Source organism: Ahaetulla prasina, chromosome 3 (assembly GCF_028640845.1).
Source record: "Ahaetulla prasina isolate Xishuangbanna chromosome 3, ASM2864084v1, whole genome shotgun sequence".
NCBI lineage: Eukaryota > Metazoa > Chordata > Lepidosauria > Squamata > Colubridae > Ahaetulla > Ahaetulla prasina.
In genome coordinates, this window is record NC_080541.1 from 10602642 (window position 1) to 10746820 (window position 144179).

Consider the following 144179-nt stretch of genomic DNA (forward strand, 5'->3'; position numbering starts at 1 on the left):
GTTTAAAATGGCGTTTGAGAGCAACTGAAAGTAGGCGATAAAGGAAGGAAAGCCTTGGTCGAAACTGAATGGAGATTTTATCTTATTGTGTTGGACTGTGGATTGTTGGATTATATTACGTTGTTTAAGTATTTCATAAGGATTCTCAGCAGAACTTTGCCATGAAGGTTCTTTCAGAAGAATGGATTCGTGACTTTATACAGGATTACACAGAAAGAATGTATTTAATTATTCAAAAATACAATTGATAAAAATGGGGCGTTTTGGATGAGAGCTTGGAGGAAATTAACCAGTGTAATCAGGACTTGGAAAATGGAATGGAGGAGATACAAACAAAAGTGGATAAATATGAAGATGAGAATAAACAAGTTGATGTAAAAAGTTTCTTTAAATAGTTTGGATGAAATGCCTGAATTTGTGCTACAGGAGGCTGTCTCCGAATGAAAAAACTCACAGGTTAATGCTTTCAAGAGTTCTCTTTTGGACTGATGGAATATCTGCAGTAATTTGTGGATTCTTGGACATAAGGAACTACTAGGAAATATTGTGACTGACTTTTCAAAAGGAGTAATGAAGGAAAGACAGAGATTAATGCATCAAAAAATGGCAAGAGACAAAAGTATTATCCTTGAAACAAGGTTTTTGAAATATTAACAGACAAAAATATTAGTGTCCCTGATAGACAATATGTGAGGAAGATTTGGAAGAAATGGGTTGATTATATGTTTTATATCTATCATAAAAGACTAGATATTTGGATTTATACTGGATTTTGATGAGGAAGGACTAAAGTTGAATACATATTGTAATTTTCTGTATTGAAATTTTATAATGTGTTGTATTGAATTTTAAATAGAATATTCTGAAAGATCTTATGTAAGAAAGACCTGGGGAAAATTATATGGTTATAGAAGCTATAAGGAGATATTCTCTGAATTGGATTGGATTTTATGCTTTAGCTGGTTTTAAATACTTTAGGATTAATTTGTTTTATTGCTTTACATATCTTATTATTGTTAATTGTTAATTTTTTTTGAAGGATTTTGGTAATGTTAGGAGGAAGTCAGAGCTAGAGATGGAAAATTGGTATAATAGTTTTGGGGAAAAATTTTCTTAGCATATGTTTGTTTTATTTTTAACTATACCTTGTGCTTGTTCCGGGAAGTCAGGGGGGAGGGGGGAGGGGATTAGTGAAGGGAGGGGGGTTGGGGGGAAAGGGGGAAAAAAATTTTTGTAAAACTTTTTGAATAAAAAAAAAAAAGAAAGACTGGGTCAGGACAGAAACTCAGATAAGGAACAAACAAATGGTTGACAAAATTAGCTCAGACAAGCACCTAGGATTTTCATTTTCTCTTTTGCCTATAGAGCCAGCTATGACCCCTATATGACCCCATAGGACTCTGACAACAATCAATAAAATATTAAAAGACAATATTCTTGCACAGGAAGGGGAAGCTTAAATACAAAGCTCAAATACAAATCCTAGAGAAGGTATAAACCCCGCCCCACTCTCAACTCCATTTTGTCAGCTGCCCAGAACCACAAAGCCGTGTGGCTCTGCTTCATCAATAAACCATCTTTCCAATCAGCCTCCATGTTTCCAGAGTCTTTCTCCCGGCTTCAAACTGAACTATTCCCACAGTTGCTTGCCAACTTATTTTAATGGAAAGGAGAAATTTTGGAGAAATCCTTTGGGAGGAATTGTGATATCCTCACATTTCTTTATGGATTGTGCATGCTAAGGATGTTACACACAGTTGCGCCCCTTCCTAGACCGGGATTCTCTATCATGGTCACTCATGCCCTTCCCGCCTGGACTACTGCAATGCTCTCTACATGGGGCTCCCCTTGAAGAGCACCAGGAGGCTCCAACTGGTCCAGAATGTGGCTGCGTGGGTAATTGAGGGAGCAACACGATGCTCCCATGTAACATCTTTCCTGCGCAAGCTGCGCTGGCTGCCGGTGGTCTTCCGGGTGCAATTCAAGGTGTTGGTTATCACCTTTAAAGCGCTCCATGGCACAGGACAGGGTTATTTACGAGACCGCCTACTGCCACCAATAGCCTCCCACTGACCTGTGCGCTCCCACAGGGAGGGACTCCTCAGGGTGCCGTCAGTCAAACAATGCTGACTGGCGACCCCCAGGGGGAGGGCCTTCTCTGTGGGGGCTCCTGCTCTTTGGAATGAGCTCCCTCTGGGGTTATGCCAACTCCCTGACCTCCGGACCTTTAAACGCGAACTTAAAACCTTTTTGTTCCACCGTGTGGGTTTGGCCTAATGCAATTTTTAAATGTGGGGATTTTTAATGTGGGTTTTATGACAGTTTTAACTATTGTGGCCAAATTTTAGAACCAGTTTTTTAAAAATGTTTTAATTTTTATGTTGTTTTATCCTGGCTGTAAACCGCCCTGAGTCCTTCGGGAGAAGGGCAGTATAGAAATCAAATTAATAAATAAATAATAAATAAATAAACACAAATGACCTATATTTTATTTTTTTCAATTGCAGGTAGTCTTTGACTTACACAACCAGAATTGAGATTTGAATTACGGTCGTAAATGGTTGCAGTTGTAAGTTGAGGCTCCCATGGGATGGGAAGTTTATTTTCACAGTGGTCATTAAGTCAATGTGGTGGAAACCATCAAAAGACATCATAAATAGCAGTTGCATGACCACAGGACACCGCAAAAGGTTGTAAAGCCAACCGGTTTGACATGCGACACCATTTATGATGGCCAGGGTGCTTTCTGTCCTTTTTATTTTATTTTATTTTATTTTTTTATTTGCATTTATATCCCGCCCTTCTCCGAAGACTCAGGGCGGCTTACACTATGTTAAGCAATAGTCTTCATCCATTTCTATATAATATACAAAGTCAACTTATTGCCCCCAACAATCTGGGTCCTCATTTTACCTACCTTAGAAAGGATGGAAGGCTGAGTCAACCTTGGACCTGGTGGGACTTGAACCTGCAGTAATTGCAAGCAGCTGTGTTAATAACAGACTGTCTTAGCAGTCTGAGCCACCAGAGGCCCTTCCCTGTAGCATCTATAATTCCTCACACTTCCATTAAATACCAAGAAATGCTCACAACTTCTGGACTGGAATGCTTTAGTAATACTTCAATATTTGAGGGGCTGCCACAAAGAAGAGGGAGAAAGTCTATAGTTTCTTTCCCAAACCCCCAAAATGTTAAGCTTAAACTGTCTACTGTAGACCTCACCCCGTTCCTAAGAGGTCTGTAAGGGGCATGCATAAGTGCACCAGCGTGCCTACCATCCCTGTCCTAATGTCCCTTTTTACTTATCCTTTTCATGTATCCAAATTATGTTTATACTTTTACCTGTTATCTTATAGACGATTGACAAAATAGCATGCCTAATTTAACGAAAAGTAGGACTAGGGGTGATGTGATAGCAGTGTTCCAATAGATAAGAGGCTGCCACAAAGAGGAGGAGGTCAACTTATTCGCCAAAGCACCGGAAGGCAAGACAAGAAACAATGGATGGAAATTAATCAAGGTGAGAAGCAAACTAGAACTAAGGATAAATTTCCTAACAATTAACCAATGGAATGTCCCAAAGGTGCTTTTTCAGGAGGAAACTGGATTTTTTTTTTTTTTTTTTTTTTTGTTTACATTTATACTTCTCCAAGACTCAGGCGGCTTAATATAATAGTCTCATTCTATTTGTATATTTACAAAGTCAACTTATTGCCCCCCCAACAATCTGGGTCCTCATTTTACCTACCTTATAAAGGATGGAAGGCTGAGTCAACCTTGGGCCGGGCTCGAACCTGCAGTAATTGCAGGCTTTGTGTTCTTAATAACAGGCCTTACCAGGCAGAGCTAAACCGGCTCTTATATATTATTATTATTATTATTATTATTATTATTATTAATAATAATAATAATAATAATAATAATAATAATAATAATAATAATAATAATAATAATAATAATAATAATAATAATAATAGATTGGAAGGGACCTTGGAGGTCTTCTAGTCCAACCCCCTGCCCAGGCAGGAAACCCTACATCATTTGTTTTTTCTTTGAAGGCATTTTGCTTCTCATCAGAAAGCACCTTTTGAGACAACCAGGACCTGGATGGCTAAGAATCTGTATAGACTTTTAGCTATGCAATTTGGGATGAACACACTTTGAATGGTGTGGGAGTATGAACAGATTTCAAAAAATAAAATAAAATAAATGCAGACCCATTAGCACTACTCAAGTCACCCTGAGGACACCAATAAACCTCCAAGTATTTCAACGACCCTCTGAAACTGGGGTCTCCAACCTTGGTCCCTTTAAGACTTGTGGACTTCAACTCCCAGAGTTCTGCTCTGAAAAGATGCAAATGACCAGCTGTCTGCAAGGAATATAAATCCTTCCATTCCCCACCATCCGGTCAGAGCTGGAAAAGCTACTTGGATGAGAAGTGAAAAGTCTTCAAAGAAAAAAACAAGGAAGTCCAGTTGCCTCCTGAAAAAGCACCTGTTCTGTCCTCTTTCGCCTCCGTCCGAGTGATGGCTTAATTAGCCAGCACTATCAGCTGGCAGCAAAACAGCAAGCGTCTGCCAAGTGTCTCCATTATCTCCCTCAACGCCGATGAGTCACCCAGGAACAAACTTCAGCTCTTAGTTAATCAGTTGCTTTGCCTGCCACGAAGAGGCACAGCAGTTCTTGCTGCCTTTATATCCTGTGTGGTGTGGCTCAGCACTTCCTAGGCCTGCCCCACCCCTGCTTCTGTTGTTCCTCCTCTCCTGCCTACGAAACATAGGGTCCAACCAAGCCTGATTGCCATCAGCTGCGTCTGAAGCATGACCTAGTGGGGGGGGAAGAGTCAAGGGACGGAGGCCTCGTTATCTCTTCCACCTGGCCTGCCTCTGGCTCCTGCAGCTGAGCCAGGGAAGCCGGTGCTCCTGAGGTAAGTCCTGATGGCCCTTCCCCGTCATTTTCCAAGTCACTTTCTGGCAGGAGGCCCGGCTCGGGGGGCACAGACACAATAGCACCTTTGGGACAACCATGACCTGGATGACTGAGAATCGCTATAGACTTTCAACCAGTAGAATGGTTTGCCTTCAGAAGTTGGGGGTGGGGTCCTCCAACACTGGAGGTTTTTAAGAAGAGACTAGACAGCCACTTGTCTGGAATGGTATAGGACCATGATGGCGAACCTATGGCATGCGTGCCAGAGGTGGCACGTCGTACCCTCTCTGAGGGCACACGAGCCATCACCCCAGTTCAGTTCTGCTGCGCATGTGTGCACACCTCCCACCGGCCAGCTAGTCTTTGGGTCTCTGCCGCGCATGCACAGGGGGCGTGGGGCATGCATGCTCTGGGGGGAGGGGAGATGTAAGTGGGCCACATGCACATGCACAGGGCTGGGCTGCATGCAGGGGGGGTCACATGTGCATGCGCTGGGGGAGTGCATGTACGAGGACTGCACATGCATTGCATTTTGGGGGTTCGGGCGCAGGGGCGTGCAATTCACGTGCTTTCGGCACTTGGTCCAGAAAAGTTTAGCCATCACTGGTATAGGGTCTCCTGTTTGAGCTTGGATGTGAAGATCTTCAAGGTCCCTTCCAACTCTGTTACTCTGTTAATGCTGCCAACTCTCAGAGCTGAGAAAGAGATCTCTCTTTGAGAAATTGTTAAATAAACATTTATCGTAATTCAGGAAGAAAACACAAAAATAAGCTGTCCAGTTTGTCTTCCCCAATGTTTGATGCAGCATTCCAGAAATTGCTCTTCAGGTAGACCTCGACTTACAACAGTTCTTTTAATGACCATTCAAAGTTACAATGGTACTGTACAAAGTGATTTATGACCATTTTTCAGACTTACGACCGTTGTGGCATCCCCATGGTCGCATGATCAAAATGCAGACACCCATGTGATTACCGTTTGTGACCTTTCGACAAGCAAAGACTCGCATAACGACCGTGTGACTAACTTAACCACTGCAGTGACTCACTTAACAAATTGTCGTGGCTCCCGTATGACACCTATCCTGCGCAGACTGCACTGGCTACCTGTGGCCTTCCGGGTGCGCTTCAAGGTTTTGGTGACCACCTTTAAAGCGCTCCATGGCATAGGGCCGGGCTACTTACGGGACCGCCTACTGCTACCGAATACCTCTCACCGACCCGTGCGCTCTCATAGAGAGGGACTCCGCAGGGTGCCGTCAGCGAGGCAATGTCGTCTGGGGACGCCCAGGGGAAGGGCCTTCTGTGGGGCTCCCACCTCTGGAACAACTACCCCAGGACTTCGTCAGCTTCCAACCTTTGGACCTTCCGCCAGAGCTTAAAACATACTTATTTAATTTACGGGTTTTAAATTGGGTTTTATTTTCATATTTTTAATTTACGGGTTTTAAATTGGGTTTTATTTTCATATTTTTAATTTAGGCTTTTAGAATAAGTTTTTTAATTGTTTTTAGACTGTATTTATCTATTTTTAAATGCCTGTAAACCGCCCTGAGTCCTTTGGGAGATAGGGCGGTATATAAATTTAAACAATAAATAAATAATAAATAAATATGGCAAGGAAGGCTGTAAAACGGAGCAAAATTCATTGAAGCAATGCCTCACTTAGCCACATAAATTTTGGGCATAAATTGGGGATTACCCGTATTCTATGCAATTTAAAAAAACAACAACTTTTAATCGCAGCCATTTTTTCTTCGTTGTTCTGTTTTCAGGAATAAAGACATGAATAGAAAAGGGGGAAATGGAAAGGAATTTTCGGGGTTTTTTTTTTTAAAAAAAATTGAAAACGGATCCACGTCAAAGCAAAACGAACTTCTGAGCTGCAAATCACACCCCCTTCGCTCTCTCCCTCCCTCTCTTTCTCTCTCTCTTTGCCAGTGTGAGACCTTTTAAGAACACGCAATGTGCCTTTAATGCTCACTGCTATTAGCAAGGCTGGAGATGCTTGTATACGTCGCTTAGATAACTGACAGGTGCGTGCGGAGGAAAACTTCTCCAATGATTTCACCTTCAGGTACGAGAGGCATTGGAAAGTCAGCGCGGAGCACGCTGGGTAAGAAAAGAGCAAGTTGCTGACAAAGGCCAAAGTTTAAATAAAACATGTTCCATGCAGTTAAATCAATACTTTATTTGTTAAGGCGAAGTAAAAGTACAAAAAAGCTTGTACGACTAGGCATTAAAAAAAAAAAAGAGAAGTCAGAAATCAATGCCAGTTAATTTAGCATGCTCAAGCAGTCACCGATGCTGTTATGTATGAATAATTCACCAATGGATATTTATTGCAGACATTCGTTGTTTGGTTTGGATGAAGTTTTGCCCCTCGTTTGACCTGAATCCTGTAAAGAATGATAGCCGAGTGACTGAAATCACATCTTCAAACCGTACTGGGGTATTCGCAGATTAATCGCTGAATGGTTTGGGGAGATGAAATGTCTGATAGGTTTAATGCAAATAGCGTTATTCTGCAACATTTTAAGGGTAGTTTGTTAGATTCCTAACACACACCCGCATCTTAACACCCCCCCAACACACACACCCCATGAGTGGTGTTGCCTCTAAAACATAAATCTTATTTGGTTGTGGGGTGTGTGTAATAGTGAGCATCAATTAGGCAGAACAAATCTTTGCAGAAAATCATTAGTAGCTTTCTCTCTCTTCGATGTATTTTTTCCCCCCAAGACTTTCCACCTCTTCCCTCCATAGGAGGATATTTCCAAGATGTTACTACACCCATCTGCTTGACTTCCTTCCCTCTGCGGCAACCTATTCTCCAATCAACCTGTTCTCCGAAGCATCTGAAGGCAGCGCAAGAAGCGATGGATGGAAAGTAAACAACGAAGGAGCCAACCTAGAATTAAGGACAAATTTCCTGACATTGAGAACAATTAACCAGTGTAAGGACTTGGGTGGGTGCTCCATCACTGGAGGTTTTTAAGAAGAGGATGGACAACCATCTTGTTCTGACCTAGGCTTCCCCAGCTGTTGTGCCTCGCTCGCCCCCCTCGCCGCAGCCGGGCCCTTCTCATCTCCTGCCAGACACTGATAGTACAGGAGGATGTCCTGGCATGCCTCCAGCCCCCGGTCCTGGCACCATGCCCAGAGAAACTGAGCAAGACGAATGGCCTGACATGCCTCCAGCCCCCAGTCCTGGCACCATGCCTGGTCAAACGGAGCAACTAAACACTTCCCCCACAGCATGTGAGCCTGAGGAATATGAAGCCAGTCATGAGATGGTATTACCAACAGCTGGAGGCTGGAGAGATCCACGCTTCCGGAGAATGGAGAGGCGACGTCAGCAAAAGGAAGGGAGGGGCAGGCCTGGATAAGTGCTGAGTCATGGAGCCACACCCCATGGCCTATATAAAGGATCTGCTTTGTGGCATCCTCTGAGTCAGGCAAAGTCTAATCTGGATTGCTGAAGTCACACCTTGGATTCCTGCCTGCCCTGAGGACTCTGATAGGACTTTGGCAGAGCTGCAGAGGCACGGTTGATACAGACTTCCCCGACCCGGCCGTCAGAGGATTTATCTATTTTAAATGCCTGTAAACGCCCTGAGTCCTTTGGGAGATAGTATATAAACAATAAATAAATAATAAATAAATATGGCAAGGAAGGCTGTAAAACGGAGCAAAATTCATTGAAGCAATGCCTCACTTAGCCACATAAATTTTGGGCGTAAATTGGGGATTACCCGTATTCTATGCAATTTAAAAAAAAAACAACTTTTAATCGCAGCCATTTTTTCTTTGTTGTTCTGTTTTCGGGAATAAAGACATGAATAGAAAAGGGGGAAATGGAAAGGAATTTTCAGGGTGTTTTTTTTAAAAAAAATTGAAAACGGATCCACGTCAAAGCAAAACGAACTTCTGAGCTGCAAATCACACCCCCTTCGCTCCCTCCCTCCCTCTCTTTCTCTCTCTCTTTGCCAGTGTGAGACCTTTTAAGAACACGCAATGTGCTTTTAATGCTCATTGCTATTAGCAAGGCTGGAAATGCTTGTATACGTCGCTTAGATAACCGACAGGTGCGTGCGGAGGAAAACTTCTCCAATGATTTCACCTTCAGGTACGAGAGGCATTGGAAAGTCAGCGCAGAGCACGCTGGGTAAGAAAAGAGCAAGTTGCTGACAAAGGCCAAAGTTTAAATAAAACATGTTCCATGCAGTTAAATCAATACTTTATTTGTTAAGGCGAAGTAAAAGTACAAAAAAGCTTGTACGACTAGGCATTAAAAAAAAAAAAGAGAAGTCAGAAATCAATGCCAGTTAATTTAGCATGCTCAAGCAGTCACCGATGCTGTTATGTATGAATAATTCACCAATGGATATTTATTGCAGACATTCGTTGTTTGGTTTGGATGAAGTTTTGCCCCTCGTTTGACCTGAATCCTGTAAAGAATGATAGTCGAGTGACTGAAATCACATTTTCAAACCGTACCCTGGGGGTATTCGCAGATTAATCGCTGAATGGTTTGGGGGAGATGAAATGTCTGATAGGTTTAATGCAAATAGCGTTATTCTGCAACATTTTAAGGGTAGTTTGTTAGATTCCTAACACACACCCGCATCTTAACACCCCCCCAACACACACACCCCATGAGTGGTGTTGCCTCTAAAACATAAATCTTATTTGGTTGTGGGGTGTGTGTAATAGTGAGCATCAATTAGGCAGAACAAATCTTTGCAGAAAATCATTAGTAGCTTTCTCTCTCTTCGATGTATTTTTCCCCCCCAAGACTTTCCACCTCTTCCCTCCATAGGAGGATATTTCCAAGATGTTACTACACCCATCTGCTTGACTTCCTTCCCTCTGCGGCAACCTATTCTCCAATCAACCTGTTCTCCGAAGCATCTGAAAGCAGCACAAGAAGCGATGGATGGAAAGTAAACAATGAAGGAGCCAACCTAGAATTAAGGACAAATTTCTTGACACTGAGAACAATTAACCAGTGTAAGGACTTGGGTGGGTGCTCCATCACTGGAGGTTTTTAAGAAGAGAATGGACAACCATCTTGTTCTGACCTAGGCTTCCCCAGCTGTTGTGCCTCGCTCGCCCCCCTCGCCGCAGCCGGGCCCTTCTTATCTCCTGCCAGACACTGATAGTACAGGAGAATGTCCTGGCATGCCTCCAGCCCCCAGTCCTGGCACCATGCCCAGAGAAACTGAGCAAGACGAATGGCCTGACATGCCTCCAGCCCCCAGTCCTGGCACCATGCCTGGTCAAACGGAGCAACTAAACACTTCCCCCACAGCATGTGAGCCTGAGGAATATGAAGCCAGTCATGAGATGGTATTACCAACAGCTGGAGGCTGGAGAGATCCACGCTTCCGGAGAATGGAGAGGCGACGTCAGCAAAAGGAAGGGAGGGGCAGGCCTGGATAAGTGCTGAGTCATGGAGCCACACCCCATGGCCTATATAAAGGATCTGCTTTGTGGCATTCTCTGAGTCAGGCAAAGTCTAATCTGGATTGCTGAAGTCACACTTTGGATTCCTGCCTGCCCTGAGGACTCTGATAGGACTTTGGCAGAGCTGCAGAGGCATGGTTGATACGGACTTCCCCGACCCGGCCATCAGAGGAGGAGTGGGACACGACACCAAAGCACGAAGCCAAGTCCTCATCCCAATAAACCCTTTTTATTTAATTTACAGTAAATTCCTCTCCAGCAAAGTCTTTCCTCTCCCACAGTCTTTCTTTTTTTTTTTTTTTTTTTTCTTCCAAAAAGTTTTTATTGGTCAAAAAAGGTTTATACAAATACATATCAGGTATGGTAAATTTTCATTTTTCTTATACAAGATAAGAATTTTACTCAAAATTTTAAACACATACAACAGCCATATGGCAAGCAGGTGATACGAAGTAGCTAAGTTTATCAATCTTACATACGCAATAAAGAAGGGTCAAGAATAATCAGAATATCATACAAAGGAGAATAAGGAAAACCAACACAATACCAAATATCATTGTCACTTCCTAGTTTTGGATCTCAGAACTCTGGGTTCAGCCTGACCCAACTCCAGGGCCGCAACAGCGGCAGCCGCCTCCCATGGTCTATAACCTCCCTTCTTCAACTCCTGGGTCATCTAATTCCAGGAGGGCTTTGTGTTCCTCCACGAGGCCGCAGCCTCCGCAATTGTACTAATTTTTTCGTAATGCCCTCCCGGAAAATCATCAATCCTCTGGCATCAGCCATCTGAAGCCTACTCCCTTCTGGTACAATTTGCTTGACAAAAGTAATATTTCTTTCTCATTTCACGCACCTGTCTGGGAATCTGCCTCAGAATGGCTATCTCCTGCCAGACACTGATAGTACAGGAGGATGTCCTGGCATGCCTCCAGCCCCCAGTCCTGGCACCATGCCCAGAGAAACTGAGCAAGACGAATGGCCTGACATGCCTCCAGCCCCCAGTCCTGGCACCATGCCCAGAGAAACTGAGCAAGACGAATGGCCTGACATGCCTCCAGCCCCCAGTCCTGGCACCATGCCCAGAGAAACTGAGCAAGACGAATGGCCTGACATGCCTCCAGCCCCCAGTCCTGGCACCATGCCCAGAGAAACTGAGCAAGACGAATGGCCTGACATGCCTCCAGCCCCCAGTCCTGGCACCATGCCCAGAGAAACTGAGCAAGACGAATGGCCTGACATGCCTCCAGCCCCCAGTCCTCATCCCAATAAACCCTTTTTATTTAATTTACAGTAAATTCCTCTCCAGCAAAGTCTTTCCTCTCCCACAGTCTTTCAAGATAGTTCACAATTACTGACTTTTATCAGGCTTGGAGAGTAGCCAGGCTGATATCTTTCAGATGCTGCAATACTTGGCAAGAATGCAGTAATGAACTAATTTTCTCCTGCAAACTCCACTCCCCTTTCGCTCCTCTTTTATTCCCTCTGGGAGGGGCTATTCATCGTCCACCTGTGGCCTTACTCCCAAGTCGACCCTTGTTCTTTAGCTGTTCCCTGCATCTGGCAACTCTGCTCATGCATACACTGGGAACAGGCTCCAGCTGTTCTTCTGCCTTTCTGATGTCTGACTCCAAAGGCAGCTGATAACTGGCATACAGCCGTGACCCCCTCTTTGCCTCTGATGTAGAGTCCCCATCAGAGCCTTCCCCAGATCCCAGGACTGGCCCATCTTCTTCCCCAATCTCCTCGCTGTCCGAATCTGCTACTAGAACCACTGGCCACTGGCAGGCCACAACACATCTTCTGAAATTGTGTAGGGTTTCCTAGGGAAAGAGTTCCTTTCAGCTCTGTTATTCTATAGAACCAAAGGTTCTTTTACTTTTCCATCATTTTTACACTCTAATTCAGAGGTCAGAGAGTGCAACCCTTCAGATGTTGTTCAACATTTCCCATCTAACCCAAAGGGATGAGGAATGCTGGAGTCCAGTACTATAAACAGGATCAAAAGTCTCCCATGGCTTCTTAGATGATTCTTCTCCAATTGTGAGTTGATGCCAGATGTGAAAGACTAGGTCCATATGTGAAAGTCCAATTAAGCTGATTTATTTTGTACATAGCCCATGCACAGAAATCTTCTCAACTAACAGTTAACACTTACTTGGAATTATATAAGAGTCAAACGGAATTCAAGAGGGGTTGGACACAATCCATTTGTGGATACACAGTGACGCTTCTCCACCCACAAGTTCTATCCACCTTCTCCTAGAGTTGACCAATATTCAAGTCTTTAGATTAAAAAAATAACAGAGTTAGAAGGGACCTTGGAGATCTTCTAATCCAACATCTATGAAAATTTTCAGTCATCCAGGTCATGGCTGTTCCAAAGGCGCTTTTTCAAGAGGCAACTGGGCTTTTTTGGTTTTTCTTTGGACAACGTTTCCCTTCTCATCCAAGAAGCTTCTTCAGCTCTGACTGGATGGTGGGGAATAGAAGGATTTATATTTATTTATTTATTTTTATTTTGTAAAAAAGCCTTCTTTAATAAAGAAAATAATTTAAGAAAAGTTTTATTCTCTGCTGTTTTGTTACACATACCGCTTTTGTCAAACTCTTCTTAAAAACCCCCAGTGATGGAGCATCCACAACTTCTAGAAGCAAGTTGTTCCACTGATTAATTGTTCTCACCATTCATAAATTTCTCCTTAGTTCTAGGTTGCTTCTCTCCTTGATTAATTTTCATCCATTGCTTCTCGTTCTGCCTTCAGGTGCTTTGGAGAATAGAATAGAATATAATTTTTATTGGCCAAGTGTGATTGGACACACAAGGAATTTGTCTTGGTGCATATGCTCTCAGTGTACATAAAAGAAAAGATACGTTCATCAAGGTACAACATTTGCAACACAATTGATGGTCAATATATCAATATAAATCATAAGGATTGCCAGCAACAAGTTATAGTCATACAGTCATAAATGGAAAGAGATTGGTGATGGGAACTATGAGAAGATTAATAGTAGTGCAGATTCAGTAAATAGTTTGACAGTGTTGAGGGAATTATTTGTTTAGCAGAGTGATATTTCAAAAACTGTTCTTGTGTCTAGTTGTTCTGGTGTGCAGTGCTCATAGCTGCTGAGGGTAGAGTTGAAACAGTTTATGTCCAGGATCATCTGAAATATTTCAGGCCCTTCTTGATTCGTGCAGTATACAGGTCCTCAATGGAAGGCAGGTTGGTAGCAATTATTTTTTCTGCAGTTCTAATTATCCTCTGAAGTCTGTGTTTTTCTTGTTGGGTTGCAGAACCGAATAAGTCGACCCCCTCCTCTTTGTGTTGATAAATAAATAAATAAATAATTTTTGAGTAGTTCTGAGAACCGGTAAATACCACCTCTGACTGGCCCCACCCCCCCATCTATTCTCTGCCTCTCAAGTCCCAGCTGATCGGGAGGAAATGGGGATTTTGCAGTATCCTTTCCCTGCCATGCCCACCAAGCCACGCCCACCAAGCCATGCCACGCCCACCAAGCCATGCCCACAGAACCGGTAGTAAAAAAAATTGAATCCCACCAGTGCTACACACATACTCCTGCAGTCACATGATTGCATTTGGGGCACTTAAATAATTTTATAGACCAATTTTCTGAATATATTCGATAATGCAGAGACTGCTAAAGCTCATTGCTTTTCCTTCAGCAGTCAGTAGGAGGTAAGAAAAGTCTCTTACAATGCATGAGGTTCTTTGATTTCAAATTGCTGTTTTCTGTGTCCTGTCCAACAATTTCATTTATTTATTTGTTTTGCAAATTCTCTTCTCAAAGTTGATCATCATCTAACTGTTACTCTCCTTCATCTGCATTCTGAAGCTGCTTTGAAAATTGCTGTAGTTAAAACTTGTTTTTTATTGCATTTTTTTTTAAAAAAAGGACTTTGGGCTGAAACAGGAAAAAATGAACTTGTGATTTATGGGTTGGATGATTAGAAAGGGTAGAATATGGAAAAAAAAACCCTTCATGTAGCCTTAGAGAGAACGGATAAAATATAAATTCATTTATAAGGAAGTGGCTTCAAGAGGATTTGAAGCTACTTCCTTATATATATTTTTTCTTTATCTTTTCTTTTTTCTTCTATTTATTGACCACTTTTCCATTTTTACTTTATTTTTCTTTAAATTTGTATTATTTTTATTTTGTAAAAAAAAAGCCCTTCTTTAATAAAGAAAAATAATTTAAGAAAAGTTTTATTCTCTGCTGTTTTGTTACACATACCGCTTTTGTCAAACTCTTCTTAAAATGTCTCATTTATTGTCTTAACTTATGTTGCCAGCTCCGTGCGACTCACTGAAAAGGAGATATGATAGAACCAGGCAGAGAGAGAGAGAGAGAGAGAGAGAGAGAATGAGTGAGAGAGAGATGGGGGGTGGGGGTACTCATAAACATATTTTACTACATTCCACTAATGTATTAAATGCCAGCTAATCATTATTATTTCTCACTTTATTTCTTAGATTTCTTTGCCTTTGCATTATTCATTCGTATATTTTTAGCAGTGAATAGATTAAAATACAAATGAACATGTTCATGAAGTCTTGTCCCCAATATCATTTAAATTAATTTGCTTCCTAAACAGATAGATAGATAAATAGATAGATAGATAGGTAGGTAGGTAGGTAGGTAGGTAGGTAGGTAGGTAGGTAGAATAGAATAGAATAGAATAGAATAGAATAGAATTTTATTGGCCAAGTGTGATTGGACACACAAGGAATTTGTCTTGGTGCATATGCTCTCAGTGTACATAAAAGAAAAGATACGTTCATCAAGGTACAACATTTACAACACAATTGATGATCAATATATCAATATAAATCATAAGGATTGCCAGCAACAAGTTATAGTCATACAGTCATAAATGGAAAGAGATTGGTGATGGGAACTATGAGAAGATTAATAGTAGTGCAGATTCAGTAAATAGTTTGACAGTGTTGAGGGAATTATTTGTTTAGCAGAGTGATGGCCTTCGGGAAAAAACTGTTCTTGTGTCTAGTTGTTCTGGTGTGCAGTGCTCTATAGCGTCGTTTTGAGGGTAGGAGTTGAAACAGTTTATGTCCAGGATGCGAGGGATCTGCAAATATTTTCACGGCCCTCTTCTTGATTCGTGCAGTATACAGGTCCTCAATGGAAGGCAGGTTGGTAGCAATTATTTTTTCTGCAGTTCTAATTATCCTCTGAAGTCTGTGTTTTTCTTGTTGGGTTGCAGAACCGAACCAGACAGTTATAGAGGTGCAAATGACAGACTCAATAACTCCTCTATAGAATTGGATCAGCAGCTCCTTGGGCAGTTTGAGCTTACTGAGTTGGCGCAGAAAGAACATTCTTTGTTGTTCCTTTTTAATGATGTTTTTGATGTTAGCTGTTCATTTGAGATCTTGCGATATGATAGAACCCAGAAATTTGAAGGTTTCTACTGTTGATACTGTGTTGTCAAGTATTGTGAGAGGTGGAAGTATGGAAGGGTTTTTCCTAAAGTCTACCACCATTTCTACGGTTTTGAGTGTGTTCAGTTCCAGATTGTTTTGGTTGCACCACAAGGCTAGTCGTTCGACCTCTCGTCTATATCGGATTCGTCATTGTCTCGAATGAGACCAATCACTGTTGTGTCATCTGCGAACTTCAGTAGCTTAACAAATGGATCATTGGAGATGCAGTCATTGGTATACAGAGAAGAGAAGTGGGAGAGCACACAGCCTTGGGGGGCCCCTGTGCTAATTGTACAGGTATTTGATGTGATCTTGCTTAGCTTCACCTGCTGCTTCCTGTTTGTTAGGAAGCTTGTGATCCACTTACAAGTCTGTTCCGGTACCTGTAGCTGGTTTAGCTTAGTTAGAAGAATGTCTGGAATGATGGTATTGAATGCTGAACTAAAGTCTACAAAAAGGACCCTTGCATAGGTCTTTGGAGACTCAAGATGTTGTAGGATGTAGTGCAGAGCCATATTAACAGCATCATCTGTTGATCTATTTGCTCGGTATGCAAATTGCAAGGGGTCTAAAAGCGGATTCGTGATGGTTTTCAGGTAGGAAAGCACTAGCCTTTCAAAGGTTTTCATGACTACAGATGTTAGAGTAGGTAGGTAGGTAGTTCTACCGGTTCTGTGGGCATGGCTTAGTGGGCTTGGTGTGGCTTGGTGGGTGAGGCAGGGGAAGGATATTGCAAAATCTCTATTTCCATCCCACTCTGGGGCCAGCCAGAGGTGGTATTTGCCGGTTCTCTGAACTACTCAGAATTTCTACTATCGGTTACTGTCAGAACCTTCTGAATTTCACCCCTGATGATATATGAGAGATGAGAGAGAGAGAGAAAAAAATTGGATGGATGGACAGACAGACAGATGCAGATCACACATATATAGGCATACACCTACACAGACTGGCTTTTCATACATGTACTGTACATACTATATGTATATGAAGTTTTATATAGCAGTTTCAATAAAGGGTGGCCATAATTCATTATAATTATCCCTGTGTAGTATATGTCTCTAAGCTTTTGAGTTGCAATTAAGTTGCATTTTCTTTCTTCTTCATCCTTCTTTTTCAGTTTTTCTGTTCTGTTTAATTTTTACATACAGAAACCAACTTGGTATGGAATGTGCTGAATGCTTGCTCTATCTAACTCAGAAACAAGTGGTATCTATGCAGGAAAGAATAACAAAAACTCTAACTCTGGTGTAATAGAAAGTTCCAAGGACAAAAACAAAATATTCAGGAGAGTATTATGTAAACAATCAGATCTTCATTTTTCTTTATCAGTGAGAAGAACCACTTCCCTACCAGCAAGGAAGAAGAAGAGGGGGGGAATCAGAAAGTGTCTCCTTTAATGTGTACAAGACTATATTGATTTTATATGGAAATCAGTTCGTTTGCAAGGCTTCGTGCAGCCCCACTCCATCCATCTCAATAAATCTTGTTAAAGAGAACTCTTGTGAGAATCTTGTTTGGCAAGGATCACTTTCAGGATACTGCAGGGGTCAAAGTGACTCACACCAGCACGTGAGAACAACAAACTAAGGAAATTACCCTGTTTTCTCCAAAATAAGACGTCCCTTGATAATAAGCCCAATCGGGCTTTGGAGTGCGTGGCAATAAGGCCAAGCACTTATTTCAGGGTTCAAAAAAAAAAAAAAAAAAGACAAGGTCTTATTTTGGGGAAAACATGGTACAAACTAATGTGAAAGACTAGATGACAACAACATATTAATTGCGCTTGGCACAGTTGGGCGTTGTTCCAAATGTATCACATTCCAGGCTTTTCTCTTATAAGGTAAAGGTAAAGGTTCCCCTCGCATCTAAGTACTAGTCGTTCCTGACTCTAGAGGGCAGTGCTCATCTCCGTTTCAAAGCCGAAGAGCCAGCGCTGTCCAAAGACATCTCCGTGGTCATGTGGCATGACTCAACGCCAAAGGCGCACGGAACACTGTTACCTTCCCACTAAAGGTGGTCCCTATTTTTTCTACTTGCATTTTTACGTGCTTTCGAAACTGCTAGGTTGGCAGAAGCTGGGACAAGTAACGGGAGCTCATCCCGTTACACGGCAGCACTAGAGATTTGAACCGCCGAACTGCCAACCTTTCGATCGACAAGCTCAGCTGTCTTAGCCCCTGAGCCACCGGGCCCCTAATAGTCTATCACTATTAAATATGCGATGAGATAGATGGATGTGGCTAATCAGCTCACATTTGTTAAGAATGGGTGTCATGGAGGAGAGAGATGAGATGAAGTACGAATATTGCCTTAGCAGGCTCATATATTTTCAAGGCTAATGTTATAGATGGATCCATTTGTCTAATTAAATAAAGTGGGGGTGTAGAAATTGACTGCAAGCAACGTTATGCAAAATTAAAACTAAGGAGGACCAAGGGATTTCCTGAAATATCTGCCTTTAAGCTCTATGTACAAAGTACCAGCTTTATCCGCTATTAAAGTCTTCCAAATATTTGAGGCAATGTAATTGTCCAAGACCAGCTATGAGAGTTATCTTTAGATCCAAGGGTAAAGAACACAAGAATCAATATTCTTCTTCTTCTTTTTTTTTTGCAAGATACCCTGCTATTGTTTTCTCAACAAGGAAGTGAATCAGAACTTTCTATTCCCAACAAGCCTCTCTCACATTTAGGCCATGTGATATTCCACATTGAACATCTTCCTGCAAAGTCAATGTTAATTAACTTCCTACTGATACTGTTTATAGGCTGCTTAGCTGTAGGCAGCTGAGCTTCTGCAATCAAAGTGGAAGCTGACATCCTCACTCTGGCATTTTTCAAGGTTTTGGCCTTCAGAAGGGTGGATTTATTTGCCAACCAAAAGTCTTGTGAGTTGAGAACCAGATCAGGCAAGGACAGAAGGAAGGAGCACAGAGTCAGATTGGCTCATTACAATAACAACGCAAAGATTTCAGTCTCTTATACCACTTGGACAGGAGAAGGAGATATAAATGGTGGTGGTGTGGTCCATCATCAGCCTACGGAGCTGGCAACGGAGTCAGACAGCGATGAGGCTGAGGTGAGGCCAGGGCCATCGGGGAGTGAGGTGCGGACTCCAGATCCTCCAGAGACTGATAGTAGTGAGGCAGAGGAACAGGAGGAGCCTGTTCCTAATGCACGCATGAGAAGAGCTGCCAGAAGGCAAGAGCAGCTCAAGCAAAAAGGTCAACTCGGGAGTAGGGCCAAGAGATGATTGGCCCCTCCCATAAGGCTTAAAGCAGACCAGCAACAGTGTTTTGGCTTTGCCGGAAAACAATGTTGTAGCTGCATCTTCTGCTTTGTCCTCTGCTTCGTCTATGTCTTTGTTTTTGTGGCTTCTGGACGTTTGCCAGGAAGGGCCTTTGGCAGTTTGCTTAATTGGACTAAGGTTTGTGAGATAACTGAGGAATTTGTGTTGGGAGGCATTTGTTTTACTTTGAGTTGAACGACTCTGGGAATGAAGTAATTCCCAGCTGTTCAAATAAAGTTTGTTTTTCCACGGACTAAGTTTATTACTACCTACTTGGGCCTGCGTCACAACAGGTGGTGCGGTAGTTAGAATGCAGTATTGCAGGCCACCTCTGCCACTTGGAATGGGACAAAAATGGGGCTCATGGAGGAGAGCTCCGAAGACCACCATCTGGGTCCCCTGAATTACACGCATGAGCATCGGAGGCCCAAATACCAGCTGGGACGCGCACACATGTGTAGCTGCAGGTGAGTTAGGCAACAGCTCGTGTGCCCAGAAAGATGGCTTTGTGTGCCACGTCGGGCACGCATGCCATAGGTTCACATCATGGGTGTAGGGTCTCCTGCTTGGGTGGGGGGTTGGACTAGATGACCTACAAGGTCCCTTCCAACTCTGTTAATCTGTAATCTTCTTTTCCCTTTTCATCTTTTTCTTCTCCTTCGTCTCACATTGTTCCCCGGGATGCAAGTCTTCCTTTTTCCAAAGGAAATAACAGTCCAACCTAGGATGTCATATCTTCACCCACCCATTTTTAGATTTATTTCCATGATCTGCTCGGGGAACCTGGTGTTGCTAGATCTTTCAACATTGGCAAGAAGCTAAAGATGAGTTTACACCTGCAGTTATGGAAACCATCCATGGAATGGGTGGAAATCGAGCAAATCACCTCTGAGTGACAGAAAGGAGCAGGGGAAGAAATGAATGGCCCAACCTGACTTGAAGATGCATCAGTTGGAAAATGAGCAGAAAGGCTTTGCTTCTTCAAAAGGCTTCTTATCACTTTTGCCAAACCTTCTGATCTGGTCTGGGACCTGGGTATTTATGGGACCGCCTACTGCAACCGATGGCCTGCCAGCGACCAGTGCGCTCCCACAGAGTGGGCCTCCTTGGGGTGCCGTCGGCTAGACAATGTCGGCTGGCGACCCCCAGGGGGAGGGCCTTCTCTGTGGGGGCTCCAACTCTCTGGAACGAATTACCACCAGGTATCCACCAACTCCCTGATCTCCGGACTTTTCAACGCGAGCTGAAAACATGGCTATTTCATCGTGCAGGACTGGCCTGATAGTTTTAATTGGGAATTTTAAATGGGTTTTTAAATGGAGTTAGCCTAAATCTAAATATTTCATTTTAAATTATCTTAATATTTGTAATATTGTTTTTATATGGCTGTAAACTGCCCTGAGTCCTTCGGGAGAAGGGCGGTCTAGAAATTTAAATAAAATAAATTAATTAATTAATAATAATACTAATAATACTAATAATACTAATAATAATAATCTGCAGCTAAGAAGCTGCATCCTCATCAATGAATCAAGGGCCGATATTCTTTGCAAGGTGTTCCTCTTGACCCATGCTTGCCAGATGCATTATCTAATTCCTTTTGATCTCCCCCAATTCACCCATTATGGACCCACCACGTTCCGCTTCCAATAAAATGAGCCGTTAACTACCAATTGGTGGTTGATATGTGGGAACGACTTAAAAAGATAGGGCGAAGAGACACAACCAAGGGGATCAATAAAAAGTGACTTAGCCCACAGCGGCTGTATGGGTGGAGCAAGCAACTAAGAAGACACCATTCTTTGTTTCCCAAGCTATGAGGGAGATGGAGAAGAAATGTACTTTCAGACTAGCAAGATTCTGTTAATGTACCCTTTACAATAAACTAGAATTAATGAACTTGGCCAGGTTTCCTGTCTGGGCAAACTCACAAGGTTGACATCATTTTTTTATGATTGTTCTGAATTTATATTTTCCCCCGATCCCCTTCTGGTAAAATAGGGAGGGTTCCTTCTGAAATGGATCTCTTCTTGCTCCCTTCATATTCTTGCTGAGGGCTTAAGTATTTTTTATCTGACTGTTCCCTTGACTGTGTCTCTTCATCCTCTCTCCCAAAGTTGTTCCAACTTGCATCCAGGGGTGAAATGCTACCGGTTCAGGCCAGTTCACCTGAACCATTAGTAAACAAACGCTACCTGTTTGCCGGAACCGGTAGTAAACAAATGCTTAAAAAAGTAAAAAAAAAAAAAAGCTCCGATGATCATGTGTCACAGCTGATTGTCACACAGCTGATCGTCGGAACTTTTTTTTTTTAAAAAAAAAACAACTTTTTAAGCATTTTTTTACTACCGGTTCACCAGAACCGGTAATAAACAAATGCTTAAAAAAGTTCTGACGATCAGCTGTGCAGCAATCAGCTGTGCCATGTGATTTATATTCATTAATCGTGCGCTGCAGCTGTCCCCCCCCCTCGCTGTTCTACTTACTTTTGCAGACTCAGAAAAGGCTTCTTAGCACCTGTGGAAATTTCTCCTTAGTTCTAAGTTGCTTCTCTCCTTTATTAGTTTCCACCCATTGCTTCTTGTCCTGTCCTCAGGTGTATTGGAGCAGGGGCCTCCAACCTCGGCAACTTTAAGCCTGGAGGACTTCAACTCCTAGAATTCTGGGGGTTGCAAAGCTGGCTGGGGAATTCTGGGAGTTGAAGTCCTCCAGGCTTAAAGTTGCCAAGGTTGGAGACCCTTGCTTTGGAGAACAGCTTGACTCCCTCTTCTTTGTGGCATCCCTTGAGATATTGGAACACTGCTATCATGTCACTTCTGGGTCCTGTTTTAGCCTCCAGTCCCCTAATCATCTTTGTTGCTCTTCTCTGCACTCTTTCTAGAGCAGAAGTCTTCAAACTTGGTAGCTTTAAGACTTGTGGACTTCAACACTAAGAATTCTACAGCCAGCATAGCTGACTGGAGAATTCTGAGAGTTGAAGTCCACAAGTCTTAAAGCTGCCAAGTTTGAAGACCTCTGTTCTAGAGTCTCAACATCTTTTTTTTACATTTTGCTGGTATGGAGACTGCTGATCACCGAAAAGCCAACCTGTGAGATTAGAATTAGGGATGCAGCAGGAGGAAGAGATGTTCTCAGAGGACCTGAAGTGCCACCTCCATCCCAATTCCACCTTTTGGTTCAAGACATGAATCTCCAATCCTACGCTAAAATTTATTTGTAGGATGAGTGTCTGTGACTTTCAGACTGTTCCAACCAGACTTCCCCCAAGAGTGAAGTCTCACCAGCATTCCTAATCCAGTTTGAACATTCAGTCTATAGTTCGAGGAATAAACCAGTTGTGACATTTCAAAAAAGCATAAGTAGTAATAAAAAAGATTTTAGAAATTCAGTATCCGCTGCCAAATCAGTGCAATAATACAGCATGTTCTCTCATTATTATTTTTTTTTCTCTCCGTTGCCTAAGCCAATTTAATTTTCACTGTCTTTAATGCCAGTGAAAACGCAATTTGGGTTTTCTCTTTATTATTTTATTTTCAAACTCATCTTGTCTGCTACTCTTCTTTAATGGCACTCTGATAGAAACAATTTAAAACATTTAGAGCCAAATGCTAAAGTTAACCTTTAAGTTGAGCCTCCAGGAAGGAGAGAAAAAAAAAACTTGGGCCATTACTAATATTAAAACGTTAATATAACCACCAGGAATTGTTAAAAAATACAGCATGTGAGTTGTCTTTAAGGGAAGGGAAGGAAACAGCAGCTGAAATTATTGACCTAATTCTCGGAAGATAGACGGAGATGGATTGAAGAAAAGCTGTGGATGTAAATTATGTATTTCTAACCCCAGACTCATAGTAAGAAAGATACCAATGCCTCTTTGCAGAATTAAAAGAAACACTCCAAATGCAAAAAAATGAAAAGAATGGAGTAACGTAGCTAAGAAATTTTTAAAAAATAATAATTCCAGGATGCATATTATATATATATAAAAAACCTGACTCAGATTTTCCTGAAAGTTTTCTTCACCTTCAAAAAAAGATTCAGATGTCTGGATTTCAATTTGAAGAATTTCTAGCCAATGTTTTCTGGTAGTTGATCCCTACCTGGTAGGGCTATGTAGCTGATGTGTAAAAATCTAGAGATACTGGACAATCCATAATAACGAAAAGACACATGAAATTCTTAAGCCTGCTGCCCTTTAGTGCTCATCTATTTTTTGAGTCCAGATCTGATGACCCCAATAAATGGAAGATGACCAGGTTGGTCTAGAGCAGGGATGTCAAACTTAAGGCCCAGGGACCAGATCCGGTACAAGGGGTGCTTAGATCTTGTCCGTGGGGCCACCCTGAAAGCAGTAAAGAACTGGCCCACTTGGAAGCTGTGGAAATTTCAGTGTACCTGAATGAATACCCACAAGAAAATATACTATGAATAAGATGGACTGACTACAATTAGAACAATTATTGGATGAAGAAATATCAAATATCTTATGAATGAACATTTCCTTTTTTTTTCTTTATTATGGAGAAGGAGAGTTGAGGTTATAGGGGAAGGATGGGAATTTATGGATAATTAGTGTATTTTAGCTTATGATTGTTAGATCTTCACATCCCTCACATCCAGGACATAAACTGTTTCAACTCCTACCCTCAAAAACGACGCTATAGAGCACTGCACACCAGAACAACTAGACACAAGAACAGTTTTTTCCCGAAGGCCATCACTCTGCTAAACAAATAATTCCCTCAACACTGTCAGACTATTTACTGAATCTGCACTACTATTAATCTTCTCATCGTTCCCATCACCAATCTCTTTCCACTTATGACTGTATGACTGTAACTTTGTTCCTGACAATCCTTACGATTTGTATTGATATATTGACCATCAATTGTGTTGTAAATTGTGTTGTACCTTGATGAATGTTTCTTTTATGTACACTGAGAGCATATGCACCAAGAAAAATTCCTTGTGTGTCCAATCACACTTGGCCAATAAAAAATTCTATTCTATTCTATTCTATTCTATTCTATTCTATTCTATTCTATTCTATTCTATTCTATTCTATTTCTATTTTATACCCTGTATTTTGCTCTGGGAAGTCCGAGGGGGGTGGGTGGGTGAAGATGGGTGAGGGGAGGGGAGTAGGATGTATTGAAAAAATTCTTTGTAAAACTCTTAAAAAAAAAAAAAGAACTGGCCCACATTACCAATGAAAACAACAATCAGGAGGGTTGTGTGCGGCCCTCCCAAGCTCTGTTTTTGATGGCAGAGGGTCGCAGGAGGCCGTCGCAGCTGAAAATGGAGCTTGGGAGCCCGTTTTCTCTGGCAGAGCACTCAGGCCACCACAGGAACCCCTGACACGAGTGACATTGAGCTGGCCATGCTCCCCCTGGCCACACACCTTCCTGAGGTCAAACGCAATCCTGATGTGGCCCTCAGTGAAATCAAGTTTGACACCCCTAGTCTAGAGCAGTGGTTCTTAACCCGTGGACCTCGGGGGGGGGAGGCACAGGGGGTCTGTGAAGGCTTGAAGAAATGTTATGATTTAAATCTTGAGTTAAGTCTTGGGGGGGGTGTCACAAAAGGTATTTAAAGGGAGTCCATGGTAAAGAAAAAGGCTGAAAACCACTAGTCTAGATTATTTTCAATGGGTTTAAAATTTCAGTAGGACTTTTGAGCATACTTAGCTGGTGGGAGGTAACTTCCAGAAAGAAGAGAAGAGAAGAGAAGAGAAGAGAAGGGAAGGGAAGGGAAGGGAAGGGAAGGGAAGGGAGGGAGGGAGGGAGGGAGGGAGGAAGGAAGGAAGGAAGGAAGGAAGGAAGGAAGGAAGGAAGGAAGGAAGGAAGGAAGGAAGGAAGGAAGGAAGGAAGGAAGGAAGGAAACCACTTTTATGTAGGGTTTGAACCAGGGGTGAAATTCACTTACATTCCCTACCGGTTCGCAAATGTGTGTGCACCGCATGCGCAGAGGCTTAAAATCTTTGCAAAAAAATGACATCATGATGCCCATGTGGGTAGGTGGAGCCTCCAACAACCGCGGCTAGAACTGGCTGAATTTCACCCCTGCTTTGAATCTACATTAGCTCAGCCCGCTAGGTATGTATTTATTTAAACATTGTCTATGGCTGCCCGCCCCGTAGCAATGGCCCCATAGAACTAAACCAACAAAGATCATTACCGATATAAGAGATTGCAAATATATTTTTTTTCTAATTTAAAGCAAAGAAAAGCTACAATAAAACCAATCAAACAACAGAGATTACTTAACTTGGAGGAATAATTAGTCTACAATATCTTGTGAAAGGTTAGCGATAGCACTTAGACTTAACATACTGCTTCACAGTGCTTTACAGCCCTCTCTAAACAGTTTACAGACACTTATGGGAGAGGAATTACAAATTAACAATGTCCACTGCATACAAAGAAAATCAATATAAGATGTTTTATAGATGGCATATGCCACCTGAGAAATTGGCAAAAATGTTTAAAGATAAATCAGCTAAATGATGGAAATGTCATCAGTTACCAGGATCTTATTATCATAGGTGGTGGACATGCCCAGAAGCCAAAAATTATTGGGAGAAAATAAAGGGTTGGTGTCGTGTCCCACTCCTCCATGACTCAGCACTTATCCAGGCCTGCCCCTCCCTTCCTTCTCTTGCCTCCGCCTATCAAGTCTTCTGACTCGAGGGTCACTCCAGTCTGCAGCTGTTGGCAATTGACCTCCCTCAGGCTCACATGCTGTGGAGGAGGGGGAGGGGTCTAGTTGCTCCGTTTGCCTGGGCATGGAGCCAGAGCTGGGGGCTGGAGATACTTCCTCCTCTTCAGCCTGTCTGGGCATGGAGCTAGGGCTGGGGCCGGGAGGCATACTAGGACATTCCTCCGTGTTCGGAAGCAGATAAGAAGGCCCCGGCTGTGGTGAGATCGGACGAGACACAACAGTTGGTTAGAAGAAATGACCCAACAGCACATTGACTCAAAACCGGAGCTGTTCTTATTGGGGATTCTACCAGAGAAAATCAGTAAAGAAAATATCTATTTGATTATACACGTAATAACAGCAGCAAGAATTGTTTTTGTGCAAAATTGGAAAGAAGAGAAAATACCCCTGGAAGGAGAAATTATTAGGAAAATTTTAGAAATTATTAGGAAAATTTTATAATTTTAGATTGTGCAGAAATGAATAGATTAACCTTGATGATTAAAGAAAGAGAGAATTCAGAATATTTTAAGATATGGGATAAATTCTACCATTGGTTAGAAAAATGGTATAGATAAGCAATTGATGTAAGAAAATGGTATAATTAGAATAGAGTATTTGTGGAAAAATGGTAATAGTTTAAATTGAAGAAAGAAGAAATAATGAAAAGATGGAGCCATGAAGAAAACACAGAGATGTCACACGGAAGGAATGACTGATGTACTAAATGTTTGTTTGTTTAGAAGATAATTTTTTAAAAAAATAATAATAAACAGTTTACAGAGTCAGCCTATTGGCCCCAACAATCTGACTCCTCATTTTACTGATCTCGGAAGGATGGAAGGCTGAGTCAACCTTGAGCCAGTCAGGATCGAACTCCAGGCTGTGGGCAGAGTTTGCCTGCAATAGTGCATTCTAAGCATTGTATCTTTTCTTTTATGTACACTGACAGCGTATGCACCAAGGCAAATTGCATTCAGTTTTGGTCGCCACGATGTAAAAAAGATGTTGAGACTCTAGAAAGAGTACAGGGAAGAGCAACAAAGATGATTAGGGGACTGGAGACTAAAACATATGAAGAACGGTTGCAGGAACTCGGTATGCCTAGTTTAATGAAAAGAAGGACTAGGGGAGACATGATAGCAGTGTTCCGATATCTCAGGGGTTGCCACAAAGAAGACGGAGTCAAACTATTCTCCAAAGCACCTGAGGGCAGGACAAGAAGCAATGGGTGGGAACTAATCAAGGAGAGAAGCAACTTAGAACTAAGGAGAAATTTCCTGACAGTTAGAACAATCAATAAGTGGAACAACTTGCCTGCAGAAGTTGTGAATGCTCCAACACTGGAAATGTTTAAGAAAATGTTGGATAGCCATTTGTCTGAAATGGTGTAGGGTTTCCTGCCTTGGCAGGGGGTTGGACTAGAAGACCAGTCCCTTCCAACTCTGTTATTATGTTAAATTCCTTGTGTGTCCAATCACACTTGGCCAATAAAGAATTCTATTCTATTGTGCTACCACGGCTCCTGGTGGTTCACAGACATCCAGGTCTAAAGGGAGGGAATGTGGTTCCACTGGGTGGGCACTGTTATTCCTGAGCCCCATGAGATTACTGGTTGATCAAAGGATCCTAAGGATGAACTTGCCTCTTAATTCTGTTAAGTGAGCAGAAACAATTGGAGACAGGTGTTCCTACAGCTGTCCTGGCCTTATGCTATGTAGAGCTTCCTAGGCAAATAACCAGCCTGGAGATTCCAGTTAATATAGAGATGTAAAAAGATGAGCTTCATGCTTTCCTCCTCGAAGGAAAAAATAAAATCTCCTTTTTTTTTTAACTTCTAGCCCATTATATGTTAAATAAAGTGATTAAGGATTGTTTCGGTAAGAAGAAAGCTATGAGAGTTAACCTATCTCTGACCTCAGAAGATAACATCTTCACTGCAATAAATATGGAAGAAAGAAAATGCTGATTAAAGACCAAAAAGCTTCCAAGAACTAATAATGATTAGAGGACTGTAAATTTACAGCTTGTTAGCTTGTCTCCTCCGGTGCATAATTGCAACAAATCAAGAGACCGATAAGCAGCACCTTGAATTGCCCCCAGAAGCCAATGGAATCCACTGCAGTTTGTGGCTTGTTGGAGTTTTATGGATGCCATGTGAAGTGTCAGGAAACTGTGCTGCATTCTGGACCAGTTGTATCTTCCAGGTTCTCTCCAAGGTGAAGTCTACTGTTGGAAGAAATATCTAACTGGTTCAGTTCCAAGTGGGGAGAAAGACACTGGAAACATGGAGGCTGATTGGAAAGATGGTTTATTGATGAACAGGACCACATGGGTAGGAGGTCCTGGGCAGCTGACCACATGGAGTTGAAAATGAGGGTTATTTATACCTTCTCTTGAGCCTTGCCCTTGAGCTTCCTGTTCCTGTGCAAGAACATGTATTCTATTGGCTGTAGTCAGAATCTCATGAAGCCTTGTGGGCAGTAGTGGGTTTCACTTACCTTTACTACTGGTTTGGAAGTGGGAGTATGCACGTGTGCACGCTTGCTTCGTTCGCTCATGGTGCTTCTGCATGTACGCAGAACCTTCTGTGCATGCACAGAGCATCTGTGATGATGTTTGGGTGGGTGGGCGGAGCCTCCTGATGCCGCTGCTACCAGTTCGCCCGACCTGGGCCAAACCAGTAGAAACCCACCACTGCATGTGGGGTCTGAATCAAGTTTGGTTGAGCCCTGGAGGGTGATGCAATGTTCCCAGGTAATTGTGCTATGTGGTGAGCTCTGTTGATAGATAATCCTATTATGTCCTGGAGGGTCATGTCTTAATCACATCACCCTGGAGCTGAAGGCCTTTTGTCTTGTAGGTAGGCTGGCCCAGTCCTTCTCAATGAGCATCAATATCTGCTGGGGGCAGAAAGCTGGGGCTCTGAGTTTCTGTCTCTGTTAAGATTTCCAATTCTCTTTCAGAGGAAGTATAATATTCTGCCTTTTTAAATATTTCTCAAAATATTCCATTCTTCTAGGAGGGGTGACTTCCCTCACTACCAATCCAAGACAAGCCCAAGTGACACAAGTAGGACTTACACAAAGAGGACATCTCAAGAGTAAGTTACAGTAATTGAAAAAGGGGGGTGACTAAGACATAAGTCACCAAGAATGAAACCTACAGATCCAAAAACAACCACAATGGAAACCCAAGGACCCATGCAAAGATTCTGTTGTGACCCAGGCCCAAGTAGATAGTAGGAAACTCAGTCAGTGTAAAAACAAACAAACTTTATCCGAACAGCTGAGAATTATTTCATTCCCAGCGTAGTTCAATTAAATTAAAGCAAGTTCCTCCCACACAATTCCTCAGTCCTATCACCAGTGGTGGGATTCAGCCAGTTTGCACCACTTCAGGAGAACCGGTTGTTAACTTTCTGAGCAGTTTGGTGAACTGGTTGTTGGAAAAAATCATAAGGGCAGAGAACTGGTTGTTAAATTATTTGAATCCCACCACTGCCTATCACCAACCTTGGTTCAATTAGGCAAACTTTCAAAGGCCTTTCTTGGCAAAATTTCAGAAGACACCAATACAAAACAAATGCAACAAGACAAAGCTATCAACGTTGTTTTCCGGCAAAGAGCCCAAATGCCGTTGCTGGTCTTTTAAGCCCTATGGTAGGGGTCAATCATTTCTTGGCCCTACTCCTGAGTTATCCTCTTTGCTTGAGCTGCTCTTGCCTTCTGGCAGCTCTTCTCATACATGCATTAGGAAAAGGCTCCTCCTGTTCCTCTGCCTCACTACTGTCAGCCTCTGGAGGCTCTGGAGTCCACACATCACTCCCCAATAGCCCTGACCCTCCTCTGCCTGCAATGCAGAGCCCTCATCCAGGCCTTTCCCAGCCTTCAGGACTGGCCCATGTTCTTCCTCAGCCTCATCACTGTCTGACTCCATTGCCAGCTCTACAGGCTGCTGGCAGACCACAACAGATTCCCCCAACCACAGCTGCCATCTGCTCTTCAGTCATGAATCCAGGAAGATTCTCAGGTTGCACACCAAATCTGACTAAGAGGAGTGAAGCTCCATTCATGGTTAAAGATGGAAATCCTCTGGATCCAGGCAACCTGAAAACCCACACAGTTCTGTCAGGGCTGAGGCAAATTCTGGTCCCCCAACCCCCCCCAATCTGAATCTTCATAGTCTCCAGACCAGGGGTGAAATCCAGCAGGTTCTAACAGGTTCTGGAGAACCAGTAGCAGAAATTTTGAGTAGTTTGGAGAACCAGCAAATACCATCTCTGGCTGGCCCCAGAGTGGGGAGGGAATGGAGATTTTGCAGTATCCTTCCCCTGCCATGCCCATCAAGCCACACCCACAGAACCGGTAGGGAAAAATTTTCACCCCTGCTCAGGGGTGAAATCCAGCAGGTTCTGACAGGTTCTGGAGAACTGGTAGCAGAAATTTTGAGTAGTTCGGCAAATTGACACATGCCACCTCTGGCTGGTCCCAGAGTGGGGTGGGAATGGGGGTTTTGCAGTATCCTTCCACTGCCATGCCCATCAAGTCACACCCACAGAACCGGTAGGGAAAAATTTTCACCCTTGCAGCTGCTCCAGATGCTGGGAAAACACACACACATACACACACAAACACACAATGACATAGGAAAAAGTTAATAGCCAGACTCAGATTCTATAATGTGTTCTAAATTTTCAGTGTCTCCATAACATCCTTAGAACTATTTTTCCCCCTCATCCCTATGCTACTTTCTCCAAAATGCTCAAAATTTCCGCTACCGGTTCACCAGAACCTGTCAGAACCTGCTGGATTTCACCTCTGGATCAAACTGGTTAAGCATGTTGCTTTAAGGGTTCCCCTCCACCTCTAGTTTTCTAAGTTTCAGATCTTTTTGGCGAGGTTAAAAAATTAAGACTTCTTCTGGTGAAAAGAAAATATCAGTTCTATTTAGAAGATTTATTGGTTAGGATAGTGGCCAGAACCATTAACTAGCAGCATAGAGTATTGTGAGTTTATAGCATTTTACTGGCTTCCAGAAACGTGTGTTTGTGTGCCTCCAATCTCATATCTTTGATTAATGAAGGGGCCTTAGCAGCTCTGAATTGGCTGTTGTGGTTTTTCAATTAAAATGCAAATAAAAATTAATATATTAAACAAAACTTGTGCGTGTATTTGTGAGAGCCAAAGACATGCAGACATGCATTCTGTTAGAGACATTATTTACAAAGGTTTGTGTATTACACACACAAAAGTATATCAAATGTATGTATTAGTAAACATGGCCCTAAAAAAATGTATAGCTATAAACTTAATTGGTGCAAGGGAAGTTAAAGTGAGAAGAAGAATGAGAATAATGGAAGGAAAACAAAGAGACTCTTAAGGACAGATCTTGGGAAGCAGATTAACAGAATTGGAGGTAACTTTGGAGGTCTCCTAGTCCAGTGGTCACCAACTGATGGTCCATGGACCACTGGTGGTCCACGAGAAAATTTTGGTGGTCCGCAGAAAAATTATTTGCATCTTTTTATATTGCACTAAATCAGGGGTCCTCAAATTATGGCCCCTGGGCCGGAGATGTGCAATGAATGTTTGTGTTGCTGCAGAGTCTCCCCCTTTGGGGTCTTTTTTTGTGGGTTAGAGGAGGGCAGAAATTCTGACTGGGGTCTGCTTTGGCCTCCTGGTGCAGGGCTTTGGGCGAAGGCTGGAGGGAAGCATCACTGGTGGTGAAGAGCCAGAGGGCCTTGTTCTAGTGGGATTGCCTCATGATCTGGAACTGGTTGACCATCTCAGCCTGCTGAAGTTCCAGGCATCGGTACCTGGCCTTGCACTCCTGCAGGTCTTCCCTCTGCTTGGAAAGCCTATGCTCATAGTCCTCAATGAGGGGCTTCTGCTGAGCCTCCCTCTTGGTCAGATCCAATTTGAACTGAGCCAGCTGTTTTGTCAACTCTTTCTTATGGTGGCTGCTTAGCTCCAACAACTGCTTCCTGTTGGGGCCCTAAGGAACCTGGGCAGGTAGGCGAGAAGTGGCTGGGTGGGGAGGGGTGAGTAGAGGCCAGCGAGGTAACCCTTGATGTGAGTGACATTGAGCTGGCCATGCCCCTCCCCATTCATATGACCACCTAGCCACGCCCATGCAGCTGGTCATTAGGCAGATCATATTAGTGGTCCGTGGGATTTAAAATTATGAATGTAATGGTCCCTGAGATCCGAAAAGTTGGTGATCCCTGTTCTAGTCCAACCCCCTGTTTAGGCGGGATACCCAATAACATTTCAGACAAATATTTGTCCAATTTCTTCTTAAAAACTTCCAGTGTTGGAGTATCCACAACTTCTGGAAGCAAGCCATTTCACTGATTAATTGTTCTCACTGTCAGGAAATTCCTCCATAATTCTAGATTGGTCTCTCCTGGATCAGTTTTCATCCATTGCTTCTTGTTCTGCCTTCAGGTGCTTTGGAGAATAGTTCAGCCCCTCTCCTTTTGGTAGCTCCTCAAATATTGGCACACTCCTATCCTGTCATCCCTAGTTCTTATCTCTTCAAGATAGTAATTCAACTTTCTGTTATGCAGATCAACCAGTAATGAACTGTATAAACCACAATGTTTATATCACTTCAATGATGACTGAATGATGTTATGATGATGCTGTAAGTGATGGACAGAGAAATGGCTCACACGTCATTTTATGATTTCAGGGTATGACACCAACATGTTTGGCCTCTAACCCTTGAAAAAAATCAATTGTCCCTTTGCTAAGTCAAGATAGTTCAAGAGATTTTAGCTCTTGACAAAGGATATTATTGTTAGAAATTCTGTTTATATATAGCACCACAGCTCAAATAAAGAGCACAGTCACCATGTGCTTTACTGCTTAACCATTTTAACTGTAACAGGAAACAGGAAACTCTACTTAGAACAAAAGAGCATAGAGTATATACCAGAGAGCCAAACTTGTAAACACTGCCATCTGCTGGCTGAATACTACTGTAGTTGTTGCATAAAAATACATTCCTACAATGAATTATAATCTTCAGCTGGACACATGCAACAGGGGGAAAGTCCCAAGTCATAGATCTCTTTCAGATGACTGAAACTGCATGACTTTTGCACTCATGTCAGAAGCCCTGAGGCACTTTTGGGTTGAAAGCATTAGCTGGTGACATCATCGTTGCCCAATAGATGTCCAGTTGGGACTCCTTTCATGTCCCTGACAGGAGCTGGAGTGAAGGATAAGAACTCAATACTACCCCGTGTCTTCTCTTACTCTTAAACACAGTCTCGCTAACCTCCTGCGCAGCATGCCAAACACTCGAGCCACCATGCTTCTAACTGCACGGTTATAATTTGAGACTTTCCAAGTCTCAAAATCCTTATGCTTCCTACTTTTACTGTATCCTTTCTTCACAGTTGAGGTTCTTTATGTGTGTGGATGGGAGAATGCGAGAGAAGGATTCAAAACTACCAGATTTGCGAAAGCTGTAGAGATTCTGATTGATGCTTGCTCAAAATTGCACCTGAAGTGAAATCTCTTAAAGGGTCTTTTGTATGAGGAAAATATTAGATATTTTTTTCCTCTTTTTTTTTTCTTTGCGCATCCCATTAAAGGAAGCCCTACAAAGAAAGTTCTTTCAGTCTGTTTTGTGAACGTGTGTTGACAATTGTTTCTTTTCTCTGATGCTCCAAAACATGTTTATTCTGCAGAAAAATAAATAAATAAATAAAATGGTGGCCCGGCTCCCAACACAATTGTGGACAGTTTTATTTGAAGAAACAGCAGGAGGAAAATAATAATGGAAAAAAGAAACGTTAGGGAGAAAAAGAAATAAATTGAGTTTCTTTCTCTGTTATTGTTGAGCTGTATCCCGGAGAGAGGAAAACAAATCTATTGTGAGAATTTGTACTTGCCATCCTTTAGCTGCAATTAGAATTTGGGAATAAAAACCAGAGTTAAAGTCTTGTGACCATGGAATTTATGGCAAGAGATTAGTGATGGGAGAAATAATTTAAAAAAAAAAAAGTTTAAAAGCAGTTAAGGATGATGGGCTTTCACCGAAGAACGTAAGATCGGAAATGAAACTGAACCAAACAATCAAAATAAGAGAAAATGATAAACAGAAAGATGCGATCGCTGCTGATAGCAAAAATTTGGCCAGAAAACCAAATGAGAAGCAAGGAAATAAATAACAATAGGAAAGATGTTTGGGGGTTTAAAGAAAAGTAATTTAAGATTAAGCAGGAAACAGGTTCTTCTTTCAACAGCAATTAGGGACAGAGATTGTCAACTCTGAAAACATTCTCCATTTCTTAGCAATGTAGAAGAAAAATAACCTAGGAGCAGAAGAGAGCCAGGAGTGGACAATGGAGGGAGAGAAGCTGGCAGGTTAGCCAGCAAGAAAGCGAAGAGCGGATAGGCTAGAGATTGTGATGGGGAGTCAACAAGGCAATATATAGCAGATTGGCTAGAGATTGCAGAAAATACGACTTCAGCAACAGAGTGGTCAGTGCCTGGAATGCACTACCTGACTCTGTAGTTTCTTCCCTAAACCCCCAAAACTTTAAGCTTAAACTGTCTACTGAAGACCTCACTCCATTCCTAAGAGGTCTGTAAGGGGCGTGCATAAGTGCACCTGCATGCCTACTGTCCCTGTCCTAATATTCCTTTTTTACCTACTCTTTTCATGTATCCAAATTATGTTTATACTTTTACCTGTTTATATATGATTGACAAAATAAATAAAATAAAATAAAATAAATAAGATTGTGATGGGGAGCCAGCAAGGATGTGAATAACAAAGTGGGTAGAGATTGTGATGGGGAACCAGCAATGAAGAGAATAGTGGGTTGGCTAGAGATTGTGACTCAGGAGTCAGCAAGGATGTGAATGGAAGGTTGGCTAGAGATTGTGGCTGGGGAACCAGCAATGAAGAGAATAGTGGGTTGGCTAGAGATTGTGACTCAGGAGTCAGCAAGGATGTGAATGGAAGGTTGGCTAGAGATTGTGGCTGGGGAACCAGCAAGGAAGCGAGTAGCAGAGTGGCTAGAGATTGTAGTTATGTACCCTATGTAGCCTATGACTATCATTAAGTGTTGTACCTGATGATTCTTGATGAATGTATCTTTTCTTTTATGTACACTGAGAGCATATGCACCAAAGACAAATTCCTTGTGTGTCCAATCACAATTGGCCAATAAAGAATTCTATTCTATTCTATTCTATTCTATTCTATTCTATCTGAAGAGTCAACATGGAATTGAATAGCCAGGGTAGTTAGAGATTGTGGCTAGGGAACCAGCAAGGAAGTGAATAGCAGGATAGGTAAGGATTGTGGCTGGGGAACCAGCAAGGAAACGAGTAGCAGAGTGGCTAGAGATTGTACCTATGTACCCTATGTAACCTATGACTATCATTAAGTGTTGTACCTGATGATTCTTGATGAATGTATCTTTTCTTTTTTAGGTACACTGAGAGCATATGCACCAAAGACAAATTCCTTGTGTGTCCAATCACACTTGGCCAATAAAGAATTCTATTCTATTCTATTCTATTCTATTCTATTCTATTCTATTCTATTCTATTCTATTCTATTCTATTCTATTCTATTCTATCTGAAGAGTCAACATAGATGTGAATAGCAGGGTCGTTAGAGATTGTGGCTAGGGAATCAGCAAGGAAGTGAATAGCAGGATAGGTAAAGATTGTGGCTGGGGAACAAGCAAGGAAGCGAGTAGCAGAGTAGCTAGAGATTGTAACTGAAGAGTCAACATGGAATTGAATAGCAGGGTGGGTAGAGATTGTCCTGACGGAACCAAGACAAGGAGTGAGAATGGTGAAAAGAAGAGAACAATTCAAGTAACTCGAAAGGTCCACTGGTGACAGAAGACAGAAATCAAGGGAGAGATCTTGAGGTGACAATCCAAAGGTATGGATTTGAGTTGATCACCTGGAAGAAGGGGTCTACCATTTATGCTTTAAAGTACAGCTTCCAGAGGCCAGTTGGAAAGAGACTTTAACAAAGGACAGTCTGACACACAGAGACAGGGCTGTGTGCAAGTTGTTAGCATTTCAAGAAGAGAATCAACACTCTGATTGCCATTTGGCTTAAATGTTATTCTGACTCCCGCCAAACAGAATTGTATCTCTCTGTTAATGCTTCTTTTCTGAGAAGTAATAACAAGGGCACATCTCTTTTCTGTCCTCCAAAAAGAAGATGTGGCTTCTTTTATTGGCTTTCAGTTTCTCCGTGTGCTTATATGTGGGGGCAGGTACGTGGGTGTCTCAGTGTTTATTGGAAATTGAGCTGCTTAGAACTCCAGCCAAGGTGAGAAGGCATGACAATGGGGTCAAATTTGATTAAAGGCAAAGCTCCATTGTTAACTTGGGAGTGAAGACAAAATGAATAGAGGAGCTACAGCGGTCTTCCTGGAAGTAAAGGTGGATTTTACTTTGCTACTAGTTGATGTCAAGTATAAGGATGGTGCTCATGTCTATTTCAAGGCCATTGAACCTGCCCTCTCAGAAGACATTTCCATGGTCATGAGGCCAGCATGACGGCACAGAGCACTGTTACTTTCTCACCGAAGTGGTACAACCAATCAGAATAAAGCTGTAAGGGACATTGGAGGTCTTCTAGTCCTACCCTCTACTCAAACAGGACAGCTTATAACATTTCAGACAAGTAGCTTCCAATCTCTCCTTAAAAGCCTTCGGTGATGGAGCACCCACAACTTCTGAAGGCAAAGTGTTCCACTGGTTAATTGTCTTCCCTGTCAGGAAGTTCCTCCATAATTCCAGGTTGCTTCTCTCCTTGGTTAGTTTCCATCCATTGTTTCTTTTCTTGCCTTCTGGTGCTTTGGAGAATAGCTTGGCTCCCTCTTCTTTGGGGCAGCCCCTCAAATGCTGAAATACTGCTATCGTGTCACCCCTAATTCTTCTTTTCTTTAGACAGGCCAAACACAAATCCTGCAACTGTTCTTCATATGTTTTCATCTCCAGCCTTTAATCATCCCAGTTGCTCTTTTCTGCACTTTTTCTAAAGTCTCATTCTTTTTAACTTATTTTTTTTGAATGTGGTGAACAAAACTAGATGCGGTATTGATCCAGTTTTATCTTGGTACTTAGTTATTTACTCACATTTGCATGCTTTCATACTGCTAGGTTGGCAGGAGCTGGGGGGAGGACAGGAGCTCACATCTTCACAAGAGGAACCCATTTTACAAATCTTCATTTTATAAATTAAAAATGATTTTACGAATCTTGCGTAGCTTCTTCTCCGGTAATATTGAACTGCAAACTAGGGCATACAAAACTTTTGCCAGACCAATTCTTGAATACAGCTCATCTGTCTGGAACCCGCACTGCACATCGGACATTAGTACAATTGAACAAGTCCAGAGATATTTCACAAGAAGAGTCTTCCACTCCTCTGCTCGCAACAAAATACCTTATACCACCAGGCTCAAAATTTTGGGCTTAGACAACTTAGAACTTTGCTGTTTTCGGTCTGACCTAAGCATAGTACATAAAATCATCTGCTACAATGTCCTACCAGCCAATGACTACTTCAGCTTCAACCAAAACAATACAAGTAAACCGATCCAAACTAAACTGCAGAAAATATGACTTCAGTAATAGAGTTGTCAATGCCTGGAGTGCACTACCTGACTCTGTGGTTTCTTCCCCAAATCCCCAAAACTTTTACCTTAGACTGTCTACTGTAGACCTCATCCCATTCCTAAGAGGTCTGCAAGGGGCGTGCATAAGCGCATCAGCGAGCCTACCGTCCCTGTCCTACTGACCCAATTTATTCGTAGCCATTTCATGTATTTATAATTATGTTTACGCTTGTATCTGTCACAAAATACATGCTTGACGAAATAAATAAAATAAATTAAAAAAATCACACTTGGATTAAAAAAAAAAGACATGCGACAGAGTCTCTTCCTGGAAAAGATTTGTAAAATGGGTTCCTCATTCATCTCTCTTGAGAACAGGAAAAAAACACGTCAGCTTATTTTTTTCCCCCTTGGTTTTACTTTCTCTCTATGCATAATACACTCATTTTAATAAATAAACTGGGCAGAGATCCATGTAGTGTGAGCTAGCATTTAAGACACCATATGTTAATAAGTGACAAGCAAAGTTGTTTTAATTAAGAAAAACACTTTCGTGTCTGCAGTGAGAAGCATAAATAGTTCCTTCCATATTTTGTGGTCGCAAAAGCTGAAGTTCCATTAGGTAATACGCAAAATAATTTCCTTTCTTTTGTCCCGAACACGGTAATTTACCTTCATTAGGTGATGCAGGATTCCTTTGCCATGAGAGATGAAGGGGAAAAATTAACAGGATAACAGAGTTGGAAGGACAACTACCCTTTGTATCCGAATGGTCTAAAACTTGGCAACTCCAAATCTCTACCAGCAAATGTTCAGTCTTACATATTGGAAAAAAGAACCTAAACACTAAGTACAAACTTGATGGACATTACCTTACAGATGACCCCCATCCTGTTAAAGAGCTTGGAGTTTTCATATCAAATGATCTAAGTGCCAAAGCCCACTGCAACTACATCACAAAAAAAGGCTCTAAGAGTTGTAAAACTAATCTTGCGTAGCTTCTTTTCCAAAAACACTACACTACTAACCAGAGCATGTAAAACATTTGCTAGACCAATTCTTGAATAAAGCTCGCCTGTTTGAACCCATACCACATTTTTGATATCAACACAATTGAACGAGTCCAGAAATATTTTACAAGAAGAGTTCTCCACTCCTCTGAATACAACAAAATACTTTATGCCACCAGACTTGAAATCCTGGGCTTAGAAAATTTAGAACTCCGCCGCCTTCGACAGGACCTGAGTTTAACTCATAGAATCATCTATTACAATGTCCTTCCTGTTGAAGACTACTTCAGCTTCAATTGCAACAATACATGAGCACACAATAGATTTAAGCTTAATGTTAACCGCTTCAATCTTGATGGCAGAAAATATGACTTCAGTAACAGAGTTATTAATGCTTGGAACACATTATCTGACTCTGTGGTCTCTTCTCAAAATCCCAAAATCTTTAACCAAAAACTATCTACTATTGACCTCACCCCATTCCTAAGAGGTCTATAAGAGGCGTGCATAAGAGCAGAAACATGCCTACCGTTCCCTGTTCTATTGTTCCTCTTCATTATATCCAATTAATACAGTTATTACATATTTATGCTCATATATATGCTTACATATTATATAGTTATTTCATGTCAATGCTTATATATACTGTTATGACAAAATAAATAAATAAATAAATAAATAAATAAATAAATAAATAAATAAATAAATAAATAAATAAATAAATAAATAAATAAAGGAACCTTGGAGGTCATTGCTGGCTGAGGGACTCTGGGAGTTGAAGTCCACAAGTCTTAAAGGGACCAAGGTTGGAGACACCTGTTCTAGTCCAACTCTCTGCACAAGCAGGAAACCCTAAACCAGTGGTGAAATCCAATTTTTTTTACTACCGGTTCTATGGGCATGGCTTGGTGGGTGTGGTGTGGCTAGGTGAGTGTGGTTTGGTGGCAAGGCAGGGGAAGGATACTGCAAAATCTCCATTCCCACCCCACTCCAGGGGGAAGGATACTGCAAAATCTCCATTCCCACCCCACTCCAGGGGGAAGGATACTGCAAAATCTCCATTCCCTCCCCACTCCTGGGGGAAGGATATTGCAAAATCCCCATTCCCATCCCACTCCAGGGGGAAGGATACTGCAAAATCTCCATTCCCACCCCACTCCAGGGGGAAGGATACTGCAAAATCCCCATTCCCTCCCCAGTCCTGGGGGATAGATACTGCAAAATCCCCATTCCCACCCCACTCTAGGGGAAGGATACTGCAAAATCTCCATTCCCACCCCACTCTACCAGCCAGAGGTAGTATTTGCCTGTTCTCCAAACTGCTCAAAATTTCCGCTACCGGTTCTCCAGAACCCGTCAGAACCTGCTGGATTTCACCCCTGTCCCTATACCCGTGATGGTGAACCTTTTAAGCACCGAGTGCCCAAACCAGAATGTTGGTGCATGTATTTGCATGTGCATGCACCAGAGTGCCAGAAAGCCAAACACCACCTGGCCAGTGCACATGCGTGCGCCAGCCAGCTGGTCTTTGGGTTTCTGGCATGCACATGTGCGCTGGCCAGCTGGTCTTTGCATGCACCAGAGCACTGGAAACCTGAAGACCAGCTGGTCTATTTTTGCTCATGTTTTTTGGCCATTTTTCGGGCCATTTTCAGACTGTTTTGGGGGCCGTTTTCAGGCTGTTTTGGGGGCCGTTTTCAGATTGATTTCAGGCGCTCCAGCACTTGCGGAGACCAGCTGGAAACCAACATTAAGGGCCTCTGTGGCTCAGACTGGTAAGACAGTCTGTTATTAACAGCAGTTGCTTGCAATTACTGCAGGTTCAAGTCCCACCAGGCCCAAGGTTGACTCAGCCTTCCATCCTTTATAAGGTAGGTAAAATGAGGACCCAGATTGTTGGGGGCAATAAGTTGACTTTGTATATAATATACAAATGCTTAACAAAGTGTAAGCCGCCCTGAGTCTTCGGAGAAGGGCGGGATATAAATGCAAATAAAAACAACAACAACAGAGCAGCTGGTGACAGCGCACGAGCCCACAGAGAGGGCATGCATGCCAAAGGTTCACCATCATGGCATCATACCATTGCAGACAAGTGGTTATCCAGTCTCTTTTAAAAAGTCTTCAGTGATGGAGCATCCACAACTACTGATGGGAAGCTGTTTCACTGGTTACTAGTTCTCACCGTCAGGAAATTTTTCATTGGTTGAGATTGCTTCTCTCCTTGATTAGTTTCCATCCATTGTTTCTTGTCTTGCCTTCTGGTGCTTTGAAGAATAGCTTGACCTCCTCTTCTTTGTGGCAGCCCCTGAGATATTGGAACATGGCTATCATGTCACCCTTAGTCCTTCTTTTAACTAGATTAGACATACCCAATTCCTGTAACCATTCTTCATATATTTTGGCCTCCAACCCCCTAATCATCGCAATAATATCAAATCTAATAGAGCTTTGGTGGCACAGTGGTTAGAGTGCAGTACTGCCGACTACTTCTGCTGCCTGCTGGCTGCCTGCAATTTGGCAGTTTGAATCTCACCAGGCTCAAGGTTGACTCAGCCTTCCATCCTTCCTTGGTGGTTAAAATGAGGACCCAGATTGTTGGGAGCAATATGCTGACTCTGTAAACCCCTTAGAGGGGGCTGTAAAGCCCTGTTAGCGGTATATAAGTCTAAGTGCGATTGCTATTTCTACTACTAATAATAATCTATATGTATAATATCTGTATATACATCTAATCATCATCATCATCATCATCATCATCATATTTTAATTTGTATACCGCCCTTCTCCCGAAGGACTCAGGGCGGTTAACAGCCAAATAAAAACAACAGACAAAATACATACAATATAAATAAAACAAAAACTAAAAAACTTATTCAAAATTTAAAACATATTTTAAACCCTAAAAACAAATTAAAAATTAAAACCCATAAAAACATCTAAAAATTCTATGCCAGTCTTGCGCGGAAAAATAGATGGGTTTTAAGCTCGCGGCGAAAGGTCCGAAGGTCAGGAAGCTGTCGAAGTCCAGGGGGAAGTTCGTTCCATAAGGTAGGGGCCCCCACAGAGAAGGCCCTTCCCCTGGGGGTCGCGAGCCGACATTGCTTGGCTGACGGCACCCTAAGGAGTCCCTCTCTGTGAGAGCGCACGGGTTGGTGGGAGGCAAATGGTGGCAGTAGGCGGTCCCGTAAGTAACCCGGTCCTAAGCCATGGAGCGCTTTAAAGGTGGTAACCAACACCTTGAATTGCACCCGGAAGACCACAGGTAGCCAGTGCAGCTTGCGCAGGATTGGTGTTATATGGGAGCTCCAGACAGCTCCCTCTATCACCCGCGCAGCTGCATTCTGGACTAACTGGAGTCTCCAGGTGCTCTTCAAGGGGAGCCCTCATCATCATAATCCAATAGTTCAGGCTTCCTCTGAATCAAATTCACATAAACTTTCAGCTATATCTCAAAAATAATACTCAGCCTAAGAGAGACAGCAGCATTTTTTTTTTAATTTGTCACTGGGCTCAAGTTTAAAGCAACCTATTTTAATTCCTTCACCCAAATGAACTTACGATTCTCAAGAACCTAGTAGAGGAATAAGAAAGGCTAATTCTCCTGACTGCCATAAATTCAGCAGTTTGAATCTCACTGGCTCAAGGAACAACTTGCCTCCAGAAGTTGGGGGTGCTCCAACATTGGAAGTTTTTAAGAAGAGATTGGACGGCCATTTGTCAGAAATGGTATAGGATTTCCTGTCTGAGCAGGGGGTTGGACTAGAAGACCGCCAAGGTCTCTTCCAACTCTTCTCTTCTCTTCTCTTCTCTTCTCTTCTCTTCTCTTCTCTTCTCTTCTCTTCTCTTCTCTTCTCTTCTCTTCTCCCCTCCCCTCCCCTCCCCTACCCCACCCTACCCTACCCTACCCTATCCTGACTTCGTAAAGTGCTCTGTGAAGTGGTATGTAAGTCTCAGTGCCATTGCTAGTGCTAATGTGAGCAAACATGGACCTTTAATTGGGGCAAGAAATCATCATTAATCCAGGCATTAATTCAGCAACAGGAACTGGACAAGCCAAATCTCAAATCCTATATTAATTGCCGCTTTATCCGCAGCAGGGAAATTGTGCCTTGTCATTCAGATCTGGTCTAGTCGGTTTGAACCCGATCTTAACCTTGTCATCTTTAGTTTTAATATGCTTGCAGGTAACTACAGCTGAAGAAGCAGATGACCTCAGGTTAATGACACTGCATATGTTCCTCTACTCAAGTTGTACTGGCCGAGTCCCAACTAAAGGCGGTAAGACTGACAGTGTGATCAAATTACCATTATTACAAGAGCTGGGGAAACAATTACATCTTCTGCAAGGTTCTAATCAATCTTGAAGTGCTGGCATTGTGATCTGCTTTGGTCTGACTGTTTTCCCATCCTCTGCCAAATTTAAGATGTGTTGAGAGGTTAGCCAGCAGAAGAAAAGGCATGGCAGTGAGTACTTGTGTAAAAAGGAACAGTAAGAAGACAAAGTGCTTCCTTCTTAAAAAGATGTTGATCTTTGCCCTTGCAGCTCCAGTTACACAAAAGCCAGCTTTAACTTCTGAAGCAGAGGAGAGCTCACTCAGTGAATTGTTGGGAGGTAGCTGTTTACTTGCGGGAAGTTAAACTCTAATGGGGTTTTATATTGAAGGAATTTTGGATTAGCATAATACACTCAAAGGAGTAACATGTCCGGGTTCCAAGTAACACCCCCAACGAAAGAAGACTTTGATGCTTGAAGTTCCTCAAAGTTCCATTTTATGAGAGATGTCATATTGGCACATCTGGGAAAACCCGAATCTGAAAGTTTCCAGGTTTTCCCCACCCAAAGGAAAGTCCAAATTCCTGCCCAGCACCCACATGTCCATCACATGGTCCAATCATTCACTGTCCAAACTGAAGACACCTCCCAGTCATGGTGCCAGGGTGCCAGGGCAATACGACCTTGACTCTCTGAGAAAGGAATGTTATTTTGACTACGTATCATCTACACTCTATGCAAACTCCCTTCCCATTTTCCCACAGAAGAAGATGTGGCAGGCCTGAAGGCCCAAATGTAAAAGATGGCTTCCTGGTCTAACATAACAAAGATTCAGTCCAGGGAGGCAAACTGGAGGCCACCTGATTCAGAGGGTTTTCAAACATTTTGGACCAGTGCAATGGGTGAAATATAGAACAACAGGGTTAGAACATAGAGTAATAAGTTTTGAAGGGAACTTAGAGGTCTTCTAGTCCAGCCTCCTCCTCAAGGAGGAGACCCTGTACCATTCTGGACAAATAGCTGTCCAGTCTTTTCTTGAAAACCTCCAGAGATGGAGCATCCATAACATTTGAGGCAAGTCTTCCACTGATTAATTGTTCTCACTGTTAAGAAGTTTCTCCTTAGTTCTAGGTTGGATCTCTCTTTAATTATCTTCCACCTTCTAATTATCTTTTACCTATCTTAATTATCTTCTATCTTTTTTGACAATTACTTCTTGTCCTGCTCTTAGGTGCTTTGGAGAATAGATCAATCCTTTTTTCTCTGTAACAGCACTTCAAGTACTGGAAGATGGCTATCATATAAGCCCTAGCCCTTCTCTTTGTTAGACTAGGTACACCAAGTTCCCTCAGTCATTCATCATATTTCAGCCTTCTCCAGATGCACTGTCCAAAGGACTTCCAGACTAGAAGATCTTGGGCAGTTCTAAATACATGGTGGAACAGCACACTGTACAACCTCACGAGTGGTTCTGAGGGGGCCCCACTTGCAAAAGAAAATGTATTTCAGCTTTTCTTTATAGCAGGAGTCTCCAACCTTGGCAACTTTAAGACTTGTGGACTTCAACTCCCAGAATTCTGGGAGTTCCATTCCACAAGTCTTAAAGTTGTCAAGGTTGGAGACCAGGGGTGAAATGCTCCTGGATCAGACGGGATCGCGCGATCCGGTAGTGATGGCAGCTGCTGGTTCGGAGGACCAGTAGCAAAAATCCCTGCCCCCACCCCCCCGCCTCTGCTGAGCCGCAGCATCTGCAGAAGGTTTTTTTTTACTTTTAAAAGCCAGTTTTGCTTCAGCCTAAACCTGCCTTTAAAAGTAAAAAAAAGCCTTTGAGGATCCCGCCCCTCAGCTGAGATCGGCAGCCTTTAAACTTAAAAATTAAAATTAAAGGCTACTCTGGGGATCTCACCTGAGTTCCTCATCAGCAGAAACTTAAAAACTCCTTTTAAAAGAGTCTAAGCCACTAACCTGATTACTGATCGACTTCATGGTTTTTCTCACAGCCCAAAAGCCCCAGTTTCACTTTTAGCACAAGACAGAACTAATCTAAACTTAGCTAATCTATTTCACCACTGAGTGATTAATGCTGTCTGGCTGAGGAATTCTGGGAATTGAAGTCCACAATAAAATAAAATAAAATAATAAATTATAAAATATTTGTGCAGCTTTCTGAGATTTTTAGATTTCACCCCTGTTGGAGACCCCTGATCTATAGCACAAGGTCTGTGGATAAGCTGTGAAGACTTCAAAGGAGAGTGAAGGGAAGCCACATGGTTGCTGAACATCCATTTTAGGAGCATGGGGACTGTAGGTAGTTTTCAACTTACAACTGGTCACTTAGCTACCATCTGAAGTTTTGACAGACCTCCCTTTTTGTACTTACAACACGGTTTCAAAGTTCCCAAACTGTCTGGGTGGATCTATTTGTAAGCAAAAGTCCTTCAGATCCATCTGATGGGATTAAGAAGGACAGGACCTGACCTTTAGAACATAATAGGATTAACCCACCATCCATTCACTCAGCTATATTGTCAGCCACCTCAGGAACATGGTTTTGTCACTGAAGTTTCTGGAAACCAAATAAACAGAGACTATGGAGATTCCCAGTCATCCAGATCATGGTTGCCCCAAAGGTGCTTTTTCAAGAGGCAACTGGACTTTCTGGTTTTTCTTTCAAGACGTTTTGCTTCTCATCCAAGAAGCTTCTTCAGCTCTGACTGGATAGTGGGGAATGGAAGAATTTATATTCCTCACAGACAGGAAATGGAAGGATTTATATTCCTTGCTGGTCATTTGCATTCTTTTAGAAAGTTGTTGAGGCCACTTGGAGGTTACACTTCATGACATCAATAAACCTCCAAGTGGCCTCAATGACTCTCTAAAAAATGCAAATGACCAGCTGTCTGCAAGGAATATAAATCCTTCCATTCTTCAACATCCAGTCAGAGCTGAAGAAGCTTCTTGGATAAGAAGTGAAACAGCTTCAAAGAAAAACCAGAAAGTCCAGTTGCCTCTTGAAAAAAGTACCTTTGGGACTTTTTAGTATAGCTAATCCTCTGCTTATGACTGCAATTGAGCCCCAAATTTCTGCTGCTAAGTGAAACATTTGTTAAGTGAGTTTGCCCCCATTTTACGACCTTTTTTGCCACAGTTGTTAAGGGAATCATTGTAGTTGTTGAAGTTGGCTTACCGTTGTTAAGTGAATCTGGCTTCCCCCTTGACTTTGCTTGTCAGAAGGTCACAAAAGGGGATCGCGTGACCCCAGGATACTGGAACCATCATAAATGTGAGTCGGTTGCCAAGCGTTGTAAGTCGAGAACTACCCGTACTGTCAAAATCTGCAAACAAATGCAGGATTTACAATTTTGAAATCATTTACACACACAGTGACTGTTCTGTCCTCACTACATGTTAGTCTGTTTGCAGTTCAAAATGCAAAAGGGACGTGGTGGCTCAAGGGGCTAGGACGCTGAGCTTGTTGATCGAAAGGTCGGCAGTTCAGCAGTTCGAATCCCTGGTGCTGCCATGTAATGGGGTGAGCTCCCGTTACTTGTCCCAGCTTCTGCCAACCTAGCAGTTCGAAAGCACGTAAAAAATGCAAGTAGAAAAAATAGGGACCACCTCTGGTAGGAAGGTAACAGCGTTCCGTGCGCCTTTGGCATTTAATCATGCCGGCCACATGACCACGGAGGTGTCTTCAGACAGCGCTGGCTCTTTGGCTTTGAAACAGGGATGAGCACTGCCCCCTAGAGTTGGGAATGACTAGCACATATGTGCGAGGGGAACCTTTACCTTTACCTTTACCCTCTAATAAAACAGACCATGTGGGTAGATCTGGATGCTTTATTGAAAGAACAGGATATGGTGAAACTGGGGAAAACAGGGATACAAACAATGAGAACCAAGTACAAGATAGGCAGTATTGAGTTACTGCTGAATAACAATTAATAAATACAAGAAATCTAAATCTCACCAGCGATGCTCTGTGTGTGGGATGTGGGTTTGTCCTTGGATGACCATGTGCCACAGATTAAGATGGAGTCTTCTTTGTGCTTCTGCCTTCTCCAAATGCTAAAGGAAATGGAGTCTGGCTTTCCACCATGCACTTGGTTTGAGAGTGCGGGCTGATGGGTAAAATGGGTTGGGTCCGCTTCAAAGAATATACTTGGTATTTGTCTCTCCGGTCACTAGATGGGGCTAGAGTGCAATACCAATATATAAATATGGTACATTGGGGGATAATTGTCCCTCCAGGCCACTAGATGGGGCTAGAACATGCTGGGGCATGACAGTGACAAAAAATGTGTACACTGACATGGACTAATTTTAGACTAAGCTCCACATCCTTAGACTAAGTGGATTTGCTTAAATGTAGACTTCCTGCTGCAAATTGTACGATGAATCATAACCACTGCTGATTGTATTTTCATATGGAGAAAGTGAATGGCAGACCTAGGAAGCAAAATTGGAATAGCCAAAGGGAAGCATTTTTGTCACAATTAACTTGGCGGTCTAATAAAATCTTAATAATCCACTTGTCATACCGCACGTGGAAAAAAACGACGTCACATCGCTTGGCTCAAGCGAGCAAAGCTAATAAAATGTGCTCCCTTGCTTCACTTCATAATTACTACCACTTACAAAGGAAAGATAAATAATGAAAAATTAAAAAGAGTGCTAATAGCGATACCCCTTTTAATGAACAATGCTCCACCTTTAAATTAATATTCTCCTCTTGAAAAAAAAAAGAACAGATTGGAGAAGTCATTGGAAGTGCGTTCCACAAAAGGTAAAAGCTGGAGAGAAGGAACGTAGAGCTCCATGCCAATTTCAAAGAAAGCATCAACCAACTTAAAGGACAAAAGGGCATTGCTGCGCTTACCTTGAAAAGACCACTTTGGTTTTGTGAAGGTTTTATTTTTATTTTTTAAAAAAACATTCCTTCAATGTAAACCTCTATGAATGTCAGGATGTTTGCTTCTAATCAGTAGAATTTCTGCAGTTTTTGCTTCAATTGACAGTCATTCTGAGCATTCCCAGTTTTGTCAGAATACAGCTGGAAGGGTCCTTGGAGGTCCTCCAGTCCAACCCCCTGCTCAAGCAGGAGACCCTATACCAAATCACACAAGTGGCTGTGTGAAACCTCTTTGAACATCATTAAAAAAGGACAACAAAGAATGTTCTTTATGCGCCAACTCAGTAAGCTCAAACTGCCCAAGGAGCTGCTGATCCAATTCTACAGAGGAATTATTGAGTCTGTCATTTGCACCTCTATAACTGTCTGGTTCGGTTCTGCAACCCAACAAGAAAAACACAGACTTCAGAGGATAATTAGAACTGCAGAAAAAATAATTGCTACCAACCTGCCTTCCATTGAGGACCTGTATACTGCACGAATCAAGAAGAGGGCCATGAAAATATTTGCAGATCACTCGCATCCTGGACATAAACTGTTTCAACTCCTACCCTCAAAACGACGCTATAGAGCACTGCACACCAGAACAACTAGACACAAGAACAGTTTTTTCCCGAAGGCCATCACTCTGCTAAACAAATAATTCCCTCAACACTGTCAGACTATTTACTGAATCTGCACTACTATTAATCGTTTCATAGTTCCCATCACCAATCTCTTTCCACTTATGACTGTATGACTATAACTTGTTGCTGGCAATCCTTATGATTTATATTGATATATTGACCATCAATTGTGTTGTAAATGTTGTACCTTGATGAAGGTATCTTTTCTTTTATGTACACTGAGAGCATCTGCACCAAGACAAATTCCTTGTGTGTCCAATCACACTTGGCCAATAAAATTCTATTCTATAAAATTCTATTCTATTCTGAATAAGTGGCATGGGTAAAATGGGACTTTGTCAATGTCTGAGTTAGTTCCTAGTGGGTTGCTTGACCCTTCTTTGTGAAGAAGTATGATGTGGATTGAGGATATTGAGATGATGGAGAATGGTAGGATGAAGTGTAGGGCGAAGAGTCGTGTTAGGGTTGGATCATTAATTGAGAATCCACCTCACAATCATGTCGTGAGTACGGTGCCAATGTATGGTACGGCGGTCAATAGGTTTGTAATTACTGTTGCTGCTCAGAATGATATTTGTCCCCATGGTAGGACATAGCCAAAGAAAGCTGTTGCTATTAGGATGATTAGTAAGATAGTCCCTGATAGTCAGACGTTTTTGTTGAGGTAGGATCCGTAGTATAACCCTCGTGCAATGTGGATGTAAATGCAGATGAAAAATATTGATGCGCCGATTGCGTGTAGGTTTTGTAGGATTCATCCGCATGGGACGTCTCGTGTGATATGAACAATTGATGAAAACCTCTGAAAAACCTCCAGTGATGAAGCACCCACAACGTCTGAAGGCAAGCTGATCCACTGGTTAATTGTCCTCACTGTAAGGGGCCTCTGGTGGCTCAACAGACTAAAGCAGTCTGTTATTAACACAGCTGCTTGCAATTACTGCAAGTTCAAGTCCCACCAGGCCCAAGGTTGACTCAGCCTTCCATCCTTTATAAGGTAGGTAAAATGAGGACCCAGATTGTTGGGGGCAATAAAAGTTGACTTTGTATATAATATGCAAATGGATGAAGACTATTGCTTAACACAATGTAAGCCTCCCTGAGTCTTCGGAGAAGGGCGGGATATAAATTCAAATAAAAAAAAAAAGTTTCTCCTTAATTCTTTGCTTCTCTCCTTCAAGTTTCCAATTCCCAGCCATTGTTTCTTGTCCTGCTCCCACAACTTCCGAAGGCAACTTCTGTTCCATGGGTTGATTGTTCTCGCTGTCAGAAAATTCCTCCTTATTTCTAGGTTGAATCTCTCCTTGGTCAGTTTCCATCCATTATTCCTTGTCTGGCCTTCAGGTGCTTCGGAAAATAGCTTGACCTCCCTCCTCCTCTCTGTGGCAGCCCCTCAAATATTGGAAGATGGCTATCATGTCTCCCCTGGTCCTTCACTTCACTAGACTAGCCACACCCAGTTCCTGTAACCGTTCTTCATATGTTTTTGTCTCCAGTTCCCTAATCATCTCAGAGAGCAAGATGGTGGCTTTGATTGAACTTAGCTTTGATTCCAGCTGTGATTTTTTTCCTTGGCAAGGGTCAAACTCTACTGCTCCAGAAAAGGAGACACAATGAAATCCCATTGCAACAGCCAGAAGGAACTGGATAAATCCCTGAATGTTACCTTCTAAAAGATATTGTTCTGCTGTACCCCTAAATACACCATCACTCCAACACCCAATCTGTGTTTCAATTCCTCTTGACAGCATGTTTCTCTTACAGACAATTAGACTTTCTCTTGGGAAGCCTTGTCTATATTTACCCGATAATAAATGTTGTTTAACCAGGGCACACTTAACCGTGTGGTCTCCCTGTTAAGTGATTTACTAAGCAAAACAGTCTTGGCCTCCTTGGTGGTTTAGAATTATTCAGTCCAAGGATGCAGCTTGGCACACAGATAAATAGCAGAGTCTGTTTACATCATGGCTCAGCCTTAAAACCCAACAGAGATGGGAATGACCAGAAATCAATCTCTTCCAAAGTTTGTAAAAAAAACAAACCCAAAAACAAGAGAAGCCTAATAATTGTACAGACTATTATTCAGCTAGTATTCCAGAATATGTTTCTGCATAAGGCTCCCATAAATCAACATACAATCAGGTGCCATTGTTGCCTCGTGGGAGAGTGAGAGGGGCATATTTATGAGATGGCAGCGCCATTATGTAAATTGCAGAAAGGCAGCGCATATTTTCTTCTTCTTCTTCCCAGAATGGATTGTAATTCTACAATGGTTGTGTTCGTTCTTACGCAGCGTGGCCTGCTTTTACTCTTCTCTTAACTTTGGGCAACTTATTGCTGATTTTCTTGAAGGACAGATCATAACGGCATGTGCAGTTCTGGGGTTGCTTGCCATCCCATAACACAGAGTGTAGGGTGCCTAAAATAACAGAATATCAGGGTTGGACCTTGGAGGTCTTCTAGTCCAATCCCCTGCTCAGGCAGGAAACCCTATGCTGCTTCAGGCAAATGGTTGTCCAATCTTAAAAATTTCCAGTGTGAGAGCACCCACAACGTCTGGAAGCAAGTTGTTCCACTGGTTAATTGTTTTCACAGTCAGGAAATTCCTCCTTAGTTCTAGGTTTGATCTTTCTTTGATTAGTTTCCATCCATTGCTTCTTGTCCTGCCTTCAGGTGATTTGGAGGATAGCTTGACTCCCTCTTCTTTGTGGCAACCCCTGAGGTATTGGAATGCTGCTTTCATGTCATTTCTAGGAAGTGGTGGGTTTCTATCAGTTGGCCCCGGTTCGGGTGAACCGGTAGCAGCAGTAGTGGGAGGCTCCGCCCACCCACCCAGACGTCATGCACAGAAGCATAACAAGCGAACCGGTAGCAAAGGTAAGTGAAACCCACCACTACCTCTAGTCCTTCTTTTCATTAAACAAGATATACCCAATTCCAACAATCATTCTTTGCCTGTTTTACCCCCCAGTCCCCTTCCTGGGTATATAATATTTATTTATTTATTAATTTATTTATTTAGTCAGACACAAATATATATATAAGTACAAGCATGAAATAACCACACAAAATCAATACAACCAAAGGGAACATTAGGACAGGAACGGTAGGCATGCTGGTGCTCTTATGCACACCCCTTACAGACCTCTTAGGAGTGGGGTGAGGTCAACAGTAGACAGTCTTAGGTTAAAGTTTTTGGGGATTTTGGGATGAGACCACAGAGTCAGGTAGCGCATTCCAGGCATTGACAACTCTGTTACTGAAGTCATATTTTCTACAATCAAGATTGAGTGGTTCACTTTAAGTTTGAATCTATTGTATGCTCGTGTATTGTTGTGGTTGAAGCTGAAGTAGTCTTTGATAGGAAGGACATTGTAGCAGATGATTTTATGAATAATGCTCAGGTCATGCCGAAGGCGGCGTAGTTCTAAATTTTCTAAATCCAGAATTTCAAGTCTGGTGGCATAAGGTATTTTGTTGTGATCAGAGGAGTGGTGGACTCTTGTAAAATATTTCTGGACACGCTCAATTGTATTAATGTCCGAAATGAAGTGGGAGTTCCAGACCGGTGAGCTGTAATTGAGAATTGGTCTAGCAAATGTTTTGTGTGCTCTGGTTAGTAGTGTAATCTTTCCTGAGAAGAAGCTACGCAAGATTAGGTTTACAACTCTTAATGCTTTTTGGCGATGTAGTTGCAGTGGGCTTTGGCACTTAGATCGTTTGATATGAAAACTCCAAGGTCTTTGATGGGGTGAGGGTCATCTACAAGGTAATGTCCATCGAGCTTGTATTTAGTGTTCTGATTCTTTTTTCCAATGTGTAAGACCATTTGTTGGTTGAGATTTGGAGTTTCCAAATTTTTGACCATTCCGACACAAAGTCAGGGTCTTTTTGAAGGGTAGCAACATTATTGGTAGTGTTAAATAGTTTAACATCGTCAGCGAAGAGAACACAGATATGGAAGACTGTAAAGTGTAGCTACCCTGAACAGCTTGTCTTCAGCAGTTGTAGGTGTTCCATCACTGGAGGTTTTTAAGAAGAGACTGGATAGCTATTTGTCTGGAATGGTATAGGGTCTCCTGCTTGACTAGAATTTTCAAAGGTTCCTTTCATCTCTGTTATTCTATTATATCTATTTCTCTCTCTCCCCTCACTGCAAAATTTCTTGTTTTGGGTTCTTCTTTGGAATGTGCTGTTTCTTTCCTGACAAACTGGGGTGATGTTGCCAATGTGGGCCCCCCTCCTCACTTCTCCTCCAGCTACATATTCTATCAGAGACATGATTGTGTGCGAACATTGAAAAATTTAGACCTAGCAGTGACTAGGTTACATCTTTTTATGTGTGTGTGTATGTGTGTTTGGCTCGCCCATGGAAGGGTTGTTATCTGCAATTTATTGTCCTTGCCATATAGAGAGAAAGAAAGGGGGAAAAAAATCCCCTTTCAGGTTTCTCAGCCTTAATGATAGTCATTCAAAAACTCAGCTAGCAATATGTCCCATGTTTTCCTTCCTAAATTGTGGAGTAGAAAGGCTGTGGTGACATTCAGAAGTAATAATATTATCTCTTGGTCTGTAAGAAGAAGCAAGTAGCAAACATAAATCTTGCTTCTATAAATATTACCTCTCATTCTTCCTTCTCTCTCTCCCTCTCTCCCTCCCCCCTCTCTTTGTCTATCTGTCTGTCTGTCTGTCTCTCTTTCTCTCTCTCCCCCTCTCTCTTTCTCTTTCTCTCTCTTTCTCTCTCTCTCCCTCTCTCTGTGTCTCTCTCTGTGTGTCTCCTCTCTCCCTCTCTCCCTCTCCCCTCTCTTTGTCTATCTGTCTGTCTGTCTCTCTCTTTCTCTCTCCCCCCCTTCTCTCTTTCTCTTTCTCTCTCTTTCTCTCTCTCTCCCCCTCTCTCTGTGTCTCTCTCTGTGTGTCTCCTCTCTCCCTCTCTCCCTCCCTGCTCTCTTTCTCTGTCTCTCTCTCTGTCTCTCTGCCTCTCGCTCTGTCTCTCTCTCTCCCCCCCCTCTGTCTCTCTGTTTCTCCCTCAAACAAACACACATACGTGTGACAAAAGAAAATATATGCCATCCCTGCATTTTCTCCAGAGAATGGTGCAGAGAATGATAAACAGTGATTATGTCATGTTGTATCAAGTTTTCTTTAATTTTTCTTCAGTTTAATAATCTGATAGCCCCCAAGTATTTCACTCTGCTAGAGACATCTCAGTCTAGATAGACAAAGGCAGCCAGCATGTTTCCTGCATTGTGCTAAGCCATCCTGCAGGGATGGGATTTAGCTCTAAGAATGAACCCAGCCGCATTGCTTTGAAACCAACAATTATGGTGTAGCGTGAGGATTAATTCACTCAAACCATCATAAAGTAATTCATCGCAAGCCTGATAAGTGAAGAAGAGGTTTTCCTATTATTTTAAACCAAGGAGAAGCATTCTCAGGAATGGTTACTGATAATCGAGTCCGCTTAAATTCAGCAGAGAGGATATATTTCATTATTGGCAATAGACGATTCCAAAAGATCTAGGAAGACTCTGTTGGAAGAAATAGCAATCTGGTTCAGTTCCAAGCAGGGAAAAAACATTGGAAATATGGAGGCTGATTGGAAAGATGGTTTATTGATGAACAGGACCACATAGGTTTGAGTTCCTGGGCAGCTGACCACATAGAGTTGAGAATGAAGGTTATTTATACCCTCTCTGGCCTTTGAATGTGAGCTTCCTGTTCCTGTGCAAGAGCATGTTATTCTATTGGCTGTTGTAGGGGGTCATAGTTAACTTTGTAGGTAATGATGCAATGAAGGGGCTTGTTGGGCAATACCTATTGTGGCTGAGGTCTTTAGAAACATGTTTCCCCTTTAGGGAAAATATAATTTTCGGCCTTTCTTTTTTTTGATATTTGTCAAAATACTTCATTCTTCTAGGACAGTGATGGCTAACCTTTTTGCCATTGCATGTCAGGATGGGGGGCAAAGGTGGTGGTCGTGCCTGTGTGTGCCAACACCCATAATTCTATGCACCCCACCCCCACGCATGCACGTGTGACCCCCCATGCTCCCCTCCACTCTTAGCACGTGACGGCTCAGTAGGCCCATTTTTCTTTCACCTGGCTCCAGAGCCTTTCTAGGAGTCTGGGGAGGGCAAAAATTGCCTTCCCCACCCTTCTGGAGGCCCTTTTGTCAACTTCCGGTGGGACCGGAGGGTCCGTTTTTTGCTGTCCCCAGCCTCCAGAGCCTTTCTAGGAGTCTGAGGAAGGTGAAAACTGCCTTCCCAACCCCCCTGGAGGCCCTCCAGAGGACAAAAACGGCCCATTCTAGTGGGTCCAGAAGGCCTGAAAATCAGCTGGCCGGCATGTGCCTGTGTGCAGGAGCTGAGCTCGGCTGCCCACTGATATGTCTATGGGTGCCACCTGTGGCACACGTGCAATAGGTTTGCCATCATGGTTCTAGGAGGTGTGGGAGCTATCTTTCTACAACTTGAACAATGGGTTGAAATGAATGGATGGAACTTTAGAGGAAGAAGTTTAATGTTGTGCATCTGGAAAGGAAAAATGTAAGACACAGATATAAGACAAGGGGCACAAAGCTTGGAAGTAGTATATGTCGAAGAAATCAGATGACTTTATGAACTATGACTGAGCATATGATCCAAATCTCCTGGATAGTCTGCTGTCTGAAATCCTTCAACCCTTTCATTCCAACACTTTTTGTCTGAATGAGAGATAAAACACTATTCCTTTATCGCTTCTTTGGTTTGGGCCAAATTCTGATTCTTCCTGAGGTCTACTTTGATTAGGAGAATGTTAAAAACCTACCGTTACATAAATAAATAGTTGGCTGCAGCTTTTAGTTTAATATATTACTTATTCATTTAAAGAAAAATGCTTCAGTACTACTTTCCCTCAGAGCAAATTTGGGTGGAGGGACTACCAGCATAATTTTTATAGCATTCCTCTGCTTACATAACACTGAGGGAGGAGGAGGAGGAGGAGGAGGAGGAGGAGGAGGAGCTCTTGTCACTGCTCCAGCAAGTGAAGTATAGTGTGGTGGTTAAGGTGCTGACCTAGAAACCAAGAGACTGTGAGTTCTAGTCCTGCTTTAGCCATGAAATCTGACTGGGTGACTTTGGACCAATCACAAGGAGACCTAGAGTTCTAGTCCCACCTTAGACATCAAAGATGTCTGGGTGACTTTGGGCCACTCACCTACTCAGTCCAACCCATCTCAGAGGTTTGTTGTGAGGAAAATAGGAGGAGGAAGGAATGTATATACAGTATGTTTGCTGTCTTGAGTTACTTATGAAGTGATAAAGATGGGATTTTAAAAAAAATAAATAAATAAATAAATAATTGGTAAGTCCTTCAGCTTAGGTGGACCAAGGCTTACTGTCTGAGGCAAAGAACAAGATGGCAGCCAAAAAAGTTCTATATGTTCACTCAAAATGTACCTCAGTGTTTATGTATCTTGGATTGCAAACAGAACAGTTGAAGATGCTAGAATAATTTAGTATAATTAAAGGTTAAGGTAAAGGTTCCCCTTTGTTTACGTATCTTGGATTGCAAACAGAACAGTTGAAGATGCTAGAATAATTTAGTATAATTAAAGATTAAGGTAAAGGTTCCCCTTGCACATATGTGCTAATCATTCCTGACTCTAGGGGGCAGTGCTCATCTCTGTTTGAAAGCCAAAGAGCCAGCGCTGTCCGAAGACATCTCCGTGGTCATGTGGCCGGCATGACTAAATGCCAAAGGCGCACAGAACACTGTTACCTTCCCAACCAAAGGTGGTCCCTATTTTTCTACTTGCATTTTTTACATGCTTTCGAACCGCTAGATTGGCAGAAGTTGGGACAAGTGACGGGAGCTCACCCCGTTATGCGGCACTAAGGATTCAAACTGCTGAACTGCTGACCTTTCGATCGACAAGCTCAGCGTCTTAGCCACTGATCCACCACATCCCTCCCTTTTACCTTAGTGTAATTACAAGATGATAATTCCTCAGTTAGTGCAGCATTATGCTTTCAGTGAGTTTCTGCTTCCGTTTGAAACTATGTAGAGATACAAAATAGTCCTTGATCAAGTGCCAATTAAATATCAGAACAAATATTAAGTTACCTAGGGAGTGTATAAATTCAAAAGCTAAACTATCCTTTAAGGCAAGCTCTTGATTATGTGATTAAACAAGGAAGGAGTACCAATTGACATTGATATACGGTAAGTCAAAATTAGCCCATACTGTGTTGATACATATAGCAAAACATCAGTACTTTTTTTTAGTCTTAATATATTACTATAATGTTGGCCCAAAATTTTATTTAGGGGATGCATTTTGTGTGTGGGGGAGAGGTAGTTTGGAAAAATTCCTTTCAGGGAGCTCTGAAAGTTTCTTCAACATTTCCTTGCTAAAATCACTTATAATTCTTTATATTTTGACTCCATATCGGTAGGCCCAATTGAGAGGAATGGGAGAAGGTCCTACAAGAAGAGCTATGGGGGCACACTGGTTAGAATGCAGTATTGCAGACTAACTCTGTCAACTGACAGCAGTTCAATCCTGACAGAGGTCAAGATTGACTCAGCCATCCATCTTTCCAAGGTTGGTAAAATGAGGACCCAAATTGTTGGGGGCAATATGCTGACTGAGTAAACTGCTTAGAGAAGGCTGTAAAGCACAGAATAGAATAGAATAGAATAGAATAGAATAGAATAGAATAGAATAGAATAGAATAGAATAGAATAGAATAGAATAGAATAGAATAGAATAGAATTTTTTATTGGCCAAGTTTGATTGGACACACAAGGAATTTATCTTTGGTGCATATGCTGTCAATGTACATAAAAAGACAAGATACATTTGTCAAAAATCATAAGGTACAACACTTAGTGATAATCATAGGATACAAATAAGCAATCAAACCATACTAGGAAACAAGCAATATAAATCGTAAGGATACAAGCAACAAAGTTACAGTCATACCGTAATAAGTGGGAGGAGATGGGTGATAGGAACGATGAGAAAACTAATAGTAATAGTAATGCAGCCTATGTGAATAGTTTGACAGTGTTGAGGGAATTATTTCTTTAGCAGAGTGATGGCATTCAGGAAAAAACTGTTCTTGTATCTAGTTGTCTTGGTGTGCAGTTCTCTATAGCATTGTTTTGAGGGTAGGAGTTGAAACAATTTATGTCCAGGATACGATGGGTCTATAAATATTTTCACAGCCCTCTTTTTGACTTGTGCAGTATACAGGTCCTCAATGGAAGGCAGGCTGGTAATAATTGTTTTTTGGGGGGCGATATATACATACATACACACACACACACACACACACACACACATATATATTCGTAGGTTTTCACGGGTATAGGTATGTAGGTCTTGGCATATTTGGGTCTTTTCCTGTGTAAGGTTGAGAGTATCTTGGCGACATTTCGACGAGGTCTCACTCATCATCTTCAGGCTGGGTTTTTCGGCTTCATGCTTCTGTGAGCAAAGCGTGGTCAGAGCTGCCATCTCTATAAATACTGGTGGGGAGGTGGGGAGTGTTGCTGTGAGCGGGTTGGTTGGCTGTGTGGTTGCATCTTGATTGGTAGATGGAGTTGGTGTTTGCAGATTGGTCGAGGTGGGGAGTGTTGCTGTGAGCGGGTTGGTTGGTTTTGTGGTTGCATCTTGATTGGTAGATGGAATGGGTGTTTGCAGATTGGTCGGCTGTTTCATAGCATCCTGTGTGGGTGTGGTCCTAGTCTCTTGTTCCTGAGCTTTGGTGTTGTGGCCTCTGGAGTTCTGTGATGTGATGTCTTGAGCAGATGGCTGTGATGCAGTTTTGGTTTGGCTCCAAGTCCGAGGTCTTGTCATGTGTTCCTAGCATGTGTCAGCTTGCTTTGTATGGGGATCATGCTTCTGTGAGCAAAGCTTTGCTCAGAGAAGCATGAAGCCGAAAGCACCAGCCTGAAGATGATGAGTGAGACCTTGTCGAGACATCACCAAGATACTCTCAACCTTAACAGGAAAAGACTTGAATATGCCAAGACATATATATATGTGTATGTTATTGTTATTGCTATTTTTACCTGAAAATCTTGAGGATGTGGGTCCTTGCTTCATCTAGCTTACATTACATGGTAGAGATAAGCCAAGAAGACATTTCTCTTTTGTATATCATGATATGCACCTAAGGAGATGCTATCTGCAAGAATTGGACATGCACAAATAAATACAGCTTGATATATTTTTTTCCCTACATCTCTTTGACATTTCTCAGAAGGGTCTGCTGAACAACAACCTTTTAGTTGGAAATGTTATTCTCTTGCAACCCTCATTCCATCAGAGGGATCCATCCATCAACCAACCAACCAGAATCCATCACTTTCCATCATCTTTTCAAACAATGACCTTGCCCGGCTTTGCTTAATAGGTGCCTATCAATGAAAGCCTGCAGTTCAGTGCGTGCGAATAGCATTCGGATCAGCAAAACATTTGCATCATCCATTTGAGAATTTCAAACTGCCTCATGCCACCAAAGTTTTCACAGATGCTTTCCAAATGACCCATGGGCATCTGCTGGGTGGAAAGATCCAGGAAAAGTGGGTAGTATGTTAGGAAATTTATTTTTACACTACCTTTGCCTCCGTGTGATCAAACCTGCCTCACCAGCATTTTTCTACTCATGCTCTATGCAGAAGTAGCAGCAGAAAAGTTCCAGTGATGAAGATCCCACAACTTCCGAAGGCAAAGCTGGTTAATTGTTCTCGCTGTCAGAAAATTTCTTCTTATTTCCAGGTTGAATCTCTCCTTGATCAGTTTCCATCCATTGTTCCTTGTCTGGCCTTCAGGTGCTTTGGAAAATAGCTTGACCCCCTCTTCTCTGTGGCAACCCCTTAAAGATTGGAACACTGCTATCATGTCTCCCCTGGTCTTTCTCTTTATTAGACAGCCACGCTCAGTTCCTGTAACTGTTCAGCAGCAGAAGACAAGACAACAAATGGATGGAAACTAATGAAGGAGAGAAGCAACCTGGAATTAAGGAGAAACTTCCTAACAGTGAGGACAATTAACCAGTGGAACAGCTTGCCTTCAAAAGAGGTGGGTGCTTCATCACTGGAAGTTTTTTAGGAAGAGACTGGACAGCCATTTGTCTGGAATTGTATGCTTAAGCAGGGGGTTGGACTGGAATACCTCCAAGGTCCCTTACAGGTCTGCTCTGATTAAGAATTAAAATCTAAATCAATGAACTTTTTTCTCTGAAGTTGGCTTTCCTTGGGGAGACTGAATGGAAACTACCTGGAACGAAGGAAAAACTAGTTTCCTGACAGAATAACCAACCAGTGGAACGGTTTGCCTTGAGAAGTTGTGGGCGCTTCACCACCGGAGCTTCTCAAGAAGAGACTGGATAGCCATCTGTCTGAAGGGTCTCCTGCTTGAGCAGGGGTTGGATTAAAAGGCAATACTTTGGACCCCTTCCAATTCTGTTATTTTGTTATTCTTTGATCTCAGCTGGACGATCACATAGGGGAAAAAAGGGTAGAAGCTTCTTGACCAACTGGAATTGATCCAACTGGAATTTTCAAGCATTACAAAGTTACTGTAGTGAATTGGGCCTCTGTGGCTCAGACTGGTAAGACAGTCTGTTATTAACAGCAGCTGCTTGCAATTACTGCAGGTTCAAGTCCCACCAGGCCCAAGGTTGACTCAGCCTTCCATCCTTTATAAGGTAGGTAAAATGAGGACCCAGATTGTTGGGGGCAATAAGTTGACTTTGTATATAATATACAAATGGATGAAGACTATTGCTTGACATAGTGTAAGCCGCCCTGAGTCTTCGGAGAAGGGCGAGATATAAATGCAATTTTTTAAAAAAATATAGTTCGTATTTAAAAGAGATCAGAGCCAGTGGTGGGCTGCAACCGATTTAACAACCAGTTCTATGAGCGGGCGCTTCACGCGTAACTGTGGGTGAAGCCCATGCACATACTTAACACAGTTACGCGCAATGTTCAAAATACAGCAATTTGAAGCTCAGCTGCTTACCTTCTAAGGTAGCCCCAGTAAAGTAGAACAGTGGAGGAATGGAAATCAGCTGTACTGCACGAATCAGCTGAGCAAGAAAGAAGGAAATATAGGACAGGATAGGGCGGAGGCGGATAAGTGGGGCCAGCTGATCATCAGAACTACCGGTTCGCCCGAACTGGTCTGAACCAGTAGCAGCTCACCACTTATCAGAGTTGCCAACCACAGCCAAAGTCCAAAGGGAAAGCCAATAGTGTCATCAGGATGAGACTATCATTTTTGGTTTTATGTCCTAATTCTCTTTCTCACTGATGAAACCTGCGTGACTAGCTCTAGCACTAGCAGTAGACTTATATACCACTTCACACAGTGGTGAAATCCAATTTTTTTTTACTACCGGTTCTGTGGGCGTGGCTTGGTGGGCATAGTGGGCGTCCATGCCCACCCCACTCGAGGGGAAGGATACTGCAAAATCTCCATTCCCACCCTTCTTCAGGGGAAGGATACTGCAAAATCTTCATTCCCACCATATTCCAGGGGAACGATACTGCAAATCTCCATTCCCACCCCACTCTGGGGCCAGCCAGAGGTGGTATTTGCTGGTTCTCCAAACTGCTCAAAATTTCCGCTACTGGTTTTCTAGAACCTATCAGAACCTGCTGGATTTCACCCCTGACTTCACAGTGCTTTTCCAGAAAGAAAGTCCTCAAGGACATAAATTAGGAAGAACCCGCCCTAATTGATCAGATGGTTAAAAGTGGCAATGAGAAGTTTGTACCTTCAGACTTGCAAAATTCTGTTAATGTAGCAATAGCACTTAGACTTATATACTGCTTCACAGTGCTTTACAGCCCTCTCTAAGCAGCTTACAGAGACAGCCTATTGCCCCCAACAATTTGGCTCCTCATTTTACCCACCTCAGAAGAATGGGAGGCTGAGTCAACCTTGAGCCTGGTGAGATTTGAGTTGCCAAATTGCAGGCAGCTCGCAGTCAGCAGCAATAGCCTGCAGTACTGCACTCTAACCACTGTGCCACCATGGCACTATAGCTGTCTCTCTGCTAGGAGAAGATGAAAAACATTGCCATTTTGGAGATGAGGCAGTGCCTGTAGAATGGAACACCCAATTTAAAAACTTTCAAATAGTGAGAGAAAGGGGGAAAAAAGCAGATCCATCAGGAATAAAGTACAATTTCTTGCAAATAATCTGTATAGGAAGTAACCTTTAATCCTAGCATCCACTGAGAAAACTTAGATGATTGCTAATCAGGATGATCATTAAAGTCTACACTTGCATTTTGTAAACGCTTCCGTTGCCACAGAGATGTAGGAAGGAAAAAAGAGAGAAAACTCAGAATGAGAAGTGTTAGAGATTTCCTTAATCTTAGTAGGGGCCAGATTTTTCCCCAGTTTAAGACGTTTTCCGCTGAAATGAGCTATCATTCTAGTGCCTATTTAGCTAAACAGTGTTGAGGCTTCATACTCCTTAAAAGAAGAAATATTGCTGAGAAGGGGTTCTCCAATCACAAACCAACATTTTCAGGAGCTGTTGTAGCCCGCCGGCAGCCAGCGGAGCTGGTAGCAGAGTCAGACAGTGGGGAGGTTGGGGAGGAACTTGGGACAGTCCTGGGGCAGGGGGAAGCTTGGACAAGGGCTTTGCATCGGAGTCAGAGAGGGGACCAAGGTCATCTGATAGTTATGTGCAGTCTCTGGAGTCTGACATCAACAAGGCAGAAGAACAGTGGGAGCCTGTTCCCAGGGTGCACATGCACAGGGCTGCCAGATGACAAGAACAATTAAGAAAACAGGGTCGACTTGGGAGTAAGGCTTGGAGATGATTGGCCCCTCCCATAAGACATAAAAGAAGAACGAACGGGACGTGAGCTTTTGCAGGAAGCAATTAATTATTTTTATCAACAGCCGCACAAAAAAGTGCTGCTGAGTTTTGTCCAAACCAGTCCCTTAGATTTTGAAGCCATGATGTTTTTTTTCTGCCTGGATTTCATTTTTCTTCAATCTTTCCTTGGAGGATTAAGTGAAGTATAATGTATTTTTCCGGGTGTTGCATCACATGTCCAAAATATTCTAACTTTCGCTTTTTTATGCTTTTGATGATTTCCCTTGGCTTTCCCAGGAGGCTTATCACCTTCTCATTTCTGATTTTGTCAACCCAACTTACATGTAACAGCCACCTGTAAATCCACATTTCAAGTTCACCAGGCAAACTTAACTTCACAACACAAGAGAGCTCACGAGTCAAGCAAAGTTCAGAGTTTCACGATTCAAGAATAGAATAGAATATTACAGTATAGTACAGTACAATACAGTACAATACACTACAGTAGACTACAGTAGAGTACAATACAATACAATACAATACAATACAATACAATACAATACAATACAATACAATACAATACAATACAATACAATACAATACAATACTCATTTTAGCCATTGTCTAGCCACTGCAGGATGAAGTCCTCTTCTTCTATTGTTTCCAAACAATACGCTGTTGAGCTTTCCTTTATTTATTTATTATTTATTATTTATTTATTTATTTTTCGTATTTTTATACCGCCCTATCTCCCTAGGGCCTGCCCTACTTGCTGATATCATCGCTCCATCTTGTTGCAGGTCTCTTTCATAGACACTTTTTATCAAGTGGGATACATTCTTTATTTTATTTTATTTTGCCATAACATTATATACAGGAACATATATTGAAAGGAAACAATAGGACAGGAACGGTAGGCACTTTTGTGCACTTATGCACGCCCCTTATAGTCCTCTTAGGAATGGGGTGAGGTCAATGGTAGACAGTTTTTGGTTAAAGCTTTTAGGAGTTGGAGAGGAGACCACTGAGTCAGGTAGTGTATTCCAAGCATTAACAACTCTGTTACTGAAGTCATATTTTCTGCAATCAAGATTGGAGCGGTTGACATTAAGTTTAAATCTATTGTTTGCTCTTGTATTATTGCTATTGAAGCTGAAGTAGTCTTTAACAGGAATGACATTGTAATACATGATTCTGTGTGTTAAACACAGGTCTTGTCGGAGTCGGCGGAGTTCTAAATTTTCTAATTCCAGGATTTCAAGTCTGGTGGAATAAGGTATTTTGTTGTTTACAGAGGAGCGGAGAACTCTTCTTGTAAAATATTTTTGGACTCGTTCAATTGTATTAATGTCAGAGATGTGGTGAGGGTTCCTATGAATACTATGAATGAATGAATGAATGAATACTATGAATACTATGAATCCTATTCTAGGAATACCTTGGTCAACCTGCCATCCGTTCTTGCTATGTGTCCAGCCCATTTCCATTTAATGGATTATAAACACAATATAACACCGTGTAACACAATATTATGTATTGTATTGTATTGTATTGTATTGTATTGTATTGTATTGTATTGTATTGTATTGTATTGTATTGTATTGTATTGCAGTACAATAATACGTATCATATTGTTTACAGTTCTGTATTTCTCTTTAAAAATACGAAGAACATTTTGAAAAAAATCACATAACATGTTTATTTTTAATATAGTTATTTTTGTGGAGGGAGGCCAAACTGCCTAGGCTTGACTTTTTTTGCAGATCACTTTAGCATATGCACACTAGGTGGGTGGAATTATCCATTTAGAATAGAAGAGAATTTTTTATTGGCCAAGTGTGACTGGACACGCAAGGAATTTGTCGGTGCATATGCTCTCAGTGTACATAAAAAGAAAGATCAAGAATTCTAAGGTACAACACTTAATGATAATCATAGGGTACAAATAAGCAATCAGGAACCAATCAATATTAATATAAATTGTAAGGATACAAGCAACAAAGTTACAGTCATATAGTCATAAGTGGAAGGAGATGGGTGATGGGAACGATGAGAAGATTAATAGTAGTGCAGATTTAGTAAATAGTTTGACAGTGTTGAGGGAATTAGTTGTTTAGCAGAGTGATGGCGTTTGGGAAAAAACTGTTCTTGTATCTAGTGGTTCTGGTGTGCAATGCTCTATAGCATCGTTTTGAGGGTAGGAGTTGAAACAGTTTATGTCCAGGATATGAGAGGTCTGTAAATATTTTCATAATTAATTGAGAAAGCGACAAGCCGAACCTAGGGGAAAAATAGTATGGAAGAAATAAGAGTCAAGGGAAATACCACTGCTTTAAAAGAAACAGTAAATATCCATGCAGCTTAAGTGTTTATCTTGTTAAAGCTTTAATGTGATCAACATTTGAATTTTCTGGTGGAGAAATATAGGTGCTTTGCTGACATAAACATAAACTGCACACTCACATCCTAACCACTGTGCCAGCACTGCAGGCTACTTCAGCTGACTGAAGGCTGCTTGCAAATTGTCAGTTCGACTCTCACCAGGCTCAAGGTTGACTCAGCCTTCCCTCCTTCAGAGGTGGGTCAAATGAGGACCCAGATTGTTGGGGACAAGAGGCTGACTTTGTGAATCGTTTAGAGAGGGCTGTAAAAGCACTTGCACCTCATACAATGAAATTAAATGCCATCTTCAGGATATATTATAACTGGAAAAAAAACCCTACAAACACACATCCTTCACATTCTATACAATTGAATTGAAAACCTGATATTGTATTAATATTGCACTCTACAGGAGAATTCACTATAGTCACTGCCCTGGGATAGAAGCTGTTTTTATCACTGGAAAGAATATTCAGTCTTTCTCTTTACTGTTGAACTAGAATTCCAGTCCATGGAATCATGAGAATTTATAGTCCTCACTTGGAGAAGAGGGTTGTTCTGGTTTGTTCTTCCAACTTCAATCATTTGTGTCAAGGTCTATTGGATCTGATACCTAGGGATCTGGCAACAATGTCATGTAGCCAGTTATGACTCATAGTCGCCCTCTCCTTGTCATCCAGGAGACAGCAGATTCTCCTCCTCCTCCTCCTCCTCCTCCTCCTCCTCCTCCTCCTCCTCCTCCTCCTCCTCCTCCTCCTCCTCCTCCTCCTCCTCCTCCTCCTCCTCCTCCTCCTCCTCCTCTTCTTCTTCTTCTTCTTCTTCTTCTTCTTCTTCTTCTTCTTCTTCTTCTTCTTCTTCTTCTTCTTCTTCTTCTTCTTCTTCTTCTTCTTCTTCTTCTTCCTCCACTGCTCGTCTTCCTCTTTCTCCTCCTCCTCCATTTATTTTTCTTTCAAAACCAGGTCTAACAAGACTTGTCAGCTGTTCCACATTGAATGCTATCAGGGGTGAAATGTTTTGAAGACATGTCACCACACTTTAAGACAGCCCAGAACTGAATAAAAGAAATAGTGTCAAATATTTCGCCCAACTAATGACTTTCACGTTGATAGAGCCTGAAGCCTGCGGAAAAAGGGGAGGGAGAAAGAACAAATGTTCTGTAATATCTGAATACATGCACAATGCAACCAAGAAGCAGGTTGCTCACAAAATAAATTTAAATATATGTTAAAATCATTTCTTAATGTATACTAACAGCTAGTGTAGGTGTTCATATAATCTCACTTCTTTGAGCACTACGCACCTAGCATTTTTGGATTTAGTTTGCTCTAGAGTGCTTAAGATTTCCTAGCTGAAATTCTGGTTGAGTCTGTCCATGAGGGTTAGGAGTTTTTATTATTTCTTCTGAATGCTATTTCATTGGTGGGTATTGCTAGTATGTCTTTTGTCCTATATAGTGCCTGTTATAGTCACCTGCATGTTCCATGTAATTCTTCTTCTTCTTCTTCTTCTTCTTCTTCTTCTTCTTCTTCTTCTTCTTCTTCTTCTTCTTCTTCTTCTTCTTCTTCTTCTTCTTCTTCTTCTTCTTCTTCTTCTTCTTCTTCTTCTCCTCCTCCTCCTCCTCCTCCTCCTCCTCCTCCTCCTCCTCCTCCTCCTCCTCCTCCTCCTCCTCCTCCTGATTAATTTTTCTAACTGTCAGGAAATTTCTCCTTAGTTTAAAATTATTTCTCTCCTTGATTAATTTCCACCCATTGCTTTTTGTCCTGGCTTCAGATGCTTTTGAGAATAGGTTGACCCAATGATGGGATTCAAGTAATTTAACAACCGGTTCTCTGCCCTAATGATTAATAATAATAATAATAATAATAATAATAATAATAATAATAATAATAATAATAATAATAATAATAATAATAATAATAATAATAATAATAATATCAGAGTTGGAAGGGACCTTGAAGGTCTTCTAGTCCAACCCCCTGCCCAGGCAGGAAACCCTACACCATTTCAGACAAATGGCTATCCAATATTTTCTTAAAAACTTCCAGTGTTGGAGCACCCACAACTTCTGCAGGCAAGTTGTTCCACTGATTCATTGTTCTAACTGTCAGGAAATTTCTCCTTAGTTCTAAGTTGCTTCTCTCCTTGATTAGTTTCCACCCATTGCTTCTTGTTCTGCCCTCAGGTGCTTTGGAGAACAGCCCAACTCCCTCTTCTTTGTGGCAGCCCCTGAGATATTGGAAGACTGCTATCATGTCTCCCCTAGTCCTTCTTTTCATTAAACCGCCCTGAGTCCTTCGGGAGATAGGGCGGTATATAAATATGATTAAATAAATAAATAAATAAATAAATAAACTAGGCATACCAAGTTCCTGCAACCGTTCTTCATATGTTTTAGCCTCCAGTCCCTTAATCATCTTTGTTGCTCTTCTCTGAACACTTTCTAGAGTCTCAACATCCTTTTTACACCAAAATTGAGCTGAACTATTTGACTCGGAGAAGTGAGCTGAACTCTTTGACTCTTGGAGAATTGAGCTGAACATTCGGCCTAGACTGCTGACTTCCTGGTTGCCTGGCAACCCCAAGATAAAAGGGAGACTTTGGCAGGCAGCTGCAGATTCCCTGCCAGGACTGATAGCAGCCGTGAACTCAATTACTGGCTCGTTTAGCCAGCTCGCGTGGCTGAGGCCGGGAGGGGACAGAACATACCCCGTTACACAGCAGCACCAGGGATTTGAACCACTGAACTGCCAACCTTTCGATAGACAAGCTCAACGTCCTAGCCCCTTGAGCCACCGTGTCCATTTTAATTTCTTCCAACAACCAGTTTGCCAAACTGCTCAGAAAGTTAACAGCTGGTTCTCCCGAAGTGGCACAAACTGGCTGAATCCCACCACTGGGTTGACCCCTTCTCTGTGGCAACCCCTTAGATATTGAAACACTGCTATCATGTCACCTCTGGTTTTTCTTCTGCCTGGAGACTAAAACATATGAAGAATGGTTGCAGGGTTTGGGTTTGGCTAGTCTAGAGAAAAGAAGGCCTGGGGGGACATGATAGCAGTATTCCAGTATTTAAAAGGCTGCTACAAAGAGGAGGGGGCCAATTTATTTTCTAAAGCACCAGAGTGCAGGCCAAGAAACAATGGATGGAAATTAATGAAGTAACTTAGAACTAAGGAGAAACTTCCTTATGGTGAGAACAATTAACCAGTGGATCAGCTTGCTTTCAGACGTTGTGGGTGCTTCATCACTGGAAGTTTTTAAAAAGAGACTGGACAATGACTTGTCTGAAATGGTATATGGTCTCCTGCTTGAGCAGTAGGTTAGAGTAAAAGACCTCCAAGGTCCCTTCCAGCTCTATTCTGATTCTGATCATATCACCCCAGTCCTTCTTTTCATTAAACTAGGCATACCAAGTTCCTGCAACCGTTCTTCATATGTTTTAGCCTCAGTCCCTTAATCATCTTTGTTGCTCTTCTCTGAACTCTTTGACTCTTGGAGAATTGAGCTGAACATTCGGCCTGGACTGCTGACTTCCTGGTTGCCTGGCAACCCTTAGATATTGAAACACTGCTATCATGTCACCTCTGGTTTTTCTTCTGCCTGGAGACTAAAACATATGAAGAATGGTTGCAGGGTTTGGGTTTGGCTAGTCTAGAGAAAAGAAGGCCTGGGGGGACATGATAGCAGTATTCCAGTATTTAAAAGGCTGCTTCAAAGAGGAGGGGGCCAATTTATTTTCTAAAGCACCAGAGTGCAGGCCAAGAAACAATGGATGGAAATTAATGAAGTAACTTAGAACTAAGGAGAAACTTCCTTATGGTGAGAACAATTAACCAGTGGATCAGCTTGCTTTCAGACATTGTGGGTGCTTCATCACTGGAAGTTTTTAAAAAGAGACTGGACAATGACTTGTCTGAAATGGTATATGGTCTCCTGCTTGAGCAGTAGGTTAGAGTAAAAGACCTCCAAGGTCCCTTCCAGCTCTATTCTGATTCTGATCATATCACCCCAGTCCTTCTTTTCATTAAATTAAACATACCCAATTCCTGCAACTGTTCTTTTTGTGTTTTAGTCTACAGTTCCCTAATTGTCTATCAACATTCCGACTGATGAACCCAACCAAAGCAAGCAGAGCTGAGGCGTTGCATCATCTTAATGCAAAACTTTAATAAGTACATCATATTGGCAAAGATGAGGGCAAAACCAGCTCTAATTATTTCCCATGCAAACCCACATAGTTAAAGTTCAGGTCTTCCCTTCCTCCTATTGTCCAATGGAGACTTCTGTGTGAGAAAGTTGACATCTTAATGTCTGGCGCTTAAGTTCTATTTCCTCCTTCCCTCTCCCCATAGTTTTATATATATATATATATATATATATATATATATATATATATATATATATATATATATATATATATATATATATATATATATAATATATATATATATATATATTATATATATATATATATATATATATATATATATATATATATATATATATATATATATATATATATATATATATATATATATATATATATATATATATATATATATATAAAACTATGGGGAGAGGGAAGGAGGAAATAGAACTTAAGCACCAGACATTAAGATATATACACACACACACACACACACACACACACTTTATTGAACTTTTTTATATTAAAAGCATAGAAAAAAAAGGAAAAAGAAAAGATTATAATCACTTAACAGCTAATTGTGGTGTTTTTCTTCTAACAATAATCCGTGCAATAATTACAAACATATTTGTACATATTTGTGTTCTTATTTTATCTATTGATTATACTTAGTAACTAAATATCCCTGTCTATCTCCTTTCCATCCATCCATACCACCGTTCCCATATACCATAAAATACTGATGTCTCTTTATCTTTCAAACTCAGAGTTAATTTGTCCATTTCTGTGCAATTCATGATCTTTTGTATAATAAGTCTCCCTGTGGGCACACATGGCTGTTTCCAACATTGAGCGAAGGCCATCCTAGCAGCAGTTAATATATGTAGTATTAAATATTTTATACTCTTCACGTATTTTTTTTTAAAAAATCCCCAATAACTGCCCTGAGTCCTTTGGGAGAAGGGCGGTATAGAAATCAAATTAATAAATTAATAAATAATAAAATAAAAAGAGTTCGGGTTCTAGATCCAATTGTTCATTCGTGATTTCTTGTAGCCACTTTTTAATTTTTAACCAATATTTACGGGATTCGGTCTTGCCCCATAGTTCATTGGCAAGCTGAGAAGCGATAATAGTTGCAGCAGCAAAAATGTATTTTTAAGCTTAACATTGTTTTGTTGCTCTTTAGACTAGACTAGACTAGACTAGACTAGACTAGACTAGACTAGACTAGACTAGACTAGACTAGACTAGACTAGAATAGACTAGAATAGAATAGAATAGAATAGAATAGAATAGAATAGAATAGAATAGAATAGAATAGAGTTTTTTATTGGCCAAGTGTGATTGGACACACAAGGAATTTGTCTTGGTGCATACACTCTCAGTGTACATAAAAGAAGAGATACGTTCATCAAGAATCATAAGGTACAACACTTAATGATAGTCATAAGGTACAAATAAGCAATCAGGAAACAATCAATATCGATATAAATCGTAAGGATACAAGGAACAAAGTTACAGTCATACAGTCATAAGTGGAAAGAGATTGGTGATGGGAACAATGAGAAGATTAATAGTAGTGCAGATTTAGTAACTAGTTTGACAGTGTTGTGGGAATTATTGGTTTAGAAGAGTGATGGCATTCAGGAAGAAACTGTTCTTGTGTCTAGTTGTTCTGGTGTGCAGTGCTCTATAGTGTCATTTTGAGGGTAGTGGTTGAAACAGTTTATGTCCAGGATATGAGGGGTCTGCAGATATTTTTCTGCATTCTTTCTCCATATCAACATAATGTTCTGCTTCTCTTTATTTACCCATCCATATTATACTTTAGGAAACTCAGATGCTTTTTAAAAATTGAATATGCTATAGCAAACGAGGACACGGGGGTGGGGATGTATTGCAAGTTAACTTATGTCTTTTTAGGAACACAAGGAACTCTTAGGTCTGGTAGAAGCAGTGACAATAGCTTCTAATTGAAAGGACCAGTGAAAACCAGAGATTGATTGATATTTGTCTAGTGACAGAGCCAAATGAAAGAGGGTTGGAAGAATATTGTCAACAAATATACCCACTTCAAAGTCACAGCAGGTATTTACAGAAAACCTGCATTTTATGTTGTTAGTTCCAATAGAAGAAAGTAGAAGTAGTTCAGTGTTGAACTGTGAGGTCCTTCATGCTCTCTCTGAGCTTGGTGGTTTTCTTGCAGATGTTTCATTGACCAACCAGGTAACTGTAATGCTCTCTACATGGGGCTCCCCTTGAAGTGCACTCGGAGGCTTCAGTTAGTCCAGAATGCAGCTGCGCGGGTGATAGAGGGAGCTACGCGTAGCTCCCATGTAACACCGCTCCTGCGCAGACTGCACTGGCTGCCTGTGGCCTTCCGAGTGCACTTTAAGGTGTTGGTTACGACCTTTAAAGCACTCCATGGCTTAGGACCTGGGTACTTACGGGACCGCCTGCTGTTACCACATGCCTCCCACCGACCCGTACGCTCCCATAGAGAGGGACTTCTCAGGGTGCCGTCCGCCAAACAATGTCGGCTGGCGGCCCCCAGGGGAAGGGCCTTCTCTGTGGGGGCTCCCACCCTCTGGAACGAACTTCCCCCGGGTTTACGCCAAATACCTGACCTTCGGACATTCCGTCACGAACTGAAGACACATCTCTTTATCTGCGCGGGGCTGGCTTAAATTGGAATTTTTAATGTTAAATTTTATTATTTTTAAACGGGGTTTTTAGTTTATGGCAAATTTTAATTTTCAGGCTAATTTAAATAAGTTTTTTAAATTGTATTTTAACCTGTATATTGTATTGTTGGTTTTATCTTGCCTGTACACCGCCCTGAGTCCTTCGGGAGAAGGGCGGTATAAAAATCAAATAAATAAATAAATAAAATAAATAAAAAAACTTCATTAGCTAAAGAATTCAATCTAATCCCTTGTCCCAAAGCTTTTTCAGGAGGAAACTGGACTTGCTTTTTTCTCTTTGAAGATATTTCACTTCTCATCCAAGAAGCTTTTTCAGCTCTGACAGGATAGTGGGGAATGGAAGGGTTTATATTCCTTATAGACAGCTGGTCATTTACAGCTGTCTACAAGGGTCTTGTAGGGTTTTAGAGGGTCATTGGAACACCTGGAGGTTTATCTGTGTCCTCTGGGTCACCTGAGTAGGGCTCCTGGTTCCTGTAGCCTGCAATTTCTTCCTCTGGAAATCAATTCCTACTCCTACACCATTCCAAGGTTGTTCATCCCAAATGGTATAACTAAAACTCTGTAGGGCTTCTCAGTTATCCAGGTCTTGGTTGTCCCAAAGGTGTTTTTTTCAGGAGGCAACTGGACTTTCTTGTGTTTTCTTTTGAAGATGTTTCGCTTCTCATCCAAGAAGCTTCTTCAGCTCTGACAGAATAGTGGAGAATGAAGGAAGAAGTCCTGAAAAAGCACCTTTGGGACAACCATCACCTGACTGACTGAGAATTTCTACAGAATCCACTCCCTTCTAGCACTGATGATGTCACCTAATTGGATAATGAAGCTGAGAGAGCAGCGAGTTCAAGAATCAATTCTGGAGTGGCACATCAGATCAAGTGTGTGTCTGTGGGCATGAATGTTCATGAATGCATTTATATAGAAAATGAATGCCAATCATTGCCACCTTATTTATTTATTTATTAGATTTTTATACCGCCCTTCTCCCGAAGGACTCAGGGCGGTGTACAGCCAGAATAAGAACAAAATATATACAATTTAAAACAACATTTAAAAAGAGCAAATTTTAAAGGCTGATTATTAAAATTTAGATTTAAAATTTAAAAAATATTAAGAATACCCAATTAAAATTCATCAAAAATTATGCCAGTCCCGCTTTAATGAATAAATATGTTTTGAGCTCACGACGGAAGGTCCGAAGATCAGGCACTTGACGCAGGCCAGGGGGAAGTTCGTTCCAGAGCGTCACTGCCCCCACAGAGAAGGCCCTACTCCTGGGGGCCGCCAGCCGACACTGTTTGGCGGACGGCACCCTGAGGAGACCCTCTCTGTGAGAGCGTATGGGTCGGTGGGAGGCAAAGGGTAACAGCAGGCGGTCTCGTAAGTACCTGGGTCCTAAGCCATGGAGCGCTTTAAAGATAGTTACCAGAATCTTGAAGCGCACCCGAAAGACCACAGGAAGCCAGTGCAAGCTACAGAGCAGCGATGTCACGTGGGTACTTTGTCAATACTTGTCTCTTTCTAAGAGACTATTGTCTTCAAGAGGTCACTGTGCAAATAACTACAGCTAATGAACTTCAGATGAAAATTAAATCACAGTATGATCACACTGGAAGCTGCTTAGAGCAGAAGAGGGGGAAAAATAATAATTATTTCTTGCAGATCTAGTATGGGTAATTATTTGTTATTCAAGCATACTTCCACTATTGCGTGCATATTTTTTTTTCCTTCAGATGCAATGAAAACAGATCTTAAATCATAAAATCCATAACTCTAATCTGAAACGGAAGGAAGGAAGGAAGGAAGGAAGGAAGGAAGGAAGGAAGGAAGGAAGGAAGGAAGGAAGATGCAGATAAAAGTGCTACATCTTGATTATAAAAAGTGCAGTAAAGAATAGTTTCACCAACAAAGACTCTGTTCAAAGATTCAAATATCTATATCAGGGGTCTCCAGTCTTGGTCCCTTTAAGACCACAAGCAAAGCTGGCTGAGGAACTCTGGGAGTTGAAGTCCACAAGTCTTAAAGGGACCAAGGTTGGAGACCCCTGATCTATAACATAATCTCATCTCCTCCATAATATAAAAACTCATTAGCGAAGGTCAGACCTCAACGTTCATATTTCCACTGACAAACTTATCATTTTGTTCCTATTTCTTTCTATATATTAAATTATGAGAGTCAGTGTTGGGAGGCGCAAGTGTGACAATAAAGAAAAGTTAGCTTCACACATTGCAGTTCAATTATGAAGTTGATTATCATAAATTATATTGGTGACCACCAGCCAAAACAGGAAGAGCCGATTAGAAATAATAATAATTTCCCAGCAATTATTCAAAGCATTATGTCAGTGATTGGGCTTGGAATAAGTTATCATTTGAACATCAAAGGGCTAATTATACAGAAGCACAAAGGAAGCCTAAGAACACCATAAAATTGTAAAAAATCATTGCGCTATTGATACTGTTATCTGGACGGAAATGCAAAGGGAGAGAAAAATATTAACTGGAAAAAAACACACCATACCTTGATATTTGCTAGTTTTTTTGGTTAGGGAGGGTGGAGTCCATCAACTTTTACTTTTCAGGTCATCCTTTGGTCATGGTTCATGGTCATGACATGGTCATGGTCATTCCAATATCTCAGGGGTTGCCACAGAGAAGAGGGAGTCGGGCTGTTTTTCAAAGCACCTGAGGGTAGAACAAGAAGCAACAGGTGGAAACTGATCAAAGAAAGAAGCAACTTAGAACTAAGGAGGAATTTCCTGACAGTTAGAACAATTAATCAGTGGAAAGACTTGCCTGCAGAAGTTGTGAATGCTCCAACACTGGAAATTTTTAAGAAAATGTTGGATAACCATCTGACTGAGATGGTGTAGGGTTTCCTGCCTGGGCAGGGGGTTGGACTAGAAGGCCTCCAAGGTCCCTTCCAACTCTGTTGTTATATTATATATTATGGTTGTCCCAAAGGTGCTTTTTTCAGGAGGCAACTGGACTTCCTTGTTTTTTTCTTTTCTTTTCTTTTTTTGAAAATTTTTATTAGATTTAAAAACAAACAAAAACAATGGATATTGCTCCACGTCTCTGGTTTCTAACATCTACGTCAAGTTCAAGTTACTATATCATATATTCCTCAGTCTATATACAAATTTACGTATCTCCTAATTCCTTATCTATCAAGGATATATTATATTACTCCTCCTCCTCCAACTATATACATATTTAATAAATCTATTATACCCTCACAAGTACAATATACTTTGATACATACATTTCCAGACACTCATTATCTCTTGTTTTTGACGTTTTTCCTCCTCTCAAGCCAGTCGTAGAATTTACTCCAGACCTCATCGTACCTTGATTCGCTTTTATCTTTGAGTTCTAGAGTAAGTCCATCCATCTCTGCACAATTGTAGGTTTTGTTTATTACTTCTTCTTCTGAGGGTATTTCCTTACACTTCCATTTTTGAGCAAATGTTAATCTTGCCGCAGTTAATCTATGCAATGTTAAGTAGGTAATGTTTTTATCGTATTTACCATCCACCATACTTGTTTTTTTCTTTTGAAGACGTTTCGCTTCCCATCCAAGAAAATTCTTCAGCTCTGACAGGATAGTGGGGAATGGAAGGATTTATATTTCTTGCAGACAGCTGGACATTTGCATCATTTTGTGGGGGAGGTTTGTTGGACGTTTATCTGTGCCTGTAATTTCCTGTAGCCTGTAATTTTTCCTCTGGAAATCCGTTCCTACTCCCACACCGTTCAAAGGGTGTCCACCCCGAACTGTATAGCTAAACATCTGCAGAGATTCTCAGTCATCCAGGTCATGGTTGTCCCAAAAGTGCTTTTCAGGGGGCAACGGGACTTTCTTGTTTTTTTCTTTTCTTTTGAAGACATTTCCCTTCTCATCCAAGAAGCTTCTTTAGCTCTGACAGGATAATAGGGAATGGATGGATTTAGAATAGAATAGAATAGAATTTTTATTGGCCAAGTGTGATTGGACACACAAGGAATTTGTCTTGGTGCATATGCTCTCAGTGTACATAAAAGGAAAGATACGTTCATCAAGGTACAACATTTACAACACAATTGATGATCAATATATCAATATAAATCTTAAGGATTGCCAGCAACAAAGTTAAAGTCATACAGTCATAAGTGGAAAGAGATGGGTGATGGGAACTATGAGAAGATTAATAGTAGTGCAGATTTAGTAAATAGTTTGACAGTGTTGAGGGAATTATTTGTTTAGCAGAGTGATGGCCTTCGGGAAAAAACTGTTCTTGTGTCTACTTGTTCTGGTGTGCAATGCTCTATAGCATCGTTTTGAGGGTAGGAGTTGAAACAGTTTATGTCCTGGATGCGAGGGATCTGTAAATATTTTCACGGCCCTCTTCTTGATTCGTGCAGTATACAGGTCCTCAATGGAAGGCAGGTTGGTAGCAATTATTTTTTCTGCAGTTCTAATTATCCTCTGAAGTCTGTGTCTTTCTTGTTGGGTTGCAGAACCGAACCAGACAGTTATAGAGGTGCAATATTCCTTGCAGACAGCTGATCATTTGCATCCTTTTAGAGGGTTGTTGAAGCACTTGGAGGTTTATCTGCGTCCTCAGGGTCACCTGAGTAGAGCTCCTGGTTCCTGTAGTAGTCTGCAATTTTCTTCCTCTGGAAATCCATTCCTACTCCCACACTATTCGAGTGTTCATTCCAAATTGTATAGCTAAAAGACTATAGAGATTCTCAAGTCACCCAGGTCATGGTTGTCTCAAAGGTGCTATTTTCAGGAGGCAACTTTTGTCAGGTGACCACTTTTCCAAAACTAAATCCAATTCATCCAGTTTCCATATTACTACTAGTTTGTTTTTTTAAAATGAATGTAGTTTCGTATGGTTTTCTCTTCCTCTGCACTATTTTCCTCTTAGTGTCAGAGCTTTATAAATCCTTAATTTAAAAACGTAATTAAAAAACTTAAAAAACAATTGAGGACCTGTATACTGCATGAGTCATAAAGAGGGTTGTGAGAATATTTACAGAGCCCTCACATCCTGGACATCAGTTGTTTCAACTTCTAACCTCAAAATGATGCTATAGAGTACTGCACACCAGAACAACTAGACACAAGAATGTTTTTTTCCCGAACGCCATCAAATAATAACAAATAATTCCCTCAACACTGTCAAACGTACTAAATCTGCACTACTATTAATTTTCTCATCGTTCCCGTTACCCATCTCCGTCCACTTATGACTGTAACTTTGTTGCTTGTATCCTTATGATTTATATTTATATTGATTGTTTCCTGATTGCTTATTTGTACCCTATGACTATCATAAGTGTTGTAAGTGTTGTACCTTGATGAAGGTATTTTCTTTAATAGACACATAGAACTTTTTGAAAATCATTGTAAACTTTCCAATTGAAAGAATCCTTTATCTAACAGATAAGTTAGGAGGGAAAGAATGATGGTGGTGGTATAACAGGATTGTCATAAGTGCTAATTTGCAGAAATCACAAATATTCTAGTGCTCTGCTTTCCATACATTTCACAGCATGTTTTTGTATGAAAGCATGAATAGATGCATATAAAAGAAGTACATGAGTCTCACTCAAGTCAAGCCATACAGCTGCAGGGTTTTGTTCCATAGAATTCAGTCTCTCATCTCTCTCTCTCTCTCTCTCTCATCTCCTCTCTCTCTATATCTATCTATCTATCTATCTATCTATCTATCTATCTATCTATCTATCTATCTATCTATCTATCTATCTATCTATCTATCTATCTATCATCTATATATTATCTGTCATCTATCTATCTATCTATCTATCTATCTATCTATCTATCTATCTATCTATCTATCTATCTTTCTATCTATCTATCTATCTATCTATTTCTACCTCATCTCTATCTCTCCTCTCTCCTATCTATCTATCTATCTATCTATCTATCTATCTATCTATCTATCTATCTATCTATCTATCTATCTATCATCTATCTCCATCTCATCCTTGTCTGTCTGTCTGTCTGTCTGTCTGTCTGTCTGTCTATCATCTATCTATTAATTATCTGTCTGGCAGGGGGACAACAATATTCTAAAGGACAGGAACCATAGATGAAAAGGCCCTTCTTCTGAATCTTGCCAGGTGGAATTCCTTGGCCAACAGGATCTGCAGCATGGCCTTTGGGGTGGGCTAATCCCACTGGGGAGAGCCGTTCTCTCAAATACTCTGGATCCATGCAGGCTATCTAATGCAGAATGCAGATGTTATGCAGAATGTGGGACAATAAGCAAATGAAGAATTTTACATTGACGCAAGAAGAGTTGGCTGTCAGAAAGATTGCATATAAACCTATTGTGTTTCCCCGAAACTAAGACCTCTCCAGATAATAAGCCCAATCGGGCTTTTAAGCGCATGTGCTAAAATAAGCCCTCCCTCCAAAATAAGGCCTTTGAAATGCCTGCGCAGCCAGTCCCTGCCATTTCCTCGGGGAGGGGGGAAGGAGAACATGACCCATGCACCTCACACACACCTGCCATCCATGTGAAATGGCCTCGCGGAGGCCGCTCCCACAAACCCTAGCTATAGTGCCCCTTCTCTTAATGGTGGCTGCAAAAAGAGCGGCTGGTCCAGCCATGCACCTCACACCTCACACTCTTGCCAGCCCTAGCCATATCAACTTGGGACTGGGGGGGGACTGGTGCCAGAGCTCTGAGCAGTGGCCACTCGGGCTCTGTCTGCATAGACATGAAGAGGGATGGCGTGGTCGGTTCTTGTCTGCAGCATTGCTGACCAGGATCAGGTCAGAGCCGCTGCCATTGCTGCCGCCACCACTCGAGATCAGGAGGACAGATTCGGTGAGCTGGACGCACCGCCGCCGCTTGGGAGGAAAAGAGAGACAGGAGGCGCTGCGAGAGAGCCCATTTCTCACGTACTTTTCCTCCTGGGTGATGGTGGCGGCTTCAGCTCACTGAATCTGGCCTGCTGATCTCGGCCAGTGAGGGGGTGTGGCAGGTGCGGGTGGCAGGTGAAGTGGGGTGGGGTGGGGTGGGGGGAGAAGTGAGACGCGTGTCTGACCTGACTTCCAACTCCATCGCATTTCTCACCATTGTGTGCAGGGAAACAAGTTGGTGGGACTATCGTAAAAATCTTCCCGCGAGTTCAATCAATTAATTCCAACTTCTCAAACTCAGGAGAAGTGGGTTTTTTTTATAGTATAACTTGTTTCCCTGCACACAACAGTGAGAAATGTGTCGGAGCTGGAAATCAGGTAAGATGGCAAGAAGCGTCCACGTGCCCCAAATAATAAGACCCTCCCAAAAATAAGGCCAAGCGCTTATTTTTATATTCAAAAAATATAAGACAGGGTCTTTCTTTCTTTCTTTCTTTCTGTGCCAACTCAGTAAGCTCAAACTGCCCAAGGAGCTGCTGATTCAGTTCTACAGAGGAATTATTAAGTCTGTCATTTGCACCTCTATAACTGTCTGGTTCGGTTCTGCAACCCAACAAGAAAAACACAGACTTCAGAGGATCATTAGAACTGCAGAAAAAATAATGGCTACCAACCTGCCTTCCATTGAGGACCTGTATCCTGCACGAATCAAGAAGAGGGCCATGAAAATATTTACAGACCCCTCACATCCTGGACATAAACTGTTTCAACTCCTACCCTCAAAACGACGCTATAGAGCACTGCACACCAGAACAACTAGACACAAGAACAGTTTTTTCCCGAAGGCCATCACTCTGCTAAACAAATAATTCCATCAACACTGTCAAACTATTTACTGAATCTGCACTACTATTAATCTTCTCATAGTTCCCATCATCCATCTCCTCCCACTTATGACTGTATGACTATAACTTGTTGCTGGCAATCCTTATGATTTATATTGATATATTGACCATCAATTGTGTTGTAAATGTTGTACCTTGATGAACGTATATTTTCTTTTATGTACACTGAGAGCGTATGCACCAAAGACAAATTCCTTGTGTGTCCAATCACACTTGGCCAATAAAAATTCTATTCTATTCTATTCTATTTTGGGGAAAACATGGTGTACGGTGACAATATTCAACTGAAGTAGTTCCAGGATAAAGGAGAGAAAAGTCATGGTGGGATTAGACAACCTTGATTGGAAATTGTGAAGGTAAATGGGAACTGTAATTGTTCAGAATATTCGTCTAACACAAAGCACCATAAATGATAGATTTTCCATGACTCCGACCTAACTTAAAGTTTGAGCTGCATAGGTATGGATGGGATGTGTGCATATATGTCAGTGAAGAGAGCCATTGATTCAAAAAATGAACCATTAATCAGTGGAATACTTTGCCTCCTGTATTGTGGGTGCTCTATTCTTGGAGGTTTCAAAAATAGACTGGGATGGTATAAGGTCTCTTGCCTTGAGCAGGCAGTTGGATTAGAAGACCTCTGAGGTTCCTTCCAGCCCTGTGATTCTACGTTCTGTTTTAAAAACAAGTGCAAACCAGATTTTTTTCTTTACATGTTCTGAGTCTCCGGATAAAAACAAAAATAGCATTGGAGGAAAAAGACACCTTTTAAAGTCTTCCCTGTTATAAAATGAAATTTAAAAAGGGGAAGATTTCTGCATTTCAGCTGACATGGTTAGATAAAAGGGATGAAGTTGGTTTGCATCGGGAACAGACGCCTAAACTTTTGGGAACTTCATTCTGAGTTGCTTTATTTAACATTTCAAAGTGACACTGGAGGTGTTCTTTCCCCTTTAGGTAGGTTACTCAAGCATTATGCTAAGACATTTTCAGAAAAGAGGGTACAGAAATGAATCAAGAGGGAATGACTTAGAATTGCCCAAGGTAGCTGTCAAGACGGTCCGGCCAGAGCATCTAATTATAAACGACAGTTCATCTTCTTAATGTTGTGAATGTTATTGATAGAGAAAAAGAGAAACTACAGATAAAAACATACCAGATGTTATTTGCGCTTTTATTTGGAACAACTTGGAAGTGATAGCTATGAGACTGGCACTATTATTTTTAATCCTGTTTTTTTTTATTATTATTATTATTATTATTATTATTATTATTATTATTATTATTATTATTATTATTATTATTATTATTATTATTATTATTATTATTATTATTATTATTTAATAACCACAGCAACAATCCTGCTGAGGAGATGATAATTGCTGTGCTGGTGAAGTTCTTCAGAACAGAACAGAATAGCAGAGTTGGAAGGGGCTTTGGAGGTCTTCTAGTCCAACCCACTGCTCAAGGTCTCTGTCTTGTCTCTGTCTGTCTTTTTCTGTCTCTGTCTCTCCCTCCCTCCCTCCCTCTCTCTGTCTCTCTGTCTCTCTCGCTATCTATCATACATCTATCTAGAGAGAGAACAAGAGTGAGCGAGGAATAGAAAGAGAGAAAGAGAAAGGGGTGGGAGAGGGAGAGAGAAAGAGAGAGGGAGAGGGAGAGAAAAAGGGAGAAAGAGAGAGAGCGAGGGAGAAAAAGAAAGAGGGACAGAGAGAGAAAAAGAGAGGGAGGGAAGGAGGGAAGGAGAGGAAGAGAGGGAGTGAGAGGGACAGAGAGAAAAAGAGAAAGAGAGAGGGAGAGAGAGAGAGAAAGAAAGGGAGAAAGAGAGAAAGAGAGACGGTGTGAGAGAGAGGGACACAGAAAGAAAGAGAGGGAGGGAGGGAGAGGAAGAGAGGGAGGGAGAGGGACAGAAAGAGAAAAAGAGAATGAGAATGAGAGAGGGAGAGGGAGAGGGAAAGGGAGAAAGAGATACAGTGAGGGAGAGAAAGAGAGAGGGACAGAGAGAGAGAAAAAGAGAGTGGGAGGGAGGGAGGTAAAGGAAGAGAGGGAGTAAGAGGGAGAGAGAGAAAGCGAAAGAGAGGGACAGAGAGAGGGAGGGAGGGAGAGAGAGATACAGGAGAGAAAGATATTGGAAAGAAAAATTTGGAGATTGAGGCATGGTGGTACCTGTCCAGTGCTACCTGACTAGGGGCATTAATACAGTGATTATTAATTTTTTTGTGGATATTAGTTAATGTAAAGTTATGTTTTATAATGATTAGATTTGGCTTACAGTTTTGTATTTGTTATATGCTTATTATATTATCCTACATTGTGCAGTGTATATATTTTTGCTTTTGAGCTGCTTAGAATCAGAATGATCAAAGCACCCTTAAAAAAAAAAAAGGTAAATTTATGAACACGCAAATAAAGAAATGAATTCCATTTTTTTGTTGTTGTGGTTGTATAATTCAAAAGTGTATCTGCATTTTAAAAACCATATTGATCCTTATAACGCCATTGTAACAAAGTTATGAATATTGAACTAAAGCAGAATAATACCCAAGGAGGCACATATTATATGAGTAAATATCCTGCATTTTATATTCCAATATAATAAGGCTGACATATGACCCTTTCCGAACATTCTCTGGCTTGTCCAATAAATATGAAAGAAAATCTTTCATTGAATTAATTATTCCAACCCATTTCTATTTAGATCAGTGGGTTTTTCTCCCCTCCTTTTATTGATGCAACTATTTTCTATATGCTCTCTCTGCTATTTCTAGCTTTGGATGGTCACTTTCCGAATACTTAGCTCTTTTGTTTTTCTTAGTTCTCTGATACCTTTTCTTTTAGGCCTTTCAGAATAACGGAATAACAGAGTTGGAAGGGACTTTGGAGGTCTTCTAGTCCAGCCCCCTGTTCAAGCAGGAAACCCTATACCATTTCAGACAAATGGGTTGTCCAAATAATTCCATCAACACTGTCAAACTATTTACTGAATCTGCACTACTATTAATCTTCTCATAGTTCCCATCACCAATCTCTTTCCATTTATGACTGTATCCCTATAACTTGTTGCTGGCAATCCTTATGATTTATATTGATATATTGACCATCAATTGTGTTGTAAATGTTGTACCTTGATGAACGTATCTTTTCTTTTATGTACACTGAGAGCATATGCACCAAGACAAATTCCTTGTGTGTCCAATCACACTTGGCCAATAAAAATTCTATTCTATTCTATTCTATTCTATTCTATTCTATTCTATTCTATTCTATTCTATTCTATTCTATTCTATTCAATCTCCAACCAGTGATGGAGCACCCACAACTTCTGAAGGCAAGTTGTTCCACTTATTAATTGTTCGAACTGTCAGGAAATTTTTTTCTTAGTTCTAGTTGCTTCTTGATTAGTTTCTACCCATTGCTTCTTGTCCTGCCTTCAGGTGCTTTGGAGAATAGGTTCAAATCTGCCCCTTCTTTAGGGCATCCTCTCAAATATCAGAACACTGTAATCAAAGTCAACTTCTGAAATTCAGATCCCACCACACTGGTACTGTCAACTCCGTAGTTGGCCTGAGCAAGGCCATTTTCTAGCTTTAGCATTGCCACACTCGAGCTGAGGGTTAGGGAGCGGGGAAGTAGAGATAGAGTGGGTTTGTAGCAGTGGTGGGTTGCCCCAGTTCGGATCGGTTTTATAGAACCGGTAGTAAAACTGGTGGGAGGTTCCGCCCACTGACCCAAACATCATCAAAACTCTTCTGCGCATAGGGCTTGCACAGGCACGATAAGGTAAAGTAAGCAGAACCCACCCCTAGTTTGTAGCCAAAACAAAATACTTTCTCTTGGGAACCAAGGACATTCCCACAGATAGTCGGAGAGAGGTGGAATGATGTTACCAGACAACTGGACGACACGATGATTGGACCATGTGACTGACAGTTTGGGGAAGGGGAAATATTTTTACTTTTAACTTGGTGAAAACCGTGGGAATAGTCAGAATTGGTTTTTACCAGCCTGTGCCAATATGATATTTTCAATACATCAGTTCTTTGAGGAATCTGCCTGCCTCGGAGTCCTATTTATCATGGGTGTATTACTTGGAACCCTGATAGGTACCTCATGTAAAGGAACCAGAATGCAGTTTGGATAGAAATGACATCATGTCTTCCACATTCATATAGATAACCACACTTTTAGGGACCACAAAGCTGGTAAGTAGAGTACGTATCTTGAGAACTGTCTTAAATTGATGTTGTTCCTTTCCTTTTCCAGCTCCGAAGTAATTTAGGCATTGGGAAGTATGTTATTCTTTCTCAGAGGACAAACTGACCCTGAACAATTAATACGACATTTTAAACAATAACCTAACAAGTTGTTTCTCTTTAAGAAGGTACCGCAACACTCCTTTGTGCTTAATTACATAATAAATCTTTGGCTTGACACAAGTGGTTGCCAGAAATCTCCTTTTGTTGCTGTTGCAATTGTGGTTTAGCATATATTCCCGTTTTTATTTTATTTTTTTACTCTAGCTATTAATTGTCTCACTCATTGTTTTCCACTTTTTCTCAATATTCTCCTGACTTTATGGTTACCCCATCAGGAAGTAACTCTATTCTCCCACTCTAACTGAACAATAAATTAGTTTTTTTAATCATGAACCATTCAGAGATATTTCTTTACAGAGTCTTTTAAAACAAATTTTCTTTCAAATTCAGGATGTTGCTGCCTTAATAGGCATTGTCCTTTGTCTCAACTAGTTTATGTTGTCATTCTTTATTAAGGCAAATAATAGTGACTCTGGCAGTACTCTTCTTAAAAAGTGAAGGGACGTTTGACAACTCTGAAGCTAACCTGGCTGAAGCCATTTTGTGCTGCTTCATAGTTGCCATGAACCCTGAGAGTGGGAAGGGAGGTGGGAAGGAGATAGACCGCTTAGCAGTCAAAACAAAAAGTTTTCTTGTGAGAACCAAGGTCATCTCAACAGGTGGCAGCTGAAGGAGGAGAGGAGTAACAAAGCAGCCTGCCAGCTATTTTCATTGGAAAATGTGACCGGTGACATCCGGGAGGGGAAACTTTTGCTCCTTTAATTAGGTGAAAACCTAATTTTTAGAGTTGGTTTTTCACCAGCTGTGCCAATATGATGTATCTAATAAACATGTTCTTTGAGGAATCTACCTGCCTTGGAGTTCTGCTTTTGGTAGATGTGTTACTCAGAATGCTGACAACGTTAATGTATCTTCCATCACTGACATTCTTGGGTCCAATGAAAATTACTGCTGATTTTTATTTCCAGTAGAACAGACATGTCAAACTCAAGACCTGTGAGCTTCATATAAGGAAAATCTCTATAAAATGTTCTATAGGTGGCACCTAGCCCTGGCAAAATTGGCTAAAATGTTTAATAATATGTCCCCAAACTGTTGGAAATGTAAATAAATACCTGGCACATATTACCACATGTGGTGGGTTTGAATAAAGGAAAGGAAATTTTAGACACAATTCCATACATGGTTAGAAAAAATGATCAGACAACATATAGATTTTAAGCCAGAATTGTTTTTATTAGTTATTATAACAGATGGCTATTACAAAGGGACAATATGAACAGCCCAAGGAGTTGCTGATCCAGTTCTACAGAGGAATGATTGAGTCTGTCATCTGCACCTTTATAACTGTTTGGTTTGGTTCTGCAACCCAACAAGACAGACACAGACTTCAGAGGATAATTTGAACTGCAGAAAAAGCAATTGCTACCAACCTGCCTTCCACTGAGGACCTGTATACTGCACGAATCAAAAAGAGGGCTGTGAAAATATTTACAGACCCCTCACATCCTGGACATAAACTGTTTCAACTCCTACCCTCAAAACGACACTATAGAGCACTGCACACCAGAACAACTAGACACAAGGACAGCTTTTCCCCAAACGCCATCACTCTGCTAAACAAATAATTCCCTCAACACTGTCAAACTATTTACTAAATCTGCACTACTATTAATCTTCTCATCATTCCCATCACCCATCTCCTTCCACTTATGACTGCATGACTGTAACTTTGTTGCTTGTATACTTATGATTTATATTGATATTAATTGTTTCCTGATAGCTTATTTGTACCCTATGACTATCATTAAGTGTTGTACCTTATGATTCTTGATCAATGTATCTTTTCTATTATGTACATTGAGAGCATATGCACCAAGACAAATTCTTTGTGTGTCCAATCACACTTGGCCAATAAAAAATTCTATTCTATTCTATTCTATTCTATTCTATTCTATTCTATTCTATTCTATTCTATTCTATTCTATTCTATTCTATTCTATTCTATATATCTAACATTACATATCCTGACCACAGCAAGAATTGTATATGCACAGCAGTGGAACAATGAAAACACCCCTTCAGAGGATGAGATGATAAGGAAGATAGAAGATTGTCCGGAAATGGACAGAGTAATGCTAAAAATAAAAGATAAAGGAGATAGAGAATACTATTCAATATGGAATAGATTCTATCAATGATTAGAAACACAAGGTAGAAGTTGGAATTCGAAATAATCAGGTTAAGTGGACATGGAAAGAGATATTATTATTAATATCGATATAGGAATGTAAGCATTAGAATGATAGATAAGTTGACATACTACTGTAGAATACGATGGTCAGAAACTGTTGTACAATACTAGCACTGTCTAAAATAGTATATACATTATTCTGTTTTATGGTAAGTGGAATGCCAGGACAATTGTACTATATTCAATATATTCATATGTAAACAATAAAAATATATGATGTGTTTAGATCTGGCCTGCAAGCAGACGAGTAGTAGGAGGTGATTGAGTAGTTACCCCCTCGTTTCTTTGGGAGGTAACTACTCAATCAGTGGCAGCAACACTAGCAGAGAATGGGCAGCGGGACCTTCTGCAATGTGTTGGTGCTGCGTGGCAGCGGTAACTGCAGGGGTGGGTGGGCATGGCTAAAGTGCCCTCTTCCTGAGAGTGAGTGGCTGGTAAAGGAAGGAAAGGGAGGAAGGAAAGAGAAAGGATGGAAGGTGCGTGTGTCATGTGTTCCTTCAGTTCTCACTCCTCTGTCAACTCGCACAGCATCCCTGGGCTGCTCTCAAGTTGCCATAGGCCATGGGGGATGGGAAACTGGCGAAACTGACAAAATTACCATCAGTCAATTGCAAAAGGCAGTTCTCCTTGGAACAGCTTACATCCAGCGACGATAGCTCTAACACCATCAGACAGGAACATCTGCTTGTTAGAAGCTTAAAAGGCCTTCAGTCGCCCCCCTATTTATTTGAGTGGGGGACACTTCACCGGCTCCATCGGGAGACAGGAATTCCCTCTGGGTGAGGGAGGAGTCTGTAGAGATGGAATCTGAGGGCAAAGTCAATCTATCTTTTTCCAGATTTCAGACAGGATCAAAGCTCAAAGCAGGGATGTCCCAAGCTGCAAAGAAAGGACACACTGAAATCAATACGTACCCAAATCACACCTCTAAGTCAGAGATGGGTTTCAGCAGGTAGCAGAAATTATGAGTAGTTCGGAGAACCGGTAGTAAAAATTCTGACTGGCCCTGCCCCCATCTAGTCTCTGCCTCCCAAGTACCAGCTGATCGGGAGGAAATGGGGATTTTATAGTAATCTTCCCCCAGAGTGGGTTGGGAATGGAGATTTTACAGTATCCTTCCCCTGCCACCCCCACCAATCCATGCCACGCCCACCAAGCCACGCCCACAGAACTGGTAGTAAAAAAAAAATTAAACCACTGCTCCAAGTTCACACGAAGGACCAGATTAACAGATTAACAGAGTTGGAAGGTACCTAATAGGTCATCTAGTCCAACCCTTATAAAACCCCTATAAAACCCTGTGCCCCATTTTCTCTGCAGACTGCCCTTGAGAACGAGGCCTTTTGTTCATGAGAATAAAATCTCCTTATGTATGGATTTCATTTTTCTTGTTTTTGTTCTCAATCCTGGCTCTTGGAAACCACAAGCTATTCTCTCAGCATGCCTATCCAGAATTTTGGGAGGGGCTTAATAAGGCGGATAAAAATGCCGAATCCAGTTTAAACCTCTGGTTGATTGCATAGCCAACAACAATAAATAATATCATTAAGAAAAATGTAGAGGAATTAAAGTAATTCTTGGACAGAAATACGATTGCTTTGAAAGAAAGAAAAAACCCATTTTTTTTCTTTTAAATATAATTCTGTTCAACCTGTTGAGGACTGTCAAATAAAATGTAGTTATCTGGAACAGACAGAGCAACTCTTAGCGGGACAATTTAAAGCAAGAAATAACAAATGAATAGAGCACAATGTGAAGCCTTGGATAGTTTATAGAGGCTGATAAAGGAATTTAGCTTGTCAGATCTGGGTAAGAAATATTGGAAAGAGAAGGAAGGGAAAAGCAGAGCCTAATTTTACATCTTAGATTTATTTTGCCATTTAAAAAAAAAATCTTACTTTTGCCAAGGAAGCAAATAACCTCAAGCACAGAGATAAAATAAGTGAGCCAAGGTGAGTAGGAGGTCATTAGAATACAGTCTCCACTCCTGCAATCCTTTATCTAACTGTTGTGGTCTACCAGCAGCCTGCAGGCCTGGCAACGGACAGCGATGAGGCTGAGATGAGGCCAGGGCCATCGGGGACTGAGGTGCAGACTCCAGAGCCTCCAAAGCCTGATAGTAGTGAGGTAGAGGAACAGGAGGAGCCTGTTCCTAATGCATGCATGAGAAGAGCTGCCAGAAGGCAAGAGCAGCTCAAGCAAAGAGGACAACTCGGGAGTAGGGCCAAGAGAGGATTGGCCCCTCCCATAAGGCTTAAAACAGACCAGCAAAGGCATTTGGGCTTTGCCAGAAAAAAATGCTGGTAGCTGTGTCTTCTGCTTTGTCTACGTCTTGCCTTAACTGTTGTGACTTCTGAACGTTTGCCAAGAAAGGCCTAATTGGACCAAGGTTTGTGAAAGTACTGAGGAATTTGTGTTGGGAGGAATTTGTTTTAATTTGAGTTGAACTACGCTGGGAATGAAGTCATTCTCAGCTGTTCAAATAAAGTTGTGTTTTTTTTTTCACGGACTGAGTTTCCTACTATCTACTTGGGCCTGGGTCACAACACTAACATTCTCACAGCATAAAGGGTGTGTGTTATGAACATGTGTCTGCTATGAACTTCAAAGGTGATATTCAGCCGGTTCGCACAGGTTTGCCCAAGCTGATAGCAGAAATTGCAGGCGGATCTGCCCAACTGCCCCAGCTCTATGCCATCCTATTTAGGCACATTTTTGAGGCCACATGCATGCATGGAAGGCTATAGTGACCAGACGTCCTACTTTTGGCGGGACAGTCCCGCTTTTTAATAATTTGTCCCGCGTCCCGTGGCAATTCCAAAAAGTCCCATTTTTTTTGTTTCACTCCCATTCTGAAAATGAGAGGCGGCAACACAAGAGGAGGAGGTGGAGAAGGGGGAGTGGTGGAGAAGGGGGTGCGAGAGGGAGGAGAGACGCCGCTTGACTTCACCCGAGAGGAAGAGAAGAGCCGAGAGGAGAGCCAAGGAGAGCTGAGCCTGCCTGGAAGAGCGGAGAAGCAGCAGCCGCTCCTCCTCCTTCAGGCAGGTGGCAAGACTCAGCACGCATGCGCAGCCCCCCCACCCCGGTCAATGGTGTCCTGCTTTGCCATCGCTAAAATCTGGTCACTTTATAGAAGGCATGCGTGCCAGCAAAACACATGCGCAGAAGGCTGGGCGCATGTGTGGATGGGTACGCGCTCACATTTGTGAAGCGGTATGGAAAGTAAGTGACTACCACCCCTGATGAACATATATTTCAAATGTCTGTGGAGATTCTCAATCATCTAGGTCATGGTTGTCCCAAAGGGGTTTTTTCCCAAAGGCAACTGGACTTTCTTTGTTTTTCCTCGAAGAAGTTTTGCTTCTCACCCAAGAAGCTTCTTCAGTTCTGAGTGAATGGTGGAGGATAGAAGGATTTATATTCCTTGCAGTCATCTAGTTGTTAGCACTCCCTCTGAGAATGCTATTGAGGCCACTTGGAGATTTACCTGTGCCCTCAGCATCACCTGAACAGTGCAAATGGGTATGGAACCTTCTTGGAACTGCTGAAAAGACTATGTTGTCAACAGGAGATAGGTGGTGTCGTATCCCCCCCCCCTTCCTCTCTGTTGAGAATGGGCTGTTCAATTTTAACGTAGATGGCCTCTTTGACCCCTCTTTCAAACCAGAGGTGATCTCCAGTGGTGGGATTCCAAATCTTTTCTAACTGGTTCTATGAGAGTGTGGTTTGCATGCATGCGCAGCACTCAAAGACCGCCTCGGTGTCAGCTCTGTGTCAGTTTTGGAAGGCAATTTTCTTTTTTGCTTCTTAACTGCCACATATTTTAGCTGGGGAAGTTGGGAGGGGGTTGTTGTTGGAGCGATAGAAAATTAGTCATAACAACATTCCACATTCAAGGACATCCTGCGTCTGATGGAAACTGCCTGAAGATTGTATCCAGTTGAGTTTGAAGAGTTGATTGGACAATGTAATGAACTTGTGGGTGTGGGGCAGGGCTGTGAACTGTCAACTGGGTGTGGAAAATCTGGAAGCTTTCAGATTTGGATTTTGCCAGCTGTGCCAACATGACATCTCTAATAAATTGGAACTTTGAGGAACCTCAAGCCTCAGAGCTTTATTTCGTTGGGGGTGTTTCTTGGAACCCTGACATTCTGGTGAGCTGAGCTGTTGTTTAGCTCAACTGAGGTGCGGCAATCTGCTCTGCCATGCAAATTAGCTAAGCTAAAAAAACAAGGGAATATAGAGCAGGGAATGGCGGGGATGGGAGGGCGGGGCCAGCCAGAGGTAGTATTTGCCAGTTCTCTGAACTACTCAAAATTTCCACTACCGGTTTGCCCGAACCGGACTGAATTGGCTGAATACCATCTCTGATCATCTCTGTCCAGAATGTGAACTTTGCTGCCTTTGGCTTTCAGATGCAGATGGACTGCTGAATCATTTTCCAGATGGCCTTTGTTCTCCACTTCACAAATCCATGGCACTACAGTGGAGAACATTTCAAACGGTTTCCTAACAGATACTTTCACAATCCCTAAAGGCAAACTCACATACACACAGACATAATTTTTATTAAAGCCATTTTAAGAAGATTAAAACCAGAGAAATGCTGAAAAGAAACAGACCAAAATAGTGCATAGTGAGAAAAGAAAAGAGAAGGGAGAGAAAAGAGACCTAGAAATAGAAGGAAAGAAAGGGAAAGAAAGAAAAAGGAAAAGATAATAAAGAAGCAGGTACTCATCTTCTTAACAGTGGTTATAAATCCACTTATAATTTACTTTTTCCCTCTTTCCCATCATCCTTTCTTTCTTTCCATAAATCATTAATAAATATAATAAACCTCTCTCCAATCAAACAAGTCAATTTTCTATCTCTGCTATCCTTCTATTGTAGATACTCTAAATCTTTCCATTACTTCAAATATAGTAATCTCACAACACTGATCATATATAAAAATAATCTTGCATGGATCTTTTCTAATTTTCTATCTATTAATCCCACTAAAAACAAGGTTACATTTTAAAGCAAATTGTCTTTATTTTCAATTCTATAGTAATAGAGAAGACATTTCCATTGCTGAGGAAGGTGTGTAAGGATCATCACAACCACTAGTAGAGAAAAATAAGAGCATAACTCCCTCCTTTCTAGCACTGAGGATGTTATCTAGTTTGGTAATGAAATGTCTGCAAGTGAAGCACAAAGCTCAGAGAGCACCAAGGAGCCCACAGGTCAACCCTGAGCTACATATATTCTATCAATTTCATTTTTATTTTATTTTTTGTGTACTAGTGCAGTGCTCCGTGACATCATGCTGGCCACTTGACCACAGAACTGTCTTCAGACAGCGCTGGCTCAATAGCCTTGAAACAGAAATGGGTATTGTAATGTATTTAAACTTTAGGAGGGAAGTTTGGGCGGGAACTAGCATGTTGCTGATTGGTTGAAGCCTCAGCCAAAATAGTATTTAAAGAGGGGTTTTTGCCTGTTGTCTTTTGCTGGGATCACTATAAACTAAAGAACTGTTGTCACTCACTGGTCTCCTGCCTCTTTATTGCCCGAACTTAACATTGGCGACGAAGGTGGGATATTGAGGCAGTGAGATCGGGAAAAAGAGCTGAAGGAGCAAAGGAATTCATGAACCCAGCCAGTTTCAAAGGGCGGATATTAGCGATGTCCAGCTACACGCTGCCAGTGCCATTTGACCCAGCCAAGGAGAAATGGGGGTCGTACATGGCTCGCTTCGAGTGTTTCCTCGAAGCAAACGAACTACAAGGAGTCTCAGATAATCGGAAGCGAGCGTACTTCCTGAGCCACTGCGGTCCAGAGGTTTTCGATACCACGGAGTCACTTTCAGAGCCAACGCCGGTACAATCTGTACCGTGGCAAACACTACAAACAACACTTCGAGCGCACTACGCACCGGTACCCTCAAAGTTCGTCCAACGGTTCGAGTTGAGGCAACGGGTACAGCGAGAGGGCGAATCGATAAGCGTGTACATGGCCGCGTTGAGGAAAGCCGCGAACCACTGTGAGTACAGAGATTTGGAGGACTCCTTACTCGAACAACTCATTTGTGGGGTCAGGGACATCCGACTACAAAGGCGGCTGCTGTCTAAGAGCAACCTGACTTTGGCAATAGCCTTGGACGAGGCCAGGGCTCACGAGATGTCCACCAAAGCGGCGGAGACCTTGCAAAAGCCGAACGCGCAGGGTGCCGGAGCGAAAACAACACCGGTCCACAGCGAGGAAGTCCAGGCCGAATCGGAAGGTGAGGAAGAGGAAGAGGTTTTCCACACCGGGAGGCCGGAGAGAGGTGACCGGGACGAATGCGTGAGTTGCGGGGGCCAACACCAACGACAAAACTGCAGGTTCAAGGACGCGATTTGTCGGCGGTGCGAAAAGAAAGGACACATAGCTCAGGCCTGTCGAGCCCCCCAACCTTCCCGCCAAAAATTCAAACCGACCAATCAGAGCGCGGGAGCAGCGAAGCGGCCCGGGATTGGTCCATTCAAAAAGGGCGCGAAGTTAAATCAGACCACTGTGAGAGTGGGCCACGCATCGACACGACTAGAAAAGAAGATTTTTACCAAAACATACATTGAAGGGGTACCGTGCCAAATGGAGGTGGACACCGGCTCATCAATCACAATTATGTCCTGGGACACCATCGTGAGGGACTTGCCAGCCATTGCAAAGCGCCAGCTACAAACCCAGAAGCTGAGAGTGCAAGACTACCAGGGAAATCGGATCCCTGTTCGAGGGGTCACGTCCGTCAAAGTCAAGTATGGACAATTCAAGAAGACCCTGCCAATCACTGTAGTAGATGGAACTCTACCAAGTTTGCTAGGACTGGACTGGTTCCGAGCTTTGGGCATGGGAGTGACCGGGGTCTACAGAAATGAAGTCAACCTCAAGGATGAACTGCTGAAGGAGTTCGAGGACGTCTTCAAGGACTGCCTGGGCAAGTATGTGGGGACCCCTATCTCTTTCAATCTAGACCCACAAGTTGCCCCCATCAGGTTAAAGGCTAGGAGGCTCCCATTCGCCCTAAAGCCCAAGATTGACAGGGAATTAGACAAGCTAGTAAGCCAGGGAATACTAGTCCCCGTCGACCATGCAAAATGGGAGACGCCTATAGTGACCCCAGTCAAACCGGACGGATCGGTCCGGATTTGTGCTGACTACAAGGCAACGCTTAACAAAACATTGCAGAAGAGCGCATACCCCGTCCCAGTAGTGCAACACTTGCTGCACTCATTGGGACAAGGGCAGGTTTTCGCCAAACTCGATTTGGCTCAAGCCTACCAGCAACTACCCGTAGATAGCAGCACAGCCGAGGCGCAGACAATTGTCACGCACCGCGGCGCTTTCAAATGCACTCGACTCCAGTTCGGAGTTAGTGTGGCTCCAGGGCTATTCCAAAACCTAATGGAACGACTGTTACAGGGTCTACCCAGGGTGGTACCATATTTCGACGATGTATTGGTATCAGCAGAAAACTTAGATGAACTTGGGGTAAAACTAAGGAAGGTTTTGGGCATTTTCAGGTCTGCTGGGCTTAAAGTTAAGCTTAACAAATGCCAAACTGGGGTGGAATCCGTAGACTTCTTGGGATACCGAATAGACAGGGAAGGGATTCACCCTACTGAGAGCAAGGTACGGGCCATTAGGAAGGCCCCAGCTCCCAAAAATAAAACAGAATTACAAGCATTCTTAGGGCTTGTCAACTTCTATGCGGTATTCTTAAAGAATAAGGCAACAATAGCCGAACCGTTACATAAATTACTAGTACAGAAAGCTGTTTGGTCGTGGGGCAGGGTGGAGGCTAGGGCATTTGAGGGGGTAAAAAACCTTTTGTCCAGCGATAGCCTCCTCATTCAGTACAATGGCACGTTGCCATTAGTACTAGTTTGCGATGCATCTCCCTACGGGGTGGGGGCTGTGCTCAGCCATAGGTTACTGAATGGAACAGAAGCCCCTATAGCGTATTATTCCCGAACAATGTCCTCAGCCGAAAGGAACTACAGCCAGCTAGATAGGGAGGCATTGGCTATAGTCTCCGGGGTTAAGAAATTCCACGAATACTTATTCAGACGAGATTTCGAGATAGTCACGGACCATAGGACTCCTAGCGGGGGACTGCCCAACACCCGTTGCACTTTCACCCAGGCTGACCCGATGGACTACCTTCCTAGCAGCATACTCTTACAAATTGCTCCACCACCTGGGAAAAGACTTAGGGCATGTGGACGCTCTTAGTAGATGCCCTTTACCAGAGACTATCGAAGACCCGACCCCGGGGACACCCCTCCTGCTAATTGACTCTTTGGACTCTGGCCCAGTCACATCCAAGGAAGTGGCTAGGGCATCTTACAGGGATATTACCATAAGGACTGTAATCGGTTGGGTGCAAAGTGGATGGCCCGCTGCACCGGGTGAGAGTTTCAAAGACTTTGCGAAAAAACGATCGGAACTGTCGGTTCAAGGGGGGTGTCTGTTATGGGGGGATAGAGTGGTTATCCCAGAAAAATTACGCGGAAATGTGTTGGAACTGTTGCATGTGGGCCACCCGGGGATTGTGAGGATGAAGAGTTTAGCGAGGAGTTATGTATGGTGGCCCCTGATGGATAAGGACATTAGCGACAGGGTAGGGAAATGCCAATCCTGCCAAGAGTCAAGGCCACTACCCCCTACAGCCCCAGTTAAAGAGTGGGAGAAACCCCAAGAGCCATGGTCCAGGATTCACATAGATTTTGCCGGGCCATTCCATGGGCAGACCTTTTTAATTGTAGTAGATGCCTACTCAAAATGGTTAGAAATCATCATCATGAAAACCACGACGGCCGAAGCAGTTATCACAGTCCTGAGGCATCTATTCGTAACACACGGCCTGCCCGACACCCTAGTCTCCGACAACGGCCCGCAATTCACGGCAAACCAGTTTGAGGGGTACTTAGCGGGAGAGGGCATCAGACATGTCCTCTCGGCGCCTTTCCACCCGGCGACGAACGGACTTGCAGAACGTTTCGTTCAGAGCGCCAAGGAAGCGCTATCTAGGATAAGTCCAGGCGATTGGCAAACCAAAATCGATACCTTCTTGGCAGTCCAACATAGAACCCCCTGTGTGACAACTGGCCGCAGCCCAGTGGAACTATTGATGGGCAGGAAACTCAGGTGCCCATTAGACCGACTAAACCAACCTACACCCCAGATGGGTACAAGGGTATACAAGAAAAAACTAGGGAAATGACAGCAGGTGACCCAGTGTGGGCACACAACTATAGCGAGGGCCCAACATGGTTAAAAGGGACAATTCTTGGAATAACCGGGCCGAAATCATATGTAGTAGACATGGAGGATGGCCGGGTTTGGAGACGCCACATAGACCAATTAAGAAAACGAATACCAAGTAATACAGAAACCAAACAGCCAGGCCCTGACTACCACATGTTTGAATCTATAGCTGACTCAAACCCGAGGCGAGCGGGGGACTTATCTGAATCCGATGAAGTCCAAGGACGCCAACCGGTTCCTCCTGAAGACAGCAGGGACGACTCTGCCAATAATCCAGGGCCGGACGGCCCAGAGGAGGAGCTGGGAGGAACAAACAGTCCCTCCAACCAGCTCGACTCACTCCCAGAGAATGAATTGCGCAGGTCAGAAAGAGTTAGGAGACGCCCTGTCTACCTGCGTGACTACGTGGAAAAATAACATGCTAATTTTATGTAAATATGGGTACAATGCGTTCTGGGAGGGAAGGAGTGTAATGTATTTAAACTTTAGGAGGGAAGTTTGGGCGAGAACTAGCACGTTGCTGATTGGTTGAAGCCTCAGCCAAAATAGTATTTAAAGAGGGGTTTTTGCCTGTTGTCTTTTGCTGGGATCACTATAAACTAAAGAGCTGTTGTCACTCACTGGTCTCCTGCCTCTTTATTGCCCGAACTTAACAGGTATCATCCTCTAGAGTTGGCAAAGATTAGCAGAGTAAAATCTGCAGGGACATTTTTTTCCTTCTTTAGCAATAGTACTTGGACTTATATACCACTTCACAGTACATTATTGTTTTGGCCCGCCAGTAGCCTGAGGAACTGGCAATGGAGTCAGATAGCGATGAGCCTGAGGAAGAGCATAGGCCAGTCCTGGAGGCTGGGGAAGGCCCGGATAAGGGCTTTGCGTTGTAGGCTGAGGTGGGGCAGGGCCATCGGGGAGTGAGGTGCGGACTCCAGAGCCTCCAGAGCCTGACAGTAGTGAGGCAGAGGAACAGGAGGAGCCTGTTCCTAATGCACGCATGAGAAGAGCTGCCAGAAGGCAAGAGCAGCTCAAGCAAAGAGGACAACTTGGGAGTAGGGCTACTTTTAAGCCCCTCCCATAAGGCTTAAAAGACCAGCAACGGCATTTGGGCTCTTTGCCAGAAAACAACATTGATAGCTTCATATTGTTGCATTTGTTTTGTATCGGTGTCTTCTGAATTTTTGCCAAGAAAGGCCTTTGGCAGTTTGCCTAATTGGACCAAGGTTGGTGATAGGACTGAGGAATTGTGTTGGGAGGAATTTGCTTTAATTTAGTTGGACTATGCTGAGAATGAAGCAATCCTCAGCTGTTTTAATAAAGTGTGTTTGTTTTTACACTGAGTGTGTTTCCTACTACCAACTTGGGCCTCGGTCACAACAATTATAGCCTTCTCTAAGGAGTTTACAGAGTCAGCATATTCCACCCCCCCAACAATCTGGGTCCTCATTTTACCAACCTTGGAAGGATGGAAGGCTGAGTCAACCTTGAGCCAGTGAGAATCGAACTGCTGGCAGTCAGGAGAATTAGCCTGCCATGCTCCATTCTAACCGCTGCACCACCACTGCTCTTTCCAAGAGACTACAAACAAAACAAAGCGATGGACTATCAAATATACCAACCCAGAATTCTCACTCAATTCACAAATGACCCAGGTTAGATTATCTCCTTCGAACATATTCTGAGAAGACCCAGAGATGTGGCTTTCCAGATTCTAATGCTGGAAAGGTGGAAGGAAAGAGAAGACATGGAGTAGAGAGATAAATCAGTTACAATAGTCATGAATACCTCATTGGGAGAATTGAAAGAAAAGCTACATTGTGGAGAAAGTCTATTTATGTGTTTGTTAGGGGTTGAAAACTACTTGGCGGCACATAATCAGTCAGGAGAGCTGTGTTAGTGTATTGTCAAAAAATCTCAAGAAAAACAAGGGCTTTCTAATATATTGTAATTCTTAATTGGCTTGGTACTTGTAATCTGTCTTGCATACAATCTACATAATTAACTTGTCTTCTCCTCTCTTCCTGCTACCTCATCCCAATTTAAATCCTACATTAGTCTAGCCTATATAATCCTACAAAAGTCTTTACTTCTTTGATAAAAATAAGAGGGCTTTTTAGGTGGTTTTTTTTTTAAAAACCCTCAAGTTGTAAAATTAGGCTCTGCTTCGGTCTCTCTATTTCTTACTTACTTTGCTTTTTTTTAATTTATTTGTCAAACATGTATAAGATTACAGATATAAGTATAAACATGGACATGAACACAAGATAAGGATGCGAATAAATGGGGACAGTAGGACAAGGAGGGTAGGCACACTGGTGCACTTATGCACGCCCCTTCCAGACCTCTTAGGAATGGGGTGAGGTCTACAGTAGACAGTCTAAGGTTAAAGTTTTGGGGATTTTGGGAAGAAACCACGGAGTTCCTTTTGAAAGCCACTCTCCCCTCCCATAAGGCTTAAAAGAGCAGCAAAGGCTCTTTGTCTCTTTGTAGGAAAGCAACATTGCTACATTTGTTTCTAGTCAGCATCTCTTTTTTTCTGAACTTCGTGGGGCTTTGCCAAGAAAAGCCTTTGGCAGGGTGCCAAAGAAGACAAAGGTTTGTGATAAGGCCGAAGGACTTTTTCTGAAGGACTTTGTTTTGGAATTAATTTGGACTAATTTGGCTGTTATAATAAAATAGGGTTGTTTAAGACTCATTGTGTCTTTTATGCCTAAGTGAGCCTAGGTCACAACAAGAGTGCAGAGAAGAGCAACAAAGATAATTAGGGGCTGGAGGCTAAAACTTATGAAGAACGGTTACAGGAATTGGGTATGTCTAGTCTAGTGAAAAAGGATTACAAGTGACATGATAGCAGTGTTCTGATACCTCAGGAGTTTCCACAAAGAAGAGGGGGAACAATCTATTTTCCAAAGCATCAGAAAACAAGACAAGAAGCAATGGATGGAAACTAATCAAGGAGAGAAACAACCTAGAAGTAAGGAGAAATTTTCTAATGGTGAAAACAATCTACCAATGAAGCAACTTGCCTTCAGAAATTGTGAGTGCTTCAACACTGGAGGTTTTTAAGAAGAGACTGGACAGCCACTTCTCTGGAATGATATAGTGTTTCCTGCCTGAGCAGGGGAATGGACTAGAAGACATCCAAGGTCCCTTTCAACTCTGTTATTCTATGTTCTAAATGGGCTCTTCTTCAAATGAAACCATCTGTCAGCCTCCGCTCACTACAAGTTTATTGCTTTATTGCTCTGGGTAGTCTGTCTCCTGATTTATGCATTTATTACCTTGCTTGCTACGGCTGTCATAGTAACGGGGGTGGGTGGGTAGGTAAGGAGTGTTGGAGGAGAAATGGAGAGTTTTCTTCAAATGTGTTCGGCAGTTGACAGCTGATAACAGTCAAGATTAATGGCTCGCACATGCCAGAGGAATGAAACCATCACGTGCCACCTAAGGGGAATGTGGATTGGACAAGACTGACCGGACTACAGGGAGGAGGCCTTGGGACATATTTCTTATATGTGAATTCCACGCCAAATACCTCAGAGCTTGCTTTCATTTTGTTTGCTTTTAGTTCTTACTCAAAAAAAGTACCTTTCTCTACAAACAATGGAGTTGGGGGTTTTCTTTCCATTGCTTAATGCAGCTAGATCCTATTGCACTAGATGGACACAATCTAAATCAACACTGATTGTAACAAGATGGATTTTGGCATAGGCTTGGAGCTCAGGTGGACAGAGGAGAGGAAAATTTATTTTATTTATTTATTTTGTCACAACAGTATATATAAGGACCGGGTTATTTACGGGACCGCCTACTGCCACCAATAACCTCCCACCGACCTGTGCGCTCCCATTGGGAGGGCCTCCTCAGGGTGCCGTCAGTCAAACAATGCCGACTGGCGACCCCCAGGGGGAGGGCCTTCTCTGTGTGGGCTCCTGCTCTTTGGAATGAGCTGCCTCCGGGGTTGCGTCAACTCCCTGACCTCTGGACCTTTAAACGCGAGGTTAAGACCTTTCTGTTCCACCATGCGGGGCTGGCCTAACGTAATTTTAAATGTGGGGATTTTATGAGGGTTTTATGATAGTTTTATTTACTGTGGCCAAATTTAGAATCAGTTTTTTAAAAATGTTTTAATTTTTGCTAATGTTGTTTTCTTCTGGCTGTAAACCACCCTGAGTCCTTCGGGAGAAAGGCGATATAGAAATCAAATTAATAAATAATAAATAAATAAAGCATAAGCATGAAAGTAACTGTTCTGTCTCCTTCCCCACTTTGGATCAACGAGCTGGCCTTCAGCCAGTGGATTCACGGCTCTTATCAGTCCTGGCAGAGAAATCGCAGCTGCCTGCCAAAGTTTAAACAAATGACTCACGTAGCAAGACTTTCAGCTCTTTTTGAAATGGTTCAGCTAAACTTTTGCTTCCCGTGGAGTGAGAGCAGTCCCAAAGCTTCTTATATATCCTGTGGAGCCCCACCCTTCCCTTTGATTTTGCCACCTCTCTAATCTTCTGAAACGCGGGTCAGTCCAAGCTTGATTGTTATTATTATCAGCTGGATCTGAAGGCGTAGCCGGGGGAAGGAAGGAATCAGGGGATGACGGCCTCATTACGTCCTCCGACTGGTCTGGTTCTGGCTCCTGGAGCTGAGCCACAGGAATCGGTGCTCCCGAGGTAAGCCTTATCGGCCCTTCCCCCTCACTCTTGGAGTCACTTTCGGGCATGAGACCAGGTTCGGGGGCTGGAGTTACAACAGTAACTATATAATATATAAGCATATATATAAGCATACATATTCAATAACTATATTAATTGGATATAATGAAAGGAAACAATAGGACAGGAATGGTAGGCACGTTTGTGCTCTTATGCAGGTGGTTATTTTATTCCAGAGTTTAGCAATATTTTCGTGATCATAGGCCAGGGTCCACACCATGTGAGGAGGGAAATGAAGGTCAGGTACAATGATGACACAAGTAGATAGATCATTATCATTAATGCAAAATGGAGAAGAGGTCTCATCAGATTTATGCAAATTTCTGTTTCTTTCTCCATCATGGGAAAAATGAAACTTATTCTGTTGGGGAACTTACTTTGTTTCAATGAATGACTTGAAGTGATTCTAGGACTTACTGTATGTAATAGGGGGTTTTTTGGGTTTTTTTTGTCTTCCTCCTAAAAATGGTGGCAAAACATAAAACTCATCTTTGGCATTCTATCTGTTCATCTTTCAGTCTGGTAGATTTGTGAGGGTTCCAACAGTGGAGATATTTAAGAAGAGACTGAATAGCCATTTGTCTGGAATGGTATAGGGTCTCCGGCTTGGGTAGGGAATTAGACTTGGAAACCTCCAAGGTTCCTTCCAATTTGGTTATTCCATTATTTTATATTCTATGTGTTGTTATTCCACTCTATCCAGTGGTGAAATTTTAATAATAATAATAACAACAACAACAACAACAACAACAACAACAACAGAGTTGGAAGGGACTTTGGAGGCCTTCTAGTCCAACCCCCTGCCCAGGCAGTAAACCCTACATCATCTCAGACAGATGGTTATCCAAGATTTTCTTAAAAACTTCCAGTGTTGGAGCATTCACAACTTCTGCAGGCAAGTCGTTCCACTTACTGATTGTTCTAACTATCAGGAAATTTCTCCTTAGTTCTAAGTTGCTTCTTTCCTTGATTAGTTTCCACCCATTGCTTCTTCTTCTACCTTCAGGTGCTTTGGAGAATAGCTTGACTACCTCTTCTTTGTGGCAGCCCCTGAGATATTGGAACATGGCTATCATAGCTCCCCTAGTCCTTCTTTTCATTAAACTAGGCATACAGAGTTCCTGCAACCGTTCTTCATATGTTTTAGCTTCCAGTCCCCTAATCATCTTTGTTGCTCTTCTCTGCACTCTTTCTACATTCTCAGCATCTTTTTTACATCGCGGCGACCAAAACTTTTGTTTGCTAACAGTTCTGTGGGCGTGGCTTGGGGGGCATGGCTTGGTGGGGGGAGGGTCATGTGACTGGGTGGGCATGGACAACTTTTTTTTTTACTTTTTAAAGCATTTTTTACTACCTATTTGCCCGAACTGGTAGTAAAAAAATGCTTTTAAAAAGTAAAAAAAAAAAAAAAGAGGTTCCTACAATTGGGTGGCACAGCTATGATCATAGGAATTTTTTTTTTTTACTTTTTAAAACATATTTTTACTACCGGTTCATGCAAACCGGTTGTTTTTATCACTACTGGTTCACCCAAGCCGGAGAGAACCGGTAGCATTTCACAACTGATTCTATCCCTTCATGTGGCCCCACCCATGCCTACAAACCAGAGATCTGGTACTACTCTTTCTACTCTACCCCCCCATAAGAAATTGAATGATTGTGTACGCGTTTATGTCTATGTATATATGTAAATAAAATCATTAATATTAGAAATATATGTATAAAAGATACATTAGGATTAGGGAGAAAAAATGTATAAGTATTGGTTGCCGACGCAAAATTGTTGAAAAGAAAAAAGTGTTAAAATTTCTTTTTGTTTTTTTCAAAAAAAGTTTAATAAAAATATTGAAAAGAAAAAAGAAATTGAATGATAAGAATGACTTTGGGCCATTCATTCTCTCTTAAATAAATCCACAGCCAGATGGTTGATAGATCTGTAGTGTAGATTGATAGATAGATAGATATAGATAGATAGATGAAAGAGTGAGAAAGAGAGAGAGAGAGAGAGAGGAAGACAGACAGACAGACAGACAGAGACACATACACAAACACAGGGAGACAGACAGATAGCTACTACTACATTTGTATCAGAAGCCCCTATCAAGGTGATATCACTTTTACCCAGGCAACATCCAAGGAGGCTCCTTCCATGTCCCTTTTATTTTCCCACCAAAGGGATACCTATTTATCTACCTGCATTTTCATGCTTTCAAAATGCTAGGTGGGCAGGAGCTGGGACAAGTAACGGGAGCTCACCCCCATCATGTGGCTCATTCTTGGGTTTTGAATTGCTGAATGTCTGCCTCTCCATGCATCCTAACCACATGAGCCACCATGGCCTCCATGATAGATAGATGATAGATAGATAGATAATGATGATAATGATAGATAGATAGATAATGATAGATAGATAATGGTGATGATAGATAGATAGATAGATAGATAGATAGATAGATAGATAGATAGATAGATAGATAGATAGATAGATAGGTAGGTAGGTAGGTAGGTAGGTAGGTAGGTAGGTAGATAGATAGATAGATAGATAGATAGATAGATAGATAGATAGATAGATAGATAGATAATGATGATAGATAATGATAGATAGATAGATAGATAGATAGATAGATAGATAGATAGATAGATAAGAGAGAGAAAGAGAGAGAGAGAGAGATGATAGATGGTAGCTAGATAATGATGATAGATAGATAAAGATAGATAGATAGATAGATGAATACAGACAGACAGACAGACAGAATAGATAGATAGGACAAACATAATTGAATATTGCTTCTCAACTGACCTGAAAATGTGCAGCTAAGATTGAACTTTACTGCAAGTCTGCATTTATTTTCTTAATGGGTCTTACACTGAGCAGAATCCCCTGAGGCAGCTTGTCCTTTGAAAAGGGCCAGAAAGCAATTATGCATGCAACGTCTTATGGATACCAGCTGTCATGGGAGTCCAGCAGACCGGAACCAAAATCCCAAGAAGGAAGTGTCAAGTATCCAGAGAGCTGAAGGTGCAAGTGCTACAATCGATCCCAGGCTGCAGGATCACCCCAGTCCTTTCCACTATCAGCAAGGCTTGTGCTAAAAGAAGATGGCAGACAAAGACATCCACAGCTCTGAGGTGCCAACGACACAAAGAGAAATGTCTTTAGAATATCCTTCAAGAATTGTTAACCAAGACACCACGGAACCTCAATTAGAGGGTAGGTTGATAAACCCTTAGTAAGTTTCAGTCTCTCTCTGTCTCTGTCTCTCTCTCTTTTTCTTTCCCTCTTTCTCTTTCTCTCTTTTTCTCTCTTCATCTTTCTTTCTTTCTCTTTCTTTCCTTCCTTCCTTCCTTCCTTCCTTCCTTCCTTCCTTCTTTCTTTTCTTTTCTTTTCTTTTCTTTTCTTTTCTTTTCTTTTCTTTTCTTTTCTTTTCTTTCCTTCCCCTTCCTTCCTTCCTTCCTTCTTTCTTTTCTTTTCTTTTCTTTTCTTTCTTTTCTTTTCTATCCTTTTCTTTTCTTTTCTTTTCTTTTCTTTCTTTTTCTTTTCTTCCTTCCTTCCTTCCTTTCTCTTTCTTTTCTTCCTTTCCCTTCCTTCCTTCCTTCCTTTTTATTTCTTTCACTACCTCTCTCTCTCTGTCTGTCTGTCTGTCTGTCTGTCTGTCTGTCTGTCTGTCTGTCTCTCTCTCTCTCTCTCTCTCTCTCTCTCTCACACACACACACACACACACAGAATCATCCTAATTTCCATCCCCTTCTCCGAGTGAGGGGTCACCTCTGCAGTAATAGCCCCTGCCCTCTGAACTGCTGGCAACTCAAATCAATAGGAAATTTCTGCAACTAATGACAACATCACGCCAAGAGTGATATACCCAGCTATCTTTTTGTTCCTTTACAGTTTAATGGGCCTTTTTCCCCAGGCTCAGTTGAGGTTTTTTTGAACATCATTAGATTTACTGCTTTGCCAATTATACTTCTGGGTGATTGTGACATATTTAACTTTGCCATTGCCATGGCTTTTTTTTTTTTTTTTTTCATAAGCATCCTTAAAATGCTCGAACCATTGGAATTAAGCAGTGCTCTCTGTAAAAAAACAAAAAAAACAAAAACCCCTCATCCTAGAAACCTTTCATGTGGAATTCCATCAATACTTTAGAGCCGGTCAACAAATGATTCATATCATATTAAATTGCATTTTTCTTCTCCTGCACAACCCCTTCCATATTTTTCTCCTGATGCTTCAATTCCTTAAGCAGGCCTCTATTGGAACGCGTGACTTGGAAGCATCATTTTTAGTGATGCGGGCACCAGTGTGCTTCAAACTCTTCATAATCCTTAGGAAAAAGTTTCTTTTATTCCAGCCCTTTTCCTAACAGTCAAAACAGAATTCCACATAATAATATTTCCTCTCCTTCCCCTTTCTGATTATTTGTGCCTCTTCACAAAGATCTCCTTCTCAGCTGTCTTTATTTGGTGGTGAATTTAAGAGGCTTAAAAAAGAACACACGTTGATTAAGTTTTTTTTTGAAAATGGATAATTAATTAAGCATTTGCCTTAGCGATCGCTCTCTTGCTCTCTCTTCCCATTGAACGAAGAGGTGAAAAATAATCAGATAATAATCACATAGTCTTCCTTTTCTCTATCCAGCTGATGGTAGTGGTGAGTTGGTTGAAGAAACTTTAAAAAAAGAAGAAGGAGATACCATATTTTTCAGAGTATAAGTCGCACCGGAGTATAAGACACACCTTAGTTTTTGAGGAGGAAAATAAGAAAAAAGCTGATTGGCAGGTGGATCGGCCTCCTGGAATACCCCCAGTCAGTTGTTCCCAGAGGTGACTTTTAGCAACAGGTTCCTTGGTTGTGAGCTCTGTGCCTTTTTTTTTTTTTTGCTTTTTTTTCTGCCTCTGAAAGCCTCCAAAACAGAACTTCAGAAAAAAAGCCTCTGAAGCTCTGTTTGGGGGCTTCTTTTCTGAAGCTTCAATTCTGAGGCTTTTTTCAGCCTCTGAAATCTCTGTTTGAGAAACTGGGCGGGGCTACATTTGGAGTATAAGATGCACCCAGATTTTCACCCTCTTTTTTGGGGGGGTGAAAAATATGCTAAGTGTGATATCGATTTTCGCAGGAAATCAAAGAGCCCTTTTCCTATTATTGTCACACCTTCCTCTCTCAAAGCTGAGGATATTTTCCCCCTTCTTTTTATATTATGAAAGGGGAAGAAGGAAATGCATAATTATCTCTTTTATTATAGTGCCTCTCATCTTTGCAGAATAATAGCCAGAACAACCTTGTTTCTTAAAACTGGAAAATAAATCAAAACAAACCCTTACAGAGGACCATTGTTTGAGTGGAAGCAGACCCAACCACGTAAGCCTCAACAGGATGTTACAAACCAGCACTGGACCATTTCCTTAATGAATGTCCTGTCAACTCGCAGAGCATCCCTGGCCTGCTCTCAAGTTGCCACAGGCCATGGGGGGATGGGAAACTGGTGAAACTGCACAGCAGCCAAAAAACAGATGCACATTCCACACTTATCTCCCTCAAGGCTGTATCCCAGGGATACTTACAGCAGTCGAAGGGGAGTGACCTCTACAACCCGCAAAATTGCTCCATTGGCGAATGTGATTGATGACACACCTTGGGGGGAGGAGGGGAAACAAGGTCATAATTGGAGCGAAAATTATGTAGGGTCAGAGCCGGCTTCACCTGGGAACATGCCGACATGAAGCTCCTAATAAATAACTGGATTTCTTTTGAAGCTTGGCTCAAGACTCATGATTTAATTAGGGCATCTGTCAGAACCCTGACACATCCCATGATCTACAGAAGTACCACGGAGGGTCAACCTCATCTACTTTTCATCTCTTCTCTCCATGGAAAGCTGTCTTCTACGGAATGAACAATGAGACCATTCAGTATGGTTGACAATGTCTAGCTACGCTTGGAGATGACCTTTTTCCAACCATAATCAGAGATGCTACAGACTAATTTTTTTTCCCCAGTCATTCATTTATATCACTTTATAATACCCTGGTGAAACCACACTTGGAATATTGCATCCAGTTTTGGTAACCACAATATAAAAAAGACATTGAGACTCTAGAAAGAGTGCAGAGAAGAGCAACAAAGAGGATTAGGGGACTGGAGGCTAAAACATATGAAGAATGGTTGCAGGAACTGGGAATGTCTAGTTTAATGAAAAGAAGGACTAGGGGAGACATGATAGCAGTCTTCCATTATCTGAGGGGCTGCCACAAAGAAGAGGGAGTCAAGCTATTCTCCATTGAAAAACATCACGGATCCGCTCTTAGACCCCTTGCAATTTGCATATCGAGCAAATAGATCAACAGATGATGCTGTTAATATGGCTCTGCACTACATCCTACAGCATCTTGAGTCTCCAAAGACCTATGCAAGGATCCTTTTTGTAGACTTTAGTTCAGCATTCAATACCATCATTCCAGACATTCTTCTAACTAAGCTAAACCAGCTACAGGTACCGGAACAGACTTGTAAGTGGATCACAAGCTTCCTAACAAACAGGAAGCAGCAGGTGAAGCTAAGCAAGATCACATCAAATACCTGTACAATTAGCACAGGGGCCCCCCAAGGCTGTGCGCTCTCCCCACTTCTCTTCTCTCTGTATACCAATGACTGCATCTCCAATGATCCATCTGTTAAGCTACTGAAGTTCGCAGATGACACAACAGTGATTGGTCTCATTCGAGACAATGACGAATCCGCATATAGACGAGAGGTCGAACGACTAGCCTTGTGGTGCAACCAAAACAATCTGGAACTGAACACACTCAAAACCGTAGAAATGGTGGTAGACTTTAGGAGAAACCCTTCCATACTTCCACCTCTCACAATACTTGACAACACAGTATCAACAGTAGAAACCTTCAAATTTCTAGGTTCTATCATATCGCAAGATCTAAAATGGACAGCTAACATCAAAAAATCATTAAAAAAGGACAACAAAGAATGTTCTTTCTGCGCCAACTCAGTAAGCTCAAACTGCCCAAGGAGCTGCTGATTCAGTTCTACAGAGGAATTATTGAGTCTGTCATTTGCACCTCTATAACTGTCTGGTTCGGTTCTGCAACCCAACAAGAAAAACACAGACTTCAGAGGATAATTAGAACTGCAGAAAAAATAATTGCTACCAACCTGCCTTCCATTGAGGACCTGTATACTGCACGAATCAAGAAGAGGGCCGTGAAAATATTTACAGATCCCTCGCATCCTGGACATAAACTGTTTCAACTCCTACCCTCAAAACGACGCTATAGAGCACTGCACACCAGAACAACTAGACACAAGAACAGTTTTTCCCCGAAGGCCATCACTCTGCTAAACAAATAATTCCATCAACACTGTCAGACTATTTACTGAATCTGCACTACTATTAATCTTCTCATAGTTCCCATCACCAATCTCTTTCCACTTATGATTGTATGACTATAACTTGTTGCTGGCAATCCTTATGATTTATATTGATATATTGACCATCAATTGTGTTGTAAATATTGTACCTTGATGAACGTATTTTTTTTTTAATGTACACTGAGAGCATATGCACCAAGACAAATTCCTTGTGTGTCCAATCACACTTGGCCAATAAAAATTCTATTCTATTCTATTTTTTTCAATGCATCTGAAGGCAGTGCAGTTGTAACTTGGAATGGTCACTAAATGAACTGTTGTAAGTTGAGGTCTACCTGTACTCTGCTCATCTCACGAACAAGAGATGCTGAACAGCTTACAAGATGATAAAAACAGCAATTTTTTTTTTATTTGCATTTATATCCCGCCCTTCTCCGAAGACTCAGGGTGGCTTACACTATGTCAAGCAATAGTCTTCATCCATTTGTATATTATATACAAAGTCAACTTATTGCCCCCAACAATCTGGGTCCTCATTTTACCTACCTTATAAAGGATGGAATTTAATTTAAAACATTTAAACAATAAGTAACATTAGATTTTTTAAAAAAATACTTTAACAAAACTTCATATTATCTGTGGACAGGTGAGCCAGAGAGAGAGAGAGAGAGAGACAGAGAGAGACAGAGTGTTCAGACTTTCTAGCCTGATTTTATTTTAATTGTAAAGAAGGGCATTTTGCTGGTGCCTAGGGAAAAGAAGCCCAATTACTCAATTTGTTAAGCTTTTGAATATGATCCCATACAGAGGCAATGAATAGATTTCTCCCTCTTTTTTTCCTTCATTTCCTTTTCATCAGACTGAATGGATGCTTGAATGGTCATTAAAAGCACAAGCTGCAACTATGCATCATACTTTCTCTGTGTGTTTGTGTATGCCTGCCTACGTATGTACACAAACGAATATATTTGCTCTCCGTTATCATTTTAATTATTTCCTGAACAATATCACTAAATGGATCTTGTGGATTACATCATTGAGCATTAATACAACATTTTGTACAAAAAATTAAATAAAATATCACATTTATCTCCGGGATTTGAATCAGAACTGTTTGAAATGAGGGTCTACTTTGAGGAGAATGTCTTCTTTTTACTTCCTTGAAAACCATGAACTTCGTTAAGTACCTCCGAATCTCTGTTTCCCCCTTCAGCCATGAAATTCACTTGGTTGTCAATTACTATCTATCAGCCAAATCTATTTTACAGATGTGCTCTGAACAGATACCTGTATTTTGGCATTCTCTTCAGGTGATGCACACAGCAGAACTGATTAGGCCCTTGCCTCTTCTTTGAAGACTGGGAAAGAGCTGATGTGGTTTCAATCTTCAAAAAAGAGGAATAAAAATGGATCCAGGAAACTACAGGCCAATCACTTTGACATCAATATTTGCGAAAATAGAAACAGAAACTTTTCAGCAGCTGTTTCTTCATTGAGGGACCTACCAGGATCTCTATCTCAGCTTGCTCAGCCACAGTTGTGTCAGACGCTGTGAGAATAAACAAGCCAACTTGGGTTTCTTTCCGAGAGTGACTTCTTTTATTGGGTCTGCTACAAACCGGGTCTCAGGAAAAGTCGAGGTTCCTCTGTAAGAAGTCAGTGCTGAGAGCTTCTGTCTCTCAGCCCCTTTTTAAACATCCCACGCTGCTCAGGCCTTGCCCCATGGCTGAACTGCTCCATTGATTGGATGCCCGGCCACTCTCTCCCTCCTCATCTAACAGCCTCAGCTGCCACATCATCTGCTAAATCTCGGAACTAAAGCAGTTCTTTCTAACGCTCAGCCCTCATCTCCCTCTATGCCGGCCGCCACTGTGCTGACTCATTTCTCATACTTGCCAAACGCAGCTCCCTGCAGCCCTCAAACAAGTCCTTGAAATGTCATCCCTTTGGATCTTTGATTAGGGCTGCTCTCATGATCAGGATCCCTGTAGCGTCATGTGTCGAGCCGGAGCTGTGCTCGACACTCTATGAGGATCACATTTGCTATCACATCTTCTAGGAAGGACAAAAGATTATTACATCAATGTTCTCTTTCCAGACTCCAAGCATACTATCCAGCGGTGAGTTTCCAATATTCTCACCACTGGTTTTCCCCCGTCCGCACATGTACCCAGTCTTCCGTGCATGTGCCCAGCCTCGAAAACATGCCTAAATAGGACAGCATAAAGATAGTGGAAATTTCCACTACTGGTTAGCCCGAACTGGTATGAACTGGCTGAATACAACCTCTGATACTACTGTATCATTGACATAGTAGCCACAGAATGACAGAGTTAGAAGGGACTTGGAGGTCAAGCTCAAGTAGGAGAATCTATATCACTCCAGACAAATGGCTGTCCAATCTCTCCTTAAAAACTTCCAGTGATGAAGGCAACTTCTGAAGGCAAGCTGTTCCACTGGTTAATTGCCCTCACTGTTAGGAAGTCTAAACTTCTGGCTAACTGTGCAACCAACAAGAATAATGTAGAGAGGGCAAGAAAGGATATGTTGTGGTCCGCCAGCAGCCTGCGGAGCTGGCAACATAGTCAGACAGCGATGAGGCTGAGGTGAGGCCAGGGCCATCAGGGAGCGAGGTGCAGACTCCAGAGCCTCCAGAGACTGATAGTAGTGAGGCAGAGGAACAGAAGGAGCCTCTTCCTAATGCATGCATGAGAAGAGCTGTCAGAAGGCAAGATCAGCTCAAGCAAAAAGGACGACTCGGGAGTAGGGCCAAGAGATGATTGGCCCCTCCCATAAGGCTTAAAACAGACCAGCAACAACGTTGGTAGCTTTATCTTCTGCTTCATCTATGTCTTGCATTTATTTTTGTGACTTCTGAACGTTTGCCAAGAAAGGCCTTTGGCAGTTTGCCTAATTGGACCAAGGTTTGCCATAGGACTGAGGAATTTGTGTCAGGAGGAATTGATTTTAATTTAGTTGAACTACACTGGGAATGAAGTAATTCTCAGCTATTTGAATTAAGTTTCCCCCCCCCACAGACTGAGTTTCCTACTACCTACTTGGGCATGGGTCACAACAGAATATAGACTTAAACTTAAATAACTAAATAAATAAATAAATAAATAAATAAATAAATAAATAAATAAATAAATAGGCATATACCCACATATATTATATGTCACAGAGAAAAAACAGTCTCGTTCAGATGTATACATGTACATGGTGGGAGAAACGAATATTGTGAGTTTACCAGACAGATGGACTAGAGAACAAAGCTAGCCCTGGTAGAAATACTTTGAAACCTCCTCTCATAAGGCAGCAACAGTGGATGCGTGGGATCTCTAACGATGCTTTGAGCTCTAAGCCCATAGCGCTTATAAGCAATATTCCAAATAAGAGGAAGAGAGCTTCCTATAATCTTCTCGGCTGTCCTTACCACTCTCTGTATGGACTTTCTATCTGAGGCACTGCTGTCACCAAACCAAACAGGGATGCAGTTTGTTAAAATGCTCTCAGTCATGCCTTTGTAAAAAGTGGCCAGGACAGAAGGAAAAAGATGTCCTCTCCTCATCTGACTCAGGAAATAGATGAGCACGGACCAATAAATAAATACATTGCAAGACAGGGTAATTCCGGTTTATATGAAGGTGGATATTTGATGGCGTTGGAAGTTAGCACCCACCCTTCTCCTAGGAAAATGAGATATTTTAGGAAATATTAAAAGGGCAGAATATTTCCCCTAAAAGGGAGGCAGAAATCAGCCCCCCTCCACTTTTGTTAATGGGCCATTAAGGTCTGGACCAGTCTATTCTACATAACAAAGATCTACCTCCTTTAGACAGAGCCATAATAGGAATTGCCTAAAGCCCCTTCATTACATCATCACCCAGCAAGGCTCAACCAAGCCTGGGGCATAGACAACCTACAAAATTACCCTTGCATGGCCCCATGGCAGTCTGACAACCAATCAGAATTCAAGCTCAAATTCAAAAGCCCAGAGAAGGCATAAAACTCCAGGCATGCTCATATTTGAATATGAAATATTCTAAATTGAATATTTAATTTTATTACGTCATTCATTCCATCATCTTAAATCCATATGTATTTCAACAATTCTTTCATTATAAAAACCTCTCTCAAATCCTTTTTAATGTATTTTTCCTCTAGGCATTGATAAAATGAATCCCATATCTTATAATATTGTTTATCTTCCTGTTCTCTAATTTCAAACATCAATTTACTCATTTCTGCCCATTCCATTATTTTCTTAATAATTTCATCTTGCGATGGTAATATCTCACTTTTCCAGTTCTTGGCAAACACAGTCCTAGCCACTGTTACTACATTTACAATCAGATATCTCAATTCTCTATTATAGGTTTCAGGTATGATCCCCAATAAAAAAAACTTCTGGTTTAAAGTCTGTATGCTTTTTTATCATTTTTTCCAACCATGTGTGGAGTAAGAAACTCTTAAATACACGAGAAAAGGAGATGGGTTATCACAGAGTAGCTGTAATTCTTTTCCACGATAACTGAACCAAATATAAAGGAAGGGGATATACATATAGTGTATTACTTTTGATTATCCTTAATAAGAAAAAAAAATAATCGGTAAGGGGGAAAAAATCCTGACAAAGGTCATAGCCATGACATTTTTATTATGCCACTGTGTGTGATATGGCAGATAATAATGTATTTCCATTTCACAAGCTACAAGGCTAGTAGAATTAAGAACTCTGAGCTCCAGGATGATGGCTTAAGTCAACTAATTATCACAAATTTCTCAGCCAGCAGAATGTCACTTGGGCAATAGCCAAGAATACTAATTTCCACTTACGCTATTATTATTATTTTCAACCGGCAATCTAAATGAACACATGTAGTGCATTAAATAGATGAAATACATTCAAAGATGAAGCTTGATTCATCTCCCAGCTGATGGCTCTGCCAAAATAAAACATGCAATATTAGAGGAATAGCAATAGCACTTAGACTTATATACCGCTTCTGTTGTGTCTGCGCCCCCCGAGCCGGGCCTCCTGCCAGAAAGTGACTTGGAAAGTGAGGGGGAAGGGCCGTCAGGACTTACCTCTGGAGCACCGGCTTCCCTGGCTCAGCTCCAGGAGCCAGAGGCAGGCCAGGTGGAAGAGATAATGAGGCCTCCATCCCCTGACTCTTCTCCCCCCCAGGCCACGCCTCCACACCCAGCTGATGGCAATCAGGCTTGGTTGGATCCTAGGTTTCGTAGGCAGGAGAGGAGGGAACAACAGAAGCAGGGGTGGGGCAGGCCTAGGAAGTGCTGAGTCATGGAGCCACACCCCACAGGATATAAAGGCAGCAAGAGCTGCTGTGCCTCTTCGTAGCAGGCAAATCAACTGATTAACTAAGAGCTGAAGTTTGTTCTTGGGTGACTCATCGGCATCAAGGGAGAGAACTGAGACACTTGGCAGATGATCGCTATTTTGCTGCCAGAGCTGATAGTGCTGGCTAATTAAGCCATCACTCGGACGGAGGCGAAGGGGGACAGAACAGCTTCACAGTACTTTACAGCCTTCTCTAAGCGGTTTACCAGAGTCAGCCTATTGCCCCCAGCAATCAGGGTCCTCATTTTACACACCTCGGAAGGAAGGAAGGCCAAGTCAACCTTGACTTGGTCAGAATCGAACTCCTGGCCTGCAATACTGCATTCGAACCACTGCACCACCATACGGCTCATTCTCCTCTGGAACTATCATACTTTGCTTTTCTGTTTTGGGGATGATGAACTATGTAGTCTAAACCTGATGGCAGTTATTAATCTGAAGAATGCTTTGTCCGGATGGGCATTATTGATCACTTTTTCTCTGCAGAGATATACTGGTATTCCTTGACTTACTTATGACCCAGTTCAGCCCAAAATTTCTAATGCTAAACTAGACAACTGTTCAGTGAATGGGGCCCTATTTTACATTAGTCAAAAGATTAAAACAACAGAATTAAAGTATTATTAAGAATGGTCCTTATTTTACATTCTGGGCCTCTGGTGGCTCAACAGACTAAGTCTGTCTGTTATTAACACAGCTGCTTGCAATTACTGCAAGTTCAAGTCCCACCAGGCCCAAGGTTGACTCAGCCCTTCCATCCTTTATAAGGTAGGTAAAATGAGGACCCAGATTGTTGGGGGCAATAAAAGTTGACTTTGTATATAATATACAAATGGATGAAGACTATTGCTTAACACATTGTAAGCCGCCAATAATTAATTAAAAAAAATTATTGTCCCTAATTAAAATGTAGAGAATAGCAATATTTTAAGAGGGGATTTTAATGGATATAAAAACTGGCAGACGCCTTCAATTGTTTGTGAGAGCAACTGCTGAGATTGATTGATTGATTGATTAACTAGTTTCCTGGTAAAATATGATAACATGTTTATTCTTGGAGCAAAATCCAGCCCGCAATTGTTCATATTCATTCTTCTAAGGCACAGGTGTTAAACTAGATTTCATTAAGGGACACATCAGAGTTGTGTTTTACCTTGGGGGTAGGGGGTGGGGTGGCCAGGATGGGTGTGGCCAGCTTGATGTCACTCATGTCAGGGGTGCCTCTGTGGCCCAAGTGCTCTGCCAGTGAAAATGGGCTCCCAAGCTCCATTTTTGGCTGAGATGGCCTCCTGTAACCCTCTGCCAGCAAAAAAATGGAGCATGTGGCCCTCCCAAGCTCCATTTTTCCTGACAGAGGCCCTTCACTGTTTCCAGGGTGGCCCCAAGGGCCAGATCTAAGCACCCTGCAGGCCGGATCCAGCCCTCGGGCATCGAGTTTGACACCCCTGTTCTAAGGCATTTTTGAACAATCTGGAACTGAACACAAAAACCGTAGAAATGGTGCTACACTTCAGGAGAAACCCTTCCATACTTCCAACTCTTACCATACTAGACAAAACAGCATCAACAGTAGAGACCTTCACATTTCTAGGTTCTACCATATCTCACGACCTAAAATGGACCCCCAACATCTAAAACGTCATCAAAAAAGCACGTTCTTTCTGCGCCAACTCAGAAAGCTCAAACTGCCCAAGGAGCTGCTGATCCAGTTCTACAGAGGAATTACTGAGTCTGTCATCTGCACCTCCATAACTGTCTGGTTTGGTTCTGCAACCCAACAAGACAGACACAGACTTAAATGGATAATTAGAACTGCAGAAAAAACAATGGCTACCAACCTGTCTTCCACTGAGGACCTGTATACTGCACAAGTCAAAAAGAGGGCTGTGAAAATATTTACAGATCCCACACATCATGGACATGAACTGTTTCAACTCCTACCCTCAAAACGACGCTATAGAGCACTGCACACCAGAATAACTAGACACAAGAACAGTTTTTTCCCGAAGGCCATCATTCTGCTAAACAAGTAATTCCCTCAACACTGTTAAACTATTTACTAAATCTGCACTACTATTAATCTCATAGTTCCCATCAACCTTCTCCTTTCACTTATGACTGTAACTTGGTTGCTGGTAACTTTATGATTTATATTGATATTGATTGTTTCCTGATTGCTTATTTGTATCCTATGCATGTCATTAAGTGTTGTACCTTATGATTCTTGATGAATGTATCTTTTCTTTTATCTACACTGAGAGCATATGCACCAAGACAAATTCCAGTTATGTATTGTCATAACTGGTGGGGTACCCAGAAGTGAAAAGATAAAATTAAAAGTAAAATTACTACATTTTTATTAAAGAACATTGTATAACATATGGCAGTGAAGGAGTCAATATGCTATTTCCATTTTTAAAAGGTTATTTATTTTAAATTTGGCAAGCGGTTGATTACAAAATGATGTTATGATGTTCATGATTGAACAACTAAAAATGAGTATAATTTTTAATGCATTTCCTAGTAGAATTGGATCACATTTTTACCCTTGGAGCAAAACCCAACCTGCATTTTTTGTTCTAAGGCAATTTTGTTATGTATGCAAAAAGTTTACATTTTCTGACTAAAACAAAGATTACACATTTAAAGCTAATTCTTAAGAAAAGTATATATATTGTAGAATACTCTATAGTATACTAGTAGTATATATTATAGACCTGTCTGTAAGTAAAGGACTTGCAAATTTTCTTGAAGACTGGGTGAGGACTGGGAAGTTATAGTGAATGAAAAACAGTCTATGGAAATAGAATCAGCTGGATTTTCAGGATTTTCAGAGCAAGCATTCAATTATGCATTTTTTATAGATTTCATAGATACCACGCAAGCCTTCCTTCCTTCCTTCCTTCCTTCCTTCCTTCCTTCCTTCCTTCCTTCCTTCCTTCCTCCCTCCCTCCCTCCCTCCCTCCCTCCCTCCCTTCTTTCCTTTCTTCCTTCTGAAGTTGTGAGTGCTCCATCATTGGAAGCTTTCAAAAAGAGGTTTTGACAATCATTTATCTGAAATAGTATGGGGTCTCCTACTTGAGAACTAAAAGACCCTCAAAGTCCTTTCAAACTCTATTATTATTCTATCTTCCTTCCTTCCTTCCTTCCTTCCTTCCTTCCTTCCTTCCTTCCTTCCTTCTTTCCTTCCTTCCTTCCTTCCTTCCTTCCTTCCTTCCTTCCTTCTTCCCTCCCTCCCTCCCTCCCTCCCTCTCTCCCTTCCTTTTTTCCTCCCTTCCTCTCTTCCTTCCAAAGTTGTGAGTGATCCATCACTGGAGGCTTTCAACAAGAGTCTCGACAACCATTTATCTGAAATGATATGAGGTCTTTTGGTTGAGCAAAGAGTTGGATCAGAAGTTCTCCAAGATCCCTTCTATTATCCTTCCTTCCTTCCTTCCTTCCTTCCTTCCTTCCTTCCTTCCTTCCTTCCTTCCTTCCTTCCTTCCTCTATGAGCTATATGATTTTGGTGATATGCAAATGAAAGAAACAAAATATATATGTTGATTTTTTTTTATGGGCCAACTGTGTAGAAGTTTAACATTGTTTCCCTCCCCCCTTATTTTATGAATGTAAACCACAAAGAGTTTTAGTGTTTGGTGGAATGCATATGAAAACATTTATACAGTGTATATTCGGAATACTTTCAACCCATTTTTATATGCTGTTACTTAAACATACTGTGGGTGCACTTTTGTGCGCATACGTGCATATATGTGCTTATACTGTATGAAATGTTAGCCCAGTTTTACTGAGATATGAATACTTCCTCTAGATAATTATTTTATAAGATTAAGCTTGAAAAATTATAGCAACTGCAGACAATGCATAGACTGGGTATTTCTATAAAAGGAGGATTTTTCCTGCATCAATATTGCATTGCAAATCCAATTATTTTCCAATAGCTTAATCCGGACATTAAGGTTCTTTTTAATTAAAACCAGCTCAAATGCATTTGTGCACAAATGGCCAGTACAGGACTTTGTAAGTAATGGCTCAGAATGTTGGGGGGGAAAACAACAACCTTGTTAAGAATAGAAATTGAATTTATTCATCTTTCCTCCCCTTGGGATAGGAATTTTAGCATGTACTTAGAACTTATGTTACCGGCACATTTGTAGATCTATTCATTTGTTTCATTTTATTTCCCAAAATTATGTACTTCGGTGCTAGAACTCATATCAGGTTCTTCAAATTCTCATGAATGAAGGCAAATATTTGTGTCTGAGGATAATGTTGCAGGATCACCAGGTTTAGTCTTCTAAGTTTTCAGACTCATCCTGGAGCCCATTCTCAGAGAATTTCTCTCTAGAAATTGCACTTATATACCGCTTCACAGTGCTTTACAGCCCTCTCTAAGCGGTTTACAAAATCAGCATCTTACTTCCAACAATCTGGATCTTCATTTTACCGATCTTGGAAGGATGGAAGGCTGAGTCAATCTTGAGCCGGTGAGAATCGAACCCCTGCCTGTTAGCAGAATTAGCCTGCAATACTGCATTCTAACCACCGTGCCATCATGGCTCCTAACAGTGTGCTTTGGGCTATTCTATGTATGGTATTTATATGGTGCCTGGGTGATTGGAGTGTTGATGGCCAGCTAATAAATCATTGGCTTAATACAACCAAGTCCTTACCTTCTAAGTATTTGATAAGATGGTGGTAAATTAGCACTCCTGTTGACTGACAGGTGGCCCGTTTCCCAGGCTTCAATCACTTCACTGGCTATTTTGGTGCCTGCTCGTCCAACAATATTAGTAGCAGCAAAATTGACAGTAGGAGGAAACAGTGAACAACATAATAGCTGGCCATCAACACTGCAATCAACAACTAAAAGCCAAATAACAATCAGGCACCTTAGAAATACCACACAGAGAATAGCCCAAAGCACATACTCTGCTAGAGAGAAGTTCTCTGATGATGAGATCCAGCACAAATTTGAAAGCTCAGAAGATTAAACTTCAGGTTCTGGTGATTGACCGAAATTGGATCTTAGAATTCTGCAGTGCTTGGGCATCAAAGTGGGAGAATCTCGTGTCTATATCAGCATATCCTTTCATGAATCCAGTTATGTGAAATTCACAAAAACTTATGCCATAATGTCGTGTTCCACTCCCCCTCCGACGACCGGGTCTAGGAAGTCCGTATCAAGCATGGCCACGAAGCCTCTGCAGCTTTGCTAAATTCCTTTCAGATTTCTCAGGGCAGGCAGGAATCCAAGTTGTGACTTCAGCAATGAAAGGAGACTTTGCTTGACTCAAAGTTGCTTGACTCAAGCTGATCCTTTATATAGGCTGTGGGGTGTGGCTCCATGACTCAGCACTTATCCAGGCCTGCCCCTCCCTTACTTCTGCTGATGTCGCCTCTCAGATCTCCGGAAGTGAGGATCCGTCCACTGTGAATTCCCTTCCTCTGGATCTGCTGCCAGTAATTCTAGCATGTGGCTGGCTCCCTGCTCACACGCTGTAGGAGTGAGATTTGTTTGTTCATTCCTGAGATTCTGTCCGGGCATGGGGCCAAGGGTGGGGGCTGGAGGCGTGCCAGGCCATTCCTCTTAATTATCGGACTCTGAATCTGATAGCAGGCCCGGGAGGCGACAGGAGGGGCCCGGCTGAGGAGAGGAGGGAAGGCGAGGCACAACACATAATATGTACTCATGAGATCTGGAAAAGATGCACTTATGAGATCCTGATAGGTGGTATTGTTTAATTGAAGGAACCTGGAACACGCCAGCCCTTCTGGGTCTAATTGTCTGGGCAGATAACTATGAGAGATAGGTGGACCATCAAGCGTTTTATGGATTGGACAGTCCTCTTATATCAAAAACAAAACTGTAGGGGAAAATGTCCAATTCTCACCAAGGCAAAACCTGGTTAGGTGCAGTGGTGGGCTGCTGCTGGTTCGGGTCAGTTCAGATCAGTTCGGGTGAACCAGTAGTTCCAACCACCCACCCACCCTGGACTATCACATCCAATATAATCAGCAGGTTTTTTATGCCGCACACTTGCACTCACATTTTCAGTTGTTACACTATGTGACGCCCACATCTGGCATGTGATCATTCATGTATGAATGTAACTATAATCTAAATCAGGGGTCACCAACCTTTCGGACCTCAGAGACCACTAAATTCATAATTTTAAATCCTCCGGACCACTAATATGATCTGCCTAATGACCCACTGGGTGGGCGTGGCTAGGTGATCATGTGACTGGGTGGGTGTGGCCAACTTAATGTCACTCACATTGAGGGGTGCCTCACTGGCCTCTACCCACCCCTCCCCTCCCAGCCACTCCTCGCCTCCCCACCCAGGTTCCTTAGCGCCCTAACAGGAAGCAATTGTTGGAGCCACCACAAGAAAGAATTGGCAAAACAGCTGGCTCAGTTCAAATTGGATCTGACCATGAAGTAGGCTCAGTAGAAGGGCCTCACTGAGGACTACGAGCATAGGCTTTCCAAGCAGAGGGAAGACCTGTGGGAGTGCAACACCAGGTACCCACGCCTGGAGGCTCAGTGGGCTGAGATGGTCAGCCAGTTCCAGGCCATGAGGCAGTCCCACTGGAACAAGGTCCTCTGGTTCTTTGCCACCAGCGGCACTTCCCTCCAGCCTTTGCCCAAAGCCCCGCACCAGGAGGCTGAAGCAGACCCAAGTTGGAATTTCTGCCCCCCTCCGACCTTCACAAAAAGACCCCGAAGGAGGAGACTCTCTGCAGCAACACAAATGTTTATTGCATGTATCTGTCCCAGGGGCCATAGTTTGAGGACCCCTGATTTAGTGCAATATAAAAAATGCAAATAATTTTTTCTGCGGACTACCAAAATTTTCTCATGGACTACCAGTGCTCCACGGACCACCAGTTGGTTACCGCTGATCTAAATGCCGCCTTTCATGTTTAGCCAGAAAATATAAATGGAGAGGATCAATTTCCCATCAGGAACAGTCACCTCTGTAAAGGAACTTTACGGTGCACGAATGAAATAAAGCACAAAGCATCATTTCTCTGTGCTTTATACTCTTGTTTCAGTTCACCCAACCTTGACATAACACGGCAAAAGACATTAGCAAAAGTATAATGTGCTTTATGGATCTGAGAGAGAGGGAGGGAGAGAAAGACAGAACTAGCTCTTTTAATGTGTTTTTTGGGAAGATGCAATTCCTTTCTGCTCAGGTTCATTAGCAGCAGATGCAAATATTGGCTTATTATATTATTCAACAGCCAGCGTGGCATTCCACTCTTGCAAACATACAGTTGACATAAGTCAGTGTTCTTCGGTTGATTTAAACTCTATATCCCCACTAACAATCATCGCACATTCTCCATGTGTTGTGTGTGTTCAATATTTAATTGCCTTGATGTAGTGCCCTGTACACTAATTTAAATGCCAAGCAGGCTCTTTGCTCTTATTTTTTTTAAAAAAAAATAACCCATGATTTATTCTTAGAAGGTTAGGAAGGGAAAAACAGCTGGGAAGAAAAAAAAATAAAGGTACAAGTCAGTGGTGAAATCCTCTGAAGTCTGCTACTGGCTGAGCCTGAGGTGCCCCCACACAGTGCTAAAAAAGGAACATTTTGAAGCCTTCTGAGTCTCCAAAGGTAAGTAGAACAGCGAGGGGGGGGGGAGTCCGCTGTGCCACATGAGTTAGATTAGCTAGAAAGCAGGAAAACTGTTGTGTCCCCCTCCCCCTCTGACGACTGGGTCTAGGAAGTCCGTATCAAGCATGGCCACGAAGGCTCTGCAGCTTTGCCAAATTCCTTTAATATTTCTCAGGACAGGCAGGAATCTAAGTTGTGACTTCAGCTAACTAAATAAGACTTTGCTTGACTCAAGCTGGTCCTTTATATAGGCTGTGGGGTGTGGCTCCATGACTCAGCACTTATCCAGGCCTGCCCCTCCCTTCCTTCTGCTGACGTCGCTTCTCAGATCTCCGGAAGCGGGGATCCTCTCACTGTGAATTCTCTTCCGCTGGATCTGCTGCTGTTAATTCCAGCACGTGGCTGGCTCCCTGCTCACACGCTGTAGGAGTGAGGTTTGTTTGTTCATTCCTGACATCCTGTCCGGGCATGGGGCCAGGGCTGGGGGCTGGAGGCATGACAGGCCATTCATCTTCATTATCAGACTCTGAATCTGGTAGCAGGCCCGGGAGGAGATGGGAGGGGCCCGGCTGAGGAGAGGAGGGAGGACAAGGCACAACAAAAACCGACGATTCTAGCTAATATAAATTGCGTGTCACAGCTGATCGTTGCCCAGCTGATCATCGGGAATACTGGTTCACCCGAACCGATAGCATTTTTTACTACCGGTTTGGGAGAACCGGTCCAAACCGGTAGCATTTCACTCCTGGTACAAGTACAGATTAGGCGAAACCTGAATCAAAAACAGTAACTGTTAGAGGGACCTTGGAGACCTAGTGGACAAGCACTTAAACATGAATCAGCAGTGTGCAGCAGCAGCCAAAAAAACCTAATACAATTCTTGGTTGTATAAATAGAGGCCTCAGACTCCCCAGCCTCCTCCCCCCCGACAAAAAAAAGTCTTGCCCCCAAATAAAGTTTATTCTGATGAATTCAGTTCATCTTGATTTGGAAAGAAAAGCTGGTGCCCAGCTTTTCACATAAACTATTTAAAAAGTTTCTCCAAGTAAAACCAACATGCAACTGAGAAGAGGTGAATAACTGTTCTGTCCTCCCTCGCCTCTGTCCGAGCGATGGCTTAATTAGCCGGCACTATCAGCCCTGGCAGCAAAAGAGCGAGTGTCTGCCAAGTGGCTCCATTATCTCCCTCAACACTGATAAGTCAAACAGTACTTCAGCTCTTAGTTCAGCAGTTAATTTGCCTGCTATGAAGAGGCACAGCAGCTCTGGCTGCCTTTATATCCTGTGGGGTGTGGCTCCATGACTCAGCACTTCCTAGGCCTGCCCCACCCCTGCTTCTGTTGTTCCCTCCTCTCCTGCCTATGAAACCTAGGGTCCAACCAAGCCTGATTGCCATCAGCTGGGTCTGAAGGCGTGGCCTGGGGGGGAAAGAGTCAGGGGACGGAGGCCTCATTATCTCTTCCACCTGGCCTGCTTCTGGCTCCTGGAGCTGAGCCAGGGAAGCCAGTGCTCCTGTGGTAAGTCCTGACAGCCCTTCTCCCTCACTTTCCAAGTCACTTTCTGGCAGGAGTTCCGGCTCGGGGGGCGCAGACACAACAATAACTTTGCTTTGATGAGACCCAACTCGCGGGATAGAACATCACAAATGCTTGTGTGTGTTGCATTTTTTTTTTTAATATATATATATTCCATTACATAAAATGCATGCAAGCTGACATTTTCAAAGATCAGCATTGTGTATAACCCAATTTCTTTTCATTAGTGGTTTTTGTCTGAATCACTCTTTTTATTCCTGGACTCGCTAATCAAAAAAGGTGCAGAGATAATTTTGCTTACATTTATTTTCCTTATGCAAAGTTCCTCAAACCAAGCTCCAATGTTTTTTTTTTCCAAAGAACAGCATTTGATCTGACTTCCACCCCAGCCCAGAGTTCTTTGTACTGCAAATCTCACTACTCATGTGATCTGGGAACAATAGCAGCAGTAGCATGGCTGAACACGAAGTTCAGGATGTCCAGCTTGATCCATATAATCAAGAATCATCCATCAAGGAACCCAGCACTTTCAGCAATAGCCATAACATTTAGATTTATGTACTATTTCAGAGGATACTGCTGCCAAATGAATTCTCTCCAGTCGTACCTTTGTTCCATTGTTTTTTCCTATTCAGATGCAGGAACTTACATGTTATATGTGTTGTGATCCAGGCCCAAGTAGGTAGTAGGAAACTCAGTCAGTGAAAAAACAAACAAACTGTATTTGAACAGCTGAGAATTACTTCATTCCCAGCGTAGTTCAACTAAATTAAAGCAAATTCCTCCCAACACAAATTCCTCAGTCCTATCGCAAACCATGATCCAATTAGGTGTTGCGTCGTTGTCATCTAGGGTGGGTCTTCTTCGCTGACTCGTAGGGTCCCCGCAGGGATGCTGTTTGCAAATGGATCAGGCCCTCGCAAGGGTGCGTGTTAGGAACACGGGCTACCTTCCCAATAAAGACTCAGACACCATGGTTCTCTCTGGATGGGGTGAGCCCAGATTGCTCTGAGCGCACACCTTTTATTGAGTAGTAAACAGGTAAGGCATGATTATACAATTATCACGTAGCATGATTATACAATTATCACGTAGCATGAATTGTTATCCTAAGTATCTGTTTCCCCAACTGCCATATTAGGTCACGTCTTTCTCTTGATTAGGTTAGGTCTTCCTCTTGATTAGGTTAAGTCTTTCCTCTTGATTAGGTTAAGTCTTTCCCTTAATTAGGTTATGTCTTACTCTTGATTAGGTTAAGTCTTTCTCTTAATTAGGTTATGTCTTACTCTTAATTAGGTTATGTCTTACTCTTGATTAGGTTGTAACTGTTGACAGTTGACTCAGTTGTCTGACCAAGGATTTTACAGGGCCGAATTACTGTTCAGATTTTGTACCTCGCAATGCACACTGACTCCACAATTAGGCAAACTGCCAAAGGCCTTTCTTGGCAAAAGTTCAGAAGACACCGATACAAAACAAATGCAACAAGACAAAGCTATCAATGTTGTTTTCCAGCAAAGAGCCCAAACGTTGTTACTGGTCTTTTAAGCTTTATGGGAGGGGCCAACCATCTCTTGGCCCTACTCCCAAGTTTATTTATTTATTTATTTATTTATTTATTTATTTATTTATTTATTTATTTATTTATTTATTTGATTTCTATACCGCCTTCTCCCGGAGGACTCAGGGCGGTTTACAGCCAGAATAAAACAACATTAGCAAAAATTAAAACATTTAAAAAACTGATTCTAAATTTGGCCAAAATAAATTAAAATTATCATAAAACCCTCATAAAATCCCCATATTTAAAATTACGTTAGGCCAGCCCCGCATGGTGGAACAAAAAGGTCTTAAGCTCGCGTTTAAAGTTGTCCTCTTTGCTTGAGCTGCTCTTGCCTTCTGGCAGCTCTTCTCATGCATGCATTAGGAACAGGTTCCTCCTGTTCTGTTGCCTCACTACTGTCAGTCTCTGGAGACTCTGGAGTCCACACCTCACTCCCCAATGGCCCTGGCCCCATCTCAGCCTCTGACATAGAGCCCTCACTTGGGCCTTTCCCAGCCTCCAGGACTGGCCCACGCTCTTCCTCAGCCTCATTGCTGTCCATTGCTCCGCAGGCTGTTGGCGGACCACAACAATGTGATAGACACCTGTAATCTAAGATTTACAAGACAACCATCTGGCCAGTCATACTGAATGGCACTGAATGCTGGGTAGCAACAACAGGGACACTCCATGCCATGGAAACTGGAATGTTCCATTGGATATTGGGCATCTCCCTTCTTGATCACATCACAAATGACACCATTCGGCAGCATTTTGGTGTGGCATCAATTATAGAGAAAATGAGAGAAGGCCAGCTCCCCTGGTATGGCCACGTCCTGAGAGCAGTACCTTCCACCGAGGCCAAGACTGCCTATCAACTAAAAGCCAATGGCCAGCGATCTTTTGGGGATCCAAAACAGAGATGGCAAGAAACCATTAACAAAGATATGCAAGCCGCAGGCCTGTGCCCCGGAGATGCAGCTGACTGGGCAAAGTGGCATTCAATGATCCGAAAAGCGGACCCTGCATCTGTGGAATACGCTAGGAAGAAGAAAAAGATACAGGAACTTACATTCCTGTAAGTTTACATGAAGTTTGCATTCCTGTCTTTACATCTATGATCTCCTGTAGTGGTGCGACTCCCGCAATTTCACCCCACAGAGTAAGATTTGGCTGCACGGCTTGCTCAGGCGCAGGCTCTTTGGACAGGGCACCCAGCTGGCACTCTCTTTCTGTGGCCTCTTCCACTTCCACCACAGCTTGGGAAGGGGAGTAGATGGTCTCAACATAAATCACCAGCCCCTGTGGCTCCCTCCATGATCGCTTTGTCCTCCTCCAACTTCTGTGAGTCTTCACGTAGCCTGGTGCCGGGCCAACATTTGGGGTTCAGGACCCTGGACAGCAACCTAGGGAACTGGTTGAACTTTAAAGAAGATTCAGGTTAATGTCAGCATTCCAAGTAACACCTCCAATGAAAGAAGACTCCGAAGCTTGAAGTTCCTCAAAGTTCCATTTTATTAGAGATGTCATATTGGCACACCTGGGAAACCCCAAATCTGAAAGTTTCCAGGTTTTCCCCATCCAAAGGAAAGTCCAAGTCCCTGCCCAGCATTCACACATCCATCACATGGTCCAGTCAATGCACCATCCCAGATGGAGATGCCTCCCAGTTCCAGCCCTCCAGGTGCAGGGCAAGATGTCCTTGACCCTCTGAGAAAGGAATGTTATTATGACTATATATCTCTCCAGCTCCATACAATCCTCCCACTCAGTTTCCCACAGCACTAAATGTGGCAGACCTGAAGGCCCAATGCAAAGGATGGCTTCCTGACATGTGATTTTTAATCAGAGTAGAGAAGATGTTTGCTCATCCTCTTGCTTGCTGATCCCTTCAACTGTAATCAAAATCATTTTTATTCCAACGTCTAAAGTTATTGAATAGCAGGAAGCTAAAAGTGAATGTGTGACCATTTTTCACCCTTACAACCAGTGGTGAAATGCTACCAGATCGGACCGATTGGGCGAATAGGTAGCAGAGATTGGGACTAGTTCGCTGAACCGGGAGCAATGGGTGGCCGGCCATGCCCCCAAACCAGTCCACGGCCCACAGTCCTGCCATGCTTGCCTGCCTTCACACTGCCTTCCCAGCATCCCAGTGGCCAGCTTATGAAGGCAGGCAAGCGGAAGCCCGCATGAAAGACAGACAAGTATGGCAGGGCTGCAGGAAAGGAGCTAGCAGCTTAGTCCCTTCCCTGAAGCCCTTCCATGCTTACCCGCCTTCCATGCTGCCTTACCAGTGGTCCCCTACGCCAGCTAGCCTTCCCCTCTGCCTCGGGTCTCACTGCATGAATCCAGCCCATGATGGGGAATGCACTGCTTCCAGGCCTGTCCGCCCTCCTGAAGCACTTTCTTCCATCATCGTCATCATCATCATCATCATCATCATCATCATCATCATCATCATCATCATCATCATATCAGAGTTGGAAGGGACTTTGGAGGTCTTCTAATCCAATCCCCTGACCAGGCAGGAAACCCTACACCATTTCAGACAAATGGCTATCCAACATTTTCCTAAAAATTTCCAGTGTTGGAGCATTCACAACTTCTGCAGGCAAGTTGTTCCACTGATTAATTATTCTAACTGTCAGGAAATTTCTCCTTAGTTCTAGGTTGCTTCTCTCCTTGATTAGTTTCCACCCATTGCTTCTTGTTCTACCCTCAGGTGGTTTGGAGAATAGCTTGACTCCCTCTTCTTTGTGGCAACCCCTGAGATATTGGAACACTGCTATCATGTCTCCCCTAGTCCTTCTTTTCATTAAACAAGACATACCGAGTTCCTGCAACCGTTCTTCATATGTTTTAGCCTCCAGTCCCCTAATCATCTTTGTTGCTCTTCTCTGCACTCTTTCTAGAGTCTCCACATCTTTTTTACATCGTGGCGACCAAAACTGGATGCAATATTCCAAGTGTGGCCTTACCAAGGCATTATAAAGTGGTATTTAACACTTCACGTGATCTTGATTCTATCCCTCTGTTTATGCTCTGTTTATTCTCCCACAGCAGCCGCTTCTCAGACCAGATGTGTGTGTTTGTGTATGAGAGAGAGAGAGAGAGAGAAGAAAGACAGAAAGACAGGAAGGAAGGAAGGAAGGAAGGAAGGAAGGAAGAAAGAAAGAAAGAAAGAAAGAAAGAAAGAAAGAAAGAAAGAAAGAAAGAAAGAAAGAAAGAAAGATTGACATGAGTGATGTCATGTTGGCCATGCCCACCAAACCACCCCCACAAAACCGATGGCAAAAATTTTTAGATTTCACCACTGCTTACAACCATCGTAGCATCCCTATGGTCACGTGGTCAAAATTCAGCCACTTGGCAACTGACTTATATTTATGACAATTGCCATGTCTTGGGGTCATGTGACACCCCCCCCTTTTGTGAATTTCTGACGAGCAAAGTCAATGGGGAAAGCAGGTTCACTTAACAAACATGTTGCTAACTTAACAACTGTTGCTAACTTAACAAGGGGCCTCTGGTGGCTCCACAGACTAATGCAGTTTGTTATTAACACAGCTGCTTGCAATTATTGCAAGTTCAAGTCCCACCAGGCCCAAGGTTGACTCAGCCTTCCATCCTTTATAAGGTAGGTAAAATGAGGAGCCAGATTGTTGGGGGCAATAAGTTGACTTTGTATATAATATACAAATGGATGAAGACTATTGCTTGACACAGTGTAAGCCGCCCTGAGTCTTCGGAGAAGGGTAGGATATAAATTCAAATAAAAAAAACCTGCAGTGATTCACTTAACAACTGGGGCAAGAAAGGTCGCAAAACAGGGCAAAATTCACTTAACAATGGTCTCGATTAGCAGTAGACATTTTGAGCTCAACTGTGGTCTTAAGTTGAGGACTAACTGGTGTCTCATCCATGACGATAGAAAATCTTTATATACGAGAGCTGAAGAAGCTGAAGAACCTTCAGAGCTGAAGAAGCTTCCTGGATGAGAAGTGAAACGTCTTCAAAGGAAAACCAAGAAAGCTCAGTTGATTCTTGAAAAAAAGCACCTTTGGAATTGTAGATATGATTATTCAACCAGTATATAGGATTGGATGAAGGGTGGAAAGAAAGAAAGAAAGAAAGAAAGAAAGAAAGAAAGAAAGAAAGAAAGAAAGAAAGAAAGAAAGAAAGAAAGAAAGAAAGAAAGAAAGAAAGGAGGGAGGGAGGAGGAGAAGGAGGAGGGAGGAGAGGAAGGAAGAAAGGAAGGAAGGAGGAGGAGGGAGGGAGGAGGGAGGGAGAAGGAAGGAAGAAAGAAAGAAAGGAGGGAGGGAGAAGGAAGGAAGGAAGGAAGAAAGAAAGGAGGGAGGGAGGGAGGGAGGGAGAAGGAAGGAAGGAAGGAGGGAAGGAGAAAGAAAGGAGATGGAAAGAAGGAGGGGAGGAAGGAAGGAAAAAAGGAGATGGAAGGAAGGAAGAGAGAAAAAGAAAAAGAAAGATTTTTTTAAAAAAAGAACCATTGAAGACTTCCTTCCTCTTTCTCTTCTGGAAAATTGCTTGGGAAGAGAAGTTGATGAATCACAGAAAATGAATGAATTGTATGAAGAAAGGGAAAACACACACATTTCCTCCCTATCTTTATCATGCAAATGATCCATTTATTTCATAAACACGGTCCTAATTTTCAGAAAAGAAACCAACCAGGGGGAATACACTTGAACCAAGATGTAAACAAGGACATAAAAGACAGATCAAAACTCTTTGTAAGTTACACGAGATCTAATGACAAGAGAGACTGGGCTCATTATAGAAAGAAGAAGAAATAACAAAGGGATAATGCGAACAACGGGGAGGATGTGTCCCACCCCCTCCCACCTTTGAATTCTAAAAGCGCTAAACAAATAAAATGATTTCACACCATAGATGGTAAACAATGTGGAGATGAAAGAGAGGCTCTTTGAAAGTTTTAGACAATAATTGGATACAATGCAGGCAAGAATGGAACAGAAGTATTAAATAATTACTCTTCATCTGTCATAGGGAGAGGAAAGGAAGGAAAGAATAGAATAGAATAGAATAGAATTTTTTATTGGCCAAGTGTGATTGGACACACAAGGAATTTGTCTTGGTGCATATGCTCTCAGTGTACATAAAAGAAAAGATATGTTCATCAAGGTACAACATTTACAACACAATTGATGGTCAATATATCAATATAAATCATAAGGATTGCCAGCAAAAGTGTGCGATTGTGTGTGTGTGCGTTTGCTTTGCAGGTGTCCAAAGTTGGGCCTGCGAAGAGATTTACAAACTCAAAGGCAAGAATATCAAGCTAAGAGAACCATGCTGTTGAAGGGGCAAATGTTTCAAAACTTCAAATTTTGGGCTTAGGCAACTTAGAACGACGCCGACTTCCGTCTGACCTAAGCATAGTACATAAAATTATCTACCACAAGGTCCTACCTGTCAATGAGTACTTCAGCCTCAACCACAACAATATACAGGCAAATAATAGATAAAAACTCCAGGTAAACCGCTCCAAACTCGATTGCAGAAAATACGACTTCAGCAACAGAGTGGTCAATGCCTGGAATGCACTACCTGACTCTGTGGTTTCTTCCCCAAACCTCCAAAACTTTAAGCTTTAAACTGTCTACTGTTGACCTCACCCGATTCCTAAGAGGTCTGTAAAGGGTGTGTATAAGTGCACCTGAGTGCCTACTGTCCCTGTCCTAATACTCCTTTTTACTTACTCTTTTCATGTATCCAGATTATGTTTATGCTTTTACCTGTTATCTTATATATGATTGACACAGTAAATAAATAAAATAAAATAAAAATAAAAAGTTTATTTATTATTTATTTATTTTATTACATTTCTATACCGCCCTTCTCCCAAAGAACTCAGGGTGGTTTACAGCCAAATATAAAACAATATTCATAATAAAAATTAAAAACACTATAAAAATCTAATTAAATTTTGGCTCCCATTAAAACTATTAAAAACGATAATAAAATCCCAATTAAAAACCATACCACAATTAGGCCAACCCTGCGCGATGAAACAAGAGGGTCTTAAGCTCGCGTCGGAAGGCCCGGAGGTTGGGGAGTGATCGTAACTCCGGAGGAAGCTCAAAAGTTCAAGGGACATTTGTCTAAACACACAACTTCTAGTTGACCATGGAGCTTTTCAGTCATCCAAGTCATGGCTGTGCCAAAGGTGCTTTTTCAAAAGGCAACTGGGCTCTGTTTTTTCTTGAAGACGTTCAGCTTCTCATCCAAGAAGCTTCTTCAGTCAGAATTGATCTTCCCGAAGTTCACCAGTTGCTAAGGGGCTGTTTTGCTAAGAGGCTGCCAAAGTTCACCCATTGCTAAGAAGCTTCCACAGAGAAAGAGACTCCACCTGTTCTTCAAAGCAGGGGTCTCCAACCTTGGTCCCTTTAAGACTGGTGGACTTCAACTCCCAGAGTCTCTCAGCCAGCAAAGCTGGCTGAGGAACTCTGGGAGTTGAAGTCCACCAGTCTTAAAGGGACCAAGGTTGGAGACCCCTGCTCCAAAGCACCTGTTGTTGTTAGTTGTGAAGTCGTGTCCGACCCATCGCGACCCCATGGACAATGTTCCTCCAGGCCTTTCTATCCTCTATGATCCTCTGGAGTCCATTTAAGCTCATGCCGACTGCTTCAGTGACTCCATCCAGCCACCTCATTCTCTGTCGTCCCATTCTTCTTTTGCCCTCCATCTTTCCCAGCATTAGGCTCTTCTCCAGGGAGTCCTTCCTTCTCATTAGGTGGCCAAAGTATTTCAGTTTCCTCTTCAGGATCTGGCCTTCTAAAGAGCAATCAGGGTTGATCTCTTCTAGGACTGACTGGGTTGGATTGCCTTGTGGTCCAAGGGACTCGCAGGAGTCTTCTCCAGCGCCAGAGTTCAAAGGCCTCAATTCGTTGGCGCTCAGCCTTTCTTATGGTCCTGAAGGCAAAGCACCTGAAGGCAGGACAATTAGCAATGGGTGGAAACTAACCAAGGAGAGATCCAATCTAGAACTAAGGAGGAATTTCCTGACAGTGAAGACAATTAATCAGTGGAACGACTTGCCTCCAGAAGTTGTGGATGCTCCAACGCTGGAAGTTTTTAAGAAGATGTTGGATAACCATTTGTCTGAAATGGTTTTCTGCCTGAACAAGTGAGGGAGGGTTGGATTAGAAGACCTCCAACTCTTCCGTTGGAAGTTCCTTTCAACTCTATTTATTTTTTTATTTATTTTATTTGTCACAACAGTATATATAAGCATAAGCAAGAAATAACTATACGATATATAATCATATATATAAGCATAAGTATGAAATAACTATATGAATTGGATACAATCAAAGGGAACAGGAACGGTAGGCACGTTGGTGCTCTTATGTTATTCTACTACTGTAACTGAGTCCATCCAATTAGATGAGAATTCTGAGAGTTGAAATCCACACGTCTTAAAGTTGCCAAGTTTGAAAAAAAATGTGGATTTAAATCATCTCGTACTGTAATAACTTTGATGGGGAGAGGTCAAAGATCAACATCTGCAAAATGAAAGCTTTCCAGTTATTACAGTGACCAAAAAAGAGAATAATGGGAAATGTTAGGAGAGAAAAAGCAATTAAGTTTACAGTCAGAAATATGGTTGCAGTGCCGAAAACAAACAGCAGGGCAGTGTTTGGGTGTTCGAGGTGTATAATATAAATCTTAGATGAAGGTGTTATTGCTATGGAAGGCTTCACTTATACCTAGTGCAGTCCTGCCCTTTTCAACAGCATTTGTCACAATACTTGCAGTAAGAACAAAATGGGCTTGCAAAGAGTAGAGCAGCAGGACAGGTACTTTAGAAAGTATAATCTAGAAGGTTAAAGACACATTTGTTTAACATTTGTTGTTTGCTTAATATTCAGCAGCTGTGTTGTGTGTGTGAGTGTATGCATGAGAAACAGCAGACAGCAGAGTAGAGGGAGGAAGAGGAAGAGAGGGAGGAGGAGGAGGAAGAAGAGGAGGAGGAGAAAAAGAAAAAGGAGGAGGAGGAGGAAGAGGAAGAAGATGAAGAAGAAGAGGAGGAGGAAGAAGAAGGAGGAAGAAGAGGAAGAGGAAGAAAGAGGAGGAAGAAGATGAATAAGAGGAGAAGGAGGAGGAGGAGGAGGAAGGAGGAGCAGAAGAATTATTGTTGTTGTTGTTGTTGTTGTTATTATTATTATTATTGTTGTTGTTGTTATTATTATCTGGGGCAAATTTGGATTTGTGGTGGTGGCAAATTTGTAATTTCTCAAAAGGAAAAAAAAATCTACAGGGAAGCTTCACTTGAATTAGGAAGCTCCAGCAAAAATAAGCTGTACTGTTTAAGCATTTCTGCACCACTGCAAATCAAACAGGTTTTTTAAACTAAAAAGGAAAAGGGGAAAAAAAAAGAGAGAATCCAATTGTTTTCTGGGTCCAGTCTAAAGAATTCCAAAATCTGAGCAATGATGAAGTCCCCGTGACTCCTTTTTTTCTTTTCTTTTGAAGAGCAGTTGATAAACCAAGCAATCCCACCGTTTCCCTTCAATCATCCCCTTTTGTCCCAGTGTTGTTTGTTTGAGAGAAAGAATTTCAATTTCTTCTGTTGCTTTCTATTTTTATTATTTTTTTCAAAGCAGTCTGGTGTACCACAGAACAATAAAACAACAACAACAACAACAAGGATGCTAAAAATCACCATCCTCTGCTAGTAGGATGCAGAAGTTGCCCAAAGCATGGGTCTTTCAACTCTACATTTTAGCCAGGATGTCAGACACTAAGGGAGGTTGGGCTTTTAGGAAGGGATTTCCAGCAACAGACATTCCTCCACCCAAATCAATGAGCTCGCATGTGGTGCCGTGCCACAAATACTCCTTTAACAACGGAAGTCAGGCAATCGATTCCTATCCGTCTTCTGAGATGTCTGGAGGATGCTTATTAAAGCTTTCTGAAGATCTAGAAACTATTGATCCAAAATGGACATCTAAGCAAAAAAAAAGAAAACCCCTGTGGTGCTACTAGATTTGATTGTCCCCACATGGTTTTATTTCCGCTGGCTGAGTGAAAAATGAAGAAGGGGGTGGGGGTGGGGAGAGAAAGAACGAGAGAGAGACAATCCCTGATGCATAGTCAGCTATGCGTACTTTGCCCCAATCATCTTTGAAAGAACTGGGGAGAAAAAATGAAGAATTGCAGCTAAATGATGCTTATTTGGAAGTCTAGCTTGTAGTTTCTATTCTATTCTATTCTATTCTATTCTATTCTATTCTATTCTATTCTATTCTATTCTATGCCATGCCATGCCATGCCATGCCATTCCATTCCATGTTTTCTATTCTATTCTATTCCATTCCATGCCATTCCATTCCATTCCATCCCATCCCATCCCATCCTGTCATTTTATCTTATTTTGCTTTGTTTATTTTTTTTATTTTTTGTTTTCTTATTTTTTAAATTAAATAAAATTTAATTTTAATATATTTTGTTTTATTTTCTTTTGTTTTTATTTTTATTTTATTATTTTATTTTATTTATTTTTTTAAAAAAAGTCAGTCCTAGACCTAGTGACGGGGATATTGATCCACTTACCATCCTATTCCTTCTCTTATGGTAATAGTGCAGCATTGCAGGCAAATTCTGCCCACAGCCTGGAGTTCAATCCTGACTGGCTACTAAGAAAAGCTTTGCCAGCTTTTCATGATCTACTGTAATAGTTCCAGTTACCTTAGTTTAAAAGTATAATTATTATAGGAATTGAATGGAGGAGGAGGAGGAGGAGGAAGAAGAAAAAGAAGAGAAGGCAGCGGCTAGAATTATAATCAGTGGTGGGTTTCTACCAGTTTGCCCTGGTTTGGGCGAATTGGTAGTGGCAGTGGCAGGATGCTCCGCCCACCCACCCGGATGTCATCATGGATACTCTGCACATGTGCAGAAGGTTCTGCACATGAGCAGAAGCACCACACACTCGCTTCTCTTGCGCATACACACATACAACACACTCACAGTTCCGAACTGGTAACGAAAGTAAATGAAATCCACTACTGGTTATAGCCTCTCTCAATCAAAAAGTGACTTTATTTTTGCAATGCATTTAAAATAATTAGTTCGTCTTGTAAGAAATTGAGGGAGATAGTGCTGTTTTTGCAAAGTAAAGCAAGTTTTGGGAGATGTGGGCTGAAAAGTTCAGTAGGACGTTGGGACATTAAAGTTAAAAAGCTCCCGACTGGAAAACAGGAAGTGTCTGTAATTCTGATAAGCAAGTCAGCTTGGGCAAGCAGATTAGTTAACGGTTTTAATCACACAGTAGAGTTATATAGTGGAGAAATTAATTAACCGCTTGCCTCAATTTAGTATGCTTATGCCGCAAGGATTGTAAGGAATCAAGAAATACAGGTTAAGAATTTTTTTAAAAACAAGTTTTTATTGATTTTTCAATTCTCCCCCCCCACATACACATACATAGTTTATGAACAGAATATTAGCCATATCATATCTTATACAATTTAACATATCCAAATACATTTCATTTTATTTCAGTTTCTGCCAAAGTATTATTTTTCCATATTTTAATCGTGTCTTAATATTCCCATGTTCAATTATATAAATCACATCTTCCTTCACCCTCCAGTTCTAATTTCTCCATTTTACTAATATTTATTCTCTTTTATTATTTAAAGGTATTTCAGTTTTTATCCTGATATATTCAAGCATATTCGGGGTTGTCTTTATTCCATTTTACCTTTTCCGTTTTACAGCAATCTTTCTTCTCCTTTTCATTCCTCTCCTTCCCTTCTTTTATCCTTCCTACTTTCTTCTCTCCTCTCCTACTCCTTCTCTATTTCCCCTTCCTTTCTCCCTTCCTCTCTTCTTCCTCCCTATCTAACTTTCTCTCCTACTCTTATTTCCCCTCCCTTTCTTCCTCTCCTCTTTCCTTTCTTCAGGTTAAGAAATTTTTAAAATTGATTGTCACGAGCTGAAGACATTTTTGTTCTCCCGCACAGGGCTGGCTTAAAGTAATTTTAATAGGGGTTATTATGGATTTAATTATAGTTTTAAAATTTTGTTTCAGCCTTAATCGAATAAGTTTTTTAAAAGTGTTTGAATTTTTGTGCAATTGTGTTTTTATCTGGCTGTAAACTGCCCTGAGTCCTTCGGGAGAAGGGCGGTATATAAATTTAATAAATAAATAAATAAATAAATAAATAAATAAATAATAAAAAGGGACAAAGGGTAATTTAGAACAGGAGTCTCCAACCTTGGTCCCTTTAAGACTTGTGGACTTCAACTCCCAGAGTCCCTCAGCCAGCAAAACAAAGCTGACTGAGGAACTCTGGGAGTTGAAGTCCACAAGTCTTAAAGGGACCAAGGTTGGAGCCCCCTGGTTTAAAAAAAAGGGGAACTGGGCAAAAAGTGGAGAAACAGATTAAGCATGGGGAAATTCATAGAGAAACAGGCGTTCCAGGAAGATTGCAACCCAGTGGTCTTCATCAAAGGGGGTTGCAAAGAGGGATTTGTGGTTTGGGTGGTGGGGATAAAAAGCTGAAGAAATTTATTCCTCTGTTTTCCTACCTGCTAACTGCCAGTTCTTGCAAGAATGTATTTTACATGCAATAAACTGCTTGCTCCTCCACTGTAAAATTTCTAACTGGTGAGTCTGTTTCTCGCAATCTGAATCTGCTTGGCAGAATAAAAGCAGTGGTGGGCTGCTGCTGGTTCGGACCGGTTCGGGTGAACTGGTAGTTCCGACAATCAGCTGGCCCCACCTATTGTAGTCCGTCAGCTGGCAGCGGAGTCAGACAATGAGAAGGCTAGGGTGGACAATGGGTCAGTCCTGGAGTCAGGGGAAGGCCTGAACGAGGGCTTTGCATCGGAGGCAGAGATGGGGCAAGGGCCATCTGGAACCAATGGACAGATTCTAAGCTGGACAGCAGAGAGGCAGAGGAACAGGAGGAACCTGTTCCTAGTGCATGCATGTGAAGAGCTGCCAGAAGGCAAGAGCAGCTAAAGCAAAAAGGACAACTCGGGAGTAAGGCCAAGGCCAATCATCTCTTAGTCCCTTCCATAAGGCTTAAAAGAGCAGCCACGGTTTTTGGTGTTCTTTACTGCAGGTTTGAAAGGAAACTACAGCCACCTATCTCTACAACCCCCATCTCAGACACACCAACAACAGCCAAGCCTCCTACAACTGACCCCATTTCATTGGGTTCACAACCCCTAGTGATCACAGAAAAGGAAGTGCAGGACCTATTTCACAGACAAAAGCCAGGAAAAGCTCCAGGCCCAGACAAGATAACTCCTTCTTGCTTAAAAGTCTATGCTGACCAATTGGCCCCCATCTTCACCCATATTTTCAATAAATCACTAGAGATGTGTTATGTTCCTTCTTGCTTCAAACGCTCTACCATCATCCCAGTGCCGAAGAAGCCCACCATCAAGGAACTGAATGACTACAGACCAGTTGCTTTAACATCTGTAGTCATGAAAACCTTTGAAAGGCTAGTGCTTTCCTACCTGAAAACCATCACGGATCCGCTGTTAGACCCCTTGCAATTTGCATACCGAGCAAATAGATCAACAGATGATGCTGTTAATATGGCTCTGCACTACATCCTACAACATCTTGAGTCTCCAAAGACCTATGCAAGGGTCCTTTTTGTAGACTTTAGTTCAGCATTCAATACCATCATTCCAGACATTCTTCTAACTAAGCTAAACCAGCTACAGGTACCGGAACAGACTTGTAAGTGGATCACAAGCTTCCTAACAAACAGGAAGCAGCAGGTGAAGCTAAGCAAGATCACATCAAATACCTGTACAATTAGCACAGGGGCCCCCCAAGGCTGTATGCTCTCCCCACTTCTCTTCTCTCTGTATACCAATGACTGCATCTCCAATGATCCATCTGTTAAGCTACTGAAGTTCGCAGATGACACAACAGTGATTGGTCTCATTCGAGACAATGACGAATCCGCATACAGACGAGAGGTCGAACGATTAGCCTTGTGGTGCAACCAAAACAATCTGGAACTGAACACACTCAAAACCGTAGAAATGGTGGTAGACTTTAGGAGAAACCCTTCTATACTTCCACCTCTCACAATACTTGACAACACAGTATCAACAGTAGAAACCTTCAAATTTCTGGGTTCTATCATATCGCAAGATCTCAAATGGACAGCTAACATCAAAAACATCATTAAAAAAGGACAACAAAGAATGTTCTTTCTGCGCCAACTCAGTAAGCTCAAACTGCCCAAGGAGCTGCTGATCCAATTCTACAGAGGAATTATTGAGTCTGTCATTTGCACCTCTATAACTGTCTGGTTCGGTTCTGCAACCCAACAAGAAAAACACAGACTTCAGAGGATAATTAGAACTGCAGAAAAAATAATTGCTACCAACTTGCCTTCCATTGAGGACCTGTATACTGCAGGAATCAAGAAGAGGGCCGTGAAAATATTTGCAGATCCCTCGCATCCTGGACATAAACTGTTTCAACTCCTACCCTCAAAACGACGCTATAGAGCACTGCACACCAGAACAACTAGACACAAGAACAGTTTTTTCCCGAAGGCCATCACTCTGCTAAACAAATAATTCCCTCAACACTGTCAGACTATTTACTGAATCTGCACTACTATTAATCGTTTCATAGTTCCCATCACCAATCTCTTTCCACTTATGACTGTATGACTATAACTTGTTGCTGGCAATCCTTATGATTTACATTGATATATTGATCATCAATTGTGTTGTAAATGTTGTACCTTGATGAACGTATCTTTTCTTTTATGTACACTGAGAGCATATGCACCAAGACAAATTCCTTGTGTGTCCAATCACACTTGGCCAATAAAAATTCTATTCTATTCTATTCTATTCTATTTTATTCTATTCTATTCTATTCTATAACTTTGTGGTGTTTTTGTCAAGAAAAGCCTTTGGCAGGATGCCAAAGAAGACAAAAGTTTGTGATAAGGCCGAAGGACTTTTTATAAAGGACTTTATTTTGGACTTAATTGGGACTAAGCTGGAAATGAAGTAATAAAATATGTTTGTTTAGGACTGATTGTGTCTGGTAATAACTACTTGGGCCTGGGTCACAACACTGCCCACCCGCCCTTGCCCTATCCTGTCCTATATTTCTTTTTTTCTGGCTCAGCTGATTCATGTGGGAGAGCTGATTTCTGCACCTCCGCAGTTCTACTTGCCAGGGCTGCCTTAGAAGGTAAGCAGCTAAGCTTCAAATTGTTGCATTTTGAACACTGCGCGCAAGTGCATTAGGTACATGTCTGCATCAAGCATGCATTCACAGAACCGGTTCTTAAACCAATTGCAGCCCACCACTGAATAAAAGTCTCAGCTACGTAAAGTAACATTAAAAGCTTTCACCAAAAACCTTGCCTGCAGAAAGTTAGGCATATCCGGTATTTTAATAGCGAGTCTTAAAACTAACAAAAAATTAAACAACTGGTTAAATGGAATATCTACATGTAGCGTTATCAGATCTAGGCTGCAAAAAGAAAGGAAGGAAGGAAGGAAGGAAGGAAGGAAGGAAGGAAGGAAGGAAGGAAGGAAGGAAGGAAGGAAGGAAGGAAGGAAGATGAAGAAGTTCAAAACTATGAATCATTTGCTGCTGTTTAGTGCCACTTTGGGTTTTTGCAACCCAGACTTTTGGATTTTGCAATTTTTCAGCTGGGATTGGGAAAAAAAGAAATAAAAATGCCCATTGGCTTGTCTTCATACCTTGCTAACAGAAGTACAAGAATATTTTACTGACCATTTTTAAACGAGAAGTATTGATGACATCACCTCCATCTGTCGTGGTAAGACCACACACTTGGAATACTGCATCTAGTTTTGGTTGCAATCATGTTGAGACTCTAGAAAGAGTGCAGAGAAGAGCAACAAAGATGATTGGGGACTGGAGGCTAAAATATATGAAGAACGGTTGCAGGAACTGGGTATGTCTAGTTTAATGAAATGAAGGACTAGGGGAGACATGATAGCCGTGTTCCAATATCTCAGGGGCTACCACACAGAAGAGGGAGTCAAATTATTCTCCAAAGCACCTGAGGATAGAACAAGAAGCAACGGGTGGAAACTAATCAAGGAGAGAAACAACCTAGAACTAAGGAGAAATTTCCTGACAGTTAGAATAATTAATCAGTGGAACAACTTGCCTCCAGAAGTTGTAGGTGCTCCAACACTGGAAGTTTTTAAAAAGATGTTGGATAACCATTTGTCTGAAGTGGTGCAGGAGGTTGGACTAATAGACCTCCAAGGTCCCTTCCAACTCTGTTATTCTATCTAGAACAGGGGTGTCAAACTTGCGGCCCGCCAGCCAGATGCGTCACACTCTGGCCATGCCCACCCTGGTTTAGCGGATGGGGGGAAAGTTGTGATACGTCACATGATGACAACTTGATGCCACGAGTTTGATACCCCTGATCCTTTCCAATTCTGTTGTTCTGTTGTTTCTTCAGGAAAGGCCTTAAAACCTGGCTATCCAAGCTGGCAGGTTGTCCTAAGGGAGAAGCTGTTGGCCAGAGGTGGTTTTGTGCACTATCAGAGAAGGCACCTCCATCTCTCCCCTCCAAAATTCTTGTGTCGTGTCCCACCCCCACTCCGACGAATGAGTCAAGGAAGTCCGTAACAAACTTGGCAACGAAGCCTCTGCAACTTGCCAAGTTCCTTTGAGGTTTATCAGGGCAGGCAGGAGTCCAAATTGTGACTTCAGTGATAGGGTCCGGTATCAGCAAACTAGATAAGACTTTGCTTGACTCAAGGTTGGAATGCCAAAAGCAGGTCCTTTATATAGGCTGTGGGGTGTGGCTCCATGACTCAGCATTTATCCAGGCCTGCCCCTCCCTTCCTTCTGCTGGCGTCGCCTCTCAGATCTCTGGAAGTGAGGGTCCTCCCACTTTGAATTGTCTTCAGCTGGATCTGCTGTCAGCATCTGGGAAAGGGAGGTGTCAGAGGGAGTAGGCCCGGGTAATTTCAGCACCTGGCTGGCTTCCTGCTCTGAAGGCTGAGCCAAAGGAACACACGCTGTATGAGTGAGGTTTATTGGGCTTCTCCTTTCACTCCTTGAATCCTTTCCGGGCATGAGGCCAGGGCCGTGGGCTGGACTCATGAAAGGCTGTTCATCTTCATTATCAGACTCAGAGTGTGATAAAAGGCCCAGTTGGAGACGGGAGGGGTGAGGAGAGGAGGGAGGACGAATCACAACATCTTGGTTTTTTTAGATTGTTTTATTTTTTGGTAATTTTAATCCCTTTTTATATCGATAACCGTCAAATGTTTGTGTCTTTTAAGTTGACGTAAGCCTCTCGTAGTCCCCTGAACCACAAGATGGATAGTAAATACATTGATAAATAAATAAACAAACAGAAAAGCAATCAAACGAATAATCTCATTCCCAGTTTAATATATTGATATATATTTCTCTTCACCTACTGAACCTTTGTGGCATATCCTTCCTGGAAAAAAAGGTATCAGTTCATCCATGGGAAATCATGTCTGACACAGTCGGTTGGTTTGCTAAATTTGTATTTTTGCCTTCTCTGTAATAATTCACAGTCGCTGACCTTCCCATGTGATTTTCACCATTTTCTTAGGTAAACTGGGCTGAGACATCATTTTAAACATGTCTGAATCTGACCCTGGACTCTGATATTTTGGGGGGTGGGGGGTGGGGGGAGAGAAAATATGTCTCTCTACAATTCAGCCTTCATCAATGTGTCAGATTCCAGATGTGTTGGGAATGCCTAAGTCCAGGCTGGCTGGAAAAGCTGAGTGATGATTCCCAACACAACTGGAGCTTGCTGTTGGTTCATCTGTGCTTCTTCCCTTGGCAAGAAAATCAATCTCATGCTATGGTAAATCAGCAATGACTGTAATGGACCATAACATGATGATGCTCTGTCTCTTTTTCAGCATCCTGTTTTTGGTCCCTTGGATAAGAAAAGATAATTCCTAGCAATTGCCAAGACAGATTTTGTGACCCGGTTAGTCTGCACGTTAAGCTTTCAATACGGTGCCTCAGAGTTATTGAAGAGTGCATTGTAGTTTAGGAATCCATGAAGGAAAAACTTAATGTGTACAATGAAAATCTCTCTAACTCAGGGGTCTCTAACCTTGGCAACTTTAAGCCTGTAGGACTTCAGCTCCCAGAATTGAGTTAGAGAGCTTTGCTGGCTGGGGAATTCTGGGAGTTGAAGTCCTACAGGCTTAAAGTTGCCAAGGTTGGAGACCCTTGTTCTAACTGACCCACAACTGTTGGAGCAAGTTGAAGATAGAGAGGAAAGGAAGATGAACAAAGAGAGACTCAACCTAGAATCAAGGACAATAAGAACAATCAACCTCCAGAAGTCGAGGGTGCTCCATAACTGAAGATTTTTAAGAAAAGGTTGGACAGCCAATTGTCCAGAATTGTACAGAGCCTCCTGCCTGAGCAGGTGGTTGGGCTAGAAAACCTTCAAGGTCCCTTCCGACTTGTTATTCTATATCCGTGACGGTGAACCTATGGCATGCGTGCCACAGGTGGCACGCAGAGCCCTCTCTGTAGGCACGCCAGCTTACACCCCAGCCCAGCTCTACCGCACATGTGCACGCATGCCTCCCATTGGCCAGCTGGTCTTTGGGTCTCTGCCGCACATGCACGGGGGCAGGACCTTTCCCGATCTCCGCAGGTTCCACCCTCTACAGGTGCCTCTCCAGGCAGGAATGGAGGAAAGAACTAGGATGCGCTGGGAGGAGAAACTGCAGAAATTGGGGAAGGCACAGGAGGCAGGAATGCAGGAGATAGCTAGGATGCTCTGGGGGGAGAAACTGCAAAGATTGGGGAAGGCACAGGAGGCAGGTATGCAGGAGAAAGCTAGGATGCGCTGGGGGAGAAACTGCAAAGATTGGGGAAGGCACAGGAGACAGGAATGCAGGAGAAAGCTAGGACGCTCTGGGGGGAGAAACTGCAAAGATTGGGGAAGGCACATGAGGCAGGAATGGAGGAGACAACTAGGACCACTGGGGGGAGAAACTGCAAAGATTGGGGAAGGCACAGGAGGCAGGTATGCAGGAGAAAGCTAGGATGTGCTGGGGGAGAAACTGCAAAGATTGGGGAAGGCACAGGAGGCAGGAATGCAGGAGACAGCTAGGATGCACTGGGGGAAGAAACTGGGGAGATTGGGAGCCCACCCCGCCCCCCATTTTGGGCCTGAAAAGCCTCCTGCACCAACCTGGAAGCCAAAACGGGGGCCCGGGGGGGCAGGGCACATGCACGGGGCGTGCACATGTGTGGGGGCAGGGTGCATGCATGGCGATACTCGCAATGCATTTTGGGGATTGGGGCACGTGTGCATGCATTCGCGCACGCACATACACTTTGGGCACTCGGCACAAAAAAGGTTAACCATCACTGTTCTATATCCTGTTTCTTTTTTTAAAAAAATTAAAAGGCAGAATTTTGCATAAGCCCAGAGCTCACTTCATCCAATGCTTAAAGCAGTGTTACAAGAGCCACGGTGGTACAGTGGTTAGAAGGTAGCATTGTAAGCTAACTCTGCCCACTGCCAGGAGTTCGATCCTGATTGGCTCAAGGTTGGCTCAGTCTTCTCTCCATCCAACTCAGAAAGCTCAAACTGCCCAAGGAGCTACTGATCCAGTTCTACAGAGGAATTATTGAGTCTGTCATCTGCACCTCTATAACTGTCTGGTTTGGTTCTGCAACCCAACAAGACAAACACAGACTTCAGAGGATAATTAGAACTGCAGAAAAAATAATTGCTACCAACCTGCCTTCCATTGAGGACCTGTATACTGCACGAATCAAGAAGAGGGGCATGAAAATATTTACAGATCCCTCACATCCTGGGCATAAACTGTTTCAACTCCTACCTTCAAATCGACGCTATAGAGCATTGCACACCAGAACAACTAGACACAAGAACAGTTTTTTCCCGAAGGCCATCACTCTGCTAAACAAATAATTCCCTCAACACTGTCAAACTATTTACTAAATCTACACTACTATTAATCTTCTCATCGTTTTCATCACCAATCTCTTTCCATTTATGACTGTATGACTGTAACTTTTTGTTGCTATCATTAAGGGTTAATTTGCAACCTATGGCCATCATTTGTGTTGTAAATGTTGTACCTTTGATGAAGGGGTTTTTTTTTCTTTTTCTTTTATGTACACTGAGAGCATATGCACCAAAACTAATTCCCTGTGTGTCCAATCACACTTGGCCAATACATTCTATTCTATTCTATTCTATTCTATTCTATTCTATTCTATTCTATTCTATTCTATTCTATTCTATTCTATCTGAGGTCAGTAAAATGAGGACCCAGATTGTTGGGGGCAATATGCTGACTCTGTAAGCCAGTTAGAGGGTGCTGTAAAGTGCTATGAAGTGGTATATATGTGTTATTGCTACTCAATCTTTAGCAACTTCAAGATGTGTGAACTTCAACTCCCAATCTTTTTCAGCCTGTTCTTTAGGAATGTAACAATTGAACTTGAATAATGAGGAAGGATGTTCTGGATAATGATCCATAGGATTTGTAAACTGGTGAAAGCTCATTAAAGAGAAATCCAAACTAGAAGTAAGAAGACATTATCTCTAACATAAGGCTTGGACTCAAAAGGACTCAATCAACAAGGATTTTACCATTCTTTCCATGCTAGCAACACTAATACTTTCCAAGTTTTTATTGCCATTATTTCTCTCAGATTTTTTTTTCCCCCATCGCGTATGATTTCTGTAAACTCACCGTGAAATTCACATTTATTTCAAAATTTTATCTCGGCTCGCTTATGTATGATTGCCAATTGGAGCTCTCAGGCTGTTATCTTACACCTCATTTAACTGCAATTAAACTTTTTGTGCCTTTGTGTTTCAGTAATGTATTATTGGAGAGTTTAATAGATGTTTTTGCATTACAATTTACAGTGCAAAGAACCTCACACAATCCGTGAAAATAATAATAAAAGTAGTAAAATTATGAAGAAGGACTGACCTCAACAAGACACCTGGCTTCTAAAATGCTCGTTGACCAGGAATCTAATGTTTCTATATGGAAGTCTTGAGGGAGCATATGTGCCAATGTCATCATTGACTCTTCAGGTCTTCAAGGTCATGGAAGGTTCCTCAGGAAACACCCAAAGTCTCTGAGATGACACCCAAATGTCCTTGGAGGACCTCCAATGGCTGTGGGTGGCTATTTCTGTACATCTTTACATTATTTATTTATTTATTTATTTTGTCAAACACAACAGTATATATAAGTATAAGCAAGAAATAACCATACAAGTTGGATATAATCAAGGGGAACATTAGGACAGGAACAGTAGGCACATTGGTGCTCTTATGCATGCCTCTTACAGACCTCTTAGGAATGGGGTGAGGTCAATAGTAGATAGTCTTTGGTTAAAGCTTTGGGGATTTTGGGAAGAGACCACAGAGTCAGGTAGTGCATTCCAGGCATTAAAAACTCTGTTACTGAAGTCATATTTTCTGCAATCAAGATTGGAGCGGTTCACATTAAGTTTAAATCCATTGTGTGCTCGTGTATTGTTGCGATTGAAGCTGAAGTAGTCTTCAACAGGAAGAACATTGTAGCAGATGATTTTATGAGTTATAGTCAGGTCATGCCGAAGGTGGCAGAGTTTTAATTTTCTAAACCCAAGATTTCAAGTCTGGTGGCATAAGGTATTTTGTTGTGATCAGAGGAGTGGAGAACTCTTCTTGTAAAATATTTCTGGACACGCTCAATTGTATTAATGTCCGAAATGAGGTGTTATCTAAAGGCTAAAAAGGCTAAAATGAAGAATGGTTGCAGGAACTCGGTATGTCTAGTTTAATGAAAAGAAGGACTAGGGGAGACATGATAGCAGTGTTCTGATATTTCAGGGGCTGCCACAAAGAAGAGGGAATCAAGCTATTCTCTAAAGCACCTTAGGGCAGGACAAGAAGCAATGGGTGGAAACTA

The 144179-nt window shown here is 42.0% G+C and overlaps 1 pseudogene; it reads right to left on the bottom strand.

Moving 5' to 3' along the window:
• Window positions 1–43634: 43634 nt before the first annotated feature.
• Window positions 43635–78451, bottom strand: LOC131194198 (cytochrome b-like; annotated as a pseudogene).
• Between the last annotated feature and the right edge of the window lie 65728 nt (window positions 78452–144179).